At 40.4% G+C, this 144,179-nt stretch overlaps 5 protein-coding genes and 1 non-coding gene across 8 annotated transcripts; 4 read left to right on the top strand and 2 right to left on the bottom strand.

Moving 5' to 3' along the window:
- The first annotated feature begins 48,873 nt into the window (after positions 1–48,873).
- On the top strand, positions 48,874–101,668 carry LOC140361018 (pleckstrin homology domain-containing family G member 1-like). 3 transcript variants are annotated; one of them, XM_072446605.1, is made up of 17 exons: positions 48,874–49,020; positions 71,369–71,913; positions 77,712–77,812; positions 79,362–79,431; positions 86,097–86,143; positions 89,487–89,637; positions 91,555–91,686; positions 92,775–92,957; positions 93,053–93,148; positions 93,923–94,009; positions 94,630–94,663; positions 94,736–94,825; positions 95,340–95,401; positions 95,558–95,755; positions 95,833–95,952; positions 96,611–98,249; positions 99,360–101,668. In XM_072446605.1, exons 2-17 carry the CDS (start codon positions 71,503–71,505, stop codon positions 100,280–100,282), a joined length of 4,344 nt encoding a protein of 1,447 aa, XP_072302706.1. In that variant the 5' UTR covers positions 48,874–49,020; positions 71,369–71,502; the 3' UTR covers positions 100,283–101,668. The 3 variants fall into 3 exon arrangements, with proteins under 3 accessions (XP_072302706.1, XP_072302697.1, XP_072302688.1); XM_072446596.1 differs by lacking the exon at positions 48,874–49,020 and adding an exon at positions 58,296–58,585 and having other exon boundaries at positions 95,558–95,749; XM_072446587.1 differs by lacking the exon at positions 48,874–49,020 and adding an exon at positions 58,296–58,585.
- A 2,246-nt stretch (positions 101,669–103,914) lies between these two features.
- Positions 103,915–110,959, top strand: LOC140360994 (T-complex protein 1 subunit alpha). The gene is made up of 12 exons (XM_072446550.1): positions 103,915–104,065; positions 104,539–104,624; positions 105,069–105,197; positions 105,893–105,990; positions 106,161–106,271; positions 106,933–107,114; positions 107,350–107,476; positions 108,362–108,537; positions 108,612–108,735; positions 109,450–109,642; positions 109,800–109,963; positions 110,574–110,959. Exons 1-12 carry the CDS (start codon positions 103,993–103,995, stop codon positions 110,785–110,787), a joined length of 1,677 nt encoding a protein of 558 aa, XP_072302651.1. The 5' UTR covers positions 103,915–103,992; the 3' UTR covers positions 110,788–110,959.
- LOC140365648 (small nucleolar RNA SNORA29) lies at positions 104,310–104,444 on the top strand. The gene has a single exon (XR_011927845.1). It is a non-coding gene; the product is annotated as a small nucleolar RNA SNORA29 (small nucleolar RNA).
- An 875-nt stretch (positions 110,960–111,834) lies between the features above and the next one.
- LOC140361010 (acetyl-CoA acetyltransferase, cytosolic-like) lies at positions 111,835–116,355 on the bottom strand. The gene is made up of 9 exons (XM_072446575.1): positions 116,205–116,355; positions 115,129–115,263; positions 114,594–114,775; positions 113,993–114,110; positions 113,760–113,903; positions 113,096–113,218; positions 112,446–112,600; positions 112,265–112,375; positions 111,835–112,036 (listed from the first exon to the last, which is right to left on the bottom strand). The coding sequence occupies exons 1-9, from the start codon at positions 116,251–116,253 to the stop codon at positions 111,866–111,868; spliced, it is 1,188 nt and encodes a 395-aa protein (XP_072302676.1). The 5' UTR covers positions 116,254–116,355; the 3' UTR covers positions 111,835–111,865.
- Positions 116,356–117,221: 866 nt separating this feature from the next.
- Positions 117,222–121,553, bottom strand: LOC140361003 (pre-mRNA-splicing regulator WTAP-like). The gene is made up of 7 exons (XM_072446562.1): positions 121,325–121,553; positions 121,188–121,243; positions 121,054–121,112; positions 120,830–120,957; positions 120,252–120,430; positions 118,406–118,560; positions 117,222–118,328 (listed from the first exon to the last, which is right to left on the bottom strand). The coding sequence occupies exons 1-7, from the start codon at positions 121,352–121,354 to the stop codon at positions 117,727–117,729; spliced, it is 1,209 nt and encodes a 402-aa protein (XP_072302663.1). The 5' UTR covers positions 121,355–121,553; the 3' UTR covers positions 117,222–117,726.
- Positions 121,554–122,689: 1,136 nt separating this feature from the next.
- LOC140360987 (superoxide dismutase [Mn], mitochondrial) lies at positions 122,690–126,317 on the top strand. Its single transcript, XM_072446537.1, has 5 exons — positions 122,690–122,799; positions 124,607–124,812; positions 124,939–125,055; positions 125,452–125,631; positions 125,841–126,317. The coding sequence occupies exons 1-5, from the start codon at positions 122,771–122,773 to the stop codon at positions 125,984–125,986; spliced, it is 678 nt and encodes a 225-aa protein (XP_072302638.1). The 5' UTR covers positions 122,690–122,770; the 3' UTR covers positions 125,987–126,317.
- Positions 126,318–144,179: the final 17,862 nt, after the last annotated feature.

The raw sequence follows: 144,179 nt of genomic DNA, 5'->3' as shown, positions 1-144,179 counted from the left end.
AAGAGAAATGTCACTATTCCACTGGGATGATCATCACTGTGGTGAAGAGTACCGACCTCATCCTGACTGATGGTAATGTCTTTGGAAGAATAAAAGATTGTTTAAGGTGGACAATATCTTCCAAAATTCAGACTTCTCAAACAGAGATGAAAACATTCATTTGGCAGCTCTGGATCATTTGTACCTGTGATTGTAACGTTCACTTTATCTGAGGAAGATTACTTGATGTCTTTATGCCTCTCCAGGCTGCCCTTAAACCCACTAAAACATTTATTATTATTTATTTACATTCCCATCTTGCTTTTCTTATCTCATTTTAAACTTCTATGGACACTTCTTTCATTTAAACATGGACAAATTTAACAGACACTGGGCCAGGTGGGACCAGGTGACTGACATTTTATTTCCAATTTCTTTTCACTTTCTAGGTTATTTAGTTAGTTTTTTTGGTTTTTTTCTTCTAATATATATAGAGAACAGACAGACAGAGCAGATCAAGCCCCGACCATAGTGTAACATCGAACAAAAGAATATAAAGCACAATGCATATAACCCTGTTTCATAGTTGGTTTGTTTTTTAAGTCATATTATCCTGTGATTTATGAATTGTTTTAAAGCGATTCATAATATCATGAGACAAACATCCGTGTAAATACTCACCAAGTGATGTTGAGTGAGAATGTTTGGATCAGAGAGTGTACTTTGTGAATTGTTCTTTGTTGATTGTTGATTGGGTGTAATTGAATTGTATAACTTATTCCCGTAAACCAGGGATCTAGCTATAATCTGGTGCAGAACATCTAACCCATCTTTATGAGCTCATTGTCTTAATATATGACCAAGCGCTTTTACTTGCAGAGAAGTTGTGAACACCATGTTTTGCTCCGTCCCGTACACATTCCCTGCCCAGACCTCATTTTGAGATTCAGGCTGGAGAAGAGGTCTTAGGCTCAGGGGAAATCTGCTTCTCTGTGCCCCATAGCTCATTACACTGTGGACTAATTGAGTGTCTAACTTTAGCGAGTGCAGCCTACTTCCAGCTGTCTGCTCCGTGTGAAGGAGGCATGGCGAGGACACAAGATGTTCTGCTTCTGAACATTCTAGCAGCTTAAGATGTGGAGTGGTTTGATAAATACACTTGTTAAGGATTACACAACTGGTCACTAGGGCTGGACAAGTCTCAAAGACAAGACACAGACTTTGGGAATTACAAAATACCCAAAAAAATCTACAGTAATTTGATGTTGAGAGTTCATAATGGAAAGTAAAGTTTCTCTGATGTGAGTTCTGTACTTCAGTGTCCTCCACTTGTCTCTGTGGTTCCTATGATGAGAGAACCAGAACTATCACCGTCCTCACATACTGAGCCCGATCTGCTGAAGAAGAAACTGTCACAGTTGTTTCTCTGTTCTGTTCTCTGAAAAAATGTGCGACTTATAGTCCGGAAAATACAGTACTTTATTTACCGTAAGTTGTGACAATCGTCCCAAAAATGTGTTTTCAGCTGCTTTGAGGAAAAGGAAAAACAACAGGATTTGTTAAATCTGCATGAGTGAAGCAACATACATTAGTTTTTGCTGAGTGAACAAATTAAGTGTGAAATACAATACTGTAGAACATTTTGCATAACAATTTTGCATAACACTGAAGGAGAGCAGGGTTTCTCGGATTGTTTTCATTGACGAGCTAAAATATTAAATGTTCTGAATACATCCAAAGAATCCCAGTAAACCATCCAAGGCCACATGAACCTTTACTTCACTTTGGGCTCCCCAGCAATAAGCAATCACAAACAGAAAGGGCCTCTGTGTGATTTTTAGGTACAAACGTTTGGACTGGACTGGACTGCAGAGCCTGATCCAGACCATTCAGCTGGTCCTTTGGTCCTGAAAAAGAGGAGGTCTCTGTCACTTTAAAGTTCTATTCTTAACAACGATGTGAAAAGAAAATTGGTTTTGTGGTTTATTGTGCTGACCGTCACTTGGAAGTTATTGTGTTGTATGTTACAGTTACAGTGTCTGTCATGGGAAAACTGTCTCTCTGTTGAAAGCATTGGAACAGGCTGTCATATAAAATACACAGTGGAGATATCACATAATCATAAGCTGAGCGGCGCGACAGCTTGACAAATGGCTGTAAGTGAGACGGGGTAAAGTGAGACTACTGTTTAAGAGGTAATCCTGTGATGAAGTTATGAAAAGTACACCAACTGTGAGGTATTTCAACCAAATGACATCACCGAAGCTGGACATCTGATACAGGGAAGGGTGAGGGAGGAGAAAGCTGAAAAATACATATAATAAGCTAAAGGCTGAACAATTAGTCAAAAACAAATTAAAGCTGTAAGTTAAATAGTTGCAAGAGTAAAGGTTAAAGAGCAATTTGAATTTAGAGTGATTCCTTCGTGTTTGAGTCATCTTTATTCTCCATCTTTATTCTCCCCTACCCCCCAGACACACTGTGACGTACATACTTCAGGTGCTAATTTATTTTATTTTTTTCTCAAACAGTAATACATGACTGATTCTGCAGTGTTATGTGGGCATTCTGGCACAAATTAAAAACAAAAAAGCTCGGGTCTGGGAGTTTCAGTTTGTCGTTTACAGCATCAGCGGTCTGATACTGTAAACGACATAAAAAAAACCTCTACCCTTAAGCTCAATGTTTTGCCAAAAGCCCTGGATCTTTGTTCTTCTCATGTTGGAACTTTTGGAGTCAGTTTGCACAGTCTGTGGTGTTTATTCCAGATCTTTTTACTGAACAGCAGCAGTCTCATTGGTTGTTTTTGTTGAACTGGTGTATGGTGTTGAATTAGCTGCTTGTAGAAAGTGGACAGGAGCGTAGCAAGTGCACATTTATCTGATGCAAAGAGTGTAAGGCATAAGGGGCGGATGGGCTGTAAAAAAAGAGGCATTTAGAACATTTGCTGAAAAACAAAGTAAGTAAAGCTTCTCTCACCTCGACTATATCACGTCATGAAAACAACCGCACACGATTGTTCAAATGATGAATTCATTGTGGCTCAGAGGGTTTAATCAGAGCAACTATAGGACAAACAGGAGCTCATTGAGGCAAGTGTCTGCTAAAGGTAAGACCGACTTTTAGTTCTGTGCATTGTGAGGGAAGTTTGAAGTAAATGTCTGGACACAACTGAATTTTAAGCTAAAGTAATCAGAAAGTCAAAACAATTATTAAGGGTAAAAATCTGCTATGTTTATATTAATACAAAAAGTATAGAAACTAAATCATATCAGAAGGAGCAGTGCAAGAAGCATAAATGTTCAAATCATATATCAATCATAAGGTAAGAGACTGTTACATCAAACTAAATATGACTCAGAGTAAATGTGTAGTGTCAGAAAGTTACTCCAAGAAGTACAATTTCTTGAAAAGGTGACTCAAGTAAATGTAACTAAGTACTATCACCTCTCCTGTTCTGTACATAGATTTGTGGAGGGACGACCTCTACTTTCAGAAGACAAAAAGGTCATGGTCTTTCTTTTCCATGTGCAGGAAATACAATATTGGGGGCACTGAAGTGAAAAAGAAGCAGCCTGGAGTAGAATAGATATCAGTTCTCAGACTAGATCTGCAGATTGAGAATGACTTTTGGATTTGTTTTTTAAAGAAGTGTTCAGATGACAACAACTGAATCTTTTTCTACAATGGAACACTCATGGACGAATGAGGAATTACTTTGAATTACACATTACTTTCTACCAGTAAGACATTCCCTCATCAGGATTTGGTGTTAGGACTCCATCTACTGGCAGAGATAATCACCACGAGGAAATAGACAAAAGCTAGCTTTCCTGACATTTGAATGCTCGAAACGAGTTTGGCGATCATTTATGGTCTTTAGGAACAGAGAAGAAAACTTTGTACAGGATTAAGTGTGAATGTTGCAAAACACAACTAATAATAATAATAATAATAACTTTTATTTATATAGCGCTTTTCAGTGACCCAAAGACGCTGAACATAATAAAAAAGGGGGGGTATTTACAGACAGGGGGGGACAACACGTACAATACACATTAATATACAGATAAAATGAACAAGACAGAAGAAGTAGAGAGAAAAAGATGGGGATGTAACAGGGGGTAGAAGAGTAGGCAATGGGGTAGAGGAGGCTAGGGTAGGGGAGGTCATAGGCTTGGGTGAAGAGGTATGTTTTTAGGCGGGATTTGAATGTTGTGAGTGAGGGAGAGTGGCGGACAGGTTGGGGGAGGGAGTTCCAGAGTCGGGGTGCTGTTCGGGAGAATGCTCTGTCGCCAAAAGTTTTGAGTCGGGATGTTGGTGCAGCCAGGGTGAGAGAGGAGGAGGATCGGAGAGCTCGGGTGGGGCGGTGGGGGATGAGGAGGTCAGACAGGTAGGGGGGGGCAAGGTGGTGAAGAGCTTTGAAGGTGAGGAGGAGTATTTTAAAGTTTATGTGCTGCTTGATGGGGAGCCAGTGGAGAGAGCGGAGAACGGGAGTGATGTGATCACGGGACCGGGTGTGGGTGAGGAGGCGGGCAGCGGAGTTTTACTCCAGGTATGTTTTGAATTAGGGAACAACGGTTATAACAATAACATGGTGGAATGCAAACAAAAAAATCAAGTTTAATTATGTGTCCTTTAACATCGTATAACCTTATGTATAAACTTTTTTATTATTACTTACTTATTTATTTATAATTACTTACTTCTTTATTAAGTATATTGAATTTCTATCCAAGGCTTTATGTTAGAGCACACAATGCCCTTTATAACTGATATCTAGAGACGTGAGTCCCAGAGTAAAGTTTTACTTTGGCTCACACATGGGACTCACTTCTCCAGAGACCACCACGAGGGGACAGAAGTGGTTAGTCTGGACGATCTGTCAAACTGACCGTGCCTGGGAATAACATCCGATCAAAAACACGTCACTGTATCAGACGTCTTCTCTGATGAAGGCGGAAGTCCTGGCGCCAACACATGTCTCTTGTTAAAAGAAAAGTGAAATTTAAGAATCCTGAATGCCTTTATTAAAATGTATTTCGTAACATATTGGTCCAATCACTGAATGGTCATGATGCGTATTTAACAACTTAATTGAGTGTCTGCGTGATGTCACGCAGGCACTATATGTTCCAGTGTTTTTTATTCTTATTCCATTTTCCTGTTTTTTCCTGTTTTTCGTAAGTTTCAACTCCTTAAAGCTTTCACCGATTTCAACAAGTTACACCTCTTCACGATTGTTTTCACTGTCTTACGTGTGCTATTACTTTTGACATTTGAACAACTTATACTTTTTGCAGTATTTGCAAAAGTATCAGTATTTTGACACTTTGCGACCTTCGGCGCGTTTCAACTCCTTTAATACTTTCACTGATTTCAACAAGTTATACCTCATTACGATCGTTTTCACTGTCTCATTATTGCTATTACTTTTGACATTTGTACTACTTGTACTTTTTGCAGTATTTTCAAAAGTACTTTTTCCCATTGAAATGAATGGGGCATTGAACACAATTAAGTTTTTCAACAAGTATTAACCCTTCCACACTTCCAAACACTTTCAACACATTCAGAATTCAACAAATTAGTACTTACACACATTTAGTACTTTTACACATATGCAGTACTTTTACACAAAAAAGTACTTTTACACAAATTCATCAATTTTACACAATTAAACTACTTTACACGACTTCACACTTCAACAAATTAATATTTACACACATGTAGTACTCTTACACATATGCTGTACTTTTACACAAAAAGTACTTTTACACAAAACAGTACTTTTACACAAAAAGTACTTTTACACAAAAAATACTTTTACAAAAAAAAGTACTTTTACACAAAAAGTACTTTTACACAACAAAGTATTTTCACACAAAAAAGTACTTTTACACAAAAAGTACTTTTACACAAAAAAGTACTTTTACACAAAAAATACGTTTACACAAAATATACTTTTACACAAAAAAGTACTTTTGCACAAAAAATACTTTTACACAAATTCAGCAATATGACACAATTAAACTACTTTACACCACTTCACACTTCAACAAATTAATACTTACACACATAGTACTCTTACACACATTTCGTACTCTTACACACATGCAGTACTTTTACACAAAAAAGTACTTTTTCACAAAAAAGTACTTTTTCACAAAAAAGTACTTTTACACAAATCTGGCAATTTTACACAATTAAACTACTTCAAACAACTTCACACTTCAAAAAATTTGTACTTACACACATGTTTTACTATTACACACTTTAAGCAAGAATGCAGACACTCCAGCAATGGCTTCAGTCATTGCAAATTCTAGTTTATTATTATTATTCATGTGCAATCTATGTGCCATCGTGACACATATTCATGTGCAATTACTGTCGTGATCACATGCAATGGTATTTATGTATTTATTTATTTATTTATTTGTCTATGGGAGTTTTTATTTATAGGAGATCTTCTACTGAAAGTGTTTTTCAGACTTCCTATAAGTGATCTGTTCTTCTGTATCTACCTCTGTAACTTCCTGCGTTGCACCAATGAAATTTCCCCATGTGAGACAATAAAGGAATATCTTATCTTATCTTACTCCTAAACAAAGACAATTCTGACCATGAACTAAATCCTTCATATTTACTTTGGATCTGTGTGCAAGGGCTGCTGATGAAGTGATGCTCAGGAGAAAGACTATCATCTGGGAAAAAATATGTTTTGGTTGGTTATTTTTCGTCTATTTGGCGTTTTATTAGTCCTAACATTATTATTTTGAGACACATACACATCAGCACCCTAGACAAGGAGTGTCAAACTCATTTTGGGCCGCGGGTCGAATTTCGACGCTCAGGCTGGGTCGCGGGCCGAACATAACGTAAAACATAAAACAATTTAAAAAAATATAAGAAATAAAGAGCTGTATATAGCCTACGCTGTTTTTGAAGCAATTACTGGATCAATTAAAAGAAATTACAAACACATTTGTTCTCATAAACTGAAATGTATTAAGAAAAACAAGTGTCATTTCACCAACACTGTGCTTCAGTTTATGTGCATTACAACTTCAGAGTTGATCTACAGAGATAAACATTTAGTCTATTGTTAGATATTGTTAAATAGGTATTTGGAACTGAAAAATATTGTATTTGACTTTATAACAAAATAAACTTCTCAAGATTTAAAAAACCTTTTAAATGTACTAACTAACATTTCCACGTCTGTGTAGTTCTCTGTAGTTCTCTTTACACCTGAACTGACACAGCACTAAATACAAACAAATGTAGAGCGTTTAAGGAGGTTAAGTTACCACTCTGGCCTTGAAAATATAGAATAAGTGCATGAGCCACAGTTTTCCATCAAACCAAACTCTTTTCTCAAATCGTGGGCCAAATATTATGTACAAAATAAAACAATAAAAAATACAAGAAATAAATAGCTTTTTTACAGCCTAGTAATAGATGTGGAGACTGTTGCACAAATCTGCAGCAGGTGAAAGACTGAGTCCATATTCATGCAGCAGCAGGAACAGGAACATGGATTTTTGATGTGATTTCTGATGTGAAATGTTCATATCACAGATGTGTTTCTGCTCAAACTCAATATGAGCTCGCTATTTTCATAGTTTAAAGGTGGTATGGACGATTTTTTTCAGCAATTTTTTTATCATATTTCCTCGTGGCGTGGATAAATCATTTGTCCTGCCACGTATCAATCATAAAACGCACCTACCGCTCACCTGCAGCCGCGTCAGGCTCGTCCCCACGTTTCCGCGTGCCTAAGCGCATGGATCTATCATAATATAGTTCCCTCAGTGTATGGGGCAAAATGAAGACGGAGAAAGACAGTTCGAGCTGACGCAGAAGTGGACAGAAATCTACGGGAGACGAGCGATGCGATGCGCTCCGTTGCGCTAATAAACAAACGCACGTGTGTGTTGTATCAGTCCACACGGGGGAGTGCGCATGCGCACTTCCGCCTGCGTTCTCAAATCGCCGAAAAATCGTCCATACCACCTTTAAGTTGATATTAGTGACAAATGATTCATGTAGTGACTCAAATGAGGTCATTGTGTTTGTGTTCACAGTCACATTAGTGTGGACACAGTCATGTTCATAGTTTATTACACTCTGACCTGTGTTTTTACCTGTGGCTCCTGATCTGTCCAGGTTTGTAGAGGTTTGGATGTTTTCCTCACAGAGCATCATCACAGAAGTTAGTTTTCTTGTTAGCTCCACTTTTAGCACAACTCTAACATCCACAAAACAGTTTTCTTTCTTTCTTCCACGTGTTTCCTAAAGCCACACGTCTCTGTCCTCTCTCAGACCTCTGGTCTGAGGTGCGTAAGTGCCGTAAAGTGCGCAAACGCGTGTCTTACTTCTCTCAGCACTTCTCCCTCCGCAGTACACACAGCAGTGAAGAGCAGCGTGGGGGAGGGGCGGCCACCAGCGGCATTGTGGGACGTGTAGTTTTAGCGCTAACAACAGTTACGGAAGTAACTACGGTTCTATGAACGAAAATATATATATATATATTTAAAAAATATATATTAATTCAAAATGTTCGGCGGGCCGGATTAAGAGGTTTGGTGGGCCGGATGTTTGACACCCCTGCCCTAGACTTAAAGAAGAAATATAGTGCACTATTTTTATATATCTTGTACCTTTGACATTTCATGTTTTAGAAACAAAAACAAAAAAATAGACTTCATGTCACTCGCTACAAAATTATTTTTGGCTAAAGTAAAAGTACCGGTAAATAAATTATAAGAATTAAATTGAATTAATTGTGTAATGTTGGATTATTTTAGCATTGATTCATTAAAAGGATGTTGTCAAGAACCAAATTAGTCAAAATAGTTGGTGGATGGGTTTGTTTTCTACAGGACAGGACCATTGGTTAAAGTAATTCTAATATTTAAGTACCGGTATGTCTTCTTTATAATACATGAATATTGCATATCATCATATCAAAAGCGTTTTATTGTGTAATTTAGCCGCTGTAACCAACAAATTGTTTGTGGATCAATAATGTTTATCTTTTCTCATCAATATACCCTTTTTGTCTGTATAATTACATATTGAATAATTGATTACAAGATGTCTAAATTATCTTAGTTGCTGACATCTTGAACTCCAAACTCTGAATTCTATAGCCCTGAGTGCTTCGGTCCTGGCAGGCCCTCACATGTTTGGAGAAAACTGTTATTATGTGACCGTCATTTGTGACTGGGGCGATGAAGTGACATGTTAGCATACTCCTGAGGCTTTGTTTGTGTCTACAGCTCTATACCTGCAGGGTTCAAACTCCTCACACCTTTGGATTAGGAGGTTTCACTTGACAATGAAGTCATTGGGCTGTGGGAAAGACGATATAGAATGGCACAGTCAATGGAGGGCCTTGTTGTCTAAGGTGTTAGTCATTATTTGGCAGAGGCACGGCAAAACAATGCTGCGATGATATGATGATAATAAGTAAAGTAATTGAGGTTGTGTTGCACTTTTTGCACGGTTTGTAGCACAGTAAATTTTCAAACTGCCAGGAGCCAAGCCATAGAATTTCAAACACCTGGCACAGATTAGGAAAGAGTCAAAAAATGTCCAGAAAACGATTATGGTGCATTGCATATAGGCATTTTATAACAAATCTAAAGCCAGGTGACAGCTGCACGAGTGTTTTGTCTTATACGATTTGTGGTTCACGTGATCAGTTGTGCTCTAGGCTACGTGTGAGAATGTCCCCGGACTTGTACTGCTTACAAAAGGCTAGCGCTACATGCTAGTGTGACATGCTAGCTGTGCTTTTGCAGTTGTAAAGTTACTAAATTAAAGTGAAATAAGTTCTACGTGGTTGTGGGCAGCATGAATCATGAATCTCCTGGCTGCTTCCGAGGACAGACAAGGTCTATGTCTGAAGTTAACCATGCTCTATTTGATATTTTTTGTTGTATTGATATGTTTTGAAATTTCCACTTTGAGGGACAAATTTGACAATCCTCTCATTCTTATTAAAAATATCAAAGGTGGATTTTTTTGTATTGGTTTTAGAATGTAAAGGCAAAGACCACATTCGTATTAAGAAGAGGGCACCAACCACTCACCTACAGAAGGCGAGTGGTTGGTGCACCGTAGATATAGTAGCGTTGCAAGGGTGTCTTAGGGCCCAAGCAAAACATCACAAGGGGCTTTCCAGACAGTCTCCACTCTTTATCTTTGAACAATATAGTCTCCATGATTTGTGAATTGGAACCATGACAGTTTTGAATCGTTCTGTTACAATGAGTAAATCCATCCCCATATAAAACACCCCACTCAATGCTAAAAATGCCATTGTTAGCGCCAATGGAATGTGCTTAGTTTTGAATACCGGAATTTCTTGAAGTAATTTCCCAAAGATCAATAGGTCGTTATTTTTGACCCTTTCCTTGCCCCTCCGTCTTTTTTACACACCGTCTTTGTCTTAATGATAGCTATTAATACAACAGACGAGGACTGGAGCGGTTTAAGGTTTCCTCAAAGGAACTACTGCTGGAATCACTTACCTCCGAAAGTCAGCTCGTGCTTCAAAGAAACAATGTGGCAGCAGATGTCCCAATATAACTGAAAACACAATGAACATACAGAGATGATAAAAGTTAAGGCAAATCTACAACTGATTGGTTAAAACATGCCTAGATTTGACAACATTTAAATACAGCTCGATTGGGAAAAGATCCAAAAAATATTGAATGTGTTTCGGTTGACAGCAGGTTAATTTGAATACATTGTAAAAGGTATGGTAAAAGATAATACATTATGATCATGGACAAGAAAAAGATTTGTTACAAAAGACAAAATATTTTTGATGTTTTATTAACCCTGGGGGGATGAGAAATATATATAGCACTGCACATTTATCACCAACACCAAGCAGCCAGCAATTAGCCATGTGTTTTGGAAGAACTGCACTGTCCGTTTCCAAGGGGCCCGGCCAATTGTGACCAAAGTCTTAATTCTGCGCAGATTTATGAAGAGCGACTGGATTTTATCATTAGTGTGTAATCCTGTGTAAACATATTAGAAACAGTGTTGTTGGTTGTGGGCCAGTGCATGTTGTGTGGTTCTCAAATGGTGATAAGATGGACAGTGGCAGCAGACCTTACAGCCTTGATTTTTAATATGTAGGACATTTGCTTGTGTGGCAAGGTTTGCATAGCGATCAGTAAGTGACAAGGTTATAAGAAGTCCTACGTCCTAGTCATTTAACCTCTGGCCCACAAATGTTCTTTATGAGACAGGCTTCTACTCTGACAATGTTCAAATCTAAGATAATAACAGTTTTGTTTAATAACAGTTTTGTTTAGCTGTGCATATGACTGAAAGGATTTTCTTTGCACTCTTTTCTTTTATTTCTTAAACTGTTTTGTGATTTCTGTAATTTCTTTGTGGTTGTAGAGGCTAATCCTAGTTCTTTGTTCCTTCGTTTTAACCTCTTCGGAAAATAATGACTGCATGAGCCTGTTTTACGCGTAGGACCACTGGTGTAGTCGCAGCACGGTAAAACGACCGTGTTGCTCCAGCCATCTCTCTTTATTAACAAAGTTTTACAACAAAACTTCTTCACCTGTTTTACATGACAGGTAACAGTAGTGCGCCCCCAAGCGTCCAGGACATGCACACACATGCAAACTTCTTTTAAATAAAACACAAATGAGTTATTATGAATAACATAAAATTAAGAATGCAAAATATCAAACCATATAAATGGCGCTTACAATGGTTTTAATGCATTTTTTGTTTGAAGCACTTTGAATTGCCTTGTGTATGAAATGTGGTATCGGTTTGCTTCTCTGAGCCACCCTAAACTAAAATGCCTGGTACTGTGCATTGCGTATTTTTAAAAAACAAATTAAGGTTATTGACTTGAATATAAAACTCTTGTTAGCTACGCCTGAGCCTTGCGTCAAGTGCAAGGTGTCCCTTGTGAGGCAGCTAATAGCCCTTCCCCTAAGTATGTGTCCAGGTCGGTCCCAGGTGGGGTTTGGGTTATGACCTTATGATATTATAATAGATCCATGGTTATGACCAACTGTGGTTAAAGCTATAGTCTTAGTTTTTAATGTCTTAGACTCACTAACCAAACCTTATTTTGCAAGTAGCCAATGCTAGCCGGGATTGAGATGGGACCATTGCTACCTCGCCTTGCTTTTCTCATTTCATATGGGCTCTGGTGTTTGTGTTCTGAAACATGGACATGGAGGACTTTAACTGTGCTCTATGTACACAGACAATAATATTGGAACATCCATTATAACATCCATGAGTTAAACCAATAATAATGTGGGATTAACTGTATTACAAGCGCTGGTGAATAACACGAGATCAAACTAAATCTTTACCAAACGTATGTTAATAAGATGTACACAAATGTAATGGAACATGCTTCTTCTGAACGGACCTGTGAACCTTACTTACTTTATTTTAGTTCCCTGGTTTATCCGGGTGGTGCTGTTGGGTTTAATTATATTCATAAAGACATATATTTTAGAGCTTTCTTATTCTCTGCGTTCCCTGGACTCTGCAGATGGTTTTAAAAAGCAACTGAAGACTCACTTACAGACTCACAAACAAGCATTCTAGCCCAGTGCATGTTCTCTTTTTGTTGTTATATATGACATGTTATATTTGAACTTATTTAGTTTTTACTGTAGCCTGTGAAGCACTTTGCAACTTTGGTCTGTGAATGTTTTATTAATAATAATTAAATTTCAAGTTACATTTTGTTGTTAAGGTTTAGTCCTTGTTTAGTCTGGATTTAGTTACAGTTTATGTGCAAGTCACTCAATGCATTCAAGATGGAACACAGAAAGCGGAATGTTTTCTTGCAAGAGAGAATAGTGTCCGATAAAGGCCTCAGTGTTTGTGAAAAGCCAGCAAAAGATAACACAACATAATTGGTGCCGCTTTTCAATTGCATAATACTTCACAAATAATGGGTGGCTATTGGCTCCAAACATTGTTAGCATGATGGACACCTAGGAACATGCGGGCCTGCTCTCAAGTGAGTTATGTCCCCCTGACAAAACCTGCTGATAGATTACACTGACCCCGATTGTTGCATAACTGGAGCTTCATTTTACCAAACAGTCATAGAGGAAATGATTGATGGTGTTTTGTAAGATATATTTTGAACAATTTAAAATGTCTTCTTATTTCTCATCAGATTTAGACAAAGAGCTTCTTGTGAAACTGTGGCAGATGGTGCTGGGAACTGATGAGGAGATTTTGCATGTTATCTTCACACTTAATATATATAATAAATATTCCAATGATGAGTAATGTGGCGCTCGAGTCAAAAGGCAAAACTAAAGCATGTATTTTGACTGACAAGTGGAGGGGAGATGTTTTGCATAAAGATGTAAGGAACATTTAGACATTTTGATGGAGGTTATGTGCAGTCATGATGTGTGTGCGATTATAGATGATAGACACTGGCTGGGTACATTCTGAAAGAACAGTCTGTATATTGAGATGTATGCCTGTTGTAAAAGTGATTTACAACACAACATTGAGTTTGCAATGCATTGTACAGTCTAGTTGATTGAAAGTGCATTAAGACTGATAAGTGAATGCTTTGTAGATCATGTGATGAGACGGAGTGGTTTGTGCTTGTGAAATTATAATCTGTGTGAACGAGATGCAGGTTTGATCTATCTACAGTGTTGGGCCTTCTTGCCTGTAGGCCTGGGATCGATTCCCGGGCGACGTGGGGCCTTTCTGTGTCTGCGTAGGTGTCCCCTCCCCTCTGGGGCCGGGACTCCCTACAAAAGAACTTCTGAATCTCACTGGGACTTTCCCGGTTAAATAAAGGTTAAACCAAAGAAGAAGAAAATAAATATATAGATACAGCGTTGGTCTTCTGTTCTTTTTCTAACAGATTTTTCTGTTATATGTGGAAGTAGGTGTGGCAACTTTTACGGATGGGCAAGCAGCGATTTTCATGAATATTTGTCTATAACACACAAAAGAAAAAGAAAAAAAAAGCCTGCAAAAGTTAGTATCAAAACCCAATCTCCCATGGGAAGGGCGAAAGTCTATCCTAATGAACTGAACTACCTTTCCAATTTCAACTCCTGGATGGATTAAATAGTCTCAATTCACCAATCAATTCATCACACAAATTAGTTGAATAAGTTATTGAAATACTGCCTTAGCTACAAATACAGACTTGTCTCTATAAGATCTTGGCGCTGCTGTTGCTTCACTTCTCCTCTGCACATGCTCAGTAAGGCACAACCTGCAAACATTCTAGATTCCCAGACAGGTTTATTCAGCGTAGCTTGAGGATGTGTTGTCCTCAGTGCGCATGAACGGACTTCTAAAACAAGTAGCAGTCAACTCAGGTTGTAAAAGCACATGTTAGAGAGTGGAGCATGAACGGGTCACAGAATGAAACGTGGCGGGAGAAAAAGAACCAAGCTTCCCGCAGTACAGCTAAGGAAGAATATTACAAGCACATAATACACTGAAAATGTAAACTGCACAATACAACTGGGCAACATCCATCCATCCATCCATTTTCTGCCGCTTTATCCGGGGCCGGGTCGCGGGGGCAGCAGTCTGAGCAGGGACTCCCAGACTTCCTCCTCCCCAGACCTCTAACTCCTCCGGGGGGGATCCCGAGGCGTTCCCAGGCCAGCCGAGAGACATAGTCTCTCCAGCGTGTCCTGGGTCTTCCCCGGGGCCTCTTCCCGGTGGGACATGCCTGAAACACCTCCGAAGCCACCTCAGCTGGCTCCTCTTGACGTGGAGGAGCAGCGGCTCCACTCCGATCTCCCCCCGTGTGGCCGAGCTCCTCACCTTATCTCTAAGGGAGCGCCCAGCCACACGGCGGAGGAAACTCATTCCGACCGCTTGTATCCGCGATCTTGTTCTTTCGGTCACTACCCAAAGCTCATGACCATAGGTGAGGGTAGGAACGTAGACCGACCGGTAAATAGAGAGCTTTGCCTTTCGGCTCAGCTCCCTCTTTACCACAACGGTCCGATGCAGCGACTGCATCACTGCAGCCGCTGCACCGATCCGCCTGTCGATCTCACGCTCCATACTTCCCTCACTCGTGAACAAGACTCCTCCACTTGGGGCAAGGACTCCCCACCCACCTGGAGAGGGCAAGCCACCTTTTTCCGGTCGAGAACCATGGCCTCGGATTTGGAGGTGCTGATTCTCATCCCAGCCGCTTCACACTCGGCTGCAAACCGTCCCAGTGCATGCATACAGGGACCGGACAGCCCTGAGCAAAGGGCCCCGGACCGCGTACTCCCGGAGCACCCCCCAAAGGACACCCCGAGGGACACGGTCGAAAGCCTTCTCCAGATCCACAAAGCACATGTGGACTGGTTGGGCAAACTCCCATGAACCCTCGAGCACCCGATGGAGGGTATAGAGCTGGTCCAGTGTTTCACGACCGGGACGAAAACCACTCTGCTCCTCCTGAATCCGAGGTTCGACTATCGGTCGGATTCTCCTCTCCAGTACCTTGGAATAGACCTTACCCGGGAGGCTGAGGAGTGTGATCCCTCTGTAGTTGGAACACACCCTCCGGTCCGAACTCCAACACGTGGCGGCTGAGCTGAGGGGCTATAAGCAAGCCCACACCAGCCCGCCGCCTCTCTCCGCGGTTAACACCAGAGAAGTGGAGCGTCCAGCCCCCACGTCGCTCCTTCGGGCTGTGCCCGGCCGGGCCCCGTGGGGTAAGACCCGGCCACCAGGCGCTCGCCATCGAGCACCCATCCCAGGCTTGGCTCCAGGATGGGGCCCTGGTGACGCCGATCCGGGCGACATAATCGGCCTTGTTCGTGAACTCAACATAAAGGGCTTCTGAACCGATCTTTGTCTGACCCGTCACCTAGGACCTGTTTGCCTTGGGAGACCCTACCAGGAGCTTGAAGCCCCCAACAACATAGCTCCTGGGATCATTCGGGCACTCAAACTGCTCCACCACGTTAAGGTGTCGGTTCAAGGAGAGGACTGGGCAACATACATAAAACTAAATATTTTACTGAAATGTGGCCTTGTTTTTCCTTTAATGTAGCCTGCATGCTTCATAAATGTCTAACAAATATATCAACCCATAAGATGGTCAAAACTAAAAATATACACCTCTAAATCTCTACTCCCAAACAAAATCCAGTGACAGGTGCTGTGGATCTCATGAGAACGTAAGCAGAGAGGGTTTGACCTCCGCAACTTCTCAGCCCAGAGTGGCTCCTGGTAACACGACACTTACGATACATGCAGCAAGGCCCTCTCTCCTCTGTTCTTCTACCGGCTTCTCTGACTGATTTATAATGTTTCCACTTGACTTTGTGGCCTGTGTTTTTATATAGCATGTTGTTTTCATATTGTATGTGCAAAGATGTAACCTGCCAACATGGCTTTAAAATGGTGGGAGCATATATAGTTTGAGATTAGTCGATTGGCTTTGTCATTATATTACTTAGATAATAATAACTTAATAATATTTGGCGTTTGTATGTTCAGTGTTAACTGTGGCTGTAATGTCCATTCTATTATTGTTTCATTGCTTTATGTTTGTGTGGCACATTTTATCAGAGCAACTACTGATTGATGCACTTGGTGTGGAAACATTGACACATTGAGTTGATTAACACTAAGACTACAGACTAATGGCTTCTGTAAAACCAAATGTCAATACCATTTCTTGTCCTTAAAGCACCACTGTGTAACTTTTCAGCCAATAAACAGACCAAAGTAAACACCATTTCCATTCAAGTCGTCCTAACCTTACCGTGCTGAATCTTGCAAACAGTTGTCATGCGGATGTCTCTCTATCCAGAATTATTTTTATGGGACACTTTGAGACGGTCTCTTCCACAGGAAGTCTCAGATATCACCTTCCTTTTCCTAAATCATCCTCCGTGCCTCCCTGTACTTCTGCTCACCTCCAGATGTTTGTGTTGTTGTGTTGCATTTGATAGCTCTTTTATTGGGAGCCGAGTTTCTGATGATGATACGCTCCTGTCCAGTGTGTGATCCAGGGCTTCATATGTCTGCTGTGCCCTGGGGCTCCGCATGTGGAGTTCAAACGATGTGGCGGAAGAGGAAGAGGCCTGCTGTGCTTCATAGGAGGCAGTTACAGGGCTCGTGAAGTGATCTTATAGCTGCACTGAGAAAGAGTAAGGGCACACCCTGTTCAAGTCTAGTAAAGTCCATTCAGTTAAAGAGAAGACCTATATTATAAATGCTTTATTTCTGGTATTTAGTAATACATGTTCAGGTCTAACCTAACTCCCTGATCAAAATTACAATTACAGAACTGATTCTCTGATGCTGAACCTGCCTCATCATTGGGGCACCTGACATAACAAGTAAGCAGCAAATTTTCATTTCCTGTGTTTTATTTTTATTTTTTACGGCCATAATATTAATATTATTTGTCAGTGGCAAGGCAAGGCAAGGCAAGCAGTGAAGTGACCAAAAAATTTAAATAGTCCTGAAAAATATCCAAATAAGCATGTTTCCCCTCTGCTTTTTATACTGCTGAAGTGTGGGCGCAAGTCACTGTGTCTTTTAGTGACGTCCACAGGCCACAGAGCAGTACGGCAGGCCAGGAATCTTGGTTGTTCATTTGTACAGAGGCCTGTTAATGTTTTCTGCTCTCTAACATGTGCTTTTAGAACCTGAGCGGATAAAATGAATTATTATCAATTGTTTTTTTTAAAGTACCGCCGACAACACAAAATAGCATTAAATTAAATATAAAAAGCGAGAGCGCGTGCACCCGTTTCCTCCGCCTTTATATCGCAAATACACATTTTAAACCCGTTTACCACATTTTCTCCTGCACGTTTTGCCATGACTAAGGCTGAATGCCTAGAAGTGTGAGTTCTGAGTGTAAATCACACTAAATCTAATGTTACACGCTAATGCGCGCCGCGTCTTCCCCCCCTCCTCCCGTGGTCCGTTTTGGGCAAACCCGGAAAAAAAAATCTTTTGAAATTAAAATTATATTTTTATTTTTATTTCGCCCGCCTGTTCAATATATTTCATTTAAAAATCCGTAAACCAAGTAATAAAATAACTATGGCTTTAGGATCACTCTTTAAAAAGCATGATATCTAGCTTTGCTGAGGACGTGCAAATTTATATTCAAATACCTCATTATTTGAGCCCCTGATTCACTGCCTCAGAGACATTAAAGACTGAATGCCTCTTAATATTCTACATTTAAATGAGAAGAAAACTAAAATATGTGACTTTATCTGACCTAAAATTTAATAGCTGGTTTAAAAACAATTCTTCTCTGATTTCCTCTACAGTTTTTGTCTCCTCTAAAGGTGGGGTTTTTTGCTCTTTCTATGTGCTGTTGTGCGATGTGATATCCCACTGTTGGGTTAATCTGTGCTCGGGGCTTGGATAAGCTCCCCGTGTGTAGATAGTCTTTGTGTAGGTGAGGAGGCGACCCACCTGCTGCTAGGGTCACGTAGAAGCTGAAGGGGGAAGCCCTCTCACTGGACCATGGTTCTGGGGCCGTGAGAGAAACTGGAGTGATATAGATAAAGGAGTAAAGGTCATGTTTTGTCAGTCAATGTTTACATGTGCTTCATTTAGTCAGTGTTTGGGTGGAGTCGATGAAGTGCTTGGCTAACATTGATAACAATTTTGTAAAAGTCAAATATGCTAAACTTGCTTTTTGCTTCTTCATCCAAAACAGACTTTGTTTCATTCGCCATGGTTAAGTATATTTTTCCTTTTGGTTAAGCCTGATCTGTAAAACTCAACATCATCCATGTGCACAATCTTTAAGATGGGGTTAGAAAATTTACAATAAACACATATGGCAAAAGACGTTCAATCCAAATGTCAAATATATAAAACTGATCTGATCATCATTAATACACTTTATTTGTACATATTCTCTATCTAGAAGCCAAGGCAATCAGTGATTGACCAATAAATGCTAACATTTCTATATTTAAATTGTTCAGAAATATATCCAAATAAGCCTGTTTTCCCCTCGCTTCTGCTGCTGAAGCTTGGTTGAAGTCACGGTGTCTTTTAGTGGCCTCTATCACCATCCGAGCAGTAGCCTGATCATGTTCAGATCTCTAACATGAGCTTTTATAGGCCTGAGGACCACACAACCTCAAACCCATGGATCTATGTTCAAGCCACGCTCATTAAACCTGTATAAATTGTAAACCATGTTTGCAGGTTTTTCCCTAAGTGTGCAGAGGAGTCATATAACAATATAGAGCACTAATTTGTGTATTCATTACACAAATTTGGTCTTTCCTCCTGTTTGGTGAAGTGAGACTATTGGTATGGGACTATGGGAGTAGGATAGGCCCTTCACCCGGGAGACCAGGATTCAAAACTCACTTTTGCATGGTAGTTTTTTTTTCACTTTGGTGTGCAAATGTATGAATATTGACGTCCATAAAAGTCACCGCACGCAAGCGAGTTTTGATATAAGTTTAAGAAATGATCAGTATCTGGGTATCAACCTTCTGGACGACCCTGTACAAAGGCTTTGCAATTTTCAAAGAATATAACAAAGTTTAAGCGACATGTTTATTACTCTTGTGACTTTACTTGAACATTTAATTTTTTTCTTTTGAGTCAAAGTCAACCTTTTGTGATGACTTTTGGGAACCCTTCAATTAGAGGATTTCTGTGTGAAGCTGTCCCACATACAGATGTCAGTAACACAAAAGAGCACCTGTCCTGTGCTCTTAGTGCCGTGAGAAGTGCTCTGAGTCTGGGTGCAACATGCAAACTCGGCCTCTCTCACATGCAAAACACTGATACCACACAAAAGGCCGCCTGGTGCTATGGAAGTCACAAAAGGGAGATTCTTTGAGATTTGGAAGTATGATTTATGAAAACATGCATGGAGTTTTTTTCACCATGTGGTTGCAGTTCTTGCAATTCTTTCAAAATTCATGGACATGTAGGCATAACTGTGTTGGAAACATTTGACCCTTCCACCAGTCATCCATGGGTATGTTTGTGTTACTGGCGAAATATACAAATACCAGATTTTTTACATTATTCCATGTTCTGCCCTTCAACTTATATTAAATCTTCAGTATCCGACTTTCAAAGAATGAAGAAAAAGTACTGGTAGTATGCTAGGTATAAATCTAACTTGTTCCTAGCCCTCACAAACCCTTTGGCACAGAGCTAGTGCTCTTCACGTGCATGAATATTTGGCCACAACCACAGCTTTAGTACCACTGTTTCACACTAGTAGTTTCCATAAATACTTTTTACTCTTACTTGAATAATTTCTTGTACCATTACTTTGTACTTTTACTAGTTTTAAGTAACAGTACTTTTACTTGAGTACAAATATTTTCTACTCTACAAACCTCTGTATAGAACATACTTTTATTTTATTCTATTCTTTTCCCACAACTGCAATACCAAAGATTGATGGGTATTTAGTGTTTCTTATTGTATTGTATGAGCCATTTCTGTGTCTGTCTGTTGAGCTGAACACTGACTTGCACAGACCTGCCCTCATTTAGGCCGACAGCAGCAAAGCAAATGTTTTTTTTACAAAAACAACTCAAGACTAGTTTCAATTGTTCAAAAAAAGTAGATTTCGTTTTCAAAATAGGCACATGTATGTTTTTATGTGTTTTATGGCTGTAAAGCACTTTGAGTTACATTTTGTATGAATGGTGCTGACAAATAAATCTTGATTGATTGACTGACTGACTGAAGATTGAATTAGGTTAATATTTTGTGGTTGAATGTATTTGAGCTTGCAAATAAATGGAATAGACCTCCTTGCCTTGTAACTAAACACAGACAGCCCACATACAGTTGTAACGTTGACATACAAGCCTGCATAGAAACCATGCAACGTGGTGGTGGCGTGTTTGTAAGGTCTTTTGTGTTCCATGTACGATGGGATACTCCTGGACCAATGAGGGATTACACCAACATGCCTTTTGAGTTATTTTTGTCAATGTTTCAAATGGTGACAATGCTGTCTTTAGGGAATTATGGTAAACGTCACTTGTTAAGGGGGAACTGGGAGTAGTTTGTTGCCTCATTAAAATTAATGCTGAACGTTTGTTTCAGCACAAGCTGTGCGTGCGACAATTATAAACATTTGCCTAATTGGTTCTTCCACTTGATACATACACACATACATCATTCTCCATTCATGTATTGACTAACTACGTCAGTAACCCCAATGCAACATATGAACATTGCAGGAAGTTGTTAAGATTATACAGTTTTAGGCCTGCATAATACATAGCTCTGCAATAGGGGCTAAAGCAATAATGGTATTCATCAACCCAGAATAAGAATTCAGATTTACATCCAAAATGTAGCCTAAACAGAAAAGAGTCATTATGTTTTATGTTTTATGTATTAAATGAAACCTATTCAGGCCATTTCTTTTTTGTTCTTGTGTTGGCGTGTATGTAAACTCTCTAATGGATGCAGGTGTTTTTATGTGGCGCTTATTACGATTACAATAAGCCCACAACTTTTAAAAGGGTCTCTAGGAGGTTGAGTTTCAATCTTATTTGACATTTAGCCATCACAAAACAGTTGCTAAATTGATATTACTGCCGTTGTAACAATTCGGAAGCATTTGGACACAACCTGTGTTTAGACTACAGTTCCCCCAAACTCATTTGCTTGATAGTTTAAGGCCAAGACGTGACAAAAGGAATGGCAATATCCTTTCTATCATTGTACCACTTGACGTACATTGCACAATAAATCTTGTCTTTGCGGTGGTGGGACCAAAACAGTAGTGCTCTTAACCACTGCACTATGTAAACCAGCTGACATGTCTGACTGGCTGTTGTGATGTATTTGTGTGTGTGCGCGTTCCAACCCACTTCACTTGTCAAATAGAGTATGTAAAGAGAAATATTTGTCAAAACAATTACTGCTGTTACGGCATTCCTCATTCCTACAGACTGGAACACGACCAAATCAGAATGGCTCTTTAAAACCGAGGCGCCTGATTTTCAAACCGTTAAAGGAAGAAGTAGGTATTAAAGCACCCACACACCCTTTGGCACTTCACTACTATTCCCCTGCTTGAATGTCTTTGCACATGCATTACTTTTGAACAGCTTTTTCAGACTGAGAAGTTATATATATTTCTTTCTATATAAAATAACCCGGTATTTTGAACAGGTTTTTCGAAATGAGGATTCCAAAAAGGCGCTTCCATAAAGATCCATAAATCCCTGTGCACCAGACGTACTGCTGCACAGTCTGTGATTTAGACTGTACTTATCAGGCTTTAAGAGGGGCACTGCCTAAGCATGTCTGGGCCCAGCGAAAGTTAGACTGAAAATCATAACTTGGGTTTAATGGATACCTGTGCACACTCAGCCCTTGAGCGGGATTCTAAGTTGTTTCTGGGATTTATTTATAATACGACTCTGTTTTTAGCTCATATTTAGATGGATTGCAGTGTTCAAGGGGCTTATAGATAATTGGAAGTCTCATAATAAAATACTGTTGTAAATCTGTCCGGTGTTGTGAATAGGATTGAGATGAATAATAACTTAAATAAAAGGATTTTGCAGGATTTCTGATGTGAATGTATTGTCTGTCAGTTTAAATATATCTCACTCTACAATTGTATATATGTGATTATTAAGAGTTAGTAGCCTCAATTTGTGGGATTTCCCGTGGGATTGAGCCAGACTGACCTTTACCCTTGAGCGGTAGCTGAAGGAAAGGACCAAAATGTCCTAATTTCCACACATCCCAGAGCAGATTCTGTGCAGAGCTGTCACACTGAGCATGGATGGAGTTTGATGTGTTGAACGTCAATGAGATGGGTTTAAACAGGTGGAGCAGTGATGGGCTGACAGGTCTTCACCATCCTGCACCATCCGCTTCTCCATCTCATGATGTGTCTTTCCACAGAGTCACATTTGATTTGTCATTGTATGGTATTGTGAAAAAATGAAAATAATTAAAACATAAAAATAATGTTGCTATTAGCATTTTCAGAATATCAATATGTGTTATTTTTTGAGGAGAGTCTACTCGTGCACTTGTTTCACTCAGTGCTACTTGAACGTGCAAACTGCAGGCGCACCGGTCAGAGGTCAGGGCCTAGTTGACCAGAATACCCCTGCTGTGATGTGAACAGGCCGAGGGTGCATGCGGTTTCTTAAAATAGAGGGGCCTCATGCATTATTGTATGGTGATATTTCTGTCTCCTAAAGGTTCAGAGTCAGCTCCAGGAGAACTCTGACTCTGAAGTATACCAGCCTTAATACAAAGGTTTCTGATGTTTACAAGGAGACACAAGGAGAAATTGCAACAGTGAAAAGCCCCATCTGGTCCTGGAATAGAAGCCAAGACCAGCCATAATGACCATTTAAGAATGCAAGTCCTAAACAAGATACTTCCAAAAGGGGAATTAAGATAATGTTAGATGTTAATTTACAGAGTTTGGTTAACAAAGCTCCCCCTTAATGATCCGACATTACCATCTCTCAAGTAGACCTGCAACTATCGATTATTTTAGTAATCGAGTAATCTATCGATTCTTTCCATCAATTGATTGAGTAATCGGTTTATTTGTAAATTCTCAAACTCAGTTTTGCCCCAGCATTCCATATATAAGCCATCAGTTTGACTGGACTGTCCTGTCGGTCCAGAGCAGAGAAAACACAAGCTAAAAGGATTTCCGATTAACACGTATTGCCATTGTTACAAAGGTGTCTTGGGACCCCAAGCTAATTATTGCAAGGGGCTTTCCAGACAGACTCAACTCCTTCTTCTCGTTTCCTTAACTTAAAAAAAATAAACATTAGTGTGGTTCTTCTACTTTGCAACATTAATGCCACATTTAGTTGTTGTAGTTGCTAAACCCATGACTGAAGACAATATGTCAAAGAAATTGGGCTGATGTCATCCCGCCCTACTGTGGTCAAAGTATAAAACTACAGTCAATAAAGAGACCTGTCAATGAAATGTAATTACTGTAATGAGCCTGTTATAGCCTAAGGACTGCCCTTTTGGGGGCTCCTGGTGATCATGCAATTACACATCTTGCCCTTTTGGGTAGGTACGCCTCATATTATCTTTTATTTTGCGCTATGTTCCTGACTTTTTCTCTGTGAATATGAGGCCGATTTGACCATAGGTAAGAACCAATAAGAAGCTCCAGTTTCGAATATCACCAGAAGTTGGAAAAGTTTCTTAAAATACACAATTGGTCAAACAGTTTGGCGCTGCCTACAAGATGCACACAGCCTCCTGTAAGAGAGAGAAAAACAGAGAGAGCTTGTGGCCGTGCAAATGTTTCAGGGACATAATCATCAAATCTGATACGAGGCAAAGAGCCGCATTCTGATTGATCAAGAGCCAGATGTGGCTTGAAAGCCTCGGGTCTCGTAGTCCAGATGAGTATCTTTGAAACTTATGTAAATACCATCTATCTTAAGTTCAGTATTCCATTCAAAGTTTAACCTCACTGTACACCAGGTGATATAGCAGATTAATATGTGATGACTGAAGGCTATAAAGATCATTTTATCAAACCAGTGCTGATAAAACTGCAGGATCACCTCTAGACAAAGCAAGACCAATAGCGGCTGGGCAAGCCTGGTGCAAGAAAAGCCTTAAATTTACACAAAAACTGATGGTGATATAATGGTGGAAGTGGAAAATCTAAACGTTGTAATTGATCAATTCAAGACATTGGGTCCAGGACAAAATTGTAATGTTAAACACAAGCCACATCTCCTCCAAGTGATTTTCGAATTCAAGAAAAAACACTTTTTGAACTCTGCCCGGACTCTACACAACAGGTTGATTTGGCCCAATATCTGACCTTTAAGGAGGCCGATCTTACAGGACTTATATGATGTATTGTTTGTATTGTGTATTATCGTTTAAACATGCTCTTGAGGTCCTTTGCTTTGGCATTCCATTTTTTAGAACTCAAAATAATATATGCACTGAAAACCAGCTGTTCCCTCATCAGGATTTGGTGTTAACAACTGGAACTACTGGCAGCAGATGGATTTATCATGGGAAAATAAACAAAAGCTATCTTGCCCCTGAACTACAAGAATGCACTTTTAATGAACATGATTTAATGTCAGAAATTCTCAGAACGAGTGTAAAGTGGAATTGCATATGAGTATAGAGCAGCTTTAAACACAAATGCAGTAAATCACAGTATAACCATTCGTCACACTGACATAACCACAATTCTACTGAAAGTTATTACACCCACATTACGGAAAATGCCATCATACCCAATTGTTCGACTGCTTTCCCTCACACAGTAATGAAACCAGCAGGATGTGGAAGTTAAACCACTATATTCTGAGTGTGTTTCATTGTCTCTCCGTCTCCTCCTCTGCATTGTACTCCCAAAGGATCTTTATGTCTGGCTTTCTTCATCAGTTTGTTATGTCTGCAGTCATACCCTGGAAATACATGGCTCTATTTATGGCATCGCTGCTAATTCAACACCAACAAGCTGGGAGAAGTGGTGAGGAAGTTGGTATATTGGACTTGAAACAGTTTTCAATGCGTTTGTATGGTCCTAACAGCTGTATTTGGATGTTGCTATGGACCGAACCAATGCAGTGCTGTGCCAAATGGTCAAAAGGCTATAAATATTTGAGCTAATTTTCATACAAGACCATTTTGAGATGCCTAAACTAGTAGGATTGGTTGAGTTGTTCTATTGCTTGTTAAATGCTAAGTGCTGCAAAGCAATAAATGTTAACTTCTGTTGGACCAATATCATAATAAATGCAGATAGACATAAAAAACTTCTTACAGTGCTATTGGTACCTCATATATGTGCCCAAAGTATTTTTTGATTAATTCCGGCAGTCTTTAGCTAGAGAACAGTCTCTTTATTAGCAGATGGACGGGGCCTTCTCACCGGGATGAGTCAGCCAGGTGAGTGCTGCTGCACGCTTCCCTGTTTCAACCCATCCTCCAGGAAGCACTCTGTACCTGTAACACACGCCGTTTCCCCCACCCCCACGGCTATTTAGCCACAGTTCAAGCAGCTTCAAACGCTACTTCTTTTGTTCCAATGCTGCTGCCGCTGAGTCATGCGCTGTGTAGCGACACACGCCTTGGCCTCTGTTTACACCCCTCCACGCTAGGCTATGTCACGGGGTGGGCGGGGAACGCACGCTTTCGCTGAGACTACGTCACGGGGTGGGCGGGCGAATCTCAAACTAAGCCGTCTGCATTTCCGGGTTTGTGAGCGGGGTCCAAGATATGGGTGATATTTTAACTATTATTTTATGGGCGTTGCACAACACTTATTATTATCAAATATGTCCTAAGGTTAGACTACGAAACGGGAAAAATAGCATGATATGGGATTTTTAAAAGCTGTGGCGTTCAGTGTGCATTGACACCAAATATATTTAGATCAACATTTTGAAATAAGGACTATTCCAGAAGGACTGATAAGATGATAAGATGCTGTGGAGAGCCCAGAAATGATTGAAGGAGGTGTAATGTTTAATGTTTCTTTGTTAATGTCGTGCAAATCTTTACCATTTTCAAATGAATAATCTTTCTGGATAGCATACATAAAACTGTGCAGGTTTACAGTGCAGTGTCTCTCCCAAGGACTGCTTTGGTGACAGAACCCCCAAGCTTCAAGTAAGTGTGTTAATCAAGCTGCAAAACGTTGAGCTAACTGAGCCATCTCTACTGTGTTACTATGACAAGAATGATAGAAATGCAGCCATCATTTTTTTCTAGATAAAATATTGAATGGATCACACGCATATCTCTCTTCATCTCATATTGCGGTGAAGGGGAATTGTTGACATTCCGGGTTTGAATTTCGCAGCAGCAAATAAACTTCTACACCACAGCGTAATTAGCCTGAGACATAAACCGTCTGTATAAACTGCTGATGTATAACCACATGTGTTTGACACGCTTCCAGCATTCCCTTTCCCAGTTTGCATTTAAAAGGATCTGTCAACACTAATAATCCAATATTGGCATTCATAAAAATACAAGACTCACATGAGTGTTACAGTATTTGTGACATTATTGAAAAAAAAATCGGAACACTCGTATTACAAAACAAATAACAATCCAGCAAATAACCCTGATTTTCTGATGAAAAACATATCCGGAGATGTAATATTCTTGTTTAAGTATTTATTTTGGCATACTAGGACCCTCAAAATGCCTGGCCCCACAGCATGATATCATCAGGTGGTCAACCAGGGATTTTATGTGTTTTCCAGATTATCAAAATAACAACAAACCTAAGAATGTTGTTTTGAATGTTTGCAAAAAGTTTTTTGAAAGTTTCATTAAAAAGGAAAAAAGGTGCTTGCCTGACCAGCCAGTCCCTCCTACATTCTGTTCAAATTCAGAAGGGTCTGGAATCAGACCATTGGGGGCGTCAAAAAAACTCTCCAAGCATGAACCGGTCCAAGTACTGCCGCTAATTTGTGTCTCATGTCTCTCAAATGCGAGAGACATCCCTCAAATATTTTCGGAACATTCAGAACAAAATATATAACTTAATTTACCTCAGATTTACAGAGTTTAGTGCGTCGCTTGTTGACTCAGTTGAAGTAGGCAACGTTTCTCAGTCTGTGTTATTTTTATCTTTTCCTCGTAAACCACCTTGTTTGTTTAGACACGAACGGGCAATGCTTTTGTCTGATTGGTTAATCCACCTGTCAATCACTCCCTTTGGAAATTCGAGTGACTGGATTGGATTTCAGATCAAAAACTTCCTTGTAAAGCGTGCGGTCTTGGTTGGTCTGGCAACTATGGGTGTGGAAACCCCAGGTATAAAGAGTGCAGGAAATTGGCACCAGATGTTTGAAGGTGCAGAGCCAAGTGCTATTGTGGCAAAGGTGAGCCAAATAAATCCATTATAACTATTTCACTGGGCTTTTCTTTATGATTTGGAAGACATGCATGCTTAAAGACTTCTGTACACCTTCAACCAGAAGTGGCTGTTTTGGCATGACAAACTAGCCTCTACATCAGGGGTGGGCAATTATTTTCCTCCGAGGGCCATATTCGAATCCAGGCAAGTAGCGGAGGGCCAGCCCGCAATCATTGGTGTGAAAAAAAAAAATCCCAAAAATTAAATATAAAATAAAATATCACTTTTCTGTCAATTATAGGCTATTGAATCTATTATTTAATTCATTTCACGTCATATGTATTAAGGATACAAGTGCAGACAGATGCCTGAGGGCAAAAAAGGGAAAAATAAATAAGATATATATATATATATATATATATATATATATATATATTTTTTTTTTTTTTTTTTTTTTTTTTTTTTAATTTTTTTTTTTTTTTAATATTACTTGGAAAGGCTTGGCGGGCCGGATTGAAAGGCCTGGCGGGCCGGATGTGGCCCGCGGGCCGTAGTTTGCCCACTCCTGCTCTACATTAAGTCAAACATCTGTCTCATTCTACAAGAGGACTTCCGAGCTGTGAGGACCTGGTGAGCCTACATTTCCAACCAACATATTAATGTGGACTCCAGGATAGACCGGGGGCGTTACATGGTGTGGCAGTGGCCCATCACAAACACTACACATAACTTGAAAGATGAAGCTACAATTTCCTGTGGACTAGTCCTGTGACAGAGCAACTTTCAACTAACCTCCATGCTCTCCAGACTGGAACATGTGTTGGACAAGAGGAAAGCATAGAATGTTGGGCTTGGTTTGTCAAAACATGACTAAAGTCCCTCACAAAGCAGAAAGCACCTGCACCTTTGAACTGAAATTTATAAATACATACACTAGAGGAACTAGGGAACTGCATTGAATAGAACATCTAAGACCTCTGCGCCAAATGAATCCCATTTGAAACACTATTAAGATGCACTACACATTTATGATTGTTGGCTATCCCCTGCAGGCCAAAGAGGGGCCGGTGGGCTTTTGACCTTATTCTGCCCCGCCCACTTTGTCCACATTTTCCCCACGTGATCGCCTCTTCCGTTGTAATGGCACTTCCGGTCCAGTGGGAACTTCGGCTTAAATGGAAAACTATGGAAAAGTCTTGCAGCTAAAACATGCTATAAAGTAGATTGATTTGTGTAAAATGTTTAAGGTTCATGTGACCAACAAGATTCACCGATTCCCAGCTTTTTAGTCTGTGTAGAACTTATTTTCTCTCGAGGTCGGCAGCCCTGTGTAAACTAATACAACCTGAAGAAGGATTATGGTGAATGACGGCGCCCAGACAGGCTTCTGGAATAAGGTGAATAGAATCAGGATCTTCTGGACATCAGGGATCATCAAGTTAAAGACTGCAGGTTCTGTTCTCCACTTGTGAGCTTTTCTGAGTGGAATTCCTTGGAGCTGTCAACAGCCATGGTATAGGGCCAAATGCTAACGCCCAAAAGGTGTTTTAGGATGACACTTCATGGAATAACCCTGAAGCACATGCTTCCTGTGTAGAAGTGTAATGGATGAGGGACAAGTATGGTTGAGATGGAACTTGTCTGATTGACCTTGTGTAAATTAATACCTGGTCAAACATTGTGGAAACCATCATAGAATAAAGGGTTTTGTGTTGGTTAATTTTGTGGAACATTTAAAAAACAATATGTAAATATACAAAATTATAAATGGTACTTTGTCAGTTATTGGCTCCTTTTATGTTGTGTTAACTGTTTACGCTCCTGGCCAACAATTAAGGGGCCTGAATGCCATGTGATTGGCCCGTTCACCAATCAGCAGGAGCCAAACCAGATGGATTCCCAGGTGGTCAAATGACAAAAGTCTCAAGAATTCATCTTGCTGGCAAGGTTAGTGGTCTGGAGCAGATTTCTGGTAATTAGATGAAGGTTATCACACAAAAGCTCTGCGCAGTATTTGTCAAATACGCACCGCAGTGCAACAGGCAGTTTGTAAGTAACACACACTGAATATATGCTGAACGCCCTTCACATTAGGTGTACACCCGGTGTTAGGGTTGCATGCATAGTATTAAGACATCATCGCAATCCATTTGAATTGTGCTAAAAAGTTTCTGTAAATGTCTTGGTTGTGTTCAAGTAGGGCTTGAAAATAGAGGGGGGAAATGATGATTACTATATATTGATCAATATTGATCTTTGATTGTCTTATGTCTCACTGAAAACAGACAAGTGGACTTCAGGTGAAAAGAATAGAGTGCCAGGATATGTGTCATAGCAGTTTTTATTTGTGTTGATATGACCAATAATCCCTGATTCAGTGCTTTCTCCTGAACAAGTGAGCCATATCTCCTCTTCAGTATCATGTGCTTTTGCTGCCACAATATTGCAAATTAGCTAGACCTGTCCTTTGAAATGTGCTTACCTGCTCATTGAAGATTAAGATTACTCAAACTTTAGATGTTTAGACCAGCCCTATATAGTTTTGCATTGTATTGTACAAAAATGCACTGTAAAATGAAACTACAAGGTCTTGGTTTAATTTCCTTTTACTTTTGAGTGAAACTCAATCTTCTCTATGTCAAAAAATAATCAGAATTTTACTACATTAGCAAATAGAGCACTGCATTTAAACCACCAGGGACTACTCCATGCGTCGTTCCCTTGTTTGACCCCATTGAATCGGTGGTCTTATTATGAGCTGAGTGCTGTTGGGGGCTCGCCTCTAATGATGGCTCGCAGTGAACATTAAAGTAATTTATTTCAGCCACACAGAATAGAAAGGCGTCTTGCTTTTCTCTTCTTTCCTCTTCTTCACCCCCCTTTTCCTCCTCTTTGCACCCACTCAGCAGCTGTCCCTCTCACTTCCCTCAGACGGTCACTGTAGCTGACCCCCATCCACAGTGTAACCCCCTTATCATCCTTTGTTTCATTTTAGAGCCACGTTTGGCACAGGGAAACCCCCGTCTGCTGTCAGGGCAGGGGCAAGATGCAGCAGGCATTTGGGCCAGGAGAAAGTCAGACTATTAGTTGTGGCACCACTTTCCATTCTTGCAACTTTTTGATGTGAAAAAAAGGAATCATTAAGTTTAAAGAGTGTTAAGCGCAAGAAGGTTCAGAACACCAAGCCTAAGTAGTGACAAGATGTGACTCTTAAGTGAAAAGATTAGACACCAGGCGGATGCGAAAATGGCGCTAAAAAAAGCTCCTCATGTAATGATTTGAAATCCACCTCATTTTACAACGACGAAGATTGGGAGTATTTTCTAGATTAGCAGTGACAAACAACTTCCTTGACTTGACATGACTATACTTTATCTTCCACATATACCATTTCTGCCCTTATTTTAGGCTTAGGAAAATATGTCTCCTGCCCGCCCCAAATTCTGTTACGCTCGTTCTAAACTGGCAGAAAAAGTCCCCACAACGGAAACAAGAAATAAACAGTGCTGTCAAACTACCTCCTTCCTGTGATAAATCCACCTTTATAGTAACAAATAATAATAATAATAATAATAATAACTTTTATTTATATAGCGCTTTTCAGTGACCCAAAGACGCTGAACATAATAAAAAAGGGGGGGTATTTACAGACAGGGGGGGACAACACGTACAATACACATTAATATACAGATAAAATGAACAAGACAGAAGAAGTAGAGAGAAAAAGATGGGGATGTAACAGGGGGTAGAAGAGTAGGCAATGGGGTAGAGGAGGCTAGGGGTAGGGGAGGTCATAGGCTTGGGTGAAGAGGTATGTTTTTAGGCGGGATTTGAATGTTGTGAGTGAGGGAGAGTGGCAGACAGGTTGGGGGAGGGAGTTCCAGAGTCGGGGTGCTGTTCGGGAGAATGCTCTGTCGCCAAAAGTTTTGAGTCGGGATGTTGGTGCAGCCAGGGTGAGAGAGGAGGAGGATCGGAGAGCTCGGGAGGGGCGGTGGGGGATGAGGAGGTCAGACAGATAGGGGTGGGCAAGGTGGTGAAGAGCTTTGAAGGTGAGGAGGAGTATTTTAAAGTTTATGCGCTGCTTGATGGGGAGCCAGTGGAGAGAGCGGAGAACGGGAGTGATGTGATCACGGGACCGGGTGTGGGTGAGGAGGCGGGCAGCGGAGTTTTGGACCATTTGGAGTCTGTGGAGGGAATGGGAGGAGATGCCAGTGAGGAGGGAGGTGCAGTAGTCGAGGCGGGAGGAGATGAAGGCATGGATGAGGGATTCAGCAGCGGGGAGGGTGAGGCAGTGTCGGATTTTGGCGATGCGAAATACAATTGAATGGGAGATACTGTGATACCAATAATTTGAAATGACGTTGGTGCTTGGACTCTGGCAGGTAGAAACGCCAATGATGATTGGAGATTTGTTGGGGGAATTATTTAACCTTGCATAGATTCTGGTAGTGAAGAGGAAAGGCTGAGGAGGCTGGAGCTTCTGTTGCTCCGGTGGAAATTGTGCAGAGGATGCTTGCATGAGTGGATTGACAGGCAGAAGGGGGCATTTATAAGAATAGTTTGACAGATGACAAGAGTGGGTCTGCACAATTTAGCCACAAAAATATATAAATATATAAATTTGATTTGATGTAATCAAATTTGATATAAATTTGCGCTGTATTTCATAATCGGGATTTAGTTCACAGTGAACATTTCAAAGTCACCCGGAAGCATTAATATTTGAAAGATGACTAACTATGAACTGCTAAATTGAAGTGCCATGCATTTTACAACATACATATGATAAGGCAAAGCAAATGCACAAACAATTCAATGGGCTTTTAGATGCACTAAAATCATAATGTATACATATAAAAATATAAAAAATCATTTTAAAATCAATTTTGAAGATCTGTATCTTTAGACAGTAGTCTAGTGGTCTAAAACTTCAGCCGTTTTATTTTTTTCTGTTAAAATACATGCCCTTTTGTTGCTTACATAGGACTATAATGTTACCATTTTGCCATAATTGTGTCAAATTGCCCTTTCAATTCAGTTGTCAAAGCTTGTGGGTTTGGGACAGAAATGCTACTTTTTTTTTTGGTTCGCAGACTTTATTAGACAGGATTGTGTCCGCTTGAAATGGTGATGAGAGAAGTGGTGAATTTGTCGAAGCTGGGACTCAAACTGACGAGGCTGCAGCCGGCTGCACGTGGAGCCTGGTATAAGTGCTGCCACCTTAACCACTCAGCCACCAAACTGTACCGCTTTTCATCTTTTTTCATCGTTTTTCATCACATGCGATGTCTAACATAGTCTTTTTTTAACAACCCTATGGTCCAACCTTGCCTGGCCAGCCAGAAACACATGCTTCGTAACAAAGGCATGTAGTCTTGGTATTGGTCTTATCTCCTCGAAGTAAGATTGGCTAATCTGCATGGCAGTCACACCTATCAGGGATATTAACACAAACATGGCTGCAAGGAGGAAAAAAGAAAAGAAAATTACATACCAAAAAAACTTTTTCATTGATTGATTCTGCAGAATCAATTGTAGATGACAGATGAGCTTTTTGATGTGTCACAGCAATAGCAGAAATAAACAAACCTAATTTCACTGTCTGTCTGCGTGTGGCCTGAGATGCAGTGGAGAAGGAGATGGATCCTATGTCCAACCTAAAACTGTGTGAAACCTGTGAAACCTGTGAAACCTGTGAAACTGCAGCCAGGCCTGTTGCATTGCACCATATCCCTTTTCCATTCTCAACACTGTGGTTCACCATGTGCTTACACACTGCACTTTTACTGTCTGCTGTCCGACAGGGAGGCCAGGACCTTCACAAACATGTGTGGGTTGCATTTCATCACACACGCCTAAGGCAACAAGGTCACAATGCGTTGAGCGTCTCTCAGGAGCTGAACATGCTTCATTTACTCTATTAATATCACACAATTGACCAATGAAATAATTGATATACAACAAACTAAATATATCTTCATGACACCAAGGTTCTCCATCTGTCAGAAATTAGCTGTTTTTAATTTTTTTAAATGCAGAACAAGTCAGTCTATAAATCCCAAATTAGCCTTGATTCAATCTTGGTTTTGTCAATGTTAAGCTTTTGCTAAGTTATTGTTTTGACTAGTAAAGAATAGACAATTTTGTTTCAATAGAACTGAAATGATTGTGTTAAAAAGTATTTTAAAAAATTGCAATAATATCGATATCAGAGTAACTAACGGCCATATCACATATCACAATATTTCCCAATATTGTGCAGCTGTACATATTCGATTATTAAATGAATTGACTGATTAGTTGCAATTAACTTGTTTCAGCCAAGTTTTATGACCTTGTACATGTAAAACTGTTTCTTAGTTCTTCTTTAAACTACATTATTTTTCTTTAGCTATACCATTTTCTTTAAGTCTGAAGTGATTGACTCGGTTATTGCAGTAAAGAGCCTAGAGGCCTCGGAGGTTAGCGCTGTCCTGAGTCTTTAAAGCTTTTAACAGACTTCCTGTGGCATTAAAGGTGACACTAACAGGCTGCTCGGAGCTGTCATCTCACTCACTGCACTGCAATGTTAGAGGCCACATGTGTGCATAAGGTCACAAGAGGCTTCTAGTCGGGAGAGATACTTTAATGACCAAGTTATGCAAGAAGAATTGTCCTCGTGGGAAGTACAGTAAATATGATCAGTTTATTTTTCCCTTTTAGGCACCTGTCTGGAGGAAATTGTTCTATTTGTGATGAGTTTGACAGGACTGCTGTAGCATGAAATGAGAAAAAAGAAGAGGGTAGAGACAATCAGCAGTCGAGGTCGGAAGGCGAACCCACAACGCTGAGTATCAACATATTTGCAACGCTTTAAACTTAAAACACCGGCAATCTCTGTAGAATCTTGAAGGGTAAATAATAATTGGAGTTTTGTCATATATAATTTGTTTTAAGGAAAAACATTAGTCCCTTGAAATCACAGATCATAAATTACTTCTTATGGTATCAAAACAGAAAAAGCTGGATCAATACATCTCTAAACTGGTAGGCCAAAGTGTGTCTTGGTGTTTCCTGAAAGTCAGCAGAAGAATCCCATTGTGTAATCACATCAATGTTTACTCCAGAAAAATAAATATTACTGCGAGGTGTCTGCCATCTGCTTCCCTTAAAATCTCCTGGAATTAAGTCAAGTCAAGAAGCCTCAAACTAGCCTGCAAAACAAACTTACCTACATCACCACTCATTTATTTAAACACGGTAAGAATGTGGAACGTCTGCACTTTTGTCATTTTATGGTCTATTCACATTTGCCCCACACTGTAACCTCAACTAGACATTTTTGACAGACTGCAAAAATAAGGAGAGTTGAACAAACAAATAAAGAGAGATTTATTTTGTCAATATCCACCTCCAGTTAGAAGCAAGCATTTTTGTAATTACGATGAACCTTTCAGCCTTTATGTGTGTGGTCAATTCTACGTGCTAGCCATTGTCCCGTCAGCCTGCGCAGATGTGTCCTGAACAATACAATGGGAAGTGGTTTAAAATAGCCCTTGTCGACCTCCTGAGTGCAGTTCTGTGCGCGGCATGGTGTTTAAGTTTGTGAACTGTACGCCAGGAAGGGCCACTGTACTGAGCGCACATGCAGTTGGCTTTCTAGCATTTACCTGTGAGGAGGGACTATTTGTGTTCAACAACAATGTCATCAAATGTCATTGCAATAAACTCAAAAGAACCCAAACGTGCAAGCTTGTTCTTGTGCTGTGTGGCTTGGGCAAACAAGCTTCAAAATAAAGAAACGTTTCCAAATCTTTCCTGTATTTAGGGCAAAGAGTGCGTCACAATAAATAAACAGAATTATGCAACGTTGTACTCCTAAAAATATCATGACAGCAAATGTTTGATTAAAAAACTTGGAGCTGCTGCAAAATTGAAGATTTTGTACAGCAAGACAACCAAACCCCAGCACAAGGGGTTTGGTTGTCTTGACCTCTTGCACAACAACAGCATGCACTGGAGGACAGACAGATTCGACAACTTTCAATCAGCAAACAGTCTACCAAATTACTACCTCCTGACTTTAAAAATGTACACCAACATTCATTTTATCCCACAATTTTCCTCTTTTTTTTGAGCGCACAAGATTCCCATACAATTCTGCATTAGAGGAATATGTAATTAACTCAAATGCAATGCTATAATCAGTATTCACCACATGTCAGATGGTCCACTGCAGTCACAGGCTACATACTGCCTTTTCTCCCATCAGAACAGAACATAGCCCTGTGGAGGCTGCATTTTGGCTTTTTATGTGTCACCCTTGAGTGCTTCCTCTGTGTCGCCCGTGGGTGCTCAAAGTGCTGCATCAGGGCGTCTGAGCTTGTTGAAGTCGCTGTGCTTCTCGTGCTCACATCTGGAACCACTCAGGAGTCAGAGCATCTGTATTACCTCAAACATGAGGAGGCTTTTCACTACAGGATCTTTTTGACTGTTCAGACATATTTCTATCAACATGACAGTGTGTTTTGGATGTAGAAAGCTTCTGTTCCTTTAATTTTAATAGCAAATGAATCAAGTGGATTAAAGCTTTTCTTTAACATTTCAAAACCTTACCTCCCTGTGCCCTCAGATACTGTATTAATTAAGCCTGTTCAAAACACATGCAGATTTTTATTGATGACTATTTTATTATTCCCAATTACAAAAATGTAATTAAAGGAATGATAGAGGATTTTTCGCCGATTTGAGAACTCAAACGACTGTAAGTCCATTTTTTAAAAGCACGTAAGCGCACACTCGCCACACTCACCCCCCACCCTCCTGTTGTTTCCAAGAGGCCGTCTCTTCTGAGCTCGAACACAGTCTTTCTCTGTCATCATTTTGTACTGTACAATGAAGGAACTCGCTAAACACACCCCGGCATATCAACCACGCATGCGCAGCCAGGGAAACGTGCTGCTATCCTGGGAACGAGGCTGCAGGTGTGCACTAGCACGCAGGGAATGATTGACATGTGGGAGAACTACTCAGCTGTCCACGCCACTAGGAAATTCAGAGACTCAGAGACTCAGATTGCGCGCCAAAAATCCTCTATTATTCCTTTAATATCATATAACATCAGAACGAGCTCCTCACTTGGTTGCCAGTAACTACTGCCCTTACCCCTAAATTGCTCTCTATGATTGTTATGTGGACTCACAGGCTCAGTTGTGATTGTTTTGTTGTAGATAGTAGCTTCAATAAACAACACAGCAACTCAAAGTGCTTTATAGTTGGTGATATGTTTGCAGAAAGTTTTAAATTAAATCTGAACCGGCCACCTTCTGGTCAGTAGGCGAAGTCCTACAGACTATGCCAATGTCTCCACTAACAGTTATCACCATAGTATAATACAGAATAGATTGTACTTATACAAACATAACTGATGGAATGACTGTGTAGAGGCCCATCTGCCCCAGAGGGCCTCACTGTTGTTGTCCCACTTTCACTCCTGTTAAATCCCTGGGGCGTTTGGGGATGTGCCGTGTACATAGTCAATTTGTCACTGTCAACTTGTCATGTTGCTAAGCAACTATTTAAAAGCTTTTATGCTAATCTCCTGAAAAATCAGCGCAGATTAATCTTTTAAATTGTGCATAATAATCGTTTACTTAATTTGCATTTGAATGCCTATATGCCAGAGCTTAAAAGCACTGTATTTTATCAATTGAGCCTTTCAAGTCCAGTTTCTTTTGTAAGATCACTCACTTTGAAATGCATTCCACCTCAAACTAAAGCAGTGAATATGCAAACTGCTCAGAGAATCAAAAAAGCGTCTTAACTTTTGCATTATTTATTCACTTCTTCACTTCTTTGTTTATTTTCTTTTAGTTGTTTGCTTGCCCGCTTGACAAAATTTGACACCAAGTTGGTAAGATTTTTACACCACCTATACACAGTTCCATAAGGATCTCAAAATCGCTTCTTCTAATTTTGGGCTTAGTGGACACAAAACCCACTATTTGGCTTTTTATTATGACCTGGCATGGGGCTGCACCGGGGCTTAGTCAGACAAACAGACCGATGGACAGATTGAGAGACCGGAGCTGAGAAAAGATCGGAAAAGAATTGGAAAGTAGCAAGAATTACAAGTAGAACGAGAGCTTGGAGGAGGGAAGGTGGGGGGCGGACGTTTTTCTATTGGTACTGTAAATAATAGCCCCTGCTTGAGTTGGACGGTTTTCACTGGACCCTTTGTGCACGCTGACATCTTAGGTCCCCCGACAGGCTGAGGAGGCTGGGGCTGCATGCCATGGGAAAAAGAGGCTGTCAAAGTGAAACATGAATAATGATGTTTGTTTTAATACTAGATGCTGTGAATATATAGGACAGCAGTGCAAGTTGTTACACTAAAATAAAGAAACAAAAAGTATTGCTCAAGACAATCTCTAACATGCAGGGTGCACTATTTCTCCTACAAGGTATTCCAGACTAAGACTTGACTCAAGATCAGGAGAAGTTTTTGCTCCTTCAAGGTCCGTTTGATCCTATGTTGAGGACAAATCAGAAAGTATTGTACTCTGGACGGTTGTGAGGGGGACAAACTTGTGAGAGCAAAAAGTTACCTGTCAGGAGAGACTTTTCCTGAGTGAATGGGGTAGGCTTGGCAAAAGAGTTAAGTTTTCAAGCAGGATTTGAATGTAATGATTGAATCTGTTGAACGGCTGTCTTGTGGGAGAAGCGTCGAGAGCCGTGAGGCAGAGCGACTTAAGGTGAACACGATGGATATCCGGGCAGAGACCTAGAAAAGAGGAGGATGACACTTGTATCGTAGGAGTTCTGAAAGGTGCAGAGGCGTAAGGTTGTGGAGAGCTTTGAAGGTGAAAATGTCTATATGCAATGTGGAAATGGAGCGGCCACCTGGGGAGCTGTTAGAAAATAGGGGCGACGTAGATGGAGTTCAGGTAATGATGCGTGCAGCTGCATTCTGAAGCAGCAAAGGTTTCTTGGTTAAAGGGACTTCTTGGATAAAACATAGTGAGTAAGTAACTGTAATCGATGCAGGATGTGACCAGGGAATGATCCAGAATAGCTGCGTTGTTAAGAGAGAGATGGACAATAGATTTTACAAGCAACAGCCAACAGGTCTAAACTAGGTCTAAACAAGAATGAACACATCCTTATGTTATTGGTCTAGCTATATTCTAGACTAAACCGGGGCTAAACCAACTGGAGAGCAGTGCTAATCCAAACCTAATGTGGTTCTGAACTATTTCTAAAACATGAAAACTCTGATGCTTCGCCATGACCCAATTCTTGCCATTTGCTTATGTTAGATTAAAGACAAAGGTTCTAATGCTAGCACTCACTTTACTAAAACCGTCATCTTCCGTCACCCAACCACCAGCCCACATATAGACCATGGCGCCTTCAGGGCACCCTCCTCCCCTCACAGATGGCTTCACTCAGCCTGACTCCATCCGAACAGGGGCCATAGCATGCTCTGGCTCGGACTTCAGACGGCTGCAGCCCCGTGGTGGCTTCCATAGCTAATAGCAGCCTTTTCATCTTAACGCCAAACACATGCGGACGCTGTGATGGCCCATTCATATTTATAGCCAGAGGTTTGGATCGGTTACATTAAGTTTGGAGGATGGCAACATGGAGGTTGAGCTATTCAATTCATAAGTTAATAATGATTTAAATGTCTAGCAAACCCAACATGCTCTATACAAGCCAAAACAGAGAGAATGTTATAAACGTACATAGATGACAATTAAATCTGTCACAATAACACAAAGGCTGTGTCCGAATGTCTCCACTATTCCCATTCCCACCATATAAAAACAATAGTGGACATAGAGGTCTTTAGCTGGGCACAACACGACTGAATGAAGCAGATCGAAGAGTAGTTTTAACACACTGTTGAGCTGTGATTTTAAATAAAACATTCTTAAAAGAAACATTGTGGTGTAAAGCTGCCACTTACCGTAGCTTGAGCTGTTAAATAATGGATTGTTTCACATCTCAGGTGAAAAGTTGAATAATCCAGTCTATTAAGATACTTTATTAGCAGAACCATCATTGATCTAATTTTCATGTCTTTCATAATTTATAAATTTAGTATTCTTTATAATCAGGAATACACTTAAAACATGTTATTGACACATGCTGCGTAATAATCTTTTGACACCATTAGTAAAGATCCTCTGTTGTGATTAGCGTTTCCCACTCTGTGACTTAGGAGCTCCAGGAAAAGGGTGTACCGCAGATGAAAAGCACAATTAGCGCTAACTGCACCGTGACAGCGACATCACATGATCACATGACTCACCTGCTACATGATGTCACTTCCTGTTTTCTCCATGTGTAAACACGGATCTGGTAGGACGGGAAATGGCTGCCGGTCCCATCCTGTTGATGATTAGGGAAAGTCTGGGGCTGTTTGGCTGTTTTCCTGTTCAGTCATGTCCATCTGTGTTCCTCGTGCTTGATCAGGAGCAACATGGGAAGATCCTTGTGCATTTTGTGTACATTTGTGACCGATTTGTATTTTAACAAGTGTTTTTTCTGTTTTCTAAAAGTTGTATAGCTAACTTTACAAACCTTTATTCAACCAGGTAAGAAGTTAGAACCCATTGAGCTTGAGACCTCTTTTTCAAAGGTGACCTGTTGTGCTACTGGTAAAAATGACACAAATGAGATTCAGTTATCTCTAATTGGCAATGTTAAGTCTACAGCAGACGACTAAAGCATCGTGTTTATGCATAGGGAATTCATGTTCCTATATTTGTATTTGTATTTAATAAGACAAAATCAAATAGAATCTAAGAAGAAGAAGAAAAAAAATTGTAATATCACTCAGCACTATTCTTGCAATTTGGAGGGATATTGCCACTGCACTTCTTTAGGCTTGCATTTTTTTATTTGAGAGGTCCACAAAAAAGTGCTATTATTTTGATTTTGTGAAGTGTATGTGAAAGGTCCATAATTCCAGATGCATGTGGCCGGAGTCTCACCAAGGATGTGCTGTGATGGTGCTGCACTTTAGGCTTATCCTCAAACTTGGTCATCTTGACTGGGGTGTCAATATGAACGGCTCAATTGATAATTGTGGTGTTTCATTTAAAATAAATAAATAAATAAAGGATTTAAATATAATCTTTACTCGAAAAGCAACAGCGTAGACAATTTGAGTTCATACAGTTGGTCACGACAAGTTGGAGGAATAATAAACTATTTGAGTAAAGATTAAGGATTTGAGTAGTTTTTGATGATGGTTTGGTTTGATGGTTTGATGATGATGTGACAATAATTACAAAATATAGCCGCAAGCGGCAATGATCGGCCCTCGCCACGCCGCCGCCACACCGCCGCCACGCCGCAAGAGGAGGGGGCGCTAACGCGCCCCAATTGTCCTTTTATTACGCCTACTGCTGAATCTGTGACGCTGTCACATCTTCTCCCCTTTGTTTTACCATCAAAAAGCTATTTTATTTTGAATTCTTGGCAAAATGTGCGGCTTTGCCGCACAGACACCGTGACTCTTTGAATGAAAATGTGGATAACTTTTGATGGTCCTGAAGATGAGTCTCACCAAATTTCAGGTTAATAGGGCTGACGCCCTGAGGGGGAGGAGTTTGTGAAAGTATAAAGTGTAAACAAGTTCTGGCGATTTCCCCATTGGAATAACATGGAAGGTTTCGGTCATCGTTACGGCAACGCCATAACAATTATGACATGGCTCTCATTGACTTTTTTGATGGGGATGCTAAAATTGAGTTGTGTGTCAAATTTCATATAATTTCGCAAAACTAAACATTTAACCTCCATATAAAATCTGTAGGGGGCGCTGTGGCGCCAAATGAATTTATTTCACTTAAAGTGGGTTTAGGGCAAAGAGTTTAACAACTGATTCTAATTTGACGCAATTCGGACTTTATCTGCGCAAACGGCAGAAATTTTAAATATGGGAGATTTCTGAAATTCTAGCTACAGTTTGCGGCTTCGCCGCACAGAGACCGTGAGAGGTATCAATGTAATTTGGATAACTTTTGATGTCCCACTCCTCAGTAGCATTTTCACCAAATTTCAGCTTTTTAGGGCCAACGCCCTGGGAGGAGTTCGTAAAAGTACGACGTTTGGAAAAACTCCAAAATCATGTTTAGCCATTTTTGAAGCAATATGGCCGACATTTGGTTGGGCGGACGGCGTTGCCGTAATAATATTTTTTACTTCTCTTGTCACCATCTACCTCTGCGCCAATTTTCATGATTCTACAATCAGATTTTTTTTTGGGTCATTTCCCATCTCTCAATGCATTTTTGGTACATTTGGGGGCGCTGACGCGCCAATTTTTTTTTTATTTTAGAAAAGGGAAATAGCCAGAATGTAGAGAGGCACGATTTTTAGAGGTGTGCAAATTTTTGTGACTTTTCGTCAATGTTCACTGGGTGAAAAATAGGGGGGTTGGTCCCGAGAAGAAGAAGAAGAAGAAGAAGAAGAAGAAGAAGAAGAAGAAGAAGAAGAAGAAGAAGAAGAAGAAGAAGAAGAAGAAGAAGAAGAAGAAGAAGAAGAAGAAGAAGAAGAAGAATTAAAGCCGCAAGCGGCATCCAACGGCCCTCGCGGGCCGCCGGCCTTCCGACTCTGCTCTCTGCATTTTACAGAGATGGCGCTAACGCAATTGTCTAAGAACTAAGACAGCGACACATTGTACATGTACAATGCTGTGCTTAACCAGTGCAAATGAACACAAATGTCGGTCAAATGTGCAGCTCCAGCGCACAGAGACTGTGACACTTTAATAAAAATATGGATAACTTTTGATGCTCCGCTTGTGTAGATTATTTTCCCAAAATATGAGCTTGATCGAGCTATTGCCCACAGAGGAGTTCATTAAAGTGTGAAGCGTAAATGTGAACATTTCAAGGATTTGGCGTTTTTCCCATTTGTGACATATATTTGCGGCTCTACCGCACAGAGACCCTAGTACTTAAAATCAAAATATGGATAACTTTTGATGCCCCGCTTGTGTAGATGATTCTCCCCAAATATCAACTTGATCGGGCTTTCGCCCTAGGAGGAGTTTCTTAAAGTGTGAAGTGTAAAAATGTGGTCATTTTAGAGATTTTGCGGTTTCCCCATAGGGATAACATGGGATGTTTCTGTCATCGCTACGGCTACGCTGTACAAAATATGACTTTGGCTCTCATACTTTTATTTTGGGGATGGCAATTGAGAATGTTGTGCAAAATGTCATGTCATTTGGAAAAACTCTATTGTTTATAGGCTACTCTGAAGGCCAAATAGTCAGAATTCTGGGAAACGTTTGCGGCTCCGTCGCACAGAGACCGTAAAAGTTATCCTTAAAATTTGGATAACTTTAGATGCCCCACTTGTCTAGAGGACGTACACCGATTTTGAGGTTGGTGGGCAAAACGCACTAGGAGGAGTTCGTTAAAGTGTGAAACATAAAAATGTGGTAATTTGAGAGATTTTGTGGTTTTCCCATAGGGATAACATGGGATGTTTCTGTCATCGCTACGACTACGCCGTAAAAATTAAGGCATTTGTCTTCAATGTTAATTTAAAGGTCACTCTGTAGGGGGCGCTATCGCGGCCATTTCAATTTTGTCAGCCTAAACTGGTCCAAACTAGAAAGTTTAACAACTGATTCAAATTTGGTCCTAATCAGACTTGTTTTGATCAAATGGGAGCAATTTTTAGATCTGCAATATTCCAAAATAAGTTGTCCAACTTTGCGGCTGCGCCTCACACAGACCGTAAAAGGTATCTCAAAAAATTGGATAACTTTAGATGCCCCACTTGTCCAGAGGACGTCCGCCGATTTTGAAGTCGGTGGGCAAAACGCCCTAGGAGGAGTTCGTCAAAGTTTGACGTGAACAAAATGGCTAACACAGCGTGTTTTCATTTTCAATGGAAGATGGCGGCCATAGGGTAAATCTGGGGGCGTGGCCACAATAATATTTTTTTTTTGTCCTCACGAGAGGAATGTGTGTTCCGAATTTCGTAGCTCTACGACAAAGCTGACCTCGGGGCGTCTCCCATAGGCGCAATGTATTTGGACTTTTGTCGGTGGCGCTGTCGCGCCATTTTTTAACGGAAAAAAAAATGGCCCAGAAAAAACAAAATTTTTCGCCGATTCTGAATTTTGGGCAAAGTTTGGTGAGTTTTTGAGCATGTTCAGGGGGTCAAATTAGAGTTCAAAGCGATGAAGAACAAGAAAAATAATAATAATAATAATATTTTTAGCAAAAACAATATAGCCGTTTCCACTATAACAACAAATTATACATCGTTTGAAAGCTCTAAGCCTTCCCGATGCCGCCATGGGGTGGAATCATCATTACGAGCGCTTACGCGCTCGTCACTCCCTATTCCGTCGGGATGCCCCGCCCACTCCCCATAGACTTCCATTGATTTGAGCAGATACAAGCATGGCCCATGCCTGCGGCATGGATTCTCGCGTACGGGACGATGCCAGGAGGGTTTTTGGAGGAATGCAGCGCTTCGCGCTGCTGTTGTCAACAATTAGTGAATGGGCTACGCCCATTCACTAATTGTTGACTATTTCTGTCATAGCAGGAGTAAGTATGCATGATCCATGCCTTCGGCATGGGCTAGTTCACTGTACTTGCCAGGGGCGACGGGGTACCAAACATGCGGGCTGCGCCCGCATGTTTGGTCGAACAGTTGCAACGCTGCCTTCGGCAGCGTTGCGGGAGCTTCGCGGTCGTCATCCCAATGTAAAGTGCTCGTTTAGTGCGCACTTTTGCACGGGCTTCGCCCGTTTACAACGGTAATGTTCCATTTTCCTACTATTAATTAGTATGCACGGGGCGTGCGTGAGTGAAGGAGTGCGTTAGTGAGTGTTTGGAAGTGGGCGAGCGCTTCGCGCTCGATTTCGTGCGCACTACGTGCGCACTTTCGCAGCCGTGCTTCGCACGGCCTTACGAGATTAATAGGCCTCTCGCCAGCTTGTGGCGCTCGGGCCTAATAATCGTGATGTTCCTTCTATCAATAAACCTAACACTAAAATTTGAAATCTTGACATCTCAAACACATTAGTTGAAATTTCCCTTTAAACTGCAGATTTCTATCACAATATTCCAGATGTCACCTCCATGCCTGATGCCGAGGCAAAGGATTGTGGGTTATCTGCTGCTCTTTTTCTTGGGCCATGCTATCGTCTGTCATGGTGCCGGTGTTTTAAGTGTGAGGTGTGGTGTTCCATTACAAAGGCTGGTCCTGTGTGTGGCTGGGTCACTGCCTGCTGACCCACATCTGCTCTGTTTGTGTGCAGTACAGGTCAGAGTTTAGTCCGCTGAGTGACGCGCTGCTATTTTAAAAGTATTTTGGTTTCTTCTTACTTATTAAAGGTCAGTGAGTGGCTGCTTTTAACAATGTAGGTCAGGTCACATGTATGCTTGTTATGGGAAAGGCACAATGTTTCTGTAAGTGTGGAATGGCCTTTTTAATATACATGACATACTTGATATTCAAATGTTGGATATCCTCAAAACAACATTCACCATATTATCTACATTTTGATCTTTTGCCCACTTCTATTGGGAAACTGCCTCTATTATACAAATTATTATTTTTTTAACCAAAATAACACACGCCTTTATAACTGAGATATTATTTCGACTCAGAAAGATAAACAAAAATGTGAAAAATATTCATAATTACATCATGTTAAATACATTAATTTTTTACAACAAAACAATATATTATTAAAGGTGGAATGGACGATTTTTTTCAGCAATTTTTTTATCATATTTCCTCGTGGCGTGGATAAATCATTTGTCCTGCCACGTATCAATCATAAAACGCACCTACCGCTCACCTGCAGCCGCGTCAGGCTCGTCCCCACGTTTCCGCGTGCGTAAGCGCATGGATCTATCATAATATAGTTCCCTCAGTGTACGAGGCAAAATGAAGACGGAGAAAGACAGTTCGAGATGACGCAGAAGTGGACAGAAATCTACCGGAGACAAGAGATGCGATGCGCTCCGTTGCGCTAATAAACAAACGCACGTGTGTGTTGTATCAGTCCGCACGGGGGAGTGCGCATGCGCACTTCCGCCTGCGTTCCCAAATCGCCGAAAAATCGTCCATTGCGCCTCTAATAGATATTTGACACTACCATAACACAGTTGTTGTCAACTCTGGAATGGTTTGCAATTAGTGACTTTAGGTGGTCTGCTTTCCCACATCAATTTAAAACATATTGGGGATGGTCCAAGATTTTTTCAACCATCACCAATGTCTGATATTTGGCTTGCGGTTTTGGTCAACAACAGATATTTGTCAATGTTGATGCATTTGGGAACTTCAGTTTACTGACCTTTAATGGATGTGTTAATGTGCAGAAGCTGGAGAGCCGCTGTTTCAATCCCAGGAAAGAGGCAGGAACAGCCATGTAAGCTGGCCCGGCTGTCGGGGACTTTCCTCCATCCGGCTCTGCTCTGGTTTAACAATGGCCCTGAGTCACAGTGTTCTGACTCGTGATGTAGATATGCTCTGCTCACGCTGATCACAGCAGGTGTTTCGATTAGTTTTGTTATGTTTTGTTGCAGACGGTTGACCTCACATGTGTCTTTGATGTGGAGAAGGAGAAAGGCCGTGTGTAGTGCCTTTGATAGAAAAAAAACACAATACAAAACATGTTGAAATAACATATTAATTTGATCTTCGAAGAATGTTATTAAGTTAGTCCCGTTTTGCTATGTGGTTATAGGTACGTTTTTTTAAGAACCCGATAAAATAATGTTTTGGAACTATCCACCAACCCTCAGATAAGACATTTAGCCCATAAACCCTTACAATTTAATTTGATTCATGCATGTTTGATTCATTCTGTATTTGAGGCACAAAAATATCTGTTTTCACGCTCTCCGCCCACAGTTCTGTGCGTTCTGATTGTGCTGTCATTCTTGACATTCACTTATGTGTCTGTATTCCTCACACCTTGTTGTTGTTAAATTTTCTTTCTTATTATTAAGGGACTGGGGGACGGGGGTGTCAAAAAAATAAACTTATCAGGCCTGCAGTTTTGCACAGGAAGTCTATTTTAGTTTAATCTATATATTTCAAAGAGTATGTGCCAATTAATTAATCATCAGTAAAAACTAACTTAGCTCCTTATTAACAATTTATTCACAGAGTTTAAAATAAATAAAAAATAGTTTATACAAATTAAAATAATTCTGTGCATATGTTTACTGATTTTACTGATTTAGATTGATTGATGTTGACACAGTTTATTATCTAGTACGTGCTTTTTCAAACCTCGAGTGAAATTATTAATGTTTAGAGACAATTTCAGACAGAAGTTAAAAATGAAAACGTTTGTTAAGACGCATTAGATCAATGTCACGGTTTACAAAGAACAGAATGTAAATTGATGATCTACGTATGTTATAGAGAAAGGGATGAAATGATCCTAAGAAGTTTTGGAAAGTACTAAAAACAAAAATGATTCTGTGGCTGCCAGCTTTTTTGAACAAGGATGGTCTAAAGTTGACTGATAAATCCAAAATATTGAGTTTCTTTAATGAACATTTTGTATCTGCTGGTTTGCTTTTTGATTCTTCTTTGCCTGGTCAATCAAGGACAACATCAAATGCTGGTTCTGAAATTCCCTTTGGAGGCAAACGTCTGGGTGATTGCTCTTTTAACTTTACTTCACTGTCAAAAGGTGAAGTTCTCAATGAGCTGAAACCCCTGGACACAAATAGGCGGGCGGCCCAGACAACCTGGAACCTTTTCCCCAATACTGGATGCTGAATATGTAGCCAAGCCTATAATGCACATTTTGAATTTAAGCTTAAATAGTGCGACCATTCTTAAGATCTGGAAATGTGCATTTTTACTCCCGTTGGTAAAAGGTGGTGATCCAAGTGAAGTTACTACAGGCCTATTTGTTTGTGTCGTAGCCAAAAGTCTTGAAAAACTGGTCAGCTTCCAGTTGAAAGACTTTTTAGATGCTATTTATATTTTATCTAACTTTCAATCTGTAATATAGTTTTATAGTACAGTCACAGCTGCTATTAAGGTTCTAGATGATTTCTTGCAAGCTCTGGATCTAAAATAATATAGTGTTGCCCTTTTCATTGACTTATCTGAGGCTTTTGACATTTTGACTGGTTTGCTGAATAGCTATCAAACCGTTCCCATTGTGTGAAATTGGAAGGGGCCTCCTCTTCTTTTTTCAGTCTGACCAAGGGAGTGCCTCAGGGTTCCATTTTAGGCCCAGTTTTATTCACGAGTTATGTAAATTATCTTTGTGCTGAGCCGTCTGATGTCATGTACCATTTCTATGACAATGATGCGGTACTTTACTTTTGCTTGAATGGGCCATTGAGACATTACAGTCTGTCTTTGTCATAGTGCAGTCTCGTTTGTGGTCCCTACAACTAGTATTGAATGCAAACAAAACAAAAGCCTTCTCGCATGGGCCGTACAGGATGATATCAATCAGATCATGACTTCTCAGGGAAATCCTATTGCGTTTGTTTCCAATTTGAACTGAACTTTTAGTCAGAGTTGAGATTGTGTGAAATGGTCTCAATTAAGGGTTTTCGTTCAATTTTAAAAGACGAAGAGAGTGAATTTTAGAAAAAGAATCTTTGTGCTTTTAAATAGTAGATTTTGTTTCTATTTCTTGCTTGTCTTTTAAATGTGTAATGTTTTCAAATGTGTGTGCCGTTATGTCTTTACTTTCCCCCAGGTCTTCTTGAAAAAGAGGTCTCGATCTCGATGGGTTAACCTCTGGTTAAATAAAAAAATATGAAATAGATAAAACATAATCGTTAAAAACAACTTCAATAAAATTAATATGTCCCCTTTTCGTCTCACTTCCAGCCTGCCCCAGTTCTGTAGTAAAGCGTCGAAGGTCGGGTTGGAGTGGGCTGTTGTGGAGCTGCTGTAATTGGTCAGGAAATGGGCTGCGCTCCTCTCCTGTCTCCCCCTCATCGCCTCCTCCCAGTGGACATCTGCTCCTCTCTCTCTCTCTCTCTGCCGCTCCCTCTCACTCCGGTGTCTCTCCATCGCTCTGAAGTGGACATGCACGGACCAGAGCGCTCATCAACATGCCCACAGGTCCGTCCTGTCACTGTCTGAAACCTAAAGGATATGGAGCTAACCTGGGATAGGAGACTAACAAGTGATTTTCTGCTGATGGGAACGGTCAGTGTAAGGTAAGTGATGGGTCAACCTTTTAGATTTTATTATAGGCACATTTTTATAGTTAGTTTTACTCACCAATGATTCCAGGTAAAGTTGAATCACATCAGTTTTATCACATTTCAGTACAAAAATATTGTAAGTCTGTTTTAGTCTTGGATTTAGTCTTTTGGTTGAAGCCTCATTACCTGGTTTGGTCCAGCTTTGACCTGTTTTAAGTCATAGTTTAGTCCTGGTTCTGTATTGGCGTTGTCTTTTTTTTTATCCTGTTATTTTTCTTATTAAGTGCCCCTGCAAGTCTAGGTATTTATGTTTTTATTTTGACAGGGACATTGCACATTAATCAAACAATAAATGTGCCAAAGTTAGCTGATATAAGCAGATATAATACTGTCTTGTCCTGGAATCACTTGTTTTGAACTCTTGGTTTTGTTCTGGTTTAATTTTGATTAATTCCTGGTTGGTCCAGGTTTGGTAATTGCTTAGACTTGGTTTAGCTTCTTTATTTGGTCGAAGTTTATTCCATTTGAAGCCTTGGTTAAGACCTACTTTAGCTCTTGTTTTGACTGGGGTTCGTCCTGTTTTAGTATTGGAAGGGATCTGGTATATTAGTCTGTAGTTTATTCAATTATATTTGCTTCTGGTTTAGTTCTGTTCTAGTTTAATCCTAGTGTAGGTTATTGTTTTTGCCCAGGAGAATCCCCACTGGAGCCAATTGCTATCCTCCAATCTTTAAAACCGCAGTCTCTCCTCAATAGTAATCACAGAGTCTTGTTCTGACTGCTCACCAATTACTCCGTGCACCGTTTAATTTCAGGCTGGCTCTGATAGCACCTTTTACTGCATGTTGATATTAGAAAGACTACAACAGTTCTCAAATAGTGGGACAAAACTAGGCCTGTCACAATAACAAATTGATATTGCTATTGAAAATATTGCGGGGAGTAAATGAAAATGTGCATGATGTAACTTTTATTGATGATGAAACAATGATAAAACAGAATAATCTAGATCTTAATAGACTATTTAACTATAAGATAATTGTAGTATTTTGAGAATGGTCATTGTTATTTGAACTAAACAGACAATAAAACACATACAGAAACATTTTTTAATAAACACAACATTAATCAATCTAAATGTGAAAGAATACATAAAAAACTTGTGTAGACAAGTCACCACATTTCAACCTTTATTATTATATTTTATAAAAATCTCAAGGTCTCAACAATAAAAATAATCAATCTATAATTGTCGACTACTAAAATGATTGTTAGTTGTAGCCCCATCAGTTTTGTGGTGGAAGAGTCCATGGAGATGTTATTACTTGCCATTAATGTTCCACACTATGACTTAAATCTATCTCCATGGGACAAGCTGGTGACATCACTAGACCAAGATTCAGGTCAGATCTGTGGAGAGGTGAGCACGCTCTCAATAATTTTGTAATCAGTAAAGACACTTGTAATTCAATAATCACAAGAGGGTTAAATGCCATGAGTATTCCAGGCAAAGCAATAACATCACATGGAGACAAGCTTGTGACGGACCCTCCATCACAAAAATGACATAGTGCACCTTTAATACCACTTGAAGAGATTGACGCAGTAACGCAGGATAACAGCGGTAAAACATTCTCTTAAGTAATAAAATGTGATGCTGTGATGCTTTTTTACTTAAAAGTGCTATAATGAGTCACAGTTACCCTTTACATGTGAACATAAGCACACACACAAAAAATGAGTTTGTTTTTAGATATTGCTGGGCAACACAACAAAATCAGAAAAGGTTTATTGCCATTGTCAGGCTAGGAACTCGCTTTGGTGATTCGGTGCAATAATCTGGGAAAATAATCTCATCATTACCTGAAAATGAACAAAATATGACAGTTATATCACCCAAAAAAAAAGGTTTATTCCTCCTTAGTATGAATTGGCAGTGAACCTCTCAATTAAAACAACCCAAGCTGATCATTGACAATTAGAAATGACAGAATCTCAAATGGTTATTGTTAAAGCACGTAAGCAGATTTTTGAATGATTGTCCATTTCTTACCACAATTTGCATGGAATACTTGTGCTGTTTTTTTTGGCTGGACATAATGCTTCAAAATTCCCTTCATACTTGCACATGCATCAGAGTGAACGTCCTTGTGCTGGAACACTTGTCTAACCTGACACACATGCTCCTCTGTGGGCTGTCCTGGTTCCGATCCGGCTAAATACAGCTGCACTATGAAGACGAGCGCACAAGTGGATGAACTAGTTTGTGGCGGTCCACTTGGCCTCACTCTTTCACTTTTATGTAATGCCATTGGTTGCCAGATTAGAGATTTTTACAGCACATGGTCAAATGGGTTTCCTCTGGCTGGTTTTGGCGTGACTCTACAAATAGGAAGTCATGTGTCTTTTATATTACTTTCCCACTATATTTATCCACCTAAAGTTGTATTTAGAGTGATTCATGTATGTTTATTCTCCTTCATCACCTTTGCCTTGACTATAGTCTTTACTTTCTTGGTCCTCTTATGTTTTATTTTGTATCAGTGATGCACTAAGGATTGGTTAAGAAAGACATTTTGCACTGCTATTTTTAAAATCCGCTGCTCTCCATCATGAACTGCAGCTCGGGGGCCGTCAGCATGATCCAAAACCGTGATACTTTATTTACTTTGTGATTTGATAATTGTGCTGCTCTAATAATGGATACTGCTACTATTGAAACTCTATTGGAAATGTACTCAAATAATACCACTTAAACAAGTTACAAACCACACACTTTTGTACTATAACTGCGTGTAGTTCTTTTGGAAAAGTCCCTGAGAGCCGAGGGTCTCTTCCTGAGTGGTGCATGTTAATCTGGGGCCAAACACACTTCCTGTTCATGCTCTACATCCTGAACTCGACTCTGTCCCCTAAACACAAAAACTTAAAAGTCAACACAAACATGAATAAAATCACTGCTCAACTCTTCAAGTATCTTTTATCCATATACTATGTCCTCGAGTCCATTACACTGGTATGTACATGTAGGGGGCAGAGTGGCAGAGCAGCTAGCACTCTCACCTCACAACAAGAAGGTCGCGGGTCTGTACAGCATTCCTATTGTGTTCTTTATTGACAATCATTGGATTTAGCTTTTCTATGAAGTGGTTATGTCATGGTTAGGGGTGTAATGGTACGCTCTATCCTGAATTCTGTTCAGTATTGGGAGGCAAAAGAGCCGTTCGTATGACCCTCACGTGTGCAGCGTACACATGTGAAACAAAGCCGAATGTGTTGTACTGTTGTACTGATTCACTGTGTCAAGCAGCCATATTTTGTTTTGTCCCTGATTGGCTAATCCACCTGTCAATCATGTGCAGCTGAACTCAACCAGACTCACACCGACAGACTCTTGGACAAAACTGAAGAGGTGTGTGTTCTTGGCTGGCCAGGCAAGTGAATTATGGCGGTTGGATCCCATGCCAAGCTGTTGCCCACTTTTCTATGAGCGATTGATGGTAGTCAGAGCTCAGAAATATATTATTTTTCTTTCTGTTGTTTTTTTAAGATTAGTGTCAAGGCAGGGGCAGTAACTAAACAATTCACTTTTCTGAGGACATTTCACTCAAATCAAAAGCAGCTTTTAGTGGTTCAGCTTTTACTTTACTTTGTTTAAAGACATTGCAATTGTCTCTTTGAAATCTGAAGTCTATGGACATTTTTATTACAACTTCTGTAACCAACATTGTTCGTGATCACAACGGCTTATCCAGTTCACAGCAACTTATATATATATATATATATATATATATATATATATATCCAGTCCAGTCCAGTCCAGTCCAGTCCAGTCCAGTCCAGTGAAGCTCTTTGTGGTTTGGACTTCAGGAATGCCTTTTGTTTTCCTGGAGGCTACATTTGGCTCATAGTTCCTTGTTTTTTGCATAAACCACGACTCTCACTATTGCCAGAACTGTGGCTGGACAGAGCTGGAGATTCCTGGAGTTCTGTTGGCATTGAACGCACCACTTAAGCCCCAGGGAGGACCTGCAAGTATGTGGTAACTCTATACAAACACAACGCAGGAATAGTCATATTTTTCACTTAATCAACATTGTTATTTTGACTCAAATTTGATTAGCTTCAGCTTGGGAATGTTTGGCAATTAATCAAGCAACTCACAGCGCTGAAAATTATTTAGTGGCCAGATAGAACAATTTAAGTTTTTGCAAAGTGGGTTGTAAATTAATTTATTTGTAGAAAAAAAATGTGAACGATATTTTTTTAAATGCAATAAAATTCAGTTTAGATTGACTATATTCTATAATGTTCTATAATGTTTTATGTTAAAGTATTTTGGAAGATTTTTATCACAGAATGTTTTTTTAATCAGTCAGTCTTTGGTGGATGAGTAATATACTCGCGTCACTTTTTTTTAGCATGTTTGAAGAATGACTAAGCCATATTTTTGTTTTCTTTTTGCCCATCTCACTTCTTTATTAGCAATGATATTTATATTTAATTTCAACAAAGCATTTCAATGTGGAGAGATTAAACAGACAAAAACAAATACATTAGAATGTGTATTAAGTGTATACCACGTATAGATTTTTCGGCACGTAGACCTAATCAGAAAATTATCAAAGTAAGAAAGTAGAAAGTTGAATGAGATAATAGAAATTAGGGCAGCAACAATTAATTGACTAATCAAAAATTCTCAATGTACAATAGAAATAAACTATTCGACAAACAATTATTGCTCACTAGTTTACCCTAGCCCTATAATAAAAATAAGAATGGAGTCTAAACCCGGGTAGTGGAAGCTGAACTGATGTAGAAGAGAACAGGAGGTGGTACACTGTTAAAGGCAGTGTAAATGTAGCGGCTGATGGACTTGACGAAGGTGTGTGTTTCAGCAGTAGATTTAGGGGAGGAATCTGGTGTGTGAACTGTCCTTCTGTTAGGTCCTCTCAATAGACAAATAAGCTTACTTAGCTTTGACGTGTTTTTGACCTCTGTAACCACCATATCATTCTGGAGAGAGCTTTTAAGTAGCTTTACAATACTCTTGGAAAACAATGTGCTGCAGTCAGACCCTCCTCTAGACCTAGTGGCCCCTGCCTGGTGTTTACATTGCCCGAGCGTGCTACGAAGACCACCGTATTGACTTGTACGGCTTTCTCCTTTCCACTTCACTTCACTTTACTGTCTCCCGGATGCCAATTGGCCAAATGACCATCTCCATAGGCAACAAGGCAAACTGCAATGCATCAATGGCAGCTCCCTCTGTGTGTGAAGGTGGTCTGTTTGTTAGTGGAGGGGCTCGGGCTGTGGTGGACACTGAAGAGGACAGAGGAGGCGGTTGGGCAATGTGTTTTCAATGAAAAGAGGAGCAGGGTGAAGTCTAAAGAGAAGACGACGTTAAATGTTAGTGGACAATAGAGATAAACATGTTCTCTTACTGCCATGTGTTTGAGCAAAATATTACAACTACTAATGATGAAATTATTGAATAATAAATAATCTGAATGCTGGGCATGACGAAAAATAAAGCACTTTTTTCTATTCTAGTTTTATTTTGTCTCAATCAAAAACTAATAAAAGCATACAAAAGCATATTTTGGTTGAGCCCGTTTGAGACCATAAATGTTCAGTTGAGGAAAATCCAAACGATCAGGGTGTTTGTGCGTCAGCATCGTGTACAGTAGATATGCTGCACTAGCTGTTTGTTTTGAACTGTGAAACCTGCACACGTCCATATTCAAATGTGCAAAAACTCTTGTGACATGCTTATCGTTTTGGTTGGAGTCCAGCCCAGAGTTTCTGTTTCAGCTGAAACTCCTTTATTTCCTTTCCAAACCTCGGCCATGTTTGTGGTCAAGATAAAAATCAAAATTGTATTTTAGTTTATTCATAAATGTATCATTACCTGCAGCTACTGCTAAAAGATTGAACAAACAATGTTCAAGTTGGTGACTTATTGTACAGAAAATGAAAAACTGACGTTAGTTGCTCCTAACCAAGCAGAGCTCAAGATCTAAAAATATGAAGATGATTAAGAAAAAAAACAAGTTTTGCTATCTAAAACCTGAATTTCAGAACCTTATGCAGCTCAGTTGTGCTTGCCTGCTCTGGGAGACAGAGGCATAGATGCTCATTATTGGATGCCCCGTGTGTGGGGGATGGGGACAGGGTGACATAGTGTTTGGACCAAGGGTTTAGGGGCATCACGGGTCACTGGGTGCTCAGTAATCCGAGTTACCCCTTTTCTAACAGGATAGTCCCAGGGATGTTATGGAGCTTTTGTCCAATTTGAAAACCTGATCTTTAAATATTTTACTACTATAGACAGCACAGATAAAGGTTTGGCTCATCTTGTCGTATGCTTATTTTATGTTGTTCAAGTAATCCGTGAAGCTATTGAGACTTGACCGCCAGCCTTGAACTTCACACAGACAGGTTTGCTCAAAAAAGCTCAAATTAAAGTTATTTAGTGGAATCCGTGAGAGGAAAGATCCCACAATAATGTCAAATTATCATTGCAGAATTCTGTGTAGCCAACAGTGGTATGATTTTAATTCCTTTAAATCATAAACGCCCCATGCAACACTATAAACTAAACGTACTGATCAGGTTTATGTTTTGTACAGTATATTTGAGGAAAAGTATTGTCCATTGTAAGGGTTAATATGATTTGGAAAATTTGAAAACACAACGTTACCAAAATTGTCACGGGGACGAAAGTATGTCCATGTCAGTGTGGATTATTGGGATGGGGTCTTATCTTTTCTTGGGGGCTGGTGCGTTAGTGAGATCCCATGCTGCTGGGACCGGTGCTTGTCCTGAAAGAGTCTTGACTAATGGCCGACACATTTGTTTTGGAGACAGACTGAGATCCATTGTGTCACGTGTCCCCCCCCCCCCCCCCAGTGTCCCCCTCAGAGCGGCTCGGACCGTCTCGCTGTAGACCTGCTCCACTTGAAACCACACACGTACAGTCAGGGTCATGACCCTAAGCTACCGCTCCTCCACGGATCTCCTGAAGTCTTACCGCTTTTTCACATACCATTGCTTGGCTGTAACACGCTGCATCTTTGACCACTTGTGTAACAAAATTGTAAAAAGTACAATGTCAGTCTATGATGATTTATTGCCCTCTCAGTGTCCCGGCTAACTCGAGTATCACGATAGCAGTGTGTCTCTGGAAGCCACACAACAAGCTTCAGCAATTGCCTTATTTCTCAATTCTTCAATATTTACTGTCCTTTAAAATATAATTGTGATTTTATTTGTTGGTCATTGCAGATACACTAGCTAAACATCCAACTACAGCTTGTTAAAACGTTGTGTTTTAAGATGAGGACAAGAAGAAGGGAAATTTGGTTTCTGCTTTTGAAAGACATGTCCAAGCAGGTCAATGTAAACATGCATGGCAGAAAACACAGCTCCAGTTTTTGCCTTTTTCCACCAGAAAATAGCTGGTGAAAGTCTTCAATCCATTTAGCATGATTCAAGATCTTTAAAGTTAAGTTAAGAATATTTTCAGGAGCATCCAGCTGGAGGATTCGGCTGTTTTAGGTTAATGAGGCAAACCTTTGAGCACCCCATCCACGCTCTGATAGAACATGCAAACTCCACACAGCCCCACGCGAGCCGGGATTCCAACCCGAGACCTCCCCCTGTGAGGCCAGAATGCAAACAACAATACCACTGTGCCGCCAAAATACATGTCCATTTTAATCCAATCAGCGGCCTCATACATGGGCGACCAGCTTTGAATAGACCAGAATACGGAGACAAAACGCTAAGCAAGTCCTCAAACTCCTATAACGATTGGAAATCTGGACAATGCCTGTCTCGGGCCGCTAATGTGTATTCAACTTGTCTAATTTCCACGGTTGAAAATGGCCCTCGTTTCAGTCCTTTGACAGTTCTGCGCCTGGTTTTCCTGCTCGCTCTGATGTTCTTCACAATGTCTGTATGACGAGGGGGCTTTTGTTTGGGCTGGTCTCATTGATGGAGCAGGACCCTATGTTTCTCTTTGTACATGAGATCTATAGAGCTGGACGCTGTTGGATTAAAGGTGATCCAGCTGCTTGTCTGGTGGGCCTGTAGGTCAGTGCTCAGTAACTGAAAGGTCAGCTACTGGTCTGTAAGCTACTGCAATTCTTAAAATATGTTGAAGTTGAGGAATGTGTAATGTAATTGTCTGTGTTCTTAATATACATGTTATATAGTCTTTACGGCATTTGTATTGGCCTATAAACATGCTCTTGTCTTGAGTACCACCGCTTTTGCGTCTCACGTTTTAGAACAAAGTACTACTGTATCTACTGAAATCACACATTAATTTAGGGGAGATAAAGTAAAGCTTTCCCCCAACATGCTAATGTAACACAAAGTTGCAAGTTGTCGAGTCCAGAGATGATGACTTAAAATGACACAAAAGATCTTGGAGCTCTACCTATAACAATGGCAAGAAGAAAAATGGCCAAAAAAAAAAGTATAGCTTCATTTTAAAACACAAAATTGGTATTATTTCGGTGAGTTTTGCAAAAAAAATGCTAATTCATTTTTAACATTTGTGAAGTCAAACATAATGGACTCCAAGAAATTTCATAGAAATATAAATAAGTGGCTGAAACTTTCCCTGTGAGTTCCGCACTAAATATTAATTGAGTTCAAGTAATTTTGAGCTTTTAGTGCTTTCTATGTCTGTGTTAAGCAGTTGAAATGTTTATAAATCCTGATTTCTTTGCTGCCAGCCCTGTGAGTCATTAATTGGCAAAAAAAACCTCTCAGGCATTTGTGATCAATTTAGGAACGTATAAAAAAGGAAAAGTATTCATGCTTCTAAGCTTCCCATAAAAATGTCTCTGACCTGCTGCAATTTCATTCTATTATTGATGTGACATATATTGGCATAAACCGATATTGGAACTGTATTAGTAAGTTTAGTATCAGGATATATCCACAGAACATTTAAGCACAGCCCTGGTAATCTTAGAGACAATTATTCCCTAAAATTCCTTAAACTTGCCCAATTGTTTTTCATACTCACAAGTTGTAAATTTTCCAACAAAAGATAAAAGTCAAACTAGAACAGACGCAGCAGTCAAAAAATGCAGGGTGCCGGATGAAAGCAGAGCTGCAAACGGCCTTAATGTGGAACTCCTGTGCAGCTCCTTGTAATTTGCTGCTGGGGCCTAAGGGGGAGGGGCCTGTGTGAGAGGGGGCGCGGCTTAGGCCATAGGAGGAGGAGCCTGAGTGCAGAGAGCAGTATTCACTCCCATGCAAATAGACCACAGAGGCAGGCTCACACTCATGTTGTCTCGCAAGGCCAATCTGAATGTTTGGTTCGACGGATTTTGCTGCACATTTGGAATATTTACAATGAGAGGAAGTACGTGAGGATTACTTTACTACTGCTGCTGCTGCTGCTGCTGCTGCTACTACTTCTTCTACTACTACTAATGCAGTTTGTACAGGGGAGATTGCAGTTGGAAGGATATGTGTGAGTTGGATATTCAAATCAGAGGCTGACAATTGAACTCTGTGAATCTGACATTGGTGGAGAAAAAGATAATGCCTACAGGTAAGCAGAAATATATATACATTTTGACATGTTGTGCCATCATTGTAATGTTTTGTATTGCTTTTTTTACTTTTTAACACATTTTCAAAAATCCAAAATAATCATCACTCCAACGTTACTTAAATATTGTATTCATATTTTTCAACTTCAATAAAATATCAAATTGCAATTTCCAAACATAAAAAACTTGAATGGTTAAAAAAGAAAACGAAAGAAAACTAACTAACTGTCCTCCTTCTTGTGTGGGATTTTTCACAATCGTAATCTTAACACTAGTAGTTGAGTGGTCTCCAGCCCGTTTAAAGGTCTAGGCTACTGGTGACATGCTTTGTGCTTTATTAACTTCGTTCCAATTGTAGATTTATCACTCACTTTTACATGCTTTTACTTCTACTTCATTATTTTGAAGTAACTTTACTCTTACTTAAGTACACGTGATTTTACCTTGAGCTCTGGTTAGTCCTGGTGCAATCTTGGTTTTGTCTTTTCCTAGTCCTCGTTTAGTGTTGATCTTGTCCAGGTTTAGTTCCAGTTTAGTCCACCTTTTTAGATATGAAGAGTGTCAACAAAAGTCTAATGGTGACAAGGTTTAATTAAAGGTGTGGCCTTTGAACCTAAACTGAATTAGATTTTTTTTCTCCCTTTTTATGGTGAAATATTTGGAAGTGCCATACTTTGACACCCCTGATTTAAATATTTACTTGAATTTTATAGTATTCGGTGAAAATGCCATTCATTGGTCCAAACTCATTTTGGGCCGCGGCCCGAATTTCGACGCTCAGGCTAGGTTGCGGGCCAAAGGTAAAGCAAAAGGTAAAACAATAAAAACTATAAGAAATAAATGGGTTTATATAGCCTAGTAATAGTTATTTGTGGACACTGTTGCACAAATCTGCAGGTAAAAGACTGAGTCCAGATTCATGCATCAGCAGCAGGAACAGGAAAATGGACTTAGGACTTGGGTTTTGACAATCCTCTTTTAAAAGCTGAAGGTAAATTCATAAAAAAAATAGTTTTAGGGACGGAATCCGTAGAAATATATAAATTTTATTTTAGAATAATTTTATACTTGTGGGTTTGGAGTACAAACGGATCCAGATGCGTCCCAGAATGATTTTGACTGGAAATAAGAGGGTTACAGCTTTATTTTTACACATTAAGCGTACGGTTTAATGTGTTCGGTGGGCATGATTAAAACGTCTTGGTGGCCGGATGCGGCCCATGGGCCCCATGTTTGTCACCCCTGATTTAGATGCTTACTACTTAATTCTTCTTTTACTTACTTAAGTACAGTATTTGGTTATAATCTACTCACCTCTGATCTTTTTAGACATGTATACCCCCTATAACATTAACAACACTACATACACATGCTAACCAACTGACCATAAATCCCATAATTTGGCTTGCTCCACTTGATTGCTCATTGCCAAACTTGTTAGCTCCTCTTTGCTGTTGGTTTGTTGGTCACTTCTCTCTTATTGCCTCGTTTATGGTGGTTCCCATGCAGCTGTCAGTGCGTCCGAGTGCGTTTGAAGCCCTTGTGTGGACAGGCTTGTTTTCACTGCTGCTCCGGCTGCTGGCCCATACACACTTCACGTTTGCTTTCTCGCACTGAGCACAGGGCTTGTCCCAGTGGATGCAAAGTCTAAACTGCCCCCTGCTTAAGCTGATATCTGTAGAAGATTGAAGTGTTTTGAGTTCAGAATCCAGTACTTTTTGTAATTTTTATGGAGCTTAAAGTATATGAAAGCCATATTTACCTAATTGGGAGGTGTTTGGTCATCAACTTTACAATTACAGTAGCCTCCATATGGATTCTGTCTAATACACCTTTTAGTTTAACTACTTAGAACTAACATAGTCAAACTTGGATGTATAGGTAAGTCCTCAAATGTTGTTTGCATTGGGAAAAAAAAATTGTGTGTGTTTTAATACTTTTAAATTTAGAAATCAATTCTAGATTTATTTGCACTTCCTTCATCCATCCGTTCTGCTTATCCGGGGCAGGGTCACAGGGGGCAGATATTTGCACATCCTTTTAAAATATATTTGCCTGAGTAACTTAACAATGGCACAAATCCAACATAAGACTTGATGCCAGATATAGATTTGACTGAAATAGACCGTATCGATTAGATTACATAAGAATGGCCATTCACTCTGACGTGTCTCTCAGCATAACTGGAGTTACTCGACATCCTATTTTACACCTCTAACAACATAATCAAGATCTGCAAATACTTCAGTTACCTCTTTATTGTATCATTATGTATTTATAGTACTTTCAGGATGTTTTGGTATTCTTTGCATGGACCACTATCTTCTTGTCATTCCACACAAATGCACTGAAATCTTGCCAGCACACATGTCTTTACTTTTCCCTGACTCGGGCAGGTTTGACAAAGTACTGAGATGCCATTCTGCTGCCTGTGGCCCAAATTAGGGGCTGCAGGAGCAGTTGGGTCTGGTTGGGGGGGCCGGGGTCAGTGTTTTGTTGTGTTGGCTACAAATGGGTAAAGCCCTCGGTGAAGAGAGGAGCGACACCGGTGGGGGTGAATAATTACTGTTTAGAACTTTTGGTTTGAAGGTGCAGACAATGGCCCCCTCCTCCAATGCTATGCCTGCTCCCCAGACATCTGCCCCCCAAGAAGAAGCCCTCATGTGCAGCTGGGAGTTTTTTTTATGGTTTAATGCTATTGGAATGGAAAAATAGGGTGAGATTACTTGCTATGCATATACAATTGTGAAGTTATTTCTGGCACTCGAAATGTTGCTATTCATACATTTTTTATCAACACAAATCTACTCCGTGTGTCATTGCTTTGATTGATCAAAACCTTTTAACCTAAATATTTCAGAATATCAAGAACATTTTTAAATTCTACAGACACAAGTTTTAGAAGGGCTTAAGAATATGTCAAACTGTACTTTAACTATTAGTTTTTAAGATTTAATAAACTTGAACTATAAATTGATGTTACGCTTTGTTGACACTAACAAAAATGCATAATTATAGATTCAGTTCCAGATTGAGTTTTTTGAAAAAACAGTGTCCAGATTACTACAACTGAGTCTTATTTTTTTTCTACAATGGAACACACCTGGACAAATGAGGGATTACACCAAAATTCATAATATTCAATTACTAACGTTCATACTAGAAAGATCCTGCATGTAATTTTCAACAAAATTATGGATCCTCTTTAATTTTATGTGGTCAAGATCATTCAGGAAAGGTCCAGTTTGTCCTGTCAAGATTTCTTTTTCTGTATTGATACCTGTTCTAATGATTGCCTCGTGGGCAATGGTTGGGGGAATTGCCTCAGGCCAAGTGTAATTTACATAATTAAGATTTATGAGTATGTGTTGTGCTTAATACATTGAAAAGTTTGAGTTCAGATAAAGAAATAAGCAGTAATTTCTAGGTATATTGTTCAAATGAAGATATTTGTCTAGTTTCCAAAAAGGCACATGGTAAATGAAGTCCAGGATTACTCAGGAGAGAACCATATGTGGTTCATTCTGTAAGAAAATGATAAAGTAGTAAAGGTGGTGTAGGTTAGTTCAAGTTTTTTTTTTCACATTGTCTTTTGTAGACTTTTTTTAGAATGAAAAAACTTGTTTCTTTTTAACAATTTATAGAGGTATTTTAAACAAAATCATATTTAAAATGTGGACCCTGTGCTAAATAATTTTAAAATAATGTATTATTCAATTTGTTTTCTCTAGCGTTAGCCAGATTTGATCATGTTTTGTTGTGATTTGGACCAAATTTATCTAGTTGTAATTGTAAATTCTAAGCATTATAATTTCTCTCGTTATGTGTAAATTCCCCATGTGAGTCTTGCAGTCGACCTCACATTACTGCGAAAGCGGGTTCAGTTACTTGAGAAGGGTCCTGCACTCCAACGTCAAGAGAGGTATCCCGGACTGGGGTTAGTGTGTCGGGGTGGGCACAGGACTTGGGTGGGTGCCACAGTCCAGAAATAGGGTGTTGTAAGTTCAAGGGAGTGGACATTTTCCCACAGACGCTAAACATCAGGTTGTCATCTATCAGGCTTTAAACGAGACATTCCTGCAGCGTGTCACTAGAACTAATGCTAACCTGAACAAATGAACACTGGAGCAAGAGGGTGGTAATCTGTACTGGTAGTTTATGGAAAGTGGGAAACATGTTTAACAAAGATATTCACACTGTCCAAAGTATTTCAACCCTGTGTTGCATTATTTTTCACAGTTGATCTTGTGTTGATGATGTGAGAGATGTGACCACTGCACAAAGCCTTCTCCAGCTCGGCACAAACACTCACTGGGGTTCAGATCTGTAGTAGATTCGTTTCTGCTTCTCCTTAGATGTTTTCTCTGCTTGATGCCAATGATTTGAGCCTGACTTCTTTTCCATGACTACAGGATTTGTCTTTCCACATGGTTGTTTCAGAAATGAGAAGCCGCTCACTGCATCAGTTGGATTTAAATACCCGAGTTTCAGTCATTTCTGATCGTCACGATGATGAATCTTTTTTAATCCAGAGCTCCACAGTAAATCCTCTGTCAATAAAAGCATTTGGTGTGGGGCAGATGTCAGACTTTTGAAGAAGTAATTAGTTTGTTAAAAAACGTCATTTCCTAATACTTGGATTATGTGTCTGTTCTTCTTTTGGCAATATTCAGTATTCATTCTGTTTGTGTTTTATTGACGATATACATTCCAAAATAGACAAATGCCTGGTTTCAATGGCTTACATAAATTGTTTGGACTGAACACTACTGATATTATACATTTGGAGCAAAACACAACCCCAGATATGTTTTTGAGAGTACTTATTATAACTTGATTGAAGTGCAGAAACTTTCATTACTTGTTACATGTCCTATTTAGCTCAATGGCAATCACAATAAACATTTTTAAACACATGGGTTACATTTTCAACCATGTACTTATACCCCTAACATATGGTGAAGGCAGCTGCCCATTGTGCTCCTGGAAACACCCGCCAGGGCAACCCCCTCGCTCCGCTCTTATTCCGCCCCCAGCTCGTCCTCTCTGCTCTCGATCTTTGGTTATTTGTCCGGTCTGTGAAATCCTCAGCGACACTTTTGGATCCTTAGAGTCAGACCGAATCAAGCTGGCGTCTCTATCACCGACCAGTGGCTAGAAGAGATTTAAGGAGTTGAATTCCAACAAAAGAGATGATTCAGATGTAACTGAGGATGAGCGAGGGAAGGAGAATGGGAGAGAGTAATAGGCGGTGGGTGGTGTTTGACCTCTGACCTTTCATCTGTTCTTCCTACTTTGTCATTCCACTGCATCGTCCTCCTCATTTCTCATTGTCCAAAATCCTCCCAAGTTCCTCCAAAATATATCAGCATGGTTATGTGTGTTCTTTGGAAAACACTCGGCTATTGTTTATGGCAAAAATCTGTGTTTGAAATAATACATTTATACAAAACGTTAAGTCGAGATCTGGAATTTGAACTTTTGATCGCTGCAAACTCATCCGTCAAACCTCACAGTGAAGTGAAATTGTCCGTGGAGAAGGCCAAACTTGTTATGAACACGTGTGCTCCAAATGCAAATTGCAGCCGCGGTGGTCTGGGCTGCCAACCGTGTATTTTTGCATAGAAAAGTATATGCTGGAGTAGGCATGGTCCAAGCCTATAGGAATGTCCTGTTCGTATGGGCCAAAATGTGAAAGGAGTGGAAGAAATTATAGAGAATCATGGAAACAATTGGTTTTTTTTGACAATACTGAAGGGAGATAAGAGTTGGAAAGTGTGAATAGCATCAGAACAAAAGGCACATTGTTGCAAAGTAAAGTGATCATGATCCATTCTTCTTTGTCCCCTTGCAACTTTATTATAAGAAGGCCTTGGGTTGAGTCTAGCTCAGTGCTTCATCCACTTTGGTACTTGGGCTTCTTCTGGTACAAAAGTCTTTTTCTGTTTTTAAAGAGTCAGCTGACTTGTCATCCGTCGTCGTCATTGTCGTCGTGTTTATATTAATATTTCCATTTCACATATCCAAAAGATAATATCATGAGCCACGGGTGTCATAGATGAGGACTATAAAGCAGACAAATGCACAATAGGTCTTCTTTGAGCCCAAAACATTTTAGACTTTGCTTGGCCTGAGTTTAAGTCCTGGTGCTGCACAAATATGATAAGTGAAAACTGTGAAAAGTATCATGATAATTTGGTTGATATTGAACATACACAATATTCATGCTGTAAACACACCGCACTGTAGTCATGGGCTCATTTCTATCCGTTATCCGCATTCGCTCTCACATACACTGTAGGCAAAGAAGTGTCTTGCCCAAGGACACGACAACAGTATTCCTTGGTCTGTGGTGGAAGTGCCTTCACCACAGAGCCACAGCTGTCCCAATACAACACCTGGTATTCCCAACGGTCTCTCATCCCTGTTCTAACCAGGCCCAACACTAGCTTCAAAGATCAGATGAGACGGGGCATTCCCAAAGAAGCGTTGATTAATTTTTCTTTTTAATGTTTCATAATTCTTTTTTTATCAAATATTTTTTTTTCCTCCGCGTTCTCTCTCTGCTCATTTTAACTAGAGCTATGGAGCTGAGTGTTCATGTTGTAGAGACAATTCCTTCTACTCTTTTACTCATATGAACTGGTGAATATGAGAAACGATGGCCAAGAGTGTTTTTTTTATTTGAAACCCATTTGTAGTGGGATCAAACAGAGTTTGAAAACCACTTGACCAACAAAGATGAGAATAACTGCTTTAGGAACAGTGTTTGACCCATACATGAGCTCCCTCAGCCCATAGTACACTTCCATTGGCCAGTTTGGTCATGCTTTTACTTATGGGTATTTTCCAGATTCCTTTTATGTAGAAATTCCCTTTTTTTTAATGTGTATCAAAGATGTGTTTCTATGCTACGGGATTCTCCTGAAATACTACATGCCTGTTTTGCCGCTTCACATTTTATTGCTGTAACTCGAACCCAGTCATTATGTCCACCACATGAGCAAAAATATGGCCATTCAATGTTATTTTCAACCAAACATCTGTGACATAAGACATGTTTTCATTTGTGAAGTCTGCATGTGTACGTAGCCATTACCTCAGTTCTGAGTGTGGTATTTGAAAGGGTCATTGAGGCTGTAAAGGTAGTTGTTTGTTGACAACTTGAACCTAAAGTGCACTTTGTGAGGAGGGTTGGTTTGAAGGGGACAAGTTAAATATCTTTGAAAACCCTTGGATTAAATTGAGTAAAGCGAAACTATGGATTAAATCACTGCTGTGATTTTGGTGTTGTGGGAAAGATAACATTTATTTTATAACTATGGCATAACAATATAATTGCAGTATTATTTTCAGTGAATTCAGAGTAAATTCACTAAATGTAACTATTATTACACATTATGCATGTTTGTATTTTTAGAGGATCTCCAATCCTCTCTCCGTGATATGAGTCTATATGGTTTAACTGATTTTGATTATTTCATGACGCATTTAGCAGTTTCTTTTTGCTAAATCATACACTGAAAACAAAATGCTGTTTTGTTTTCATTGTTTGGTCTGTTTCCATCATCACCGCTCATCTCCTGACCATGTTGTGGTTTTATGACCTTTTTACAGAGGAAATGCATGACTCTAGGCGTGATTTATTGTTTCAGCAGGAAACTCATAAGGAAAAGAGTGAGATGACAAAACCAGAAGTGATCAATATTTGGACAAAAGGATATGGCCCTTTATGGTCCTCAACATGGCTGACAATGTGATTTAAAGGAGCAGATGGAGCACAAGGGGACTATTGGTGTTAAAAGAAAGTAAATGAGATGTAATTCTAACCACTAAATCAATGATAATTCATAAAGCATGTTTTGACATTCAAATTAAAGTCATAACATGGAGCATAGTTCGCTGATTTAGAAAATAAATAAGATATACCGTAATGATGATCATGATTATCATTGATTTTATTATGATGACACTTTTGAGAGGTCAGTGTTGGACCCCAGAGTGAGGAACCCAGAGTCTGTACAGAACCTGAAACTCCATGAAGAAGGCCATCAACTATCACCTCCTACTGTTGTAAATGCACTTTACAAGCAATTTTGGCACCCTTGGTGCTTTAAAATGACTTAGAACTGTGTTCAGAGACATTTAAGATAGTTTTTCCTGGATGTGCTTTTGAACTTCTCAATCTCATTCCACACTGATGGGATCAATGCTCTTTACAAATACTATTTTGTGTAAAACATGTGACTTGTCAGTTGTGAATGGGAAAGCCCTGATGTATTATATATATATATTCAAATTTGATGGACAGCCAAGTGTCGGGGCTCTTTGTGCAGTTAAATGAATGCCAGATTGGAAGCAGGCTATGTCAGTGTCATTCTCTGTAAAGTGGCCCACAGTGCTCCTCACACACCCTGTAAATCTCTGTACACAAACACCAGAGAATGGTCTCTGTAATTTGGGTCAGTTACAAGGTTACAAGGGTTCTAAATAATATTTTGTTAACGAAAGGTATATCTGAGACTTCAATTTAAAACTGTTTAGTTACGGAGTATTTATCCTTATATATAAAAAGTAATGTGTATTAAAATAAGATCTGGTCTGGATCACAGAGATTGCTTGAATTATGGTATTCACAAAGAATAGTAGATCAATTAAATCTTCAGGGAAGTCTGGTATTTTGAATCTGCCCACGAAGCAATCCAGAAGGACATTTAGATTTAGTTATTAAAGTTGCACATTATGTCAACAAAAAATAGATCTTAAAAGAAGTACTAAATCTTACAGGTGCACAATTTTAACTTTTCAGGTCAAGGGTCCGCCACTTGGCTTAGCCTATTACAAGATAACAGCATTTTCTGTATCTTACTTACCCATACTTTGGGGAAACCAGTAGTCCTAGTATGGAGCCAGGGTGTACACCACCCTCTCAAATATGTATGATTATCAGTGCTCGTGTTTGGGTTTCACTCCAAGCAGAAACACTTGTGGCCCCTGTATTTGCTTTGCGCTGAGTTTGTTTCACTGACCGGCCTCCTATCAGGTAGCATTAGCATGACCAGGAACCATTAAGTTATTAGCTCACTTAGCCTTATCTGCCCATTGATTTTAATTTAAAAAAATAAAAAACCCAACTGCATTTTTGTTGAAATGCACACATAGTTTTCAAACACTTCTGATAAGGTGAGAGGTGTCAGAGTTGGCTATTTCTGTAAGAGGCAATTAGGTTGTCTTTGTGCTGACAGAAACTTGAAAGTGGCAGGAGTATCAAATATGTGTGGATTCTGGCTTTTTGAAAATAAATATATATATATATATATATATATATATATATATATATATATATATATATATATATATATATATATATATATATATATATATATATATATATATATATATATATATATATATATATATATATATATATATATATATATATATATATATATATATATATAAAATTAGATTTTGATTTGGTCTTGATATAACATTGTATGTCTTGAAATAATTAAGCTAAAAACAATGGCGGCTAGCGTCAAAGATGATTAGCAATATTCTGAAAGAAATTTAAGCTTTGAAACAAAATATGGAAAAGTGATGAGCACTTCTTGGATTACTTCCTAATAGCAGCACAAAGTATGGTTGATTTAAATATGAACTTTTGAGCTCTGGAGATGGAAAATGTAAAACTCAAACAACAAACAAAAATAATAACTGAAACAAAACACACTAGGTATATTTCTAATGAATAAACCAGATTGAAAAATGTGTTTGGTATAATGCAGAATTTTGTGTGCCATAAAAGCAAACTAGTACAGCCCAGCATAGCCTTGTGTGTTCTAGTGGTTCACTGATATTGTCCAAAAGTAGGTCAGACTTGGGTCTGCACATGTGCTCATAATCAAATCGTCTTGTTGAGGAGAAGACTGTTTCACAGCATGTTGCATTTGGGATGCTTTACTTCCATCTTTGTTTTCTTGGCAAATTGTCCAGGCAAGATGAAAGCTTGAACACAGCTACTTTCAGTTTATTTTTACTGGCACATTTTGATTTCCATAACACACTTTGAAACCTATAAAATACTAAGTTATTAAGAGATCAGAAGAGGTTAATGAAGGGGGAAAAAGTTAAACTAACTGTACCGTGGCATCAAAATTATTAAACGTCATTAAAAAATACATTAAAAACTGAATAAAAATAATAATAAAAAGAAATGTAAAACATAAGAAAGATAACATAATTTTAAGAAACGTTAGGTAGTAGGAAATGCTACCGGTAGTCAGTAAAGTAAAATGTCTTGAAACTCGCTACCCACCAGGATGTTACTATTGTTAATGCTACAATATTTTACTGTAATTTGTGAATGCAATATTGTTTAGTCTCTCACTGGTTCTCGTACACATGTATTTCTCCACCACATCAGAAAGCCTCTGCTCCATTGTTCCTCCTCTCATTGTTTGTTCAAAGGCTGTCTCATGTATTTGGGCTGCCCTCAGGACTAACATTGGGCCTTCTGTTGAAATTATGTCGCCTTTGTCCTTTACCGTAAAACATTAGAGGAACCTCACAGCTGGAAATTTGGGGTATTTTCACACATACACCATTTTGTACAGTTCAATAAAACTCGAGTTCAGAACACCTACACAGTCCATACCGAGACCCATGTTTGGAGATGGCGTCAGTACGATTCCAAGTGAACTCCAATGCGGTTCGCTTGTGGTGTGAACGCGAACCAGCCTTGATTCGGCCCAACTAGTGATTCATGCTCTAAACAGGCTTCCGTAGCGCACTGAACGCAACCACTTTAAACCCCAGTGTGACGATCAAAACGGGGGAAATGGATGGCAAGTGAGGAGGAAATTTTATGACAGTCTCTATCATCAGTCACAAATATTTTCAGGCTAATTGGTGAACACAGCCTCGTAAAGTGTACTTTAGTATAATGGTCTGCTGGCCTGTATTGTCATGTCTTACCTTGATCCGCGTCTTTATAACCCCAACATCAGTAATAAAGTTGTAATATTGCGGTGGTTTGTTCGGCCGCTCACATCATGCAGCGTCACGGTCACTGAAATAAACTTTCTCCTGCTCCGATCCATTGTAGAAAAAGGTTCAGTTGTAGTCATCTGGACACCGTTATAGAGAAACAAGACATTTTGACTATCATCCAAGAGTCATTCTCGATTTGAGAATGACAATACCATGAAGACACATGGACATTTTAGTTCTGTAGGGAGGGCATTATGTTAACTAATGCAACTTTTCCATTTTGGTGATGGTGACTCATCCAAATGCAATTACAAATGTATTTTTGTCCTTCATTCAGCCCTTGATTTTTATTTTCTGCTCTTTCTACCGATAGATCCAAAGTGCCTTTTTAAATGTGACTGGTCCGTGATTCTTTTACATCACATGTTTTTGAACCTGGTCTCTTGCTGAGGAGCTTTGAAGTGATAGGGTTTGAAGGAGCATGAGGCTTCTGTGGGGCCGTCCTGCAGGGCATCTGACTGTTTTCACAACACACCAGTGCTGGGCCTGTGTCACCACTTGCTTTGATGGTGAACGCTGGCTGCTGTTAGAATAGGCTCAGCTTTCCCCTCTCGCATCTCTGCCTTTGTTATGCAGAGTGGACATGGAATTGAATACTCAAATTGTGTTTTCAGTTGTAATAATCAAGCACGTCAGTGTCTTTCCATGGTGTTGGAATCAAACGGTAATTATATTTACGTTGCTAAATTTAATGTGCCAAATTTATGAAAATTTTGTACATTATTCAGGAATGTTAAAGCTTTTTTGTTAAAGATCTTTGAAGCTAAGCAGACCTACACTTTTTATACCACCCACCCATGTCGGTGTAATCCCTCATTCGTCCAGGCGTGTTCCATAGTAGAAAAAGCTTCAGTTGTAGTCATCTGGACTCAGTTTGAAAAAATAGACGTTTCGACTCTCATCCAAGAGTCATTGTCAATAAAAGAATTTAGATCGAGAACTCCGATATTAATACTGTTCTGTGGTAAGACCCACCCATTGGGAGGAGCCTCCCACCCATGTGATAACATGACTATATTATACTATATAATTCAGCCAAACCCGTGACTTGCAGTATTAAAACATGTGTCATTATTGCCGTTAGTAACTCTACCATTGCTCGCCTTGTGCGTCCCCTTTGCCTTGCCAGTTGGCCGTATGCTGTCTAACGGATCTTTGTCTGTGGACATTAGATTTGGGCCAGTTTGGCACCAGCCCGGTGCCAAAGAGCCTCCTGTCTGTATACATCCTCCACAGTAACACGCTTCTCTCCTTCCAAGAAATAGTGCCCTCTTTCACCACCGCATCCAGTTCTTGAAGAGACCCACAGTAATCTTGTTAGCTCAATCTGCTGCTCGCTTGTAATGCTTTGGAAAACATCACCCTGCGAGGGAATGAGCCTTGTTCTTTTGACTTAAAAACAAAAAAACAATATTGTTGTTTTTGTTTTTTAAGTCAAAAGAACAAGGCTCATGCATACACACAGACGCATACACACAGACGCATACACACAGACGCATACACACAGACGCATACACACAGACGCATACACACAGACGCATACACACAGACGCATCGGTGTTTTATGTTTTTATTTATGGACATTTATGGACAAATGCAAAAGCAAATTCCATTCCAAGTAAAGTGGTAACATCTCCATGGAGATGAGCACATTCTATAGTACACCTTGTATCTCAAATGTGGTGTTGGGTTTTACATGTACTCATACTTTCTGCTCCTCTCTTCCTCAGACGACTACACCTACCTCCCCGATGCGCTGCCTCCTCTGCCTGAAGTGCCGGACGCCGTGTCGGACCTGAGCTCGCGGTGCCTGCGTAGCCCCGCCTACCGCCACACCCCCTCCCGCTACAGCTCCTCCCACAGCATGGACTCCGCTTTGGACGCCGCCGACCGCCCCATCAGCTACACCTCCACCTCCTCCTCCGCCTCCTCCCGGGACAGCCACTGCTCGCTGGGAAGCCGCTCCACCCTCGTCTCCGCCCCAATGTCCGATCGGGATTCTGGGGCGATAAGGCTGGAGCTGGTCCCGGCCAGGCAGCTGGAAGAGGGGAGTGATGGGGAGTCCAAAATTGGGCAAGGGAGACAAAGTAACACCCAGACACCAACAACAACAACAACAACAACAACAACAACAACAACAACAACAACAGAGCTGAAAGAGGTGTCCATGAACGGGACGGGGGGACAGGGGCAGAAGACGTATGTGGACAGGGTGGTGCAGGAGATTTTGGACACGGAGAGGACGTATGTGCGCGATCTGCAGAGTATTGTCGAGGTAAGAGACGCAATGTAAGAAAGTAATTGAAAGCAGGCGGTGGTAGGGAATGGGAAATGGGAGCTGTGAGAGAGATCAAAGATGGAGCATGGTTTGGAAGGTTTATAAAAGAAGTAGGACGAGGTCGAAACGCATGATGAGCAAGAGGTTTTTATGACCTACGACATGGAATTTATACATATGTTTTCCAAGGACATCCACTTTATGTCATCTTTCATCTTGTTCTTGCCTAAAATCATACCAGGCATAATATTTGTTTCATTCCTGTGTTTTTTTTTAGCTGAAAACAACACTCGGTTTCAATTGCTCATGCCCAGATACTTTCACGCAAGCGCTGAAGTTGCAAAACTAACCAAAGTCCGTGAGAATTATGTATTTCAAAATCGGAGCAGAACCAATGGAACTCTGATTTAATCTCTCATTATCATCAAAGTTACCTATTTTACATAGATTCTTATTCTGTGAACTAGTCCAAGTTCGAAATATATTTACATTCATGCTGTGCAAACAGCACACAAATCTTACTTAAAGATTACGTTTTAAAGAGTTAATCAAGGCCAAGATTATTTTCACAACAAAGCACTCTTCTTTACTCATCTTTTAGTGCTATGTTGACAATCGCCATGGTGCAAATTTTCTGATGAAACTTGCTTCTCTTTCCACTTTTGCCAACAGAGTGCATCAAATCAAACTAAGTTGGCACTGAAGCATTTGTATATGCTTTTTTACTTATTATAACTTTAAATAATTTACATGGAAAGAAAAGAAAAATGCCAAACCTGATAACAGGGGCTGCACCATCATCTGGCAACAGTAGTGGTAGTTTAAATGAGGCTTCAACAGCTGCTGCTTGCATTATAGTTGGTTATTTGCTGAAAATGCATTGTAGTAAAGGCCATTTCAATGTCTGCTGACGCAATGTATGCTCTTTAAAAACGCAGATGAGCTCCTGCAAACATGCATGAATGAAGAAAAAGACATTGTTTTAATGAGTAAACATGGACTTTTTTAGATTCCGACCACATTTGTTAGATGAACTCGACTCTCTCACACGTTTGGCTCTGATTCTTCTTGACAATAAAGTCACCTGCTTTAGCTCGCGGGCGTGGTGCGCTCACGTTACATGCCGACTCTGGAGGACAGTTTGTAGCTAGCAGCACAAAACCAAACTCCACCGCCCCGTGCACTCCCTCCACAAGCTTTGAACTTTTCTGACACACATTGCATTCTCTTTTGATGGGAACAGATTTAATACTGGTCGGAATTAAAGCTGTCTGTTTATGAGTGTTTGTCTTTCTGTGGGACCGCTGCTTTCCCTTTTTCCTATTGTGAACAGATGTGATTCATGCCATACTGCAGATCTGTTCCAATTGCATGTGAAATCTTTCCCTAAATGTCATGATAGTAATTTTATTTATGGTTTTGTTCATTTTTAATCTTGCTCTCATCAGATATAAAACCATCAAAATACTATGCAAGCTTGTAAAATCCAACTGGCCGCATTAGAAAGAATAGGAATTACTATTCAAATTGTGTAATCATCAATTATTGAGACTTTTAATGTAATAAAACATGCTAATCTTGCAGTTTTTATTACAGTAAATGTTCTTGTTCTATGATGTGTTTTAAAAATATTAACTGGAATTCTAAGAGATAATTTTTCTAAGTCACTATTCTTTATTACACCTCCAGTGATTTGTCTACCAGCATTAGTCAACAGTCATTTCAAAATCAAGTGACATTCATCTAAATTCCATCTCAACCTGCCATCAAATGATCTAAATTGCAAGTTGAGCTCCAATGTTTTTCTGTTCAACACATTCTGAAATGTTACACCGTCCTCTCTTCGGTTTGTGTCACGTGCACTGAAGTGAGTATTACATTTAAAACACATACACCACATTTAAATCCCTGTGTCTTAAACATGTTGTTGGTTAATTGTTAGTTTTAGACTGATGATTGCTAAAAATGTAAATTTAACAACGTTAATGGTGCACTATGTAACTTTTCATGTAGATCCTGGAATGCTCTACAGTACATTTAATAACATACACAGGTTTTTATTGATAAGAACATACAATGAATTTCCACAAGAGCAGCGACACAAACATGGCCGAGTTAAAGGCTAGAGATTTGCGGGGCAAGAAAAAGGAGGAGCTGCTCAAACAACTGGATGATCTGAAAAATGTCCTCCGTGTGGCCACAGTAACTATAGGAGCCGTGTCCAGGCTCTCAAAGATCTGTGTTTTCTGCAAATACATTGCCAGAGTCTTGATTGTAATTGACTTGACACAGAAGGAGAATCTGAGGACGTTCTACAAGGGGAAAAAGTACAAACCCCTGGACCTGAGGCCAAAGAAGACCAGTGCTCTGCGTCGTTACCTCAACAAACTCCATCACAACTTTGCAAAGCTTGGGGCTTTTTGTAATGTTCAGATAAAGTTTGTAGAAAGGGAAAAAGAAAAACATTGAAAAACATGCATTCTGTGCTGCCCGATGGCCGAGTGGTCTAAGATGCAGCACGTATGCCAGTTCTGTGCATGCCTCAGCGTTGTGACATCGATTCCTGGTTCTGCCATTTTGCCTAATGTCCTCCCTACTCTCAATCCCATTTCACACTGCCTAATCAGATGAAGCCATACAAGTTTAAAAACATCCTTTTCACAGATGTGACCTGTGACTTGTGCTGGTGGCGTAACCCATTTGTCTCCATGGAGATATACATTGGATGCTGTACTGTGGAACATTCCAAGCAAAACAATCTCCTTGGACCCACCACCACAAATGTTACATAGTGCACCTAAACAATGTAATTTAAGCATATTTTAGGTCTTCTTTATATATTAGTTCTACTCTAGATTTGACCCAAACCTTAAATGTGCTCATGTTTTTGGCCCGTATTGGCCTCTGAATAACAGGAAGGCCACAGTCCCAGCAGACGGGATAACTGCTCCAGTGAGGTTAGGCTTTGGTGTTTTTGGCCTGTCGCTCTGATGAATGTCCCACCCACCACTCCCCCTCCTCTCACCGGGACAGAGGTGAAGAAATGCCATGGAGGAGGAAGAACGGAAGAGGGATTTAACTGTCAAGATAGCTGTGCTCAAAGCAGGTTAGAAAAACACTGGGCAGAGCAACTGCAACTAATAAACCTGCCAAGTGTCTGCTGCAGAGTCTAGACCACCCTTAGGTTCAAATGGAGTTTGGGACATGAAGGTGCTTGCTTCAAGTGCCCTGAAAATGCAAATGTATTTCTATGACTTCTGTTTCCAATAAGCAAACCTACTGGGAAAATACTTAATTTATGCCTTAACTTTATGACTAAAGTTATTCGTTCTGACAGGGGGGAAATGGTCACCATACTTGATTAGTTAGAACTCGGTGTGATCCATGACTGTAGACAATCACTTCTCATGGTGCAACAAAGGGTCCTCCTGTCCATTTTCAATCCTGCTGCACAAAGAGTTCTGTCTTTTTGAGAGAGCAGGACATCTGCTGAATCAACTTTGAGCGAACCCAGAATCAGAAGTAGAAATGGTTATAAAAAATAAGAAACTAAAATTACGTACCATTATTAATACAAAACATCTGTCTTTTATCCATTAAACCCTTGCTAAAAACCTATATAAATGTAACTTAACTTTAAAGGTGCCATAACATGCTTTTTTTTCACGTTTCGTAGTCTATCCTAAGCGTATAATTGATAAGGGTTGTGCAACACCCTTAACATAATAGTTAAAAATATCACTGGGGGTGGGGGGATGGTGACGCGTGCTTGCCCTTATGACGCGGTCTTGCACCCACCCCCCGTCAGTTCGGAGATTCGCGGAAAGGAGATAGTCTGTAATATAGCTAAAAACTGCGGGAATCAATCAAAAAAACACTCTGGGTACATATATGAAGCACAAATAGCAATGCAAGAAGGTTAAAAGCTCTGAAAGTCGATTTTGCATGTTATGGGACCTTTTTAAAAGTGCCTAATATTATGCAATCTTTGTGTTCTCTTTTGCATCACTTAAAATTACTTTCTTAATATGTATTTTGTTCAAAAAAGTCTTCAAATGCAGCGAAAGACACCTGCTTGATTTAAAATAGATTTTTCATTCAACTCCAAAATATAAAAAAAAAACATAATAAATGCCAAGGCAATGGTGTCTACATATTTAAGTAAAATAAATATACATTTAAATTTGTTCGGACTGTGCTAAAGTGTGAGCTAATGTGTTTGCCTGTGCATTGTCTAGACTTCCTTCCACTTTAATGTTGGAAAATGTCGCTCCGCTAATGGTTAACGTGAGCATGCATCAAGTCCTTACATGTTGTGCCTTCTTGAGTTCAGATTGGAGGAGGTTAGCGTGAGTTGCTTAATGCTACTCTTTGTTCGGCTCGGCTCGAGCTGCTGAGTGACTTGGGCCGAGGGCGGGTCAAATGTGCGACCCTGTGGCTAATGGAGCATCACCTTACTAACCAGCTTGTCCAATTGGTGCCGAAATCTCAATATGACCCCGAGCTCGACCTTTTGTGTTAGCGCCATCTTATCTGTCAACGTGACTCAGCTCTACTTCCTTTATGCCCTACGCTAAATATTTGTCCAAAGCTAATACCAGCCGGGTTTCATTCATAAAGTTGTATTTGTCGGATTTTTCATCTGTTATAGGGTCATTCAATATATATAACACATTTGTCAGTGCAAAATACAATACACAAAGGGGAAAAATTGTACAGTTTATTTAAAGGTGCGCTATGTAACTTTTCTTGAGTTTCTGTTTGTCTTAATTGAGAATGTTCTTTTTTTTTATTGCTCAAAATGACCTTTGGAAAGTGTAATCCTCACTGTAAGTGGAGCGGCCTCACCACAGATCTGACCTGTAGCTTGGCTTGACAGTGCTGCCTGCTTGTCTCCATGGAGATAGACAAGTTTGATGCCGTTCTATGGAACATAACATCTCCATCAAAACAAGCAGGTGGCGGACCAACCGGAAAAGTTGTTGTTGTCCCATTATTTCCTCCATCAACTTAAAATTGCGCATCTACAAATCCTCCAGCTTGGTACGTCCAACCTGAACCCAAAAGTCTGAATGACGCAATCTAACGCCTGTACACTTTAGCACTGCGTTTCTGGCTCTGCTCCATGTGGCTGTAATAATGGGGTAATTGGGGCATTACGGAACACAAGCCACTGCGGTAGACTGGCATTAGTCAACCAACTTGGGGGAAGATCCAGCTTTTATTTTCTGTTTTTGGATCTTAATGAACCATATTCTGTTGTGCTTGCTAGACCACAGTGAGAGTCTGCTCTGTCTTGTATACAGATAGCCAGACATTACAACGTTTACAGCCAAAGCTATGGTTGCACACACATTCAAACGGATGTGTGCTAACTGTATCATGCTGTTTATAGAAGCTCTGGAGGACCATAAAAACTAACCAGGTGATAACACTATACAGATGGCTCTTAGTTGTGAAGTCAATTGTACGAATGACAGTAGAAATTAGCCTAATTGTAGTATGTAATTGACCGTGTGTTTAGGGGTGGATGATGATATGGTATTTTATTCTGATAACAATCCAATCAAGATGTTTTAATTGTAAATTGTTATTGTTTTGAACGACTAATACTTAAAATAAAAATACAAAATAATCTGTTTGATTTCTCTCTGTATATGACTCTGTGTTGGGTGGTAATGGCTGGTGTCAGTGGGTATACTGTATGTAGACTGGTAGATGAAACGTAAGGGCAATGGGTCTGAATACCTCTCAAAAAATACAGATGTAATAATGTAGTTCTTCTGCGTCTTTAGGACTACCTGGAGAGCATCAGTGAGCAGTCTGTGTCTGCCCTGAGCCCCGAGGACAAAGGCTCTCTGTTTGGGAACATCCAGGACATCTACCTCTTCAACAGGTCAGTGTTTAACACCTCTCACTCCACCTTTATTTTCCATATTTATGTTGATCAATTGTTCTAGCAACAATGTCCCTATATATTTGGTTTGAGTATCTTTGTCATTTGCCTAAATAGAACTATAGTTTAATGAGTAAGCACATTTACCCTCCGTGCGCCGCTGTTGACCATCACCTGAGGTATCGCCTGAGGGAAAAAATAATTGTACTGCCCCAATCATAAAAGGGTACAATGGGACCCTGCGAGCCTCTAGCCCACTCTCTGGAGCTTAAGCCTGCTGGACATGCAGGCAGAGGTCAGTGCACATACTCTTAGAACTACAGTTACATGGGAACTTTCTATGTCGTATGTCCTCCGCCCCAGGGCACCACCTGCCAACATCGCCAAGAGCACCCATGGGCGATACAGCTGAAGCTCTCTTGACGAGGCTGCCTTTTAGGCTTGCCGGAGGAAGCGATTGATCAGTGGGTGATTACGGGTGGAGTAGCCTACAAAACTTGATTAGCAACAATTATTTAAAATTCAAGCATATATTTAGAGTTGGGGCCAAACTAATGTATTACATCTACATAATTGATGATGTAGTATAAACATTTTACAAATTTGGTCCATCCATCCATAGTGTATGACATAGGCTTGCATTTACTTAAAACACCATTCAGTCCTGAAACAACCCTGTGTTTTTCATAACCAATAAACCATGTCCGTCTGGGATTGTAAAAAAAAAAACAACAGGCTGCTGCTGGTGTGCACCTGTGGACTTCTGGGAAAGGTTTATAATGGTCAGGTGGAGCTGTAATCATCTCCACACTGGTGTCCACTGGCTCTACTCACTCGAGGTCGGTCAAACACACCACTGGTGGTCCTAACTCAAACAGCACATTTCCCTGGCCGCACCTATTCATTTGTGAGCAACAGACTGTCGGCCAGTAAAAAGGAAGGAGAAAAGCAGTTTAGAGCTGTTCAAGTGACCTCATGAGACAGTTATTTAACAGTAAATTTACGCCTAAGTGTTTAACTGCAAGAGTCTGACGTGTGCTGTTTCAATACAAGGAAGTATGTGCATTATCAGTGGACTTAATGTGGATGACTCAGAAATGATAGAAGCTTAGATATAACAGACTGGAAGATTAGTCAGATGAAAAGGGCAGAGAGTCTTAGAATTAAAGATTTTCAAGATGCCAACTAACTGTATTCTACAGTTAATGTATTCATTATTGCCTAAAACAATATGTATGACTTTCAATCTGCGTTTTTCATTATATTCAAAAGAAAAATCCACTAATGTTGAACTTTTTCATTTAACACAGCGACAAGGTCCAAAATACATATTCCTTATCTTAAAAATAATCTTAGAGTAGTATAGTTTCATTTGTAGATTGATTTCACCATCAGCCTGTTTTTGTTGTTGTTTTTTTTTCCTTTTTGTCCAAAACTTCTGCATTTTTAGCTTTTGTTGGGTCTCAAAACAATTCATCAAAGTTCTTCATCAGCCACTTTAATGCCATTTTCTATTACCTTAATATTCATCATGTATTATCTTTTTCAGAAATCTCCTTGAGGAGCTGGAGAGGTGCAACACGGACCCTGTGGCCATCGCCGAGTGTTTTGTGTCCAAGGTAAAACATGCCCGACCTCGGTTGTTTCTCTCTGTGTTAAATGTGACCTTGTGCCGTGCCTGCCTGAGCCTGTTCGCACTCACAGCTGCTTCAGGGACGCAGGCATGCACACGGTCACGGAGGTTATGCAACGAGCAAATCATACAGGAGCGGGGCAACCTAAAGGTGCCGAGAAGGAGAGATGGAAGCGTTAAAATGTTCTTCCATTAAGTATTTGGTTGGTGAAGATGGTTGGATCGATGTCTGTGTTCAATCAAAACTGTACTTAATATTGATGGTTGATTATTTTCACTATTTTATCTCTCTATCTCTATCTCTATCTCTATCTCTATCTCTATCTCTATCTCTATCTCTATCTCTATCTCTATCTCTATCTCTATCTCTATCTCTATCTCTATCTCTATCTCTATCTCTATCTCTATCTCTATCTCTATCTCTATCTCTATCTCTATCTCTATCTCTATCCATCTCCTTTTGAACAGGACATTACATGACCAAAAGCTGTTTATAATGGGAGGGGTTTTTTGGACACAGAGCCCACATCGACCCGTGGATGTTTACTTCTTCCCTTGGCTTCTTAATGCTTTTCTAATCTCCCCATCGGACGCACCACTTCCTCCTCCTCAGCTGGGCCGTGTTCTTTCATAAATCTACTGTGGTGTGCAGGGTTTTGTTGTTTTGGACTCATTATGCAAATGTGTACGGGGAGCCGCTATAAAACCGAGTGAGTCAACAGCAGACGAATTTAGCGCTGGTGGTGTCGTGCGCGGTCAGACTGTTTTGTCACGGTGCTGGGTGCGAGGGCGGTCAGGGCGGAGGGACTGGGGTTTTCGGGGAGGAAATGGTGGAATGCACAACAGGCGTTATCATGGGACATAATCAGACGGCTCTATTTACAGCAGGGAGGATGGAGCGGTGACATGTTGTGCAGAGGCAGGGAAGTATCGTTTTGGACAAAGCTGCTGAGTTTGAGTTTGTGTGAAACTGAAACCAATCAGTGTGGCATTGTGTTGTAAAACATAAGTATTTACTAAGTCTTTGTTTCTTTCTTAAAGCAATTTCTTTTTAAATGATGGTAAATGTAAATGTGCACTTTTTACAGTTTTTAACATGTATTCAAAGATTGCAGATGGCAACTTCTGTGTAATTTTGCACTATCGATTGGCTTTAGAGCAACTCGGTGAATAACTCGTAGAAAAACAAAAGCTAACCTCATGTGTCATTTAATAAAAACATTTATTGCGTGGTGAGGCGGGGATAAACCTAGAGTAGTTTAGTTTTTTTTTAGTCTAGTCTTTATTTGTCAGGGACCATGTACAAAATCCTCAATCTTCAAGAGAAAAGATGATCTGCCCAGATTAGTTACTGCTACTTTTCCTAATCTGCAGTCTGAATACATCACAATAATAAAAGTACATATTGCATTACAATTACAACACATTACATTTCATTATTTACATTAGCTCAGTAAAATAGAGTTACAGAATGAATATAAACACAGCTCCAATAACGGGGGAGTTTGCTTCATTTTGCCCATATTTCAGCTTTACTTTAAAACAGCCAAGTAACGATAAACTGTACAAAGTTGGGAATTTTATAACTTGAAAATGAGTCCTAACCAGAGAGTCCTCTTTGCTTTGAGCCTTTCAAAACACTACACTACTGTTATATTGTATTTTACTGTTAATGCCTGAAGCAATCTGCGTTCAACATTTACTGGAATTTGACATTACATTCAACAACTTCCTCTTGACATTGAACCCCTGCTTTTGTTGTTTCCCAGGTTTGCTCCTGGTAAAACGGCCGTAACCCAATACTTAACCATTAGCCGTTAGCTTCTTTGTGTTATTTTAGGTTAGCCACAGTTGCCAAGACCCTGCCAAGCCAATGAACTCTTATTCACTATGCACACACACTCATGCTTTCAGCTAATGCTTTTCTTTGTGTTTGAGGCGCCACAAATCACAAAGCAAGAAGGCACCGGCCCAGTTGTAAATCTTATTTGATAATTGCCTAACTGTCTCTCCTTCTGTTCAGCTCAATCCAAGCTGTTGACTAAGGCTCTAAGCGTTTATGGCTTGCTGCTCACTGACTAAGGGACATTGGTTTCAGTAGTTGTTGTTTTTTCCCACTCATAATCTTCCAAGTTTCACCTCTTATTGTACCTGTGAGTCACTATGGCCGATCCATTCTCGAATTCCTGAACAGTTTTCCCGTAAAATGTAATCAAAAGATGAAACGCAAAACATTAAAGGCTGAATCAGAATCAGTTAGAGGTTTATTGCCATTGTCAGAGAACAGAATTCCCAAACTAGGAACTTGCTTTGGAATTAAGGTGCAACACACAACAATGAATAATGAATGGTTCATGTAGGGTTTGGGGAGAATGAGGAGCAGTGCATGTGAACTGACCAGAAGTGTAGAAACTAAATCTAGTGCGCAGTGACACGTGTGAAAACGACCTTAGAGTCCACTTCATTTCACCCCCCTCAAAGTAGAAGTGAACCCTGTTGGGCAACGTCAAGGACAACCTCTCCAGAGTTCACCAATCTCAGCAAGTGTGAACACAGCCTTAGTCTATAGCCCACTTCAAAGCTCAAACACTTGGTTCAACCTCGTGATGTCATTCAGTGGTAGTGCGTCTGTGTGTTTACAGTCCATCCATCCTCATTGGCCAGACTTGGCCGGATCTTTATTTTTATGAAATTTCCCCATGTGGGACAATAAAGGACAATAAATAAAATTTCCTTTATTGTCCCATGTGGGACAATAAAGGAATATCTTATCTTATCTCTTATCTTATCTTATCATTTTCAGCATTTCCCAAACCGCTTACACAAAGCTAGGATCTTTTGTTTTTGCCACATTTGAACTATATGTATAATAAAGCTATGGTTTCCGGCTTCGGTAGGATTTGTTTCTCCAATTGGGACCAACTTTTCAGATTTCCAAAGCACTTTTAGTTTTGTAACAATCATTAAAGAAAGAGTATGTTAAATAAAACCTATGGCATTTACTATTTAGTGGTACTACTACTAACTACTCCTGCTACCTATTACTTCTACTATACTACCAACTAATATTACTACCTACTACTGTTACTACTATTACCTACTTCTATTACTACTACTACTACTATTATTATCATTAATTCTACTACTATTATTGACTACTTCCTACACTATTACTTTTGGACATTTGTAATTTTATAATACCCCTTCTATCTCTTGTAAATACTTCAAGACTTTTGTGATTTTGAACTACTAATAATTACATCTTCAGTCACAAGTGTAACCCTTGTAATAATAAGTAGAGGCTGTCGTAATATTGTGTGTGTTTTTTATAAATAACAAATTTGCCACCTATTTTGAGGAAATGTAAAAAAATGCTTGCACGAGTCAAACTATCTGCGTGTTGAACTAGCCTCTGCGTGTCATCAACAGTGGACGGAGGGTGGCACATCTGGTTGTGTTTTAGGTTTGTGGCTGCAGACTGCTGGAGACACACAAGTCAACGCTGCTCTTCAATTTACTCCCTTTTCCACAAAGCACCTGGGGCAATGCTGACTCCGTGTGTTCCCCTCACATTCTAATGAAGACAGCGGTTTATTTCCCACCATCATCTCTGTAACCGCACACACGGCTCTGTGCTGCGCTCCTGGAGATGTATGAGTCCATGTCCTGTTTGTGTGATCAGTTTGCTGATAGAAGCGGTGGTCTTCCTGGGACCCCCTGCTGTTTCAGAGCTCATTTAGACTCCTATTATAGAAGTCGTGTTGTGATTAAGACTTTTGTGGACATGCATAAAGAAATGGAACATTGAGGAGTGGTGCTTTTCCATTTGTCGCATCCAGAACCAACGTAAGAGGACAAATAAACAATAATTACCACATTGTCCTTTATTAATCATTGTATTACTAGCGTATTACGTTAGCGTACTTATTTATAAAAAGAACATGTTAACTTGTTCAGTTTGACATTCATTCTTACAATCCTTGTAGGCTAGATCTTTGGTGGTTTAGAACTTTTAGCTTGCTTTACTTTGAGTCTTTACTTTGTCAAGCAAATATCAATTTGCAATTACTTCCCCTCACACAGTTGCCAAAACAAAACCATGTGACCTTACAATTTTGTGTAACAGAGCTAACTTGACCTTTACACTGTTTAAAAAAAGGTTTTGTATTAAAGGTGCCAAGAAAATCTAAATGTATGAGCAAGACAAATCTGTCATTCAAGATGACAATTACTGTAATACAGGAATAAATACAAACTCAATTTCAGGTACTGTTATTGTGTAACTACCAGTACCAACAAAACATTGGTCTTGGGTGAAGTTTCACACTTTAGGCAAGTTCAATGGACATAACAAATAACAATGATTTCTTACCAAAATTTTAAGTGTGGATAACTCCTCCCTTCAAAGAGATATTTAAGCCCGTCTCATGCCAGAGCCGTGTCAGAACTGAAACTGAAACTGTTTAGTTGACATACTTTCAACATCTTTTGCCATAAATGGCTCAATTATTCAAATTCACTCTTCAGCTCACGCTCAACACCCAGGAACTTAAATGGTTGAAGAAGACATATTGTACAAAATCAACTTTAATGAGCTTTTAACCAAGTTATTGGTTGTTTTCATATTTTAGAGTGTGATGATGTCATACGGCTATGGAGGGGGCAAGAGCCAGATTTACATATTAATTACATTGTACCATGAAATTATCAAGATAACTTAACACATTTTTAACCTGATCATTTATATTAGTGACTAAACCCTAGAACTTGTCATACTACAACAAATCTGCATTTTAACAGTATTTATTTCAGTTCCTCCCCATCTGTATTGAATATTATTGACCTATAGAACGGAAGGTTATGATGCATCTGAAACCCAGTAACAACGGTTCCCTCATCATTATCTTACTTGTAATTCTGTTTTACTTGATTCCACATTTGTTCCACGTCAAGGCTTGAGTGCTTTCACCTGCCTTTCTCTGCCCACTGTTCTGAGTAGATTCACCTTTCTCTTGATATTTTAAAATTAAGGTCCATCCAGAAATTATGGATCCAGCAACTGTTTTGTCTTGTCCCCCATCTTATGACACCTGTCCTATATTCCTGTAATAGATTAAACCCTTACTAAATGTAGAATGATCATCTATATTACAGTTCAATGCTAAGTCCCTGAAAAAGGGCATGTCTTCTTCAATACTGTTGTGTTCTGTTGTAAAGAGAAAGACATTTTTGAAGCAGTAAAAGCCAATGACAAAGCATGCATAATTTAAAACCATTAGCTATATTTTTGCACATTGAACAGGGTTGGAATGAACAAAAGTTCCAGTGTACTTTCTGTTAACACGGCCCCTTGAAGTCTCTTAAGCCCCCTTTGATAGAGCTCTCTCTGTCTGCTGTTTTGATGTTGACAGAGAAATGTGTGAGGGGTAAATTATAAGCCGTATGTTACACTCAAGAGGACCAGACTAATCATCACCTACAGCCACTTTCAATTAGAAGGAAGTATACAGACTATTTCAACGTAAGCTTCCACATTGTAAATTCAAGTAGTCAATATCAGAGGATAGACTAGTCAAACATTGAACTGTTTCTCAAAATAATGTAAGTAATTGAGGAAAGTAAAAGAAAAAAGAAAAGCGTTTGTTTTTTTCTCAAATAATATTCCTTGCTTAGAATCAATTTGATTTGTTTTTTTAAAGAAATGACATATCTGAATTAGCTTAAATAACTTAGTCAGCATAGTTTCAGTAGTTTTGAGACAATATATTGATTTGATGGACTTGTTTGACTTGTTTAAAGGTGTTTCTATCCATTTTCAATACTTCAAGCTAAATATTTGCCAATGGGATGTAAAGCTGTGCTAAATTTTCTTTCAACCTGTTTTGAAATGTCTTAAACCCAGTAAAATATTCTGCTGCAAAAGCAATTAAATCTAACCTGATCATTACTCAAATCCAGCAGGGCTGGACATAAAAACATTTCCGCGTACTCGACTGAACCAAGTCATTAGTACTCACAGTTGGCCATTAAAGACAGAGTTCTAGTACAACGGTGACGTACATGTATGAAAGACTGCCCGACACTTGATAATAAATAACTATGTTTTGCTCACTTGTTTGCACAGAATATGTAAAAAGTAGCACTAATCTAAACATGACCAGTTCATGACCGTTAAGTCTCCATAGAATGTAAATGACGGAAATCGTTATGACATCGAGTGAATTGCTTGTGGAGAAAGTGTTGATGCGCATGTCACCAAAATGGGTGCTGTGGTATTTTTATGAAACTTTAGGCCATGTGGAAATGGAATTACAAGCATTGTTTTAGATAACAACATAGTTCAGGTGAAGCTATATTTAATTTATGTGTCTGGTGGCTGGAGGTTTGTCACCCTAATGCCACTGTAATTACTATATTTATATTCTTGCCTATTAAAGTTCTAAAAGTTCACATTTGAGTTTTTGCAGCTTTTAAATGTTTACAGCATTGCTGTAAAAGTACACATACATATATGTATAAAGATTTGACAAAATTACAATAAAATATTTTCTGTGAAATCTTTCTAAAACATTGAACTGAGATTTCTTCATGTTTGACTGATTTTGGTATTAGTTTGCTTCCATCTAAATTCTTCTCTTTTGTCTTTTCCAGAGCGAAGACTTCCACATCTACACCCAGTACTGCACCAACTACCCGCGGTGAGCCGACTCCCCACCCGCTCCTGTTTATGTAGTGTCCTCCTTTCCTTTCTCTAAACAACCTGCATCTACTGTCCCATCATCCTCTGCTGTTACCTGATCCTCTGCCCTCCTGTGCTTTGCATACTTCCATGGCAACGGCTCATTTCACTATATTGTCCATCAGCTCCTCCTGGACAAGCCTTGGAGAGGACGCTGTCGGAGTTGGAGGGGGGGGGGGGGTCAGGGTTAGTTGTAAATGTATGCGTTAACTTAAAGCAACATCATGTAACTTTCTGGATGTAGCACCTGCATGATTCCATGGAAATGGAAAGTTCATTCTGCACCTTCAAAGCACATTGAGATATTAAGTTAAGCCACTTAAAAAGTTCAATTAACATGTAGGTGGTCAATATTAATATTATATTAAATTAAAGTAAATATTTTACTTCATATACTCTGCACACTTTTACAAATCCTTTTTACAGATTGTTTTATAAGCGTTTTTATTTTGTAGCAATTACAAAGAGTTTATCCTTTTTGTTTAAATGTAAACTCATTGGCATTTTGACCTGTTGTATACATTGACCCACTTGTGCAGCTTTCCTTTTGGACTCCTGGGATGAGTCATCGTGTCTAGCTTCAGTTTTGCCTGAGAGGCTTTTGCACACCGCCCTGCTCCATTTACTTTCTATTATCTTCTCTCCTTTGACAGAGTTAGAGCTCTGCTGACAGGGGCGGATTATACTGTAGGCCTAGAGCTAACATGGCTAATGCTTTATTTAGCTACAGACCCACACCTGCGGGGCCAGTTTGTATGGGGCCCTTTGTGTGGATGTGCATATTGTTCTAGCATAAATAGCTAAGTGATGCTAAATGAGATATGCTAACACACGCCTTCACCTGTGGCAACACCATGGTCTTGTGATACACGTGGCACGTGTATCACAAACAATGACTGTGTATTGAGAGATAATTGGGAAGCACAGTTGTTGTCAAACCCTAGTTAATTCACACTAAATTCTGAGAAATTTGACTCTAAAAATACTCCAATAATGCGCTAGAGCAGTGGTTCTCAAACTGGGGGTCGCAAAAGGGGTCCTCAGATTATATGAAGGAAACATTTTGAATGTATTTCATCTTAAACAACCCTTTTTAAATGCAGTGGTGAATATAGATTATTATTTGTTGACCTACCAAAGTCATATATCCTCAAAATAAAATCAAACATGGGGGGGTCGCCGTACTTATGTTTGGGGGTTGCGAATGCCATTGGTTGTTATTTTGGGGGTCGCGACTGAAAAAGTTTCACAGAGAGTCACTGCGATGGAGAATAGACATAATAGGCCTATTCAAGATACAATATATTTTAATTTAATACAGATGAGAGGCTGCTAAAATATAAATATTTAAGAAGCTGATTTGTGATTTTGTGTAATGTAGAGAGTGCTAGGGTCTAATATAGGGTCACTAATATAAATGATCCACATTGGCTTTTGCAAATTTACCTTATTTCTTATGAAAACCCCATGTAATCAATAGGAAAAGCTGTCTCTTGTCCCTCATCTAAGTGTAACATCATCACATTGTACACTCTGATGACCACCAGCATCTTTATTTACGCTGTAGTTTTAGCTGCATTCAACCCTAGCAATAATAGTATTAGTAGTCTTTGTTTAGTAGCCTATACATTTCAAAGTTGTTTAACCTGATTAGCAAAGGCAATTTGAGCACTGAAACTATTTTGATGGCAGAATGCCAAGGACCTGGGTCCGCATTGCAAAGCAAGGGTCTGATACATGAACTTTGACTAATGTTTTGTTGTAAAAACATTTTAATCATGAGGCTAATCTGAGCAATTCACAAAAAGCAGTCAGCTTTTTCTGCCTTTATTTAACTTTCATATACCACATTTAAAAAAAATTTGGTCATGAAGTACTGCGTGTCAATAAACAGGAAACGGCTGTTGCTAACGTTCCTGACTTGTAAGTTACCGTGACTGGAAATATGGCCATTGACCTCGTTGTGGTGTGTAGCTTCTCCTTAGCTAAGGAGCTAAAACGAGCCAGGTCCACTTTGGCTCGCCCGGTACACTTTCCCCAAGACCATGAAGACCATGAAGACCCTTTCAGACTGTATCAGTTTAGAGCGGCCAAAGTGAACCAGAGGAAACTATATTACAGATGGATGGAACACACTGATGGATTGGACGTTCAGCAAGCTTGTCCAAACTTGTTTCTAATAAAAATGTTTCCACCCTCATCTGGACTTTCCCTTTGCAATCTATTTTGGACTGTGATTGTGATGACCCTCATTGAAACGCCTATTGTCTTGAATCGGAAAGTGAACCATGCATACCCCCATCCCTCCACAGCTGGTGACCCCACTGAAGGGCACACACGTCGGCCAGACCAAGTTACGCAGATGTCCTGGCTCTCTCTGGTTTCCTCCACAACAATGTCAGGCTTGTTCTGAGCACACAGGAATTCTGACTTGCAGCCGCGCACATGTAAAGACCCTCGTGCACGGAGAAGGGGGGCTGTCGATGTCTGTTCCACGCCACGCACACACGCGCAGAGGGGGGAAACGGTTCACTCACCAGAAAATTGAGTCTTAATAGGGTTTACAGGGGAAACATTTATTTAATATGACTTCCGAGGAGCCCAATAAAAATATTAGAGCGGCGATTTTGTAAAATGTTTAATCTATGATCGCTGTTTTGGTTCAAACCCTAATGTTTCCTGTTTACTGCTAAATTTAAATCCAAATCCATCTGGCCTAAACAGTTTGTTTTAATGGGGAAAGACAAGACAAAATTGGGTACTGTCCCTTTTTTATAAACACTTCTCTCACAGACGCTGAATAAATGTACTCTTTATCATTACATTAGTGCAATAAAAATGATTCCATCTCATCTTGAGCTAATCTCCTGAACACTTATTAATATGTGTCAAAGAGTGCATCACGCATTTAAAAGAAATGTTGTGACTGAGATATTTGTGTTTGCAAATTAACTCTTCATATATTGTGAAAGCAACTCTTAGGGTCAAAATGAGACCGCTGTGTGCTGTCTGACTAAGGTGTTTTTATCAGTTGCGAACCAAGAAGTAACGCTGCTACTGCTATTGTTGGTATATTAATTGTTGTTAGCACTGGTGTGACGGCAAAACTTAATAATTAGGATGTAGTACACATAATATTTGAAATTTGGCGCATCCTTCTATGTCTTCGTAACTTGTCATGAACTGTCTCCACAGTGTAGTGCCCTTGCTGGGGGATTAGCCTAGTCTGCGTTCTCTGCTTTGTGATCATGATTGGTTTAGCCGTGTTTTGACTCATATTCCTGTGTGTGTTGTCTCCACAGGTCTGTGGCGGTGCTCACAGAGTGCATGAGGAACAAAGCCTTGGCCAAGTTCTTCCGCGAGCGTCAAGAGTGTCTGCACCACTCCCTGCCCCTGGGCTCCTTCCTGCTCAAGCCAGTGCAGCGCATCCTCAAGTACCACCTGCTGCTGCACGTACGTACCACACCACAACTCACAAACGCGGCAGCAAAATGTACCTCGAGGCAACAGCTGTTGTGTTTTTGGGCGTCAAAAATAAATATAATTGAATAAAAAAACATGAAGTACGGTAAGTACTTCATGTACTTACCGTACTTCTGAGCTGTGGGGAAAAAAAAAGTTTTCGGGTAGTGTTGCATGATGGAAAACCAACCTCCAATCTCCTCCGGGTGTCAATATAAAAAATGCATCATAATGAAATGCTGTCTCCACTCATTAAAGTTATGAAATATGGAAACAAACAATTATTAAAGGCTACATTAATGCATGCACACATCAATTGAAGTTGTCTAATCCTCACTGATAACTGTGATCACATCACTCCCGTTCTCCGCTCTCTCCATTGGCTCCCCATCAAGCAGCGCATAAACTTTAAAATACTCCTCCTCACCTTCAAAGCTCTTCACCACCTTGCCCCCCCCTACCTGTCTGACCTCCTCATCCCCCACCGCCCCACCCGAGCTCTCCGATCCTCCTCCTCTCTCACCCTGGCTGCACCAACATCCCGACTCAACTTTTGGCGACAGAGCATTCTCCCGAACAGCACCCCGACTCTGGAACTCCCTCCCCCAACCTGTCCGCCACTCTCCCTCACTCACAACATTCAAATCCCGCCTCAAAACATACCTCTTCACCCAAGCCTATGACCTCCCCTACCCCTAGCCTCCTCTACCCCATTGCCTACTCTTCTACCCCCTGTTACATCCCCATCTTTTTCTCTCTACTTCTTCTGTCTTGTTCATTTTATCTGTATATTAATGTGTATTGTACGTGTTGCCCCCCCCTGTCTGTAAATACCCCCCCTTTTTTTATTATGTTCAGCGTCTTTGGGTCACTGAAAAGCGCTATATAAATAAAAGTTATTATTATTATTATTATTATTATTATTATTATTATTATTATTATTATTATTATTATTATTATTATTATTATTATTATTATTATTATTATTATTATTATTATTATTATTATTATTATTATTATTATTATTATTATTATTATTATTATTAACTGCTATCTTTTATATTGATGACAAGCTTTTGTGAATGCCTCCATAGGTCATGAACTTTAAATAAAGATTCATAACAATAAATTATAATAATAGTAATCATATGTATTTATTATTAATAAGAAGAACAATAAGAAGAACACGCATAATAATCAGTTAAACATATAATATAAAATATCAAATACAGTGTCCAAATTATTCTATGTGTAGACACTAACCCAAGCATTGTCGGTGCACTGAAGGAAGGAACTGAAGTTAAATGAAATACAAATGAGTGTCCACAAAGTCGGAACTAAATTTAAATGTATGAATGGCTGGCATTGGATTTGCTATAAAGTCTCCATATTTTCTTTTATCAAACCACATTTCACAAAAAATGAAAGGAATAGGTCTGTTCAGCCCATTGTATTGGTTTACCTCAGAAGGCTGACCACTGGCTACTATTGCAATACTCACTTATAACAGTACTGTATGTAACTTGATCTCAACTTGGCACTTTGAGAAGTAAAGACGTTTAAATGAGGCTAAGAACAATAACTGCTTGATTGAGATGGTCTTTGTGAAAGCAATTTGAGCATGGGAAGACAATTTTGAGCTCTGCAGAGGTAATATTGCACAATGTATATTTTGATTAGGGAATATATTATAATACTGGCCTACCGTGGCTAAAAGCTCAATAAAAGGGTGTATTTACTTTATCACGGGACATTTACAACAGGGATTAAACACACTTTGGACAACCCCCAACCCAAAATGCCAAATGTTCAGCCAATAGCCATATGGTCCTCGGTGTGAGTGTTCCTGTCCGTATAGAGATCTTTGTGCTCTAATGATTATGTTATGCGTGTGTGTTTATGGTGCAGGAGATTGCCAACCACCTGGAGAAGGACACAGAGACTCTGGAGGTGGTGCAGGAGGCCATCGACACCATGCAGAGAGTGGCCTGGCACATCAACGACATGAAGAGGAAGCACGAGCACGCCGTCAGGCTGCAGGTACAGAGCATAGGAGGGATACACTAGAGTCCATATATAATGACAAAAGCTTTTCCAAACCTGTAAATAAAGTTTTAACCTTGTGGGAGCGGAATTATAGTTTTCAAAATAAATTTTATTGAAACCCAATTGCAACAAAATTGGGAGTATATATTTTCTCAAATCTGTCAGTCCTAATACCCCTTTACCACTTGATATTGCATATTTGTATACCGGTAATACAAATATTTATTCAAATATAATACAAATATTGAACACTCAAATCTGATACTAAGGAAAGGTCTCATACTCATACTCAATAGCAAAATGATGATTAAAAAAAAAAAGTGTGATGTCTTAAATAGGCCTATTACCACGTGCCCTTAGATCAAGACCAATATATGTGACGTCCCCTGTTGCTGTTTTTTTTCTCAGTATTACTACTACTCATAATATTTTAAATTCTATTCTAGTTTTAGGATAGATTATTATTGCTGTATTACACAACATATAATATATAAACGATGCATCTAACCAAGAAACAAAACCAGCCACTTTGCTTGAAACAAAAGGATCTGTGTAGGACATGCCACCGGAAAGAGAGGAAGAGACAGTCCCCAACCTTTTTCCTCACAAGGACCGGTACCATCACAAGATTTTCTTTTTCCAGGGACCGGTTGAAGGGGGCAGAGCCAGTAACAACAGTGTAAAATGAGTACAAACCCTTCTATTACTTTTAAAATGCGTTATTACTTATGTTTGCTGTTAATTAGTTTAAGTGGTTCTATATTTTCATGATTAAAACATGTATTATTTTGCGACTTAACAGACCTTAAAACAAAATTAACTGTGGCTCGTTTTTGGGCCCTGGCCCGGTGGTTGGGAACCCTTGGTGTAGAACATAGGATCTTCTGCAGTGAACAGTGAATCTTTGTGGAGCTCCTTATACCAGCGTTCATTAGCTCAGTGGATACACAGAGCAAGGCCTAAGAACAGACCAGAACTGTTCAGACCAAAAATCCACAGGGGTTAAATTCAGGCTTTGTTTTGCATTCCTAATAATACAAAAAAAAAACAATGTTGTGGTGTTTTTTTATTGTCACTCTCAGGAGATCCAGAGCTTTCTGACAAACTGGAAAGGGCCGGACCTGATTGGCTACGGGGAACTGGTCCTAGAGGGAACGTTTAGACTACAGCGTGCCAAAAACGAACGCACCCTCTTCCTGTTCGACAAACTGCTGCTCATCACCAAGAAGCGAGAGGAGACCTACACCTACAAGGCCCACATTTTGGTCCGTCAGACTAACTAAGTACAATATTATCATGAAGAAATATGAAAAAAGGTGCTCAGATTAAGCTAACCTGTGCTGCGATGTGCTTATTTCAGTGCTGTAATCTGATGCTGGTGGAGGTCATTCCTAAAGAGCCTCTGAGTTTTAGTGTGTTCCACTATAAGAACCCCAAACTCCAACACACCGTCCAGGTACTGCAAAACGATGACAAAGTTCACACGTTTTAATCAATGAAAGAAAGAATGTAAAATATGTATAGTATTGAATCATTACTTTGTTGTTGTTGATTATATATTATTAAATATTGACTTATATTGAATGTATATTGAATGCATAATGAAAATATAGTTTGTTAAGCATGATTCAAGCTTAGTAACTACTTAAGGTTAGGCGTGAGGTGTTAGATTAGTTGCTAAGCCTGAATCATTCTTATGGGTGTTTTGGCCCGTAGGCTTTATTAGACAAGACAGTTCAGAGTGAAATGGTGATGAAAGAGAAGCGAGGACATGCAGAAGGCTGTCGGAGCCGGGATTCAAACTCACAACACAGTATTACCTTTTTTTTTTAAAAAAGATAATAATATAATTGAGATTGTTTTTTTCTTTTCCAAAGAATACTACAATTTCTGCTGAATAAAACAACTAAAAATAAAATACAATTAAAAGGGTATGTATGTTAATAAAAATGTATATCAAAATAATTACGTTTCTCAAAGTGTCAATTGCCTCTTGATGACAAATGCAGTCATTTTATTGTTTTTTTTTCATTTAAATTTTCATTGAGAAACCCAGTGACAGAACGCATTAATAATGTTTAAAAAGAGTTACAATATTTAATTCTAAACGTTCCCTGAAAGAAAAAGGATAAAGGTTATGTTGCATAAGACCGAAGAAGTAGTTTGTTCCAGCGTCATAACTGTCTATAATACCTGATGTTACCTCTCTTCCTCTGATGTGTCGCTACAGGCTAAATCTCAACAGGACAAACGCATGTGGATCCTGCACCTCAAAAGACTGATTCTGGAAAACCACCCGGCCAAAATCCCAGCCAAGGTTCGTGCAAGCTAATCCCGGTTATGTCTGCAGGATGGTAAACATTTTAAAATGTGATTTGTAATGGAAACAGGCAAAATATAACATCTCCTGTGCAGTGTTTTATGCAAAGTAATGAAAGAGATTGTTGAACAAGTGACAGAAATAATAAAAAGTACAAAGCCAGGACTAAATTAGGACAAGCCCTTAGCTAAAGTACAACCAAACCTGGATTTAAAGGTGCAGTACGTGACTTTTCTGGTAAAAGTTACGCCCCCTGGTTGTCTATATGGAATTATTGCTTTGTAGGCGATGTTCCACAGTTTGGCAATTAAGTTTTGGTGGTGGTGATAACATTACCACCATCAATAATACCTTGAAAACAGGCATTCTTTGTTGCCTCTTCACAGATATCACCTGTCGCTTGCTTGTTTCCATGGAGATAGGCAAGTTTAATACAATACTGTAGAAAATTCCAGGAGAAGCAATATCCTCTCCATGGAGACGAGCAAGTAGCGGACTCACAGAAAAAACAGAAAAAAACAACAGCTCGAGAGCCACTGGCTGTCAAAACTGTTGAATCAATACTGAACCAGATCTCCCTCTGCTGGTCACAATTTATATTTCGTTTTTTGTTCTAGGCAAAGCAAGCTATTTTGGAAATGGATGCAATGCGTAAGTAACCCGCTCATTAACTGTATTCCTTGCAATAAAAATTACGCATCTAAATTTGTTCTTATTGCGTAGACCACCCAGGATTCCACTACAGCCCTGATGGAGACAAGAAGGACTCTGCCCAAACTAAGGAAGGGCCAACACGCAGAGGTCGCAGGAAAGGTACAGAACAAATGCATCTGGTGCTACTTTATAATGGATTCCATATAAACTAATAATTCAGTGGTATTAGTTAAGTAGTTAAGCCTGAATAATTGTTACTGAACTATTTGTGCATTATGAATTTACTCTTTGTTCATGCATTTTAAGTGTAGTTATATAAAGTGTAGTTATATAAAGTGTTGTAAAGCATGCACGCTTTTGTAGAACATCACATCTACTTATGTTACATGCATGTTTTAGATAATAGAAGCGTGTTTAGATTGCTATATAGCACGCAGTTTAACGTTGGTATTGTCTTGATATCCAGATAAAATTAGTACATTTTCATAATTTTTTCCAACCCACAGCTGTCGGTTTTTGGGTAGGGCAATTGCCACTTGACATCACATAGAATGGCTAGAATAGTTTGTTAATTTCTCCATTGTTGTGAAATAGGCATAAGGCTCTGTGATGTGCTGCCAAGTTTCTTTCAAATGTGAACATCATGTAACAACAACTTCTTTGGTTTTTGCAGAACCCTTATCCAAACTACTGAAGAACGCCAAACAGAATGCTGCCAACACTGACGGGGAAAAGGTAAAACAGTAAAAACTAAACATATTTCACGTGTATATATAACCCTTTTGATTTTTTTTTTTTTTTAAATGATAAACAAAAGCTACAAATTAATTAGTAAGTATATGAGTAAGAAATTATGACATGAAAGTTTAAAAGTGCACTGTGTATCTCCAGCGGAGCAGTCTAGGGGCCACCCTGCTGTCCCCCGTGTCCCAGCTCGCTCTGGGCACCATCGGTCGGAGCCGCAGCCTTATCAACCAATCGCAGGAGTCCTTAGATCCATGTGATCACTTTTATCATAGCGACCGCGAGGAAGGCGAGGAGTCCCACCAGCAGGACGCAGATGACGAGGACGACAGTGGCATAGTTAGTGTAAACATTTACTTTCAATGTTATTCTATATATAATAGTGATTTTAAATCAAATTGTTGCCTTTTGTCTGTGTGCAGGGAGGCAGTAAGAAGCTGAGGGTCCCTGGTAAAGGCAGCAGGAAGAGGCTGAACCCTCAGGCCTCAGTGGACAGCATCGACCAGTGGAAGACTTTCAATATGAGCTCCTGCGACCTACAGGTACAGCACAGTGCAATTGTACTCAGACCTAAAGCTTCAAATAAAAGAACCGTGACAAACGACACAAAGCACAGTTCGCAACGGTGATAGTGACGAGAACAAAATGTTATTGTACATGGACACAATATGATGACTCACTCATAGTGTCTAACTTATCATTAAAGGCGTAATGGACTATGTTTTGCCGATTTGAGAACTGAAGCGGAATGGCACAAGAGCATCGCGGCTAGAAGTGCGTTTGTTTATCATCGCGACGGATCGCATCTCATCTCTCGTCTCCCGTAGATTTCCGTCTCTTCTGAGCCCACTCGAACTGTCTTTCTGTCTTAATTTTGTTCTGTACACTGAGGGAACTATATTATGATAGATCCGTGCACTGGACACAGGAAAACATGCTGCTCTCCTGGGGACGAGCCGACGAGGCTGCAGGTGAGCGGTAGGTGCATCCTATGATTGATACGTGGCAGGACTAATCGGCAGTCCATGCCACGAGGAAATGAGACTCAGATTTGGGCCAAAAAATCGTCCATTACGCATTTAATTTAATTTATAACTTACAACTTAATTTACAAATATAAAAGCAACTGACTGCTACACACTTGCTGAAAATAACTTTTCGTTCATTTCTGAAAATAACTTTTTTCTCTGGCTTTTTCAGCGAGCCAGAGAATCCCTCACTCGAGACACCAGCCGGCACCCTCCACTACGACGGTCGTCACGGGTAACTGAGACTCCCCCTGACTCACCCATCCCCACAGTGGTCGTCACCCAGACCGACCAATCAGTGAACAACATCTGGGCGGATCACCGAGCCCGCCGGGCCATGTTCCCCACCCGCCAGCGCACCATGCAACCTGATGAGGATGAAGACATATACCAAATGTTTGTCCCATCTGAAGCTGATAAACTCGAATCGGAACCCCAAACTCAATCGTCCCCTAGAACAGCTCGACCTGTTAGCTGGCACGTGGAGCAAGTCCCAACAGTGCAGGTGGATCCCCCACCCTCCAATGGGGGTAGGGTCATACGTAGGGCGAGCAGCGTAGGGGAGAAGGCTACAGAAGCAAAGCAAAGTCCAGAAAGCGACCAATCTAGCAACCTCGAAGTCATCCACACAGAGTCTTCAAGCAACGACCTCTCAGCTTCCTCCTCGGCTGAGCAACTAACTTTGGACGACATTGAAAACGTGTACGACAACATCAGCTATGAAGACCTTAAAAACATGGGGCTTGTGAGGAGAGATCTAGAGGAGAAAGAAGTCAACCAGGAACATGTACCGGTACCCACGATTGAACCAGAATCGTCATCGGAAAGTAATAGGTCTTCAACGCAAGAAGCGAGACCTTTTGAGATAAAGGTTGAGGAGGAAAACATCTACGATACTATAAGTTATGGAGAACCACCAACTAAAGACTCAAAAGCTGACGTTGAACAAGAGAGGGACAGTTTGTTGGCATCCAAGCAGGACTTGAGCGAGAGTGCAAAAGGGTTTGTGTCCGAGGAAAGTTTGCAATTTGAAGACGAGACAAACAACAATGTCCATCCATGCTCTTCTGAAGTAGATCTATCTTCATCAAGTGCTTCCGAAACGTTCCCGAAACAGAAAGGGGATAAATTGTCAGAGCGGGTGGACGAGATTTGGAATGACTTGGAAAATTACATTAAGATCAACGAAAAGAAAGCTGATCGTTTACCTGCAGCTTTCCCAGTTAATGAATCATCGCCAAAGCAAAGCAAAACTAAAAGTCCTCCGCAAACTTTCAGTCCTCCTTCAAGAAAGCCATCGACGCTGATGTTTAATATTCCGGTCATCAACATTCCTGATATTAAAGTGACAAATGAAGAGGAACTAGCCAACTCAACATGTCAAATACCAACTACGTCAACGCCAGAGCCCCAGCAAGGAACGGTCAAGAGTATGCGGAACCGGTTAGCTCGCCTTAGCAGTGGCAGTTTTCGTTTGGACGAGGATGATGACCTTGTTGAACTTCCTTCAAAGTCTCCATCTCCAAAAGATCTCTTGTTTCCGGGTGAATTAGAGAGTCTTGATTCGCCAATAGCTTCCAGTTCATTGCTGTTGGGCGATTCCATGGACCTTTCGTTGGAGCTGGACAAAAACAAAAGTCGAGTGTTCCTGATGGCGCGACAGTACAGTCAGAAGATCAAAAAGGCCAACCAGCTGCTGCGCATGAGGAGCATGGACCCCGGGGACGCGTGCAGTCGAACCAGAGCAGAGAAGAAGCAGAAGGACTTGGCGGCCATCTTGGAGGAGAAGAAACAAGGAGGCGCGGCTATAGGTAATGCTAAATGTATATAAGGCTTTGTGCAATTGGGAAGATTAAAGCTACGTACAGACCGCCGCGACCTAATCCCGCCCGACGCAGAATTTGAGCGTGTGTACATTTAAAAGGTTTACGCACCGGACGCGCGCTATCGACGCCCCGGCCACTGTACACAGGCGCGTGTACGGCGCGCTTGAGCTCTGCGCGCATGCGCAGTAGAGGTGTTGTCGCATGAGCAGTGGAGTTGATGACGGTGTGGCCTTTCATTGTGTAAAATGGTGGATATCGAGAGTGTTGTTTTCGCGTTTTTGGTTTGTTTCTGTCTCTGTATTCCACCGTGAATACATCGTACAGCTCCTTTCTCCCACAAACAGCCACAATCAATCGTTCGTCTGCCATTGTTGACGAGCAAGGAAAAAGTGGCGCTTCTTGGGGAATTCCACGGGGAATACCAGAAATGCGAGGGGCAATACGTACGTCACTGGAGCGTCAGCTCTGATTGGCTGCTGCGGCGGCTGCTATGCTTCAGCTGCCAGAGACCTCAACATATCTGAACGTGTCGCGTAAACCGCTTTCGTCACCTCGGCCGGCTCATACGCGCGCTCAAAGCGTCGAGAGTAAAAAAACGCACCAATCGCGCCGCAAAAACGAAGAAATCGCGCCGCGGATAACGCACTACGTGCTCGACGCGCGTTTACCATAGACTTTGATTGTAAACTGGACGCTTCGGCCGCGGCAGTGTGAAACGGCCATTCGACTTTTGTAGCACTTGGGATTGTGATATCACACATCAAAGATTTTTCAGTTAAAAGCCCAATGTTAAACAAATAGAGGTTTTAAGATGCTAAATACTAAACTTGGCATTCAATAAAACGTATTCTCACACTGCTGAGTCACTACTGGTAAATACTTTTATCACAGTCATAACCTTTGTTCCACCACAACTCTTGCTTACTTTTTCATATTGTTTTGGCCACTGATGATTCTTTGTGGACGTTTTGCACTGTTGCTTAAAACATGGCGGGTTTCTATGACAACAGCCGTTTTTTGACGTTCCATCCCCAGCTCTTTTTTGTCTGCTTTACAACACAAACATTGAAAATCTCTCCCTTTTGTCTTTCTTAGGTGCAAGGATAGCCGAGTACTCCCAGCTGTACGACCAGGTCATGTTCCCTGCAGGCTCCTCCTCCTCCTCCTCTGGTCCATCCACTCCTTCCTCTTCTTACCACCACCACCATCACCACCACCTCCCCTCCTCCCCTTCCCTGCCCGAGACCTCCTCTGAGCACGACTGGCTGCATTCTACCTACAGCAACGGCGAGCTGGCAAGCTTTGTCTCTTCCTCTTTATCAAGTGACATGTCCCAGCTCCGAGCCTCTTCTACCCCACAACGTCCTCCCATCCCCGCCAACCCTGCCTCCAAATCGTCTCAATCTACCCCCATGTCCCAACGATGGAGTTCTTGCGTTTCTGCCCCGTCCGAAAAAGAGGAGCATGTGTATAGCACCATCAAGAGACACACATCTTTCAATGCGCCATCTTTGCCTGCCAAAAATCAAGCCGCTGGCAGTGTGGGGCAAGAGAAAAAACCTAAAAGTAACAGGTCTACTGGACACCACCCGGGTTTGGGGCATACTGGTCGGCACAATAGCCTTCCAGAAAGCACGGACATCACCTTGCAAGACGGTCAGCAAATCGTTGTGCTGAATCGCAATTCGGCGTTGAGCATTTTAAACGCCACGCAAAACTATTTCGCCAATTTCAAGGACAATGGCGAGGACGACGACGACTACGTAGAGATCCGGTCGGAAGATGAAAGCGAACTGGACCGAAACAGCTATTTAGGATCGCAAAATTTCAAAAAAGGTCGGGTTCAATCGCACAGCTTGCCCAGTACGCCTGTTCGTAAAAGTGATTCGTTGAGGTCCTTTGAGCGCCACCACCTGGAGAAGTACTTGTGGAACGAGCAACAGCATCACAACCAACCTAAAATCGTTCAGTCGTTGAGAGAGAAACTGCAGTGTCTTAGCTCGAGTAGTTTTGCCTAAAAATGTAAATGTGTCCGGAGCATATTGAACACTTCAAGGGTGAATACCATTTTCCTCCTCAATACCTTTTCTTCTTGATTGTTTAGCTAAACCCACATAAGAGAGGGAAGCCAATAGGAAACGCCTAGTCTCTTATTGGCTGCCTTCTTCAGTGGAAAGGTAATGAAGCTGAGGAATCGAGGAGCTGCAAGGAGGCAAGTTTTGGGAAAGAGCTTTGCCATTTTAAATTATATACAGTCCACTCTATCCTTCAACATAGAAAAGCAACCAGTATTCTTTTAGTTACAGGGCTTTCGTAGGTTACTGTGCCATATTTGATATTTGCCTTAGCATTCATCTGAGAATTGATTATTTTCTGTACATCTTAAAGTTTCTGGACTTGTAATATCATAGCAACAATTCTCCTACAAACAGTGCAGGTTGATAGAACAATAATGCTACTTCACTTTGGCACACATTGTACTTTTAAGTGGGACAGCAATATGCTCATGTCGGCTTGCGTTTCCATTTGCTATCAAACTTGCAATATGAAGCTTTTTAATCTTGCATTTTACTGACGAGCTTTTAGCAATGATTACCAAGGTCTCACGCTCTTATCTATTGTGACTATTTCTAGTTAAATTAGACTTTAATTATAAGTCTATCAGGAGTCTTACTGTCAATAATGAATCCTGCTTTAAACATTATCTATAAGAGCTATCTATTTATTTTCAATCTGTGAGTGAATATTATGGGTTGATGTTTTAAATGGTTTTAAAAAGGGACCAGGAAGGAGCATGTTGGCGGCAGTTAAACATCTACAGTTCTGTTTTGTATTTTAATTTTCATCGTAGTTTTACGTGTATTTACACTTTCTGTTTAAGGGACGCTATATCGCACTACTGAACAAGATTTATTGCCCCAAAATTTTAAGCCACACAAGTTTGCACATTTTACTTAACTTAAAGTTCACAGACAAACAACACTTTTTCACTAAATGTTTTTACTTTGAGGCTCACAAAATGGACTCCAGTTCACAATGAGTTGTAAAATCACAAATCTGGTCTTGTTTTACCATGTGTCTTTCGAAATGATTTGAATATTTTGAAATATGAAGTATGTCTTTATGTCCATGTTCACTGTTCACTGGTGGGGTTGGTCAGATATCGTTGACTCTTTTTTGCACTTTTTCTGCCATTTTTACATTTTTATTTGTAAACTCTTTGTATAGATGTACATTTTAGGAACATTGTTCTTGTTTGCCATAGGTGTGATTTATAATGTTGTAGTTTTTTCCCTTTTTTTGTCTTAAGTTAAGTGTACTGAATTTTGTAACTGCCTCGGTTGTCTTTGCTCAACAGAATTGTACTGCGGGAAATAAATATTAAGTAAATTTAACTATATAAATAGTGTGTGTGTGTTGTTATTTTCTTAGATGACATCTTGCTTAATAAAGTAGGTAATGGATTAAATGTCCTAGTGCCTTCTACAAAGTCAACCTCGAGCCCTTCTTCTGGTTTGAGATGCCGGACGAGGAATCGCACAAAAATCTACTTTGGACGATTTACCATGTACTACGAGGATTCCACTACTTTCCTGTATTCATCTTTAGTAATGCAATGAATACATGGCACCTATAAGTGTATAAAAACCCTAACCCTAAAGGTCTGTAGATAATCTAAAAACATGTACTCTATATTATTAGAAAGGATTTATGCCACAGTCCTGATGGAGATGTTTCTACATATAATCTACTCACTTGAAACGGATGAAATATTCCAGTATGTGCTAATATAGTCCACGGGGGACATGAGGGACTTGCATGTTTTGTACAATATTAAAACATTTCACTTAATGTTTGCAAGCAATTTGGCTAAACTGAATGTCATTGGTGGATTTTTGAAATCCTTATTTATATCATAAAACCAAAAGTGTTTTATTAATAGGGAGCGTTTGTCCTGTGTAATGTGTTCAAGGGCAGTGTAGATTTATAAAGTGAATACACGATGTCCAATGTTGTGTTCAGAGTCTACTGACACAAGAAAATGTTTTTTAAATGACATAGTTCTGATGGCCAGGCCTCTCCTTTAGGGGCTGCCCATGAAAAGCTAGTGTATATAAGAAGGTAGTGTATCTCTTGATTTCCAGGCTGTTTATGTCAAAATGTTAAGATATTTATAATAAAAAAGGAGGAAAAGTTGAAGCACTTCTCGTCAACTGCAAGTGGCACTCTAAAGTACACGTTTCATCTGGAAATGGCTATTTACGAGGAAGAAAATCTGCTTTAGTCTGGTGCCTTCTGGGAAATGGTGTTCGGCTCTAAAATACCATTTCTATTATAACCAGGCACTATTTGGAACACATCTCATCGTGTCCATAAAGGCAAATAGATAGTCTTCCTATAATTTCCTAAAAGGTAGTGATGGGAAAAGTGAAGCCCCCAAAAATAGCAAAGCATTTGAACCATATGTTCAAGTCTTTGAAACACAGTTCAAAACACTTTTCTAGAGTGACATCTAGTGGTATGTTTTAGTACTTAAACACCCACAGTGGTATCGAGTTTTTTTTTTTCTTTTACTCTCTTTTTACGGTGTAGTGTAAAACACATACTTTGAGGACGTACAACTACAGAAGACCCACAACTACAGTAGGTAGCGGTAAATGTACCTTTTCAGTTTGCTGCCAACCGCCATTAAAAGCACAACAACAACAACACAGTGCTTCGAACCACATTCAATGTGCTATGGTGGTTGCCAATAAAACAACTTTGCATTTTAGTTGTGTGTATTGATGCAACTGTGTTTCTAGAATAATATGAATATAATATATATATATATATATATATATATATATATATATATATATATATATATATATATATATATATATATATATATATATATATGATAAAAGCAAGGATTTGTTTTTACATTTAAGTTGTTTTTTTAAATTGCCTACATTTTCCTCCTGTGGAGAGACAGACTATTTTATTTAAATTATTTGCGCTTTTATTCTCTTACTTAGCAAAATCCATTAAAATCAGCCAGAGCACTCACCGCTGCTATACTAATGTGACAACATCTGATTATCGGTGTGAGAAAGTGGCACAAACTCAAACTTATACAATTATTACCTCCTGTATCTCACTTTTCACAAACAAGCCACATGGGTCCGACGAGCAAACATCTTTCTGCAGTTCTGCTATTAGTCAATGAACTCATCGAGACGAGAGCCCCCTAGTGGAGCACCCGTGAAACAGCAGCAGCATGAACCGTCTGAGTCACGTGATCACGCTTCAAAGTAGTTTCTAAGTGCATGCCATGGATGTATTATATTATCATGCATGCGCTATGAGCGTGGATCTATGAGGCGTGCATTTGCAGACATACTATCTCATATGTGTGTCTGCCATGAGAGAGTACACCAGAGAAAAAGAAGAATAAAGTCTAAAGTCTAGACGTACTCTCCCTCATTCTCTCTGTCTCTCTCTCTCCTTGTTCCCTTTTTTTTACGGTATCGCGTAAAACACATACTTTGAAGACGTACAACTACATTAGGTGGCGGCAAATGCCCTTTTACAGTTGGCTCCCAAACGCCATTAAAAGCACAATAACTAAAGAATAAAGTGTAACGGGGAAAAAAAAAAATCTCGAAGCTTCGTAGTTAATACCGGTTTACCCACAGTGCACTTCGGCACCTCCCTTTCTTCTCCATTTGTGCAGTGGTCCAAAATGTCTCTCCTGGACGGTCCCCTAAGCGTGCTCGGACAGAGGACGACCGGCGAGTCCGTCCGCACCCAAAATGGTCAGTGATGTCCGCAGTCTGCTCTACATTTGAGGCCGATCTTGCGTTGGCGCGTGCGTTGTGTTTGTTCTGAAACGGCTCGTCTCTTCCGCGCAGCATCACACGTGCGGCTAATGCTAATGCTAACTTCTAACTTGTATGTCTGCCAGTTGGTGTTGTTAGTTTTGTAACACGGGCTGTTCAATAAATAACCCGACCGCCATCACGGACATGTTTATCATATGTAGAATGTGTATTATGTGTTGGTCCCATTTTAGTCCCGTCCATTGACTTGTATTGAATGGGTGGCTATGCTAATGGGCTACAGAAACACTGTCATGGTCTGAAGGTGTGGCTATGTCTGTGGACCACGCTCAATAATGTGACAGGACATATCAACAAGGCTGTTCATGACTTTGTGGGGGAAAGTAAACTTGTAGAATGTGCTGTTTGAAAATGTCGGCTTAATCTAAAGGCTAATTATTCTATTACAGTCATGGCTGCAGCATCCATCGCTAACATTGTCAAAAGCTCCCTGGGACCAGTTGGACTTGACAAGATGTTGGTGGATGACATTGGGGTGAGTTGCAGATGCATTTGTATTGTACTAATATATTTGTAGGGTTAGGGTTTTATTCATTGTTTGCGTTTTAGAATCTTGAAATATCCCAAAATAAAATGGGAAATGTGCCTTTTTATTTCCCTAATTGCTAAACTGTAATGCAATAAACCTATTTCATATTGCTTTTTAGAGGTAGATAAAATCATCTTCAGAAGGTTCACGCTTCACTGTGATTAGTTAAATCCACTTGTCACTCAGAGCATGACAAAGACCAGGGTGATCAAAAAAATTGTGAATAACGAAATGATTTTTTTCACCAAAATAGAAGATTGTCTGAGGGATGATTTGATTTTTATCACCATATTGCCCTGCCCTAATTTAAGTTGAATACAACTGGAAAGTGTACACCAGTTTCTATTGAATGCTTTCGCAACATCATTAATTAAAGTTTGTTGTTGATAGGATGTGACCATCACAAATGACGGCGCGACCATCCTGAAGCTGCTGGAGGTGGAGCACCCAGCGGCAAAGGTCCTGTGTGAGCTGGCTGACCTGCAGGACAAGGAGGTCGGAGATGGGACCACCTCAGTGGTGAGTGCAGTCACTGGAGCTCAGAGTAGAACATTCAGTTCATGTTAATAAGAGCCGATAGTTTATATTGAGGGGTAGATGTATCACTATAACACATTATGAAGGACAATGTAATAGTATTGAAACGTCTTTATGCCACTACCACAATAGCCCTAGAGCATGTTATTACCAGTAAACCCTTTTATAAATGTACAATATCATTAAAAAACATGATTTTCAACAAACAAATGGCAGCTCATAATTCTGTGGTAGGAAGAAGTCAAAAGCCAGTGTTGATTAATAAATAATATATAACTTTAGTTGCTGGGTTTAGTTCTTATAGTGGGGAAAGCTGCTGATGCCTTTGGTGGTGATTTCAAATGATTTGCTGCAATGTTTGTGGACTGTTTTGGCCGTGGAGTATTGCTGACTAAATCCCCATTTGAGATTTTTACTTAAATTTAATTATCTTGGGACCTAAATATGAACCTTTGATACTCAGGATTATGTGATTAAGTGACTGCATAAGACGGTCCTGTTTTTAGTACCATGCTTCTGCCTCTTACAGATGTATGGCTATGCTAACAGGATAGAGAAACTGTCCCTCGTTGTCTGAAGGAGTTTATGAAACGATGGCACAAAACCCGAGTTTTGAATTCTAGTTGGACTGATAACGGTTAAGTTCTTGCCATTGACTGTCTGTGTGCGCCGTGCAGGTGATTCTGGCTGCAGAGCTGCTGAAGAGTGCAGACGAGCTGGTGAAGCAGAAGATCCACCCCACATCAGTGATCAGTGGATATCGTCTGGCCTGCAAGTACGTACATGTTTACGTTTCATCTCACACATATGATTAGTGAGATTATGTGAACTGCCCTGATTCTTTTCATAAATAGTAATACGAATGGCCCACATTCACTCTAATGGAAGCTATTTGTGAATGTACAAATCCCCTGACTGCTTTTTAATAAATGTATTTTTTCACAGGGAAGCCGTGCGCTATATTAATGAAAATCTCACAATCGGAACAGATGAACTCGGCAGAGAATGTCTCATCAACGCAGCCAAGACGTCCATGTCCTCAAAAATCATCGGAGTGTATCCTTTTATGGTCTTGTTTCAATAACTTAATTCCAGACACGTGTAACAGTTTATATTCCAAACCTATATTGTTGCATCTGTTATCTCTTCATTAAATATAGTTATATAGATGGAAGAAAAAGCTTCAGTTGTAGTCATCTGGACTCAGTTTGAAAAAATAGACGTTTCGACTCTCATCCAAGAGTCATTGTCAATAAAAGAATTTAGATCGAGAACTCCGATATTAATACTGTTCTGTGGTAAGACCCACCCATTGGGAGGAGCCTTCCTGAAGTAGAAAGAGTTGTTTGTTTCAACAGAAACTCCCCCCTTGTATCTACCGAGCTAGCCTATTCAGAATCTTAATGGGCTATTAGTCGAAACGTCTATTTTTTCAAACTGAGTCCAGATGACTACAACTGAAGCTTTTTCTACTATGGAACACGCCTGGACGAATGAGGGATTACACCGACTTATATAGATGGAGTTAAAACGGTGCAAGAATCCTAATTGGTTTTTTTTAAATTAATTCTCCAGGGTGAAATTTTTTTTAATCGCTCTATCAGCTAATTAGAGCAAAACTTATTTAAAGTTTTTCTGTTTGCAAGAAATGGGAATATGTAAGGTTTTTATGTTTGTGTATATGTAAAAAGTTGTATCCCTTAACGCTGTGTCTCAGTGACTCGGACTTCTTCTCAAACATGGTGGTGGACGCTGCTTTGGCGGTGAAGTTTACAGACAGTAAGGGTATGGCCAAATACCCCATCAACTCTGTGAATGTGCTGAAGGCCCACGGGCGAAGCCAGAAGGAGAGTTTCCTGGTCAACGGATACGCGGTCAACTGCACCGTCGGCTCACAAGGTGCGTTTTACGTCCACCCCGGCCGGGCCTCTGCTGCGGCGCCACTCCCATTTTTAATTTGCTGCTACGCCTGCCCTAGTGGTGTAACCAGTGATACGCGTGGGAGACAGAACAGTGGCTTTGAAAAGAGAAATGTTGCAGTATTTGTTCCGTAAACTGTGGCGGCACTTTTCTGGCCCGACAACTAGTCTTCAGTAAGTGATCTTTTATGTAACGAGTGGTTGTGTCTCTGAAGGCATGGTGAAGCGTGTGTTGAACGCCAAGATCGCCTGCCTGGACTTCAGCCTGCAGAAGACCAAGATGAAGATGGGCGTCCAAGTCCTCATCAATGACCCAGAAAAGCTCGACCTCATCAGACAAAGGTGAGAATGTGTTCTAAAACATTGTCTCTGCCATGTTGAGGGCCTTCAGAACGTGTTGCCCTTGAAACACTACCATGTTTGTCCCATTTAAATTTGCTGTGTGTCTTGGTCAGTAGTGTTCACAGTGATACGCGTGGGAGAAAATATAAGCAGCCCAAAAGTCAAGGCCTCAGCTTCTGTAGCTGTTGCAGGACTTTTCTGGGCTGGACAATCCAAATATCAGAAAACTGCATTACACTTTACAACATTGTTCATTTTGCATTAATGATATCACTGTACAATGATGCTGTCATTAATATAACTATAATTTACATTTGTGATATTTGTACACTTGTTATACTCTACTTGAAGATGATCACTGACTTGACAATTAACAGCTCATGTCGTCATAATGCAGGGCTCTGTATGTGTGCTTGTAAATGATGGCTTTAAGTTGGTTTAAAGTGGAACTAAGTAGCTTTGGCAATGGAGTTCCCCTTGTAGCTCTTGTGTGAAAATACTTTGTCAGAAAACAGACACGAAAGCTTGCAAGCGTCCCATACTTTCCGTTCGATTGAATATTCAATTCCCTGCTGCGACAGACACTTCTTGCCCTGAAAATACATATTTAACCAACACAGGGACTTCTCCTTTTAAAGCTTTGAGAGTTCACTGTTGGACCCAGTGGTAGAGAACTACATGAATAAGAAAAAACTCCTGTGGTGGGCTGGACCTTTTTTAATGACTGACTTGGACTCGGACGTGCACTCGTAGACCTGAGGACTTGGCTTGGACTTGACTCAAACCAGTCTTCAGGGATCTGGACTCTTGACCTGAAATGAGGAATCTGGTGTGACTCGACTAAAACCTAGCCACTATTTGCTCTTAACACTTTATCTAACATAGGGAGTCCGACATTACCAAGGAAAGGATCCAGAAAATCCTGGCGGCAGGTGCCAATGTGATCCTGACCACCGGGGGCATCGACGATATGTGTCTCAAGTACTTTGTGGATGCGGGTGCCATGGCTGTGAGGAGAGTGCTCAAGAAGGACCTGAAGCGTATCGCCAAAGCCACAGGAGGTGAGAGGAGGAAACGTCTCTCCTGCTCGTGTCTGTGTCGTGTCAAAGCTAAAGATGTGATGTGTTTGTCCCAGCCACCATGTGCCCCTCCCTGAGTAACCTGGAGGGGGAGGAGACGTTTGAGGTCACCATGCTGGGGCAAGCAGAGGAGGTGGTCCAGGAGCGGATCTGCGACGACGAGCTTATCCTTATTAAAAAGTAAGACTGCAGGTCAAATGGTCTAGCTTTCCTTAAGGCTGAAATGTAAAACGATTGGTGCAAAAACTGAAGTTCTGATACACTAAAGTATGTGTGTGTGTGTGTGTGTGTGTGTGTGTGTGTGTGTGTGTGTGTGTGTGTGTATATATATATATGTGTGTGTATATATATATATATATATATATGTATGTATGTATGTATGTATGTATGTATGTATGTATGTATGTATGTATGTATGTATGTATGTATGTATGTATGTATGTATGTATGTATGTATGTATGTATGTATGTATGTATGTATGTATGTATGTATGTATGTATGTATGTATGTATGTATGTATGTATGTATGTATGTATGTATGTATGTATGTATGTATGTATGTATGTATGTATGTATGTATGTATGTATGTATGTATGTATGTATGTATGTATGTATGTATGTATGTATGTATGTATGTATGTATGTATGTATGTATGTATGTATGTATGTATGTATGTATGTATGTATGTATGTATGTATGTATGTATGTATGTATGTATGTATGTATGTATATATGTATATATGTATATATGTATATATGTATATATGTATATATGTATATATGTATATATGTATATATGTATATATGTATATATATATGTATATATATATATATACATACATACATACATACATACATACATACATACACGCCTGCCCTTGTTTCCTCCAGTACCAAAGCGCGCTCTTCGGCCTCCATCATCCTGCGCGGGGCCAATGACTTCATGTGCGATGAGATGGAGCGCTCGGTTCACGACGCCCTCTGTGTGGTCAAGAGGGTGCTGGAGTCCAAGTCTGTGGTGCCAGGAGGGGGCGCTGTGGAGGCTGCTTTGTCCATTTACCTAGAGAACTATGCCACTAGTATGGTAAGAAATTTAATGCGTCTCAATGTGTATTGAAATTGACTTGCACAGTGTCGACCGTCTCTTCAAATATTTTAAAGGGAAAAGTCGTGTGGTTGTGTCTAGTTGAAACGACGCAATACATTTCTCACTGAATTAATGTTAATGATTGTACTTGCAGGGCTCCAGAGAACAGCTGGCCATCGCAGAGTTTGCCCACTCCCTGCTGGTCATCCCGAAGACTCTGGCTGTGAATGCGGCTCAGGACTCCACTGACCTCGTGGCCAAACTCAGGGCCTTCCACAACGAGGCCCAGGTCAACCCAGAGCGCAAGAACCTCAAGTGGTAAGCACTGAGTTGTGTGTGATCTACAGCATCTCGAACAAGGGTTGGCTCAGTGCCAAATGATGAATGAAAAAAGCAGATTTGGATTTGCAAACCAAATTTACCCATCTCTCCATGAGTCCCTTTGTTTTAACAGCAGTGGTTTAGACAAATTTAAATGTATGTGACGTGCGTGAATATTTGAAATACCAATCCAATTGGCATTTTATTTTTAACAAAGCACTACTCTAATATTAGTTTAAAGTTATATGTATTCTCTCTATTCAAGCAATATTATGGCAATCCATCATAAATTTGCTAAGATGTGTTAAACACTGTCGCCACATGCTGGACTTACTGAGTGATTAAACCACTGCGCTGCCACACTGAGCTTGGGCACTGTGGGGTCTGCAGTGAAGATGCTTTCCCAGACCCACCAGTGATCTGCAGCACTCGGTGCACCATAGTTGGTGTTACAGCCATATATTCTCCCTAAACTTGACGTTTTAATACATCTACCACCTCAATTTTCATGCAGGGCTGTGAAATAGTTGCAACTCAAAGGCCACTCCTGATTGAAAGTTGAACCCTAAATGTTCCCTCATTTACCCTCCACTCCCTGCCCTATTAGGATCGGTCTGGACCTGGTCAACGGCAAACCGCGGGACAACAAACAGGCCGGTGTGTACGAGCCCACCATGGTCAAGGTCAAGAGCCTCAAGTTCGCCACAGAAGCTGCCATCACCATCCTCCGCATCGACGACCTCATCAAGCTGTTCCCCGAGCCGAAGGAGGGGGGCAGCTCCTACAGGGACGCGGTACAGTCCGGATCCCTGGATGGCTGAACCAGGGGCCGACCTGTGCTTTCATTTCTCTGTATTTATACATCTGTAGTTACGTTCTGCCTGTTTACTGATAATTCTGTTCTCACTCGGACTGTAAGTCATCTTGTTTTGGACATTTAAGAAAATAAAGCCCCAGTGGTTGTAAATGACCGTGGATTTGGAAATTGAACAATTGTCTGGGAATTTATAGCATGACTTGATTTTAATGTTTTATTTTACATGGAGGTTAGTAAGAAAAATACAAGACTTTTCACATATGGCACTTAAGAGTTGGTCTATACATTTTGAGAAACACAAGGAATGTTAGGATGCATTCTGTAAATGCGCCATAATGTCTGCAGATTAAGAGAAATGTCTTAATATCCAGAATGAGGTTTGAGTTTCTTAAAACAAACTGACTAAAATACAATTTAATTGTTGCGTTTTCATAATTTAAAAAGGATTGTAATACAAAATCCTGCCCTATCTCAGAAAATGACATTACATTTTGAGCTGGCACATTTACAGGCTATAAAGTAAAGATTCATGAGCTGCATTCAACAGTATCGGTTCTGTGTGGCTTCACTTCAATTTGATCCCACAGTTTAAGGGCTTCAGCCTTTACTTTCTGCATTAAAAGTAACTGATGGTGAGTGCAATAACTCAAACTATTGACACCATTTTTTTTAAGATCAGTTATGATTTCCATTCATGCAGTCTTTTTTAATCCTTTTAAGTGTAACTAAAACTTCCTTCTGGCAGGACTAAATCTGACCAATAGAAGTGTGCGGAGAAGATGTTTGAGGGGGGAAGCTACATTCAACAAATGTAGTGAATCACAACCTGACTACCTCATAATGGCACATCGTCACAGGATTTGATCACAAGACAAGCAGAGCTATTTATTGCTGAAACTTAGGTTTACGCTCATGTGTCAGCCCAGTATGCAACCTGAGTTGAATCATGTTATTCCCGACAATTACAACTCCAGTGATAAGCAGCATCAAAGTAAACATAAGTCATATCCCTCATAATTGTAAACACATTTCCCATAATTTCCATCCATCATAAGAGCAGATTACAGTAAATCTTTGACATGTCAGACACTTTCCACACACATGGCAATGCCCATCCCTCCTCCGATACAGAGAGAAGCCACGCCCCTTTGGCCCTTGGTCCTGTGGAGGGCGTGGACGAGGGTCACCAGCACCCGGCACCCCGACATGCCGATGGGGTGTCCCAGGGCGATGGCACCGCCGCTCACATTCACCTGGGAAGTGGACAGAGGAAGTGTTTTTGTAATATTTTCTGTTTTAGCTCCAACACTTTGAGAATTTGATCTGCAGATTACCACTTAGTCTCTCATTAGAAGATGTTTAGGCCTTAATCCTTTTTTTCTAATTGAATTTCTTAGTTTGACATTTCTGGTTGAGGTCAATTCTTTGTCTAAAAATGTATTACAATCAGAAGCTGTTCCTGGAGGTCAGAGGGATCTTACCTTATCAACATTCAAGCTGAGTTCTTTGACCACAGCAATTGACTGAGCCGCAAAAGCTTCATTGATCTCAAACAGGTCGACCTGGTCCAGCTGCCAGCCCGCCTTCTCAACCTGAAACATTCAATTCAGTCTAATTCACTCTGTGCAACAGACATATTTCAGGAGCAGAGCTTGTTCTTACAGCCTTTCTGATGGCGGGTATAGGTCCTGTCCCCATGACTGAGGGCTCCAGTCCAGCCTGGGCCCATGACACCACCCGCGCCAAAGGTTTGAGTCCGCGGGTCTTTGCCTCAGACTGACTCATCAGGACCACTGCTGCCGCTCCATCATTTATACCTGCAAACAGTTCATTTCAATAAACAAACCATCAAGTGTTCAAAAATGTTGTGTTTGCTCAATGTCAGTCCGAGCAGAATTTCTTTTATTGTGAGACTGATATGACTCTAGAGGGCAGCACTGCACATCTCGAGACTAGGAAATAAGTTTCACTAATAAATATGTTCAAATTGTTCACAATCTGATTATCAGTGATAGTTTGGAGAAATGTATTCATTAAGATTATGGTAGTTTATTGAACCCGTAAGGAAATTTATCCTCTGCATTTGACCCATCCTTCAATGACGCTGGGGCAGAGCATTGTGCTAGGCTTGGTCTGTATTTAGAATTGGATAGCAATATTTGCCATATTGCAATATTTCCCCATCACACTGCAAATCATTCCATTTTAGTTGATTGTGATCTGATCACCAAAATAAGAGCCGTAGTTTGTAGGTTATTAGGTTTATATTATAAAACAACATGCATGTATCCCAGGTGTGATGCGGGTCTGACCTGAAGCGTTGCCAGCGGTGACGGTCCCAGAGCCGTCTTTGATAAAACAGGGTCTGAGTTTGGTCATGGATTCTATGTTACTGCCATGTCGAGGAAACTCATCCACCTTCACCTCCACCAGACCTGCACAAAGAGCACGAGCTGGAAGAACAACTCACAAGGAAGACTGTTCTCTAATGTTCAAAAAGATTGTTTAAAATGTGTATTTATTCATTAAATTTATGCTGCATGAAATGTTTTTGCACTGACTAGTCCAATTGATCATTTGATTCACCAGTACTTTTTCTGTTGATCAAGTCAACAATTTTACAAAGCCCAGCCAGGTAACTGCTGATTTCTGGCTATGTATCAATAAATACATTTATATTTAATTGAGTATTTCCCACCCATTGATTCTAGTGTCTTTGTTGTTGAACTATTGAACCATTTGGCACCAAATACTTAACACCTGATGTGTCTTTTTACACTGAAAATTCATGTTAAATCAACACTGAAAAACTGAAATATTTTGGGAAAAATGTATGTAATATCAGGGGACATAGCTCACCAGTCAACTCGTTTGATTTGACTGGTACATTTCACCCAGAACTATGCCATTACAACACTATACCGACGTTTTAGACATATTAGATTTGATCATCAAAATGACTGCAGGGGTCCTTGCCTTTCCGGGACGGGACAGGAACCGGGACTATCTCTGGATCGAAGTGTCCGGCCTTCTGTGCAGCCTCGGCCTTATTCTGCGACAGCACTGCAAACCTGTCCTGCTCCTCCCTCGTGACGGCCCACTGCTTGGCCACATTCTCAGCTGTAGAACGTATTCACAAATCTGCATTTTAATTTGTGAGCAGTTGATGGATGTACTAGTTATTCCTATAATTAATACATGTATGGCACCTGTTATTCCCATGTGGTAACTGTGGAAAGCGTCTGTCAAACCGTCAGCCACCATTGAGTCTTGGAGCGAGGCGTCCCCCATCTTCACTCCGGCTCGCATCTGGACTGTATGAGGAGCCTGTGGTCAAAAGGAAAGAAGACATTTAAAAACAGTGTATGTCAAAAATAAACTCAACATTTAATCATGTCGTCGCTTTGTTTATGCTGTAGAGTCTGGACCGCCTGTTTCCTGGCTGCTCTAAGCTCAGTTTCATCTGAACATGAAGCGCAAACATTTCTACAACATAAAATACTGCAATGTCAAGTACAAATTCAACCTATTAATCTCTCACCCAATCACGTTTCATGCCAAGATTTTATTCCTGACAATTTTCACTACAAACCAACTCATTTCCATCTCCACCGCAGCAGCAGAACCATCAGCCTCGTCAGACTCTGCATCTCCTCCTCCTCTTCACCTCCAGATTTGGATGTTCCCCTTACCCTTTTGTCTCTCATCATATCACTGGTGTCTCTAGCTGCTTCCTGGGGTCCGAGCACCACAGTTTATCCGTTCAAAAGACTATTCCTCTGTCATTTGTCTGTTGAATGAATGTCTTACCCTGCTCATGCTCTCCATCCCGCCGGCCACCACCACAGAGGCCTCCCCCGCCTGGATGGACTGAGCCCCCAGGCACACGGCTTTGAGCCCGGAGCCACACACCATCTGACAGCTCCAGGCGGGGACGGCATAGGGAACACCGGCCCCGACACTGGCCTGACGCACAGGGTTTTGACCGCCACCTGCAAACGCACAAACGTGGTGGTGTGAATACTATGTCATCCGTGCATATTAGGGGCCGATTATGAACCATGAGTCAGGAGCATGTTTTAGTTTGAGCCGTTAGCCCGCCCACTTAGTCCTCTAGACCTACTTTTGTGCTAAACCATTGTAAATTATGTTTTAATGTGTTGGGTTTAGCTGTCACATGATCTTGGCTAAAGCACTTGGTTTGGTGTCAGGAGCTCTAGAGGGGGCTCTTGAGGGGGCTATTGAGGGGGCTCTTGAGGGGGCTCTTGAGGGGGCTCTTGAGGGGGCTCTTGAAGGGGCTCTTGAAGGGGCTCTTGAAGGGGCTCTTGAAGGGGCACCTGTGTACCTGCTGTGAGGACATGTCCCATGATGACCTCAGAGACATCCCCAGGTTGGACTCCGGCCTTCTTCAGCACGTCCTTCATGACCACTGCCCCCAGCTCATGGACAGGCACACTGGACAGGGAGCCATTCAGGGACCCTAGGGGAAAAGACCCACAGGTTCAGAACAGAAAGAACAGAGAGAGAACAGGTGCAGTCATGTTGGCTTCCAAAATGGGATATCATACTTAAGTTGGACAGTGATGAACAAAACTAAAAGGCTGCGATCACGTTCTAGAATTTGATGGTGTCATATTCTCAGATGGTGGACTCTGTAACTATGGGAGGTTGACTGTTTTTGAAAGTAATATCTGAAATTATTTTGTTTTTAGCGTGGAATTTCAGATATAAACCAGGACAACACATCTGACAGATAAACAGCAAATTCCACCATAGACCGTTTTGTGATGTGACTCATAAAAAACTCATAAATTTCATGAAGTAGAGTGAAATGTATATGTCGGTAGTAGAGTTGAGACCATATGCAAGAAAAAATCTTTATTGGAAAACATTGTAAATATGTTTTATGCTCATTTTTTCTTGTGTGAGTAAATTTTAAATGGAATAACAATATGTAAATTAAATTGAAATATACAATCATAAATGTACATATCGTTATTGTTATGACAAATATAGTACATTTCCCAATGTAAATATGATAACACCCAATGTAAATATGATAACCTCATGACACTGCTCTCTTCTTCAGCCCTACAATTACCACACTTGACCAATCACAGGTCGCTCGTGCTCTGTCGCACTATGACTGTCGGCCAATCACAGCCAAAGTACGACTCCAGACTCAACATGCAGCCAATCAGAGCCCCGGAAGACACGGCGAACTTGTCTTCAATTAACCATATTAACAAGTTGAATTAAAAGCACCACGTCATAAAGATTATGGTCGTTTTGACAGACAGTTTTAAAATAAATATAAGCTTGTAAGTAATGCAGTTGCAATTGTACAAGAAAACAACTACGTCAAAAAGCAGCGCGAGTATGACATTTGTAAATAACAGACAAAAACGTGCATTTATTTACCAATCGGTGTCCGTGCCGCAGAGACGATGACCACTGTTACGGAGCTCATTTTGTGGGACGTTTGTGGGGTCTGTGTGGTCCGGGTAATGTCCCTGTCCGATGTGAGTCCGGTGTGAGCGCAAGAAGCTGCCTGACAGGACAACACAGGACAGCTCAGCCTGAAAGGTGAGGCTGCACTCTAGACTAATAAACACAACTGCTGGGGTGAGAGAGGCCGCCATCTTGTGACTGTATGAAGAGCTAGTTTGGTTAGTGGTTGGTACTAGCAACGGTTCTAACTACTAATAATTAAAATGTATAATAATAATTATATTATTTGTAGAAATTACTTTTAAAAGAGAAATGTTGTTGAATAAAATCAGAAATAGAGATACAACTATTCGTGTTCTTAGTAAAGGATGGAAAGAAGGATGACTTAGCTTTTCATTTAGTCACTTTGCCTGGATATGGTCGAATATAGACGTTAACATAAAATACAAAAACAAATTACCCGAACAACTGAAAACAAAGACGTAATTACAAGCGCAGCTCCCGTTAGTGTCCATGTGCGTTTGTTTAAAATTACACTTCAAACAAGGCCGCCAAGCTAGGATGACAATTACGACAATCCCTCTAGTGTAATGGTCTAGTGCATGTGATAATGCGGCTGCTGTCTGGATTATAGCGTCACCTGGTGTTGAGGAGGAAAATCAACTCAGAGGTAGAGTTGTAGAAGCAATGTTGGACAGTTAATGTGTAATTCACGCTTCATTCTATACATTAAATTCATATTTATTCAAGCCCCAGTCACACATGCAGCCTGACGTGGGAATTTGACCATTTACTAGAGCAGGTTCATGTGCGAAAAAAGCCGGAACTGATTAACCTGCATTCTTTATCTGGACATTTCTCAGGTAAGGATCATAAACCTAACTAAACTCTTACACCGCTGCATGCATTTGGCTTTGATGTTTGTATTTAAAAGGGTTTAGAGCATGTACAGTTTATTGTAGTTTCCCAAATCAGAGTACATAAAAGTAGTATTAAAATTCTTTATTTGGTCAGTACATGTAGAGGACTCGAGTCAGAATAATATGAACATCGCATATAGCTACGTACAATTAAACAGAATCTTTTGAACATGGTCTCTCTCTGAATGGAAAAATAAAACGGCATTTAAAAAAAAAAAAAAAAAAGAAACAGGTCAACCTCTGAAAATGACCTTGCATTTTGTGAACCTACTGTAATTCAAAAGTCTGTTTTTGACAAGTTACAACAGATGAAGCCTGGTCTGTGTCAAGAGCTCAACAACAACAGAGGAGACGTGCGCATATAAATGTCAGAATCAAACTAGTTTAATTAGACTTACTTTCACTCAATTCAAATCTAACATGAACCCATTTTAAAGATCACCATTTAGCAACACAAACCTTACTGGCTTCACAGTAGGCAGGGGAACAGGGGTGACAACAAAATGTGTTGGGATAGCAGTGCTGTGGACTTGCCTTGTTTTGATAGTATAAAAGATACATCATGAAGAACATTACAAAAGAGAGGAGTCTCCCGTGCCTGAGTCCAGGCCGTTGTGGGCGTGTCTGGAGCCTGCAGTCCGGCTGGCCCGGCTCAGGGCCTTGTCCTCGTGGGGGTCGGTGGTGGAGTCTGTATCGTTGGAGTGTTGAGTCAGTGAGGTCTCGCTGCCTGTGGGAGAGTCCACGCTCTCGTAGCCCGCACTCAACTGGGCCCGTGCTGCAGTCTGAACCCCCGCCTCCTCTGAGTGATTGGATAGTTTGCTCTCTGCTTCTCCAGGGCTGGACACATTGGGGGACATGGGGAAGTCCTCCTCTGTGCTGCTCACCTCCCTGTATAGGCTGGGCGTGGTGGTCTCGCTCCTTTGTGAAGAGTTCCCATTACTTGGTCCATTGGACACCCTGTAGTCTTTGCCCACTGGTTCATTGGGAGTACTGGCCTGCTCCGGAGCAGCTGGCTCTTTGGAGGCACACTGTGAAGTCCTGCTGGGTCCAGCCATGGTGCCTTGTGTTTGGGTCAACAGCTGTCGGCTCTCCTTCAGCTGCTGCTGCAGCACCAGGATGGTGCTCTGCATGCCCTCCACCTCCTCGTCCAGCTGGATAATGAAGTCGTTGAGCTCTGAGGACATAAAATCAGTTCAGAGACTAAAAAGTAAAAAGGTAGTTAAAGCAGTAAAGAGGAGAGCCGGCACTCACCATCCTGGCTGCTCTTTAGCTCCTCGCTGTACTTCTTCTGCAGGGCCAGCTCAGCCTCCAGCTGGGCGATGCGGCCCTGGGACAGCTGCCGCCCAAGCTCCTGGTTTTCCTGGATCAGCATTCGACACTTTGCCATCAGTTTCTTCCCCGTTTGGCTGCAAGGGAAATAAAGCTCACATCACAGGGTGAAGCACACAGCGTAGAGTAAGGAACCTTCTCCTCAGAAAACAACACAATTACACCATTTACAAAAATAAAATGTCCATTACAATTTCAATTAACAATTGTTAACCAACAATACTCTGATGCCATGTAATAAACCACTAAGATTCAGGAACAAAATCAGTTAGCACCTTAATACTAGATATAAGGATAGTGAAATACCCATATGTTCAAGTTCTTGGTTACTACAAGTAAAATGCTTTGTAAAGCACACAGTTAATCATTTGACTTTAGCTTGCTTAAGTGGTTTTGCAAGCAAAGAAAAAATATAATTACTTTACGATTACCGCTAGGATTAAACAACCAGCCAGATGAACAAAGCATGAACTAATTCTAAAACACTATGTACAATTTAACCAGCAAAGCTCTAGAATGTTGAACATTAGCTTTTATCATAGCAAAACAAAGAAACATATTTTAACTTCTTTTCCACATAAACCAAGATGCTTCAAAGAGTGAGCAAACAAAGAACACAACAGTCATCTCTTCATTCTACGTGAGCTAATGCTACATGCAGCCTCTGGAAGTCCCTGGTTACAGGAGAATACTCGCATCGCCCAATGGGTTTTAAAGAGGCAGAAATGATTTACGTAAGTCAGTGTCATTCAGAGCTAGAATGAATGAACAGTCACAAAGGTTTAACTATGATTATATTCTAAAAACGAATAAGTACACTTAAACATGGCTGATGTTCCCTTGTTGTGTCCTATGCTGCTGATTTTGTTCAGATAACAGCTGAAGGGGAAAATGTCAGGTCAATGACAAACACAGTGAAAAGATACATTTTCAGACTTTTACATGAACTTGTTAAACATGTGGATTCACAAGTAGAAAACAGGACTCTCCACACCTACAGCAGTGGGTTTTACATATTCAAATTAGGCCGAAGTATAACTTTGAGTCTCATTCAACTCTACAAAGCCAATGATAATGTTTAACACACTGCCATAAGTGTATTTGAGAGAAACAAGAGAAAGAGCAAATGAAATGCAATCAAAAGAAAGTCACAAAATAAAACATGTAAATTGACTGTACCGTGAGCAGGCCCGGGACCCTCAGGTCTGAATCAGTCCTTTATGGACCACAGTCTTAGCAGTTTCTACCGAGTCTTCCCCCCGAAGTCTTAGTTTTACTCCTAGAACTGTCCTCATGTTTTACACTAGAGTCTTTACAGCTGTGTGTGTGCTGTGATCCACCGATACTGTCTTAATAGTCTTTATTAGGCTTGGGATGCCCCCTGCCTGTCCCCCCTCCACCTTACCCCCTAGAGTATGTGAATGTCACTTTGAGCTGCGGGGGCAGGGGGGGCGTGTCCGTCCAGAGACCACCTCTCTTCAGAACAGTGTGCACTCCTTGGACTCGGCCGTTGAGAGGTACGTGGGAGAGCTGAAACACAATGTCACCTGACCATACTGTCTCTCATCGTACATTATGTGATATGTAGCTGGACAATAGAAAACATGGCGCTGTCGGCAGTAACTGTCTTTCTGTAAAGTCTGAGTCTCGGTGAGTACAGCGCTCAGCCTTGCCCCTCACCATTGTCCTGCATGGCTGCAGTGAGTGAGAGTGGGGGCGTGACAACATCTTGGCTTTCTGAGGATGGGGTTATTTTGATTGTCTTTACCTATCAGGTGTAAATTTCCAGGCACTCAGTTCATTTTGGGCCTGCTCCAGTTTGTCTTTAGTCTGTTCCAGTTCAGTCTTCATTTTGAGGAAAACTAAGTTGATGGCAGGGTCCACCATGGCGGACCGCAGTTGGGCTGCACTGGGCTGCTGGACTTGCTTGAGGTACTGGATTTGAGTCTGAAGAAGAAATCAAGTGTTAGTGATCAGAATTGCCAAGAGCAAACCACATTTTATATTTGTTCTTACCACCTTTAAAATGTGATCTGTTACAGGTAAAGACTACAGGAACATGCACCTTTAGATGTACAGAACTGTCCTTAAGCCGATGAGTTTCAGTGCTGAAATCGTATGTATTTCTTGGGCCTGGGTGTGTTGACCTCTGAATGTACCAGAATTACAGAGGATCTACTCTCTGACCTAAATGTTAGTGTAACACTAAAAAACACTGATAAATATAACTTTTATTTAAGTGAAACTCACTATGTTCAACACAGACAGCAGTCAATTCTAATTGGATCCAAACTTATTTTCTGGGTTAAACACACTGGATGAGTGTCGTCACAGATGGATACGTACTGTGCACTCCTGCATCTCCTGCTCCTTGGTGGCCAGTCTCATAACCAGGATGTTCTCCCTGCGAGCAGACTCCTGCTGCTGCTGCTTCAGCTTCTCCTCTGACTCCTTCAGTCCTGGCACATCGTTAGCTGAAGCAGACCAGGGGAAAACAAAAGCACAACATCAGTACAGCAAAGCTGCAAGGACAAAGTAGTTGAATTTGTATAAATGGAAGTGATGCTTACAGCACAGATCTGCATATTTAGCTTCCAGTACCTGGAGGTAGGAATCATGTTGTTTCCATCTGACAGGTGGGATAGACAGATGTTAAGTATACATCCAAACAAACACCACATGAGTCTCACTGCTCTGACAGTACCTGGTACAGAGCTCCTCTCTGGTCAGCGTCTTCATATCAGATTCATTGAGGCGAACCTGGAAAGTGTTTTCATCAGGCATAAATAAAACAGTTTGTGATGAATAATATTTTAGCAAACAGTCGGTATGTAAACTGACCTTCTTGGGCAGGGGCTCCTCGTTGGTCATGGTAGACCCTTAAAAGAGAAGAGAGAAGCAGTCAGACGTGTGTTTTGCACCATGCTTAGCGGTGACGGGTGGACTCCATGTTTTAGGTCAAACAAGACAATTCGGCTCGGATCGGTGCAAATCAGTAGCAGATTGCTTCATGAACGTGAAGACAGATCAAAGAAGAAACAAGAAGCCGAGAATACGCGAGCCTTGTCTATAAAAACATGTTCCTCCAGTGTTTGAATGGACGCCGCCGCGGAGCCTGTAGCGTTCAACAGCAGCCGCTACGACACAACCAGCCAAACAAGTGTTCGCACTTCAGATATATATGAGCCACACACTTGATGAACCAAACACCCTTAGAATAACCGCGTCAGTTAAATGCTTTTTCTAGGTGCAAGTGTTGCCTGTCCGCGGGTCTTGGCTCTGTTTTCAGCTTCTTGTTTCCACAAAATGGCGGTGAAGGAAGCAGCTCCCTCCCTTTGCGCTTCTTCCCTGACCCAGCGCGCTCTGCAGAAAACGGGCCGTACACTGCCCAAACGCTTACCTGCTGCGTTAGGCTGGATGCTCCGAAAACAAAAGTCCCGTATAGTTCCGTATAGAGTACAAAGTCGAAGAATAGGGCTCGAGGTTGAGTGGATTCATGTATTGTAGCGTAGGCGCGGCTTGCTCCAGATCATCTTTCTACGAAGCCAAGGCGCAATGGCTGTGCACGAGCTCTGCGGATAGGAGAAAAGAGCGCAGGGGGACGACAGACCTCTCACTCTCGACTGGAATCCCCGTAGACAAATGTATGTTTTCAGCACATCAATGTTGAGCTATTTTAACGTATTTAAAGCGTTTTCGATAATATATCAGGAATAAGGGGAACTGTAATGTTTTGTGTGATGAAATAAAATTGTTGTCTTAAGTTTTCTGCTTTTGAGCATCTTTTTAACAAACAATCTTTCCACACAGCTTGGCAACGTTTACGTAATTACGTACTTGCAAAATCACGTTCCCTCCCCTTATTTACACTTATTACAAACTTACTTGATTTTAAAAATATGTTTGAAATCCAGTTGCAGACTTTTGGCTCAATTCGGTTTCCTAACAATATTAATAACTGCGAACACCGATTGCAACAAATCGAGGAGGTTATAGTGTTAAAACACATCATTACATCCATGGCTATATTTGATACCTAAATAATTACAATGTATTTTTAATGAATTTTGCTGTATATTATGAAGAGCTGTGCATCATTAAAATGTTGAAATGGGCAATCATAAAGCATACAATTATTTACCGCCTTGAACCCCCCTATTTCACTACAATGGTGCGGTCCGGAGCAGACTTCAAGGGCAGCAGCCGTTAGCGCTGGTTAGCACAGTGGTCTGAGTGCTGTGGTCTGTCCTCTGTCGTCTGTCCTCTGTCCCTTGTCCCTGAGGTAACATGCTGTGCAGATATGCTCAAATCCGCAGGTAAAACAAACGTAATTTGCCATGTTTTATCAGTGCAACTATTTTGATTGAAGTGCGACCAAAAGGACTTTAATTGTATGACAGTAGCTTGTGTTAGGATTTGTGTCAGTGAACTTGGCACAGTTCTTATTATGTAGCCTGGATGCTAGCTCTCTTCACTATATGTGGCGCACCAACAGAAACGTGTTTAAATAAAGGATATTCATGTGATGTTAGTGTGCACTGTGTCATTGTAACTATTAACCTAGATCTGCCCAAGGCAACTTCCATGTAGTTGGCTTGTGCCTTAGCCCAGGCACAACTTTAAACTTAATCCTTTTAGCAAGTTATTTAGTCACTTCTACATATATTAATTTTGTTTTTAGGGAAGCAACGTTTAATGTGAAAACAAATTAATATGCATATATATGCATAGACACAAAATATGTTTAGGTTCAAATGTAAATTGTATTGTGTCTAGACGTCATTGTTTTTAAATGAATCATATCAGACTTTCTTTTATGAGACACTGGGCTAGAAATGTGTTGCATCACTTTAGCGTGGCTACAATAACTGTCCTTATGCATCCTAATAGTATAAACATTCATTGTGACTCAGCTCTTTTTGTCTCAATGGGAAGCATGTGCAAACTACAGCAATCAAGAGCAGACACTTGCAAACGGAGTGCTTCTGTGTCCATGTGTTTTAGAATATCTACAAAAATGTATCGTAATTGTATGTATTTCCATCCATCCATCTTCTGCCGCTTTATCCGGGGCCGTGTCGCGGGGGCAGCAGTCTGAGCAGGGACTCTCAGACCTCCTTCTCCCCAGACACTTCCTCTAACTCCTCTGGGGGGATCCCGAGGCGTTCCCAGGCCAGCCGAGAGACATAGTCTCTCCAGCGTGTCCTGGGTCTTCCCCGGGGCCTCTTCCCGGTGGGACATGCCTGAAACACCTCCCGAGGGAGGCGCCCAGGAGGCATCCGGAACAGATGCCTGAGCCACCTCAGCTGGCTCCTCTCGACGTGGAGGAGCAGCGGCTCTACTCCGAGCTCCCCCCGTGTGGCCGAGCTCCTCACCCTATCTCTAAGGGAGCGCCCAGCCACACGGCGGAGGAAACTCATTTCGACCGCTTATATCCGCGATCTTGTTCTTTCGGTCACTACCCAAAGCTCATGACCATAGGTGAGGGTAGGAACGTAGACCGACCGGTAAATAGAGAGCTTTGCCTTTCGGCTCAGCTCCCTCTTCACCACAACGGTCTGTATGTATTTTTTCAATGTTATTTAAAAAAATTATAACTTTTTCAATGTTACTGGTAATTTCCTGAACATAAACAATTTAAAGTCTGTGTCATTTATAAAAGCAATAGTCTAATTTCTTCCTCCAAAGTGTGAACTCTGCTCTAAACCACATGTTTTAACTGACAGAATTGGCTGTGGACGTCTCTATTAAACAGACTCGGATTAATCATTGACAATTAGAAATTAAATAGTCAATTCATTGCACAGCCCTATTTATCTATATTCTTCTGAAATTGCAGAGTGCAGGGTCATTGCAAATGGAGAGACTTTGGTACTGCCTAAAATGTGAAGATTTTCCACCCTCTATGATTCAAATAATTTCCAATATCTGTATGACAAACCTGTGTTCGTAATTGGATCAACAAATTATCATATTGTGTTCTGCAATTTCTCTAAACTAGAATGACGAGACTGTTTAGTGCTGTGCTGAGAACTGAAAGGCTGCTGAGGAAAGAGCAATGCCACTTTGACCACTAGATGTCGCCCAAATCTTTGAGTAAACTTCCTGCTGTGTCTGTTGCAGATGTGCGGTCGGGCTGAGCCACTCTCTGAGCCTGGTGAGTGCGTCCAGGCACAAGCACACACTGTCTGACCTGATGTATGACTATGGAGCTCTGGAGCCTCACATCTGTGCAGAGATCATGCAGCTCCACCACAGCAAGCACCACGCTACATATGTCAACAACCTCAATGTCACAGAGGAGAAGTACCAAGAGGCGTTAGCCAAGGGTATGACTAAGACTAATCACAAAAACAGTCCTGAAGTTCAAGGACTAAACTATGACTAAATAAGGTCACTAAAGATGCCACTTTTCTGCAGACCTTCTTTTCACAGTGTGCCTTTTTGTTTTTCAGGAGATGTTACAGCACAGGTTGCCCTTCAGCCTGCACTCAAGTTCAACGGAGGTGGTCACATTAACCACACTATTTTCTGGACAAACCTCTCGCCCAATGGAGGTGGAGAGCCACAAGGTGAAGCAGTGATGAATCTGTTCCACCCCCATGCGATGCCTTGAGCAGTTTTAAAAGAAAGCACGTTGAGCAGCATGATTATGGTTAAAAGGCATGTTGTCCTTCAGATGTAAGCTGATGGATTGATACATTTATTGTCCTATTTGGATGGTATTTAAATCAAATGCACAGGCTAAAACGAGGGCAGTTTTTTTTTTTTTTTTTTTTTTGTATTTAATATGTCAACAACACATTTTAAAATCAGCTTCATACATTTTTCAGATTTATCTCCCAATTATGAGTAACTTATATTTTCCTCACACAGTTTCATTCAGAGACATAGCAGCACATAGCATAGCATCTGTGTCTGCCCTTTATTTCTCTACCTTTTCACTAATGTATCATATTCTTTTTCAGGCGAGTTGATGGAGGCCATTAAGCGTGACTTTGGCTCCTTCCAGAACATGAAGGACAAGATGTCTGCTGCTACCGTGGCAGTGCAGGGCTCAGGCTGGGGCTGGCTGGGCTTCGACAAGGAGAGTGGAAGACTGCGTGTTGCTGCGTGTGCTAACCAGGACCCACTGCAGGGGACCACAGGTAACACTTAGTTGTCCTTCTCCATTTTCCAACTGTCAATTTAAAAGCTTCTCAACATTTGTGGTTAGTTACTTAGTTAGTTACCCTGTTTACGTCTTAGTTGGGCTCATTTAGCTTATGACATAACATTGTTTTAAATCTTGGTCAGTGGTTCCAAAGCGTTTGTCCAGTCGACCTCCTAAGTGACTTCTGTTCGGTCTTGTCCCCAGGTCTGACTCCTCTTCTGGGCATTGATGTTTGGGAGCACGCCTATTACCTCCAGTACAAAAACGTGAGGCCTGACTACGTGAAGGCCATCTGGAACGTCATCAACTGGGAGAACGTTAGCGACCGGCTCAGGATTGCAAAAAAGTAGACTATCCTGACTTGGAATAAAAAGTGGTGGAAATAAATTTGACTCTGCAAAACTGGCATCATTATACAAAGCTTATAATATAACCCTGCAGAAGGTCTAATCCTATGAAGAACATCAATGTTAAAGTTACATGCTTTTACCATAGAAGTGCACAAAAGCTGTCTACTTTTACGTCAATGTTTTGTTGAATCAGTTTCAATCTCATAATTCGGACTAAAACTGTTTCTAACCGGGAAACGGAGCTAGCGATCTCTGAAACATGTCACAGATTCTGTCTCTGCAGTGGTGTTTTTGATGTAATATAATAAAATAGAATTTATATTGAACCAAACGATGTTGCTGTCTTTATTTGGAAAGCTTGATAAAGGTGGTTTGTTTGCAGTTACACATTGTCTACACTAAATGCATTTTAAAATTAGGACATTATTGCCCTATTTGATATTGTTTTTCTAAACATTACTCAGAATTCTACAATTTCCAATAATGACTATGTGAAAGAAGCGTGTTTGAATGCTTTGCAAATGTATTCAAAACTAAACACGTGTACAGAAGAATCCACCACATTTTGATCCAAACTTTGTTGAAGCACTAATTATGACCTCAGGTATTTTTGAGTATAATGTTACAACAGTGGCACACCCTTTTATGTGCAGTTTCTTTGCCACCAGTTTGGTTGGTGAGCGTAGGTGCAGTTATGTTCAGATTTCTCCAGATGTTCAATATGATTCAGGTATGGGCTCTGGCTGGGCCACTCGAGGACATTCACAGAGTTGTCCTGTAGCCACACCTTTGTCATCCTGGCTGTGTTTGGTGTCATTGTCTTGTGGGAAGATGAACCTTTGACCCAGTCTGAGTGCTCTGGAACAGGTTTTCATCAAATATTTCCCAGTATGATGACGCCACCATGCTTCACTGTAGAGATGGTACTGGCCATATGAGTGGTGCCTGGTTTATTTTTTATATATATATAACACACCTGAGGATCGTTTGGCCTGAATGAAGCCAGCCTGGATATAAGGGAGGCTGGTGGGAGCAGTCTCCCTCTCTCTCGCCGCGCCCCAAGACTGGTTGCTGTGCTGTGTGGCAGCACAGTTTTGCTTCTGTTTATTTTTGCACATTTTCATTGCAACGATACATATCACACTACACTTAGTTAGTTGCCATCTACACTGATACTTAGTTTCTTTTGTCAGGGCCTGATTATTTATAATAAAAGATAATATTAATTATTGTAAGTGCTGTGTGGACTCCCCTCTTTGTTTGGCTGCCATTGAGCCAGGTGGTTGTAACAATATATATATATATATATATATATATATATATATATATATATATATATATATATATATGTATATATATATATATATATATATATATATATATGTATGTATATATATAAAATGTGATGTTGGCAGGGACCATAACCAGGTGGCTGGCAGTGGCATACTGTACAGAAATATTTGTGTGGAGTACGGGCTGGAGACCCCAAGGACAAAGATAAGATAAGATAAGATAAGATATTCCTTTATTGTCCCACATGGGGAAATTTCATTGGTGCAACGCAGGTAGATAAAGAGGTAGATACAGAAGAACAGATCACTTATAGGAAGTCTGAAAAACACTTTCAGTAGAAGATCTCCTACAAATAAAAAACTCCCATAGACAAATAAAGTGGGAAACACCCTCAAAGGTGGTAGAGAACGACAGAGCCAAGATCCTGTGGGACTTCCAGATACAGACTGACCGAATGGTAAAGGCGAACGAACCAGACATTGGCGTGGAAGGTGAAGGCAAAAGTGGTCTTTGGTGCATTCAGAGCAGTGACCCCCAAACTGGAGGAGTGGCTACAACAGATCCCAGGAAAAATATTAGACATCTCAGTGCAGGAACAGCACAGATACTGGGCAGAACACTCAAGCTCCCAGGTTTATTATATATGTATCAAAATGTAGGATATTTTTTGTAGCAACTAATGAATTTAATTATTTTTGTAGTAAGGCTGTAATTTGATACAACTTTCACCACATACTTGTACCGATGCACTGTAAAAGGCATTCTTCTGCTTCCCATCATTACCAGAAGATGACACTGTCGTTCTAAATATTCTAGATTAAAGAATGAAGGCAAAAACTAAATTGAATAATATAATGGGATTTCAATAGTTGGGATTAACCTTTAGAAAATCACAAATAAAAATCACATAATTGTTACATGGATAGCTTCGGAGCCTGGTTTAAAGACATTTTAAATTGTTTTGTGACGGGCAGCAATAAAATATTAATATAATATATCAAATTATGTTTTTGTGAAGCTAAAGTACTAGTTTAAGCCTATTTTCTTCCCCATATGTATATTTACTCTGGAAATACCAACCTTATTTTTTTGTTTGTTATAAGGGCAAAGCATTTAGATCTGTCAGTTTGCCTTGTAATGTCTCATGGTCTACTTTATTTAGCCTCCAGTCCATTCCTAACACATTCTAATGACATAGTATTTAAATGCCATTTCAACCTCACCAGATATTTACGACTAAACATAGTACTGTTGATTTTAAAATTATAGAATTGTAAAACCTGTAAAGATAATTAAAATTCAACAAAGAAATCAAAACCTCTTCCTCCAAAAGATAATTGGTATAAATGTGACCTCATTGTTAAAGTTATGAGCAGCACAAAAATAATTTCCTCTTCCCCAAGTCGTAAAACAGTCTTACAAAGATGGAAGTAGCTCATATTGCAGTGTCTCGAGCCTCGGGCAGACGCAGAGGAAAATTATGCATTTTTTTCTATTCCTGTCCCTCTCCGCCCTTCTTCGTCATCATCATCATCATCGTTAAAATGTGTTAAACGCTGAGTTCATGCAAAATTGTGCTGTGACAATCAGTAATATTTAGTTTTTTTCTCCATGAAATAGTTTGATTTGTGTTGTTTTTGTGTGTTTGGATTCAACATACTTGAGGATTAAAGGTGCACTAACTAAAAAAAAAAACACACACAACCTTAAAAGTTATATCGTGCACTTTTTCATTCATTTTGAATTTGAAAATGAAGAAAATCAATGAAAGCTGGACAATAGAACAAACAAATGTAGTGGAGTAAAATGTCCAGAGACCTGCGCTCAAATTTAGTGACGTAAAAGTAAAAAAATTGACTTTTCATCACTGCGTAGGTTACTGCTTCTCTCTGCTCCGAAATCAGGGATGAATTTCTTTAGTTGAGTTGTTCCGCACACATTTACATAATTTCCCCCACTGAAATAACACGTGGTGCATGTCCACAGGTCGTTTAAACAGGCTGAATAATGCATCACGCAGGACCTTTAATGAAGTGCTTTTCCACTGTTGTTCCTGGCACCTGTTTGAGGCCGCGCCCTCAGCTTCAGCCGCAGAGAAAGTGGGCACGGAGCTGGGACTGTGGTTGTCCGTCTGTGAAAATCTCAATTTGTCAAACCATTTATTTTGGCAGATCGAATATTGTGAAGGGGAAAATGAGAAGCCTAGTGCTGCTGAAGTAGTAGCCTACCACCACAAGTACACGGCAAATACGTAGGTCTCTGCTAATTTATAATGTGCAAAAACAAATAAAAACTCACTATTATCATATTATGAATTCAAACTAATACTCCCTCGTCTACAAGGACTTCTAAAATTACTTCTATAACTCTATAACTCTTACTATTACTACTATAACAACAACAATAACCTACTATAACCCATACTAGTACTGCCACTCCTACTACTTGAACTACTACCTACCACTAATATGAAAACTGCTACTGCTGCTGCTACTACTATTACTACCGGTACTACTACTTCCACCTCTTTTAATTGATATTTTACTGTGAAAATCTCCAGACTGGTGAGTGCAATGAGAGGGAAGAGTTGAACCATTATTTTGGCGGGGTGTGTTGTGTTACGTAACTATAAGTCCAGAGAGTGTTATAAATCATAGAGCTCAGGGTCAGACCAGTTCATGTGGGATCAGTCAAAGTCTGACAGATTCTACAGATTTTCTCTTCCCATAACGAGGCCAGTGAAGAGCAGTGAAAAAGTGCAATTATTAGAGTCACATGCTTTGTAACGTCAAAGAAGAGTTTACAGTTTACTTGTTTTAAGTAAGTATAATGTTTAGAATACTTTTACCTTTACTTTTTTAGTAAAATTTGTCTATGGCATTTATTAATCTTATTCATGACGTTGTCACGGACACATGATCTGTGGCTGTTTTACTGGTTGTGTGGTTTAGCCCATGGCGGCAAATAGGTTTTCAAATTGACTTATTGGTGCACATGACTATTGAACATGTCACACAAATCATCTTACAAAATAATTTAGAAGCAAGACCTTTCTCTAGTTCTTTATTGAAATGAATGAAATGCCCTCACAACAGAAGTGCAGGTCAGAATAAGGTGTTTGGTTCACAGTACTAGTACTAGTTTGTACTTGTACTTAATGTTTATAATATATTGTATTAGGTTCTCAGAACCTCGCATTTTCTCCAAATTACTTAATTGTGTGGCTGCCATGGGCGTTGGACCCATTAAAGGGGTGTCACGTCCCCCTGTACTTGATTATGTCCCCCTCACTTACCTCCTCCTTCAGTCATTAATATAGCTTTTGATGCCAGCAACAGAACGCAGACACCTTCAGAGGAAGAAGTCAAGGCCAATATGGATCCCATCCATCCAAAACTGGCTGACATTTTATAAGTTGTTTATTCATCCAATGAATTTTGTTTTTCCATCATAATCTATCCATCTTCTACGGCTTTATCCGGGGCTGGGTCGCGGGGGCAGCAGACTTCCTTCTCCCCAGACACGTCCTCCAACTCCTCCGGGGGAACCGAGGCGTTCCCAGGCCAGCCGAGAGACATAGAATAAAGGATTTTTGAATGATCCCATTGGATTTGACAAAGGATGTTTATGGAAAATTAAAGACGCTCTACTGGATTTTTACCATCTTAAAAATGTGAAAAACAGAAGTAGTTCATTTCAAACAGTCTGCAGAGGTTTTCAGTTCAATCTCTCGCTATTGGCATTTGTGCTCGTGTCCTTGAGCAAGACTCCTCACTCACTCGACTCAAAATGTGGAAAGGTTTGAGAGGTTTGAAGTAGTGTTAGAGTAAAAGGCGTAGCAGAAACAGGAGAAATATTGTTGTTGCACCTGCCGATTAAATTAAACTCCTTTTATAGTGTTAACTTTAAAAGCTTCAATTACATTCGACCTTGTCTCTGGCCTTTTTTTTGCAATATTTTGAGAACAGAAACAGCGTTTTGGCTTTGATTTCAGAGAGGATGAGACTTCTACAAGTGGGAATTAAATGGAAAAATGTCTGTAGACTTACGATGTTGTCCATGTCTGGGCTCCTATGAGAAAACACATTACATGCTTCAAATTCAGTGGAGCAAAACCACTGGAAACTAACCTGCACGATCAAAAGCATGCGACAGTTGGCGCATTAAAATGACATGACAAGGATTATTAAAAATGTGTTTAAAAAAGTGGAAAACAGAACAGGCAGTTTATCAAATGTGAAACTCTTGTAAAACCTCAAATTGAGACTAAATCTGTGAACATTGGGAGGACTGGTGACTGAAAAGACAGTGCATTGAGTGTGCTTGGTTGCAATTAGTGTTGCATCGTTTCACCCTCTCACCACATAGTTGTTAGTTCTATTCCCACATTGTACACACGTGGTGATTTGTGGTGCTTAACACTTTTAAAACTTTTTAAGAATTAGTTCATGTTCCTTGTCTGATGAAGTCAGGTGTGGAACCTCAAGGTAAAATTGGATATTCCAATATAGAGATCATATTTTAAAGGAGCAGTGTGGAACCTGTGCTCTTACAGTTTTAATAAAGGAACTACAATCACCAAAACACCAAATTATAACCAAAATTTTAATTTGAAAGAGATAAGCTGCGTGATACAATCAGTGGTGAGAGTCCCTATGAGCAGATTTAGTGTTTTCAATAAACATGACAATGTTGAAGAAACATTGCAGCTGTTGCCTGTGTTACATCAGTTGTGGTTTGATGCTGTTGTGGTTGGATGTTGCACATAAATTCTATTAGCTTTTTTAAATGTCAGAATTTAGTGCTGACTTTGCAGTAGTTTTTTTTTGTTTTAAACCTATTTTCTCTCTATGGAAAACGGGAGTGGTGCTTTTAACACATTGGACACATGTTCTGCTGCGGAAGCGACCATAAAACATATATTATATAAAAAAAAAGGTCTGTTCTTGCTACAGCTTGAGAAATGTAAGCCCTCTCCAATTTCTTATATTTCTGACCTACATTTAAAACACACATGCATGCAGCACAGTATGCTACCTGAAAGACATTTCACATCAACTCTTGTGTGTAGTGTTCTCACCTCACAGCAAGAAGGTCCTCCAGACCAGGATCCGTGATATGGCAAAGAGCTGCTGCTACATTGAATTTTCAAAGGCGGAGGGCAAATTTCAGGTAACCACTAACGAAATAGATTTATTGGTGGTAGCCTGAAAGAATAATCAAACAAAAATGACTTTTAATTATTGGAAAGATGGGTCAATTATCCATTGAGATTGTGATGAACCTTGTGATGACAATATAATAATAATAACAACAAACACAACCAGCCTAATAAGAATAAGGCTACCCAAAAATAAATTGTCTTTTTGCTGTAACCCGACCCAACATTTTTCAATTGGGTCGGTCGGTAGGTAAATTCTTAGTTTTTTTACAAAATGTTGCCATTTTTTGACTCGGAGTGACCGCCAAATTTCCAGATTTTAAGATATTTCAATCAACCTTTTGTACGCCGTTATCCTTTATTTTGGTAGCGAAGGCGAGCATGAGGGGGACACGGACGCTGCCATGTTTGTTGAGATGATGCTGCTGGGCGTGTTTCCCTCCCAGAATGCATAGCGCAAGCCAAATTTAAATGAAGCCACACCATGACATAGAACGGCATGAGCGGTGGTGAGGGCAATGGCGCTGACAGAGGCATACCAACAAGTACAAGACAATGTAGATTCCCTCCTGCATGGGCTGTTTAATACAGAAGCATATATGTATTGTGCACGGTGTTATTTGTCCCTTGGGATGAAAGGTAGGTTTACCAGCACTATAAAATAATTGGACAGGAAAGCACGGTCGGTGAGTCGGCAAAATATTTGAAAAAAAAAAAAAAATTGGCGTGTTTTTAACAAAATGCTGTTTTCAGTCGGCTAGTTTTATACCGGGTCGGTCGGGTTACGGCAAACAGACATATTATTTTGCTCAGCCTAATAATAATAATAATAATTAAAGCCGCAAGCGGCAATGATCGGCCCTCGCCAAGCCGCCGCCGCTACGCCGCCACGCCGCAAGAGGAGGGGGCGCTAACACGCCCCAATGGTCCTTTTATTACGCCTACTGCTGAATCTGTGACGCTGTCACATCTTCTCCCCTTTGTTTTACCATCAAAAAGCAATTTTATTTTGAATTCTTGGCAAAATGTGCGGAATAAAAATGTGGATACCTTTTGATGGTCCACCCCTGAAGATGAGTTTCACCAAATTTCAGGTTAATAGGGCTAACGCCCTGGGAGGGGTTTGTGAAAGTCTAAAGTGTAAACATGTTCTGGTAATTTCCCCATTGGAATAACATGGGAGGTTTTGGTCATCGCTATGGCAAAGCCATAACAATTATGACATGGGTCTCATTGACTTTTTTGATGGGGATGCTAAAATTGAGTTGTGTGTCAAATTTCATATAATTTCGCAAAACTAAACATTTAACATCCATATAAAATCTGTAGGGGGCGCTGTGGCTCCAAATTAATTGATTTCACTTCAAGTAGGTTTAGGGCAAAGAGTTTAACAACTGATTCTAATTTGACGCAATTCGGACTTTATCTGCGCAAACGGCAGAAATGTTAAATTTGGAGATTTCTGAAATTCTAGCTAAAGTTTGCGGCTTTGCTGCTCAGAGACCGTGACAGTTATCAATGTAATTTGAATATGTCCCACTCCTCAGTACCATTTTCACCAAATTTCAGCTTTTTAGAGCCAACGCCCTGGGAGGAGTTCGTAAAAGTACCACATTTGGAAAAACTCCCGAGTCATGCTTAGCCATTTTTTAACCAATATGGCCGACATTTGGTTGGGTAGACGGCGTTGCCGTAATAATATTTTTTACTTCTCTTGTCACCATCTACCTCTGCGCCAAATTTCATGATTCTACGATCAGATTTTTTTTGGGTCATTTCCTATCTCAATGCATTTTTGGTACATTTGGGGGCGCTGACGCGCCAATTTTTTTTATTTTAGAAAAGGGAAATAGCCAGAATGTAGAGGGGCACGATTTTTAGAGGTGTGCACATTTTTGTGACTTTTCGTCAATGTTCACTGGGTGAAAAATAGGGGGGTTGGTCCCGAGAAGAAGAAGAAGAAAGAAAGAATAATATTCCGATGCGAAAACAATGTTTCCCATTTTTCAAATATCATAAACTATACATTTTCGGAAAGAGCTCGCGCTTTCCTACCTCATGGTGTGGGTCCCTGGTCACTGACGGGTACTTTCGTTAATTTTGAGTGGGCTCCGCCCACTTTGTGTTTTTGGCCCTCTATACAGTAATAATGTTAAATTTTTGCATTACATGCTTATATGCACGGAACATGCAAGAGATGGGGAACGTATTCGTGAGCTACTTAGGGCAAATGAGTGCTTTATATGGGGATGAAATGTAAAGTGCTCTTTTAGTGCGCACTTTTGCACGGGCTTCGCCCGTTTACAACGGTAATGTTCCATTTTCCTACTACTAATTAGTATGCACGGGGCGTGCGTGAGTGAAGGAGTGCGGCCTTATGAGACTAATAGTCCTCTCGCCAGCTTGTGGCGCTCGGGCCTAATAATAATAATGTGTATTAATACTTGTTGAGACTTCATAAAATGGGTTACAGCGTAAATGATCTCTGCTGGAAAGACATGTTTTTTGGTACTGCCCTCTTCAATTTGTTTGAGTGTTGGACATGTTTGTACCTTTGGCTGAGGGCCAAGCGCCTTTCCTGATGCCTGTCTGAAAATGTGTAAGGAACTAAATAATGAAGATAATGGACGAAGCTTCACCTGAAGATGTTAGGGTCTGAATGTTATTGTTTGTTGTGTCATCATCAACTGTGTAAATGTGTGTTTTTATGATCCATGTTGTAACTCACTGTTTTCTTTTGTCTTGTTTTGTTCTGTTTTTATTTAATATGAAAAATGCATATATTTAAATTATTTTGTATTAGGTGTGATGACGCAATCTCAAACCAAAAATGTATATAAAACCTTAACCATGTAGGATTCGACTTTATTAAGACCTGCAACTACAGTAGGTAGCGGTAAATGCACCTTTTCAGTTGGCTGCCAACCGGCATTTAAAGTAACAACACAACAACAACAACAACAACAACAATGTAGGATTCCATTTGGTGCTCCCCATCAGCCTAAAATATACACAAAAGGTTTATCCCCCAGCTCGGTCTCAATCAAGATCTGGAAACAGTTTTATCCCGAACAGCAATGACCCACATCGTTAAAATAATCTACATCACTCAGACAACAATTTTGAATTTTGTATTCTATTATTTGGTACATTTTGTCACATTTTCCACGCTGCTGCAGTTTTAGAGAATGAGAACCAGCTGAGAGAATGATGAATGATGGTGAAAAGCGTTTTACAAAAAACAGACTATTTTAGTCTTGGATGACTTCATGTGGAGTCAGCTCATGCCTGGTCCACACGCATTCAAAGGGTCGACCAATGCAGTCCTATGTCATGCACTCAAGAGGCAACTACACTTTGAAAACATACACATTAATTCAAGCGTCGGAATAAAAATGATTGATTCTTTTTTTCCCCATGAAATGTCAATTTCTTTTACAATAAAATGTCACTCATTTTCCACTTATGTGCACAATCTTGCTGCAAGTCTTTTGCGAGAGCTTGTCCCTTCCCAGATGACTGCTGGTCCTTGTATCTATAATGATAGTAGAGTCCAGTTCTTGGCCCCTCTGCCCTCTGGAGACCAGACCTGTGAGAGGAGTGTTATTTCCAGGGGATTTTCCACAGTCACTGCTCTGCTCAGAACCAGATGTCCCTTTGGCACAAGAGCAGCAACGGGCCAATCAGACGACAGCAAACACGTCCTCACAGCCTTCTTCTGTCCTCAGTCTGTGTCCTCTTGTCCCATCATGTCTATTGCTTTGCTCATTGGACAACAACCAGGTTTGTTTCCTGTCTTTAATGTTGGTTATCTGGGTGGTTCAGTAGGTGGATAGGACAGATCTAGCATTTTTTTCTAAAAGTAGTAGTAACCTGTAAAACAAATCAATTATTTTCTGACCATAACCTTATCAATCACAACCAACACTTTTCCAGCCAGTAGTTGTATCATTCTTTCTTGTGCTTTTCTTTTATTCTTTACAGATTGTGACTACTCGACATCCATCTCTAGACCTTGAGCTTCACGACTCCTCACTGTGCACCTGTATGCCAAACAATGAGCTTGGACCATCATTTTCAGTCTCTCACAATTCATGTACCAATGCATGTTTAGATTGTGTTTAGGAGGTAACCAAAGATATGCTGCTTCTGAGAGTTCAAGCATCACTTTGATTGGTTTAATCAGAGCTTCTCAAAGTGTGGGGCGCGCCCTTTACGGGGGGAACAGCACAGTAACAAGGGGGGCGAGAGATGTTTGGAGAAATGTGTGCCCATTACGCAGAAAAACGCCCAGTGCCAATGTGTGGTTAATCTCTAAATACCAGAGAGGAGTCACAGTCGGCTTTAGCTTCTTGCGCAGTATTCGCTCCCTCTTCTCCGCGTTCTTCTGTCCTAGTTCCCTGTGTGCATTTGTTCCCTTTCCGCTTTGATGTGCTTTTCATGTGAAACATAAATGTAAAGGTTCCAGTCAGAGCTGTTTACTTAGATGTTTTAGATATATTATGCTTTTGTCTGTTAGAGGTATTATCCATGACATTGTTTTTTTTTTGGACATTTTAAATATTGATCTAGAATCAGAATCAGAAAATGTGCATTGCCATTGTCAATTAACAAAATTCACAAACATAGGAACTTGCTTTGGTGTTTCGGTGCAACATCAAACAATGAAGAATAAAAGAAGCAAGATATATAGAAGTGTTCAAGAGTCCAACAGCAGAGGGAAAGAAACTGTTCTGGTCCGGATGGAGAGTAAGCCTCCTATCTGAGGGGAGTGGCCTTCTGCCTGAGGGGAGTGGCTCCAATAGTCCATGTCCAGGGTGAGAAGGGTCGGCTGTGATCCGACCTGCTCGTTCCAGAGTCCTGGAGATGTACAGGTCCTGCAGAAATGGAAGTCTGCAGCCGATCACCTTCTCAGCAGAGCGCACAATGTGCTGTAGTCTCTGTTTATCCCTGGGCTGTGGCTCCAGCGTACCACACGGTGATGGAGGAGGTGAAGATGGACTCAATGATGGCCTCCCACTTGAGGTCCTGGGTAATGGTGGTGCCGAGGAAGCGGAGGGAGTCCACAGTGGTGATGGAGGTGTCTGTGAGGGTGAGGGGGGGGCTGGGGGGCTGTGACTCTCCCAAAGTCCATGATCATCTCTACTGTCTTCTGTTTAAAACAATCTAAAACAAACAAGTTGCTTTGATATGTCTCCTTTAAAATACAATAGATTTATTTTTGCTCAAAGGTCGCTAAGTAAATTAGCATGAGTGGCATTATCATTAGCCACAACTGACACATAATCACGTGCATAGCCAGGACAAACTATTAGAACGTCTCTAACATTTCCTGTATACACAGCTCTATTTGTTAATTTAGTGACCTCATTTGGTTGCCTCATCTTCACACACTTGCCTATTCCATATAAAAAAACAGTGCCAAGCCTGCTCCTATAGTGATGTGCATAAAACTCAAGCCCCGGCTGTGTTTTTAGCCAACACTTTTTACTCATTGACGCATGTCGCCAGTTAAGTCTTTCATGGCTAGATACAGTTGGTAGTCAGCAGTCTACCGAACATGCTGACTCTTCTCCCACACGAGTGCGTGACCGCTCTGACCAATGAGAGGGAGAGCTGCTAGAGCGGAGCAGAGCCAAGGCTAAAAATTAAAATGCCGTATCAAAGAAAACGGAAGGTCTTTTAAAAGAGAAAAGTTCAGGATCTGAAAATGGGCAAAAATTGCAGACTGTGGAGGATTTTCCCGCTGCAGTTCCAATGGACTGGACACTGGGGCCGACTCACGACAGGTTTATGCAAGCGATACCTAATCTATATATTTAAATTGATCCATGCCTGAAACAAACAGCTCACTCAGTATTTTGTTGTCCACTGATCCCTCCTAACCATAGTAATACATTTCTGGTGGGATGGTGGTGTATTGAGGCTTTTTGTTGAAATGGCCTTCTCTGCAAATGTGGCTTTCATTCTCAAGATGGCAGTAGCAATGAGTGTGTGACGTCCCCTCATACCAATGAATAGATCACTTAGAAATCCTTTGTATTTTTTCCTATTCACCTTATTCCAGAAGCCTGTCTGGTAATAGCTGTAATAGCCTAATAGGCTGCCAACCTTGAGAGGTAATAAGCTCTACACAGACTATAAAGCTGTTTTCGGGCCACCCAGAATCGGTGCATTGTTGACTTGTTGGCGCATCCGAACATTGGCCATTTTCAATCTACTTTATAGTATATTTTAGCCACTATACTTTCCCCTCATTCTCCACTTAAGGGAACAGAGTTCCCGCTCGACCAGAAGTGCGATTGCAATGGAAGTGCTGGCAAAAAGAGGCAAAAGTGGGCAGGGTGAAATAAGGTCAATAGCCGTTAGCATTAGCCATAAAAATGGAAAATCATGGACGATCCAGAGAGTGCCAGCTGGTACCAACCAATCAAGCACATTTATGTGAGACCAAGGCCTTGTGGTAAGTAGTGTCGGGCGATACCACAGATTTTTTTGTTCGATCCAATACCAAATATTACTATGGCAAATATTGCGACATTGATCCAATACCAATGAGTTTCCTACTGAACTGCAGTGAAACTCTGCAAATGTCAACATTCAACCTCTTCAACCTCTGCTTAAGCTAATATGAATAGTAAATATATGTGCATATAGGAACAATGTATTACAAAAAAAACAGCAATTTTTGGAGACAGTTTATGTATTAATATTTTTTGCATAAGCATCAATGCTTTTCAATACTGTCAGTATTGATGTAACGATATTTGGTATCGATCTGCCCATCACTAGTGAAAAGTCATTGTTAAGTGTGCTTAATATGGGGATTTACTTCACCATCCATTTGTATGTGAAGGAGCACTCTATTTGACACAATTCTGGGTAGCATCAGCTGGCAAAGGTGTCGAGTCACGGACAGAAATGGAGAATTCGGCGTCTATGAATGTCTATTCCCTGACTATAAAAGGGCCATAGTCATAGTCCAGCTCAACAAGGTTAGACACAGGCTTTTATTGCCATAGATGACAATGTAAACATAATTACAGCAGAAAGAAGCCATGGGAATTACTTCATTGAAAAATATAACCAGTAATATTATTTATATATATTAGTCAACTCCAATGGTCATGTTTACCATGTCTATTCATCCACACCAAAACAATTAACAATATGTAATTCTAAAATCAAACATGCAATATATAAAAACACAAAAAAAGTGTTTCATTAATATTTGCTTCAGGGTTAATAATCAGGTAAATCCTCTATTTAAGTTTTGTTTTACATGTGCTCACTGTATTAATGTAACAGCGTGTATTTCTGTAGGCCCTGTCTTATGGTGTGAAGTATGGAAAAGTTCATTTTTACCTTGTGAATTTGGAACACACTTTCACACAGATCAGACTAAAATATTTTCTTTGTACCTGGTTTACAATCCGAGGGCATGGAAATCCACTTGTCAAATCCTTAAAATGCTGTTGACAAGCTGTACTGGCTTAACAACAAGACTTTTTCCATTGGTCATTGCCTCTCAAACCCAACGTCCACCACAGCAGCAAAACCTTCACATTGGATCACCTGCCGGGGTCTAATTCATTAAACTATGTTACATCTCACTCATTTGTCAGCTTATGTTGTTGATGGCTGAAATGCGTCACTTTGTCTGCCACTGGAGGAAAATATTTTACAAATATAAACATGCAGAATTCAACGATGAAACCCAGATGGAAATAAACAGTGTAGAATTGAACAGGTTGTATCGGGTCAGACAGAGGATGGAAACTCGTCTGGTTTGTGAGTTAAAACGTGTTTGGTTTGACATGTGGAGGTGCAGTGAAGTGCACACATGGGCAATATGATTTATGGTACAGTCTGATGCCTCAAGGAGAGGTTTTATAAGGGTTTATAAAACAAAAATAAAATGCTTGCTTCAATTTCTTGGTTTGAGATGGAAATAACAGCTGCCAGTGGATTAAATTATTGGTGCTGTTTGGATAAAATATAGGCTGTTTATTTATTTTAGTGGGGACAGTGCATGTTAGAGAACAGAAATGATAAACAGGCTGTAAACACGGCAGTTCTCTGTATTTGACTCTAGATTTTGCGCTCCGGCAGAGCTGCCCTTTGTCACCGGTTCTGGTCATCGTCTTTATGGACATAATTTCTAGGTGCAGTCACTTTGGGGACCACAGGATCTCATCTCTGTTGTTTGAAGATGATGTTGTCCTGATGGCTCCATCAAACCCGGACCTGCAACATGCACTGGGACGGTTTGCAGCCGAGTGTGAAGCGGCTGGGATGAGAATCAGCACATCCAAATCCGAGGCCATGGTTCTCAACCGGAGAAAGGTGGTTTGCCCTCTCCAGGTGGGTGGGGAGTACCGGTGGGTGGGTCATTCTAAATTCCTACCCTCACCTCTGGTCATGAGCTTTGGCTAATGACTGAAAGGACACAAACACAGATATAAGCGGTCAAAATGAGTTTCCTTCGCAGGGTGGCTGGGCGCTCCCTTAGAGATAGTGTGAGGAGCTCAGTCACACGGGAGGAGCTCGGAGTAGAGCCGCTGCTCTTCCACACGGAGAGGAGCCAGATGAGGTGGCTCGGGCATCTGTTCCTGATGCGTTCTGGGACACGCCAGGAACGTTTTGGAGGGGCTATGTCTCTCGGCTGGCCTGGGAATGCTTCGGGATCCTCCTGAGGAGGTAAGATAAGATATGCTTTTATTTGTCCACACAATGGGGAAATTTCGGTGTTGCAACGCAAGTAGATATAGAAGGTAAAAGAACAGATAACTTATAGGAAGCTTTAAAAAACCAGGTGGAGGAAGTGTCTGGGGTGAGGGGAGTCTGGGAGTCCCTGCATAGTCTACTGCCCCTGCAACCCGGCCCCGGATAAGCGGAAGGAGATGGATGGATAAGTATTGCTGGATTATATTGTTTATTGTGATTTTTGGAAGTTGATCGGAGAAACTGGAACACTTGAAAAACTGAAAAACTCACCCAGACACAAGGAGAACATGCAAAATATACACAAAAGGAAGCAAAACTTTTTTGATTTAGTTCGACTTTTTTAAATGAATGTGTTCTATTTATGTATTTACTTTGGTTTGCAAATGTTAGAATATGTATTTAATAAAACAGCATAACATTTCACTTCCACTTAAAATATATTCATACTCGATTTGCTATGTGTACTATTTTATTTATATTTGCTCGAGTGTAGCACATATTTTTTCATATTTTTTGGCATGAAAGAACATCTTACTTACATTTCAGGCTACTCTACCATCTGAGCCAACAAAAAGTCCACATAAATCAGGTTCTCACAAACTGCCAACCTGTTTCCATTAAATCAATTCTTATGCTATAAATTATCACAAGGTCTGTGCCTGACCTCAGCTACTCCTACCTCTGTCCCTGTGTGGAATTCTAACAAAGGACTTACTCTTTATTACACAAACAACATGCCAAAGCCGTGACCCAGTGACAAATTGCAAATAAAATCCAACTCCGTACAAACAAAACTTTACCTTACCTTCATTTCACACATGGCAGATAGATATAAGATATATGTTTGCTGTCAGTGAGGATCAGTGAGAGAGAGAAAGACGTAAAAAAAACTTCCACGTTGTTCTTACACATACAGTGGTGGGACTGATTTATATATACTAATACCGGCACTCATCGAATATAATGTGACGTTTGTTTCTTCAATCGCTTTGACACTGGTGTCGAAATTTCAGCACAAATTCCAGAACTTGACACTCATTTCAATATTCATAATGGCGCATCTGAACGCAGCTGAAAGGACCAGGTCTGCAAATTAGCTTTTGGCTCGATGGCCTACAGACACGGGATGGGCGAGTATTTTAAATGTGGCAATGCTCTCTGTTCTTTCCCTTTGAAATAAACTACTACTAATGTTAAGTTGATCCAGAGACCCTTGAAGTCTTTCAGGTCAAATATAAAAAAAACAATACATTTTCAACCTCTCAAGGCATCTCATAGTGTGATAGGTAATTCTTCTGGTTTTTCAGTAAGAAAAATAATTTCCCAATAGGGCTGAATAGAGGAAATCTTATTACTTCTTTCTATATCTAAATATTCCTACTTCTACTTATTACGGGACTACAAAACTAATACAACTTTTTACAATGAACAGCAAAAATGAACACAACGTGAGCAGTAGGTGCGTTTTATGATTGATACGTGGCAGGACTAATCTGCAGTCCACGCCACAAGGAAAGAGACTCAGATTTGGGTCGAAAAAATCGTCCATTCAACCTTTAAGCTGAAGTTGTGTAATATAGTTTAGTTAGTTATAGACTTGGGGTGTGTTGAAGAATGTGCCGAGGATGAGGAGGAAGAGGATGTTCTAACGTGCTTTGAACTCATGGGCTTTGAAACAATGCCTGTGTTTCTGAAGAATGAAGTATAAAGAATAAAGTCTGGCGGTAATGCAACACTTGCATACCAGTCTGGCGGTAATGCAACACTCGGATGCCAACCGCCATAAAACAACAACAACAACAACAATGCCCATGATGCAGCAGGATGAGGCTGAAGCTATTGATATCCGGGGTGAGAGCAGAGAGGACATTCTTGTGTCTGATGCTGAAAGAAACACGGTCAGAGGAGTTATCGTAGGTGTCCCTACGGCGACGTCTGTGGATGAAGTTAAGGAGAATTTGACTGGAGTTACGGTGGTGGACGCTAGGCGTTTGAAGGTGACCCGGTTTGGGGTAAGATGTGACAGCTTGTCGGTAATGGTAACACTTGAAGGGAGGTGCCTGCCTAGTAAGGTGTTCATTGGGTACATGTGCTATAGCGTCAGGCCATATGTTCCGCCGCCCCTGCGTTGCTTTAAGTGCCAGCGCTTTGGGCATATTGCAGCGGTCTGTAGAGGGAAGCAAAGATGTGGTAAATGTGCAGGAGACCACGAGTATGGGAAGTGTGACGTGGGTGCAAAACTGAAGTGCTGTAACTGTGGGGAAGAACATAGCTCTGCCTTCGGGGGATGCAGGTTTAGCAAAAGAGCTGCTGAGGTGCAGAAAATAAAGGTCTCTCAAGGTATATCCTATGCAGATACAGTCAAGAAAGTTTCAAGTAACGAGTTTAGAGTAAATACAGAGAGGGGAGCCAGCGCTGCTCCCAGCCAGGGCGAAATGAGAAAGGCCAGCGTGGCTCCCAAGAAGTGTGAAGGTTTCAAGAGTGGAGGTCCCAAGTGTGCAGGTTCCAGAATTAATGAGAATACCCTGGTTGTGGATAGAGAGGATTTTGTACTCTTTATGGTGGATGTTGTAAACTGTGCTGCTCAAGCTCAAAGCAGAACTGAAAGGATCAGGATCATTGCTAAAGCTGCAGGGAGATTCTTTGGAACAAAGGAGCTTGATTGGGCAGATATAGAAAACAGGCTAAAGGCGCTAAATGGGAGTCGGAGTGATGGGGGTCTGCTTGTGGGGAGTCAGAGTGATCAGAGTGACGAGATGGGGGTGGGGGTGGTCTCCTGTCCTCGTCCAGTCTCGTAGACGCACGGCTACCAAGCAGCGACATCAGTGGACATATTAAAGCCTATAGAATGAAGCCTAAAGAATAAAGCTGTACGGTGGAAGCACCGAACGTCAAAGAAGGAGAGGAAGATGAAGAAGAGTCTCCCTGGAATAAAGCCGGTCGGTCTCTGAAACAACAACAACTATTCTAGTCACAAAGACATATCATGACCTCATGGGCTTTGTAACACCA

This window comes from Eucyclogobius newberryi, unplaced genomic scaffold (genome assembly GCF_026437365.1).
Source record: "Eucyclogobius newberryi isolate DKJ021-1_F unplaced genomic scaffold, fEucNew1.0.hap1 SCAF_1, whole genome shotgun sequence".
Classification (NCBI taxonomy): Eukaryota; Metazoa; Chordata; class Actinopteri; order Gobiiformes; family Gobiidae; genus Eucyclogobius; species Eucyclogobius newberryi.
Note: the sequence above shows the minus strand (reverse complement) of the source record. Positions and strands in the feature narration are given on the sequence as shown.

Coding starts and splice junctions, on each gene's coding strand:
- LOC140360994 (XM_072446550.1), top strand. CDS start 103,993: ATGTCTCTCCTGGACGGTCCCCTAAGCGTGCTCGGACAGAGGACGACC. Junction 105,991..106,160: donor GGATATCGTCTGGCCTGCAA/GTACGTACATGT, acceptor ATTTTTTCACAG/GGAAGCCGTGCGCTATATTA. Junction 108,736..109,449: donor GAGCTTATCCTTATTAAAAA/GTAAGACTGCAG, acceptor TGTTTCCTCCAG/TACCAAAGCGCGCTCTTCGG.
- LOC140361018 (XM_072446587.1), top strand. Junction 79,432..86,096: donor CCGAGTGTTTTGTGTCCAAG/GTAAAACATGCC, acceptor TGTCTTTTCCAG/AGCGAAGACTTCCACATCTA. Junction 92,958..93,052: donor CCTACAAGGCCCACATTTTG/GTCCGTCAGACT, acceptor TGCTTATTTCAG/TGCTGTAATCTGATGCTGGT.
- LOC140361010 (XM_072446575.1), bottom strand. CDS start 116,253: ATGAGCTCCGTAACAGTGGTCATCGTCTCTGCGGCACGGACACCGATT. Junction 115,264..116,204: donor TGCGGCACGGACACCGATTG/GTAAATAAATGC, acceptor CTTTTCCCCTAG/GGTCCCTGAATGGCTCCCTG. Junction 112,601..113,095: donor CACCGCTGGCAACGCTTCAG/GTCAGACCCGCA, acceptor AACTGTTTGCAG/GTATAAATGATGGAGCGGCA.
- LOC140360987 (XM_072446537.1), top strand. CDS start 122,771: ATGCTGTGCAGATATGCTCAAATCCGCAG. Junction 125,056..125,451: donor TGGAGGTGGAGAGCCACAAG/GTGAAGCAGTGA, acceptor ATTCTTTTTCAG/GCGAGTTGATGGAGGCCATT. Junction 125,632..125,840: donor CCCACTGCAGGGGACCACAG/GTAACACTTAGT, acceptor TCTTGTCCCCAG/GTCTGACTCCTCTTCTGGGC.
- LOC140361003 (XM_072446562.1), bottom strand. CDS start 121,354: ATGACCAACGAGGAGCCCCTGCCCAAGAAG. Junction 120,958..121,053: donor TAAATATGCAGATCTGTGCT/GTAAGCATCACT, acceptor GGTCTGCTTCAG/CTAACGATGTGCCAGGACTG. Junction 120,431..120,829: donor AGGAGATGCAGGAGTGCACA/GTACGTATCCAT, acceptor TTTCTTCTTCAG/ACTCAAATCCAGTACCTCAA.